The sequence below is a fragment of the Dasypus novemcinctus genome, chromosome 24 (assembly GCF_030445035.2).
Source record: "Dasypus novemcinctus isolate mDasNov1 chromosome 24, mDasNov1.1.hap2, whole genome shotgun sequence".
NCBI classification, from domain to species: domain Eukaryota; kingdom Metazoa; phylum Chordata; class Mammalia; order Cingulata; family Dasypodidae; genus Dasypus; species Dasypus novemcinctus.
The window spans coordinates 30301819-30445997 of NC_080696.1; the positions used below are offsets into that span (position 1 = coordinate 30301819).

Here is a 144179-nt window from a genome sequence, read left to right on the forward strand (position 1 = left end):
CAGTTTCTCAATCAGTAAAACAGCTAAGTGGAAGCTGCATGATGAGTGTGAAGAACCAGGTTTAGGGTTGAGCTGAGAGAGTTCTGGGTTCAAATTCAGCTCCACCTATCAGCTTCGTGACTTTCGTCAAATAAATCAAGTCTCTGAGCCAAATCTCACCTCTAAAGTGAAAGCAAGACTGTCTTTCCCTCACAGGCTTTTTGTGAGAATTAAATCAAAGTTTGTCCAACAGCATGGTGCCTGGTCCAAAGGCCATGCCTATTAGGAATAATAATAGCCATCAGTAATAATGGCGCTTACTCCGTAGCAAGCACTTGTCTGTGATTTGCAAGTAGTAATTTAGTTAATCCTCACAGGCTGGAATTGTTGCCATTTTACAGATGGGAATACCCAGGCACAAGCTGTTAAGTGACTCGCTGAAAGTCACACAGCTGCCAGAGGCAGGGCCGGTGCTCAAGTATGGCCACTGTAGGTGTAGAGTTTGTGCACTCTCAGCCACAACCTGGTGCTGCCCTCACCCCATCTGGGCTCCTCTCTGCCTCCCTGCAGAGCCAGGGACGATGATAGAAGAAGACGTGTGTGGACAACCACCTGCTCAGCTTGGGACCTCCATGTTGTGGGTCAAGTAGAAGGGTGGGTGAGTGGAACCTTGGTTCTTCAGAAGGGCCTGGGGAGAGGCTTCTGGAAGGAGCACAGAGATGATCTCCTTTAACAACCCCTCCTCCCATTGCCCAGATGAGAAACTGAGGCCCAGAGTGGGGCTGTGACTTGTACAAAATCTTGGAGCAAGCTGGTAGCAGAGACATGCAAACCCAGATCTCCTTTGCCTGAAGTCATTTATACTCCTAATGAATGTAGCTCCCAACCCCCAGGGCACTGGAAAATTGGAGAAGAAAGCAAAGCAGTTACAGTCATCAGAGTCGTCATTTCTATGTATGGAGTCCTTAGCATGTAACAGGTACCACGTTGCCCCCTCAGGTGCACCTTATTTAGTCCTTGCAGCAGTCCTATGAGGTGCATCTTAGCAACAGCATCCTCTTTTAGAGATGAGGGCATTGAGGAACAGAGAGGTGATTTGCCCCAGGTTACAGGGCTGGAGAACGGAGGAGCAGAGATGTGACCCCAGACCTGTTGACTGCAGCACTCTGCCTTTGATCCTTGGGACTGTGCTGGAAGCCAAGAGGGTCAGGAAGGCTGATCTGGACCTCCGGTGTCCATGGGGTCCTTGGGATGGCTCCAGTCAAAGCACCAAGGTGAAGTCTTTGACAGGAGGGGCAGGGGGGGGAACTAACATTTACCTTTTTTCTTTTCCTTTTTTAAGATTTATTTTGTTTGTGCTCACTGTCTGCTTTCTGTGTCTGCTTGTCTTCTTTTTAGGAGGCACCAGGAACTGACCTCAGGACCTTCCATGTGGGAGGGAGGCACCCAATCTCTTTAACCATATCTGCTCCCTGCTTGTTGTATCTCCCATTATGTTTCCTTGTTGTGTCTCCTCATTGTGTCATCTCTTTGAATCAGCTTGCCATGTCAACCCATTATGTTAGCTTACTGTCTTGCTTGTCTTCTTTAGGAGGCAACAGAAACCGAACCCAGGACCTCCCACGTGGTAGGTGGCAGATGCCCAACTGCTTGAGCCATATCTGTTTCCCTTTACCTGTCTTTTAAATTTATCTTTTATTCATTCATTCATTCACTCAGCAAGTGTTTACTGAGGGCCTGCTCAGTGCCAGGCACTGGGGATATGGCTGCGAACAAAATAGTTCCTGGCCTCTGGGACCTTGTATCCTAGTGGAGAGAGACAGACAATAAACAGAGAAACAATAAAGATGTCAGGTGGTGATGGTGCTATGGAGAAAAGCAAAGTGTGTGGGGGGAACCACGCATGATGGTGGGGGTCAGAGAAGGCTTATCTGAGGAGGTGACACTTGAACAGAGATCCAAAGCAAAGGAGGGAGTGAGCCAGGGGGGGCTATCCAGAGGAAAAGAGTTTCTGACAGAGGAAACAGCAAAGGCCCCGAGGTGGGAGCGTGTCTGGCATGTTTGAGGAAGGGGGACGTCAGTGTGGCTGGAGCAGCGGGAGCAGGGGAGGGTGGGCGGACAGCAGAGGGGGTGGCGGCAGGGCAGTGGGAGCTGGACTTGCTAGGGCTCTGTAGGATTTTATTCTTAGTAAGATGGGAACCATTGGAGGTTCTGGGAGGAGTGGAATAATCTGATTTCGTTTTGAAGAGGATCCTCTGGCTGCTGGGATGAGGATGTACTGCAGAGAGCAAGGGAAGAGGCAGGGAGATGTGGTGGAAAGTGGCAGAGCAAAGTAGGTGTCAGATGATGGAGGCTTGGGCCAGGTGGGAATGGAGGGGATGGTGAGGAAGGGAAGGTTTGGATTATTTTAGAGGCTGAGCCACAGGATTGGGAACGGGAACCCTACCTGTGATTGACTGCGGGCTTTCTGGCCCCAGCAAGAATGGAGTTGTCATTTAGGGAGTGTGGAAGACAGCGGGAAGGCTCTGCACATCTCAGTTCCCTTAAGCCTCCCTTTGCATCAGCGGTCCTCACACTCGAGCATGTCCCAGAATCACCCGAGGAGCTTGTTCAAACCCTCATGACTGGACTCCTGAGCCAGTGCCTGATTCAGTGGGCCTGGAGTGGGGCCCAAGAATTTGCCTTGCTATCAGGTCCCAGGCCAGCCGGATGCTGCCAGTGCCTGAACGACACTGAGAACCTCTGCTTTACACTGGGAGGCTCAGTGAGGCCAAGTGGTTTCTAGTCCACACAGCCGGAAAGGGTTGGTCTTGAAGCAATGGAGGCAGGGCCTCTGTGTCTCCTGGCAGGGAGAGCTGGGAGCCCCTGGGAGTTCTCATTCAAGGCTAAGACCAGAGGAAGGGAGAGGCAGGGAGGCAACGTGGCCCAAACTCCCAGGGGCCATCGGGCTCCATTGTTGAGACCTTTCTGCCTCTGTTTCCAGAAGCCAAGGTGGGCTGGGGGCCTTGTAAAGGGGGGTGGGCAAGGTTGAGGTGCCATGTCTGTTCTCCCAGGTTGCTCTGTCCACGCTGGGCTCCATGCTGCCTGGCTTCACTGAGCCCTGCACACAGGAGGGTGTCAGGAGAGGTTTTGCTGCCGGGCATGGCGTCCTCATCCCTTTGATGCCCATTGGCGTATTGGCACCCTGTACTGTCCACTGCCGATTTCTGCTTCTTCCTCCTGGGGGCCAAGAGAGAGATGCTCCATCCCTGCCTCCTTCAAGTTAGGCATGGCTGTGAGACTTGGCCAAAGATCTGTGAGCAGAAGCGATTGTGTGTCTTCTGGGGGGGAAACGCTTGTGAGCAGTTTTCAGCCCCATCCTCCTGCTGCGTGACTGGTGGGGTCCCTGAAGTCCCTAGGGGCCTCCATCAGGGGTGGAGCAGAGCCCCTGCCAACTTGAGGTGGACATATAGGTGCATAAGAAGTAAACTTTTGTTCCAATAGCCACCAAGCTTTTTTGAAAGGGCAAGGGAGTATTTTGGGCTTATGGGCCACCGGGTCTCTGTCGCAAGGACTCTGCTCTGCCATTGAAGCAAGAAAGCAGCCACAGGCGAGAGGCAAACGAAGGGTGCTTTCTCTGTGCCAATTAAACTTTATTTATAAAATCTGGTCCTTCAAGCAGTGAAGCTTGGTTGTCACTGAGGGTCCTGAGGGTAGGGGGGAGAGAGGAATAGAATAGATGGAAGCAGGGTAAATGGGGGGGAGGGGGGCAATGGAATTGTTCCACAAGATCATGCAATGATGGATATAGGACATGTTAAATTTCACCAAAAACATACGAAAGTCTATAGGCTAAAATGAAAGCCATAATGTAAACCATAATGTAACTATAAATTTAGAAAATTGTACAGTCTAAAATATAAACCATAATGTAAACCAAAGTAGAGCCATGTTTGGTAGCTAGGTTTTAATATCTGTATATCAGCTACAGCAAATATAACATGAACATGTAAAAAGATCATTGCTGGCAAAGGGGCAAAAGGGTTTGATGTTGGATACATGGAAGTCCCCTATATTATATATGTGACTTCACTGTGATCTAAATTTTTTTTGAAGACAAAATTAAAAATTAAAAAAAAAGTATGTAGACCCTGAGGAAGGAATGAAAGAAATTGCCTTGCCACTGTACATACAGGGCAATACCTACTACAGTGATAAAAGGCAAAACATCAAAAACAAAGTTTTAGGATATTTTTCATTTTTTAATATGCCAATTTATTTTTTACTTTATTTTAGTTTTTCTTAGTATGTATTCTATTTCTAATCTTTAAACCTATCATTACTATTTCATTTTCCTACTAATTGAATTTGGTAATATATTAGGCTTCAATTTTGAAGAAGTTTTGGACCACAGAGGGGTTCAACTATGGCAGGGGAGGAACACTGGTGTGGGGTGTTATTGATGGGGGGCACAAGGTTGGGAGGGAGTTCTCCAGGGCATGTATATAGGGTATATAAAAATGTTTGGATATTCATTGGGTATTTTCATAGTAGTTACAGTTACAAATGACAACTGAGGGAGTGCTGAGTTCCTAACCAGGGGAGCTCTGTAACATTCCCCAGTGGAAATGCAACAATCCCCCAAGTGGAAAGGCAAAGACCAATGAAGAAGGATGGTCCAATGATGAGCCTTTGATATTGATGATTATGCTTATGAGCCTCTGTGTTTGAAATTTCAAATAGACCTAGAGCTGCAGGGTGCCTAAGAGTTACCTCCTGAGAGCCTCCATGTTGCTCAAATGTGGCCACTCTCTAATCCAAATTCAGCATGTAAATGCATTTACCTTCCCCCCAGTATGGGACATGACTCCCAGGTATGAGCCTCCCTGGCACTGAGGGGGGTTATTACCAATCCCTAACTGGTGGTGCAACTAGAAAAAGACCTTGAATAAAAGGGGGAAATGATAAAGACAAATGAGTTTATATGGCTAAGAGTCTTCAAAAAAGAGTCGGGAGGTCATCAGAGGGATCGTACTTACACATGCCTCAGCAGGATCCCAGAGACAGCCAAAGTAGATACAACCCCAGCTACTGGTGCTCCTGAGGGCTATGGAGACACATAGATTCTATAGTCATGGCAGATGGCTCTGGAGTTCAGTGCCTTGTCAGTGGGCCCTACTTTGGAATTTGTGCTCCTGAGTGTGATGGCGTTGGAATCAGATGTGACCTTTCTACACATGCCTCTTCTGTCACTTTTACTGAACCTGTGGTTGGCACTGGGGTTGGTGTATACTCAGGATACTTGACTCTCTGGACTGGCCATGTGCCAGCTGGGCCCTTAGCCTCAGCAGAGTTGTAACTCCTACTCTCCGGTTCATTGGACCTACCCAGGTCAGTGATCAGGGAGGTGAAGATAGTCAACCACCACACCAGGGAACTGAGGGTCCCTACAACTGCAAGCAGGAGAATCACATCCATCAACCATGTTGGATCTAAGCCCCCTCTCAATATAGAGGTGGAATGGACACCATCATCCCAGGTTGCACAGGATGGAAGAATAAATATGGATTAGTGTGGACTTACTGGTATTCTGCTATAGAACTATTGTGACTAGTAATAGAAGAAATTGTAGCATTGATGTGGAGAAAATGGCCATGGTAGTTGCTGAGGGCAGGGAGAGGGAAGAAGAGATGAGATGTGGGGGCATTTTCAGGACTTGGAGTTGTCCTAAATGATATTGCAGGGACAGATGCTGGACATTATATATCCTGCCATAACCCACTGAATGGACTGGGGGAGAATGTAAAACTACAGTATAAACTGTTATCCATGTGGTGCAGTACTGCTCCAAAATGTATTCACCAAATGCAATGAATGTTTCATGATGACAAAAAAAAAAAAAAAAAAAAGCAGGTGGCCAGGCTTGGGGCCAGCATTTGCCAACTAGTTTGAAGCCATTGAGTGCTGGGGGCAGTTTGATCTGGCCATGCTATGACACAGCCATTAGTGGTTGCACGGGGTAGCAACAGAACCCAGCACACCTGGCAGAGGTGGGGCAGTGGAGGAGGAAAGGGCCTGCTGTTTCTGCTTAGGTCCTCTTTCCACCTGTCTCCCCCTGCTCCCTGCCCTGGAGGCTGACCTGCAGGAATCATGCCAACAGCCTCCCTTGTCTTCAGACTTCCAGCTGGGTGTCACCCATAGGGAGCATTTGCAGGACATGGAGGGAGGGGTGCTTAGTCTTCCAGCCTCCACAGGCCCCAGCTCCCGTCAGCAGCTCCTGTCTCTTGGTTTATAGTTATTTTTCCTTCCCCTCCCTGCTTTGGCCTCAGGTTGTAACAGCTCTCCTTGTACCACCCTGGGGTACTGCATTATCTTTTGTGATTTCCTATACCCTGCCCATTCATTTGTAAATAATCCCTTTATTAAACTCTAATCAAATTACCCAGTTGCACCTTGACCAGTTTTCTGGCTTTGAGGCACATATGTCTGGGCTTGATTCTGTTGGAGTCACTGCCTTGGGAGAATCATTTTGCCTTTGTGAGTCCCCTGGGTTTTCTCTTCTGCAAAAAGAACCTCCAGAGGAAGGTATCTGTACCCTGTCAGCAGGTGTCAAAGCTGGTATTAGGAAGGGAAGAAGGAGGGTGGAAGAGGAAAGACTTCTTAAAGCAGCTTGGGAGCAGGCTCATTAGTCCCATTTGCCAGTTAAGGAAATTGAGGCTAAGACTATGTCATATGGAGTATTTAAGGCTCTGAAAGGGTCTGAGCCCTGGACAGAGGCCACTGAAGCCACCTATGGCTCAGTTCCTTCTGGTGATGTTACTGGAAATGGGTTCTTAGGAACAGAGAAGAAGACATCAGCCTGGCCCAGATACAAATGTGGGCTTTGCCACTCCCTGCTGTGTGACCTTGGGCAAGTCACATTAATTCTCTGGGCCTAATCTAGTCATGACCCCTAGGAAGCCTGGCATCCTGACTCCCTTTCAAATGCTCCTTGCCTGGTGTCTAGAATAGTGCATGACATATCATAGGCGCCTGAGGTTTGTCGGGTGAATGAATGAATGCATCATTGTAAGTGCCAATGATTGGTAGCTTGGAGTAAACAATGATTGTTACCTGCATTTTGCCTCTGCCTGTTTAACAAGAGGTGGGATGGCTTGGTCAGTGGCTGGGGTTCAGGAGCCAGCCTGTGGGGTCCAAGCCCTGGTTTGCCAGTTTCCAGCTCTGTGACCTTGGGTACCACAGAAGATGGGATTCAAGTGGAAGGTGGGATTCAAAACACTACCTGCCTCTGAGAGCTGCTGAGTTGCCCATGAATCTTGGGCTCGATGTTCACAAGTCAGGCACAGAGGAGGCACTAATGAGTGTAAGTGTCTTCGTCACACTTCCGCTGGGGGTCAGGCTCCTTGAGCACCAGTGGGGTTTTCTGGGGTCACCCCTGCCCTGGGCATCTGGTCATGTGACCTTGGGCCATCACTGAATGGGACACCCTCAGGACCCCTTGTGTTCTGCCCCTCCATATGGCCAGAAGCTGGCACCTGTAGTGACTGGCCTTGGGCAGGGCAGGAGACCAGAACCTGTGTAACGTGTTGAGGGCAATGGCATCACAAACTACACAACCAATGGTGTTGCTGTCATTATTCCAAAGCTGCAAGGTGGAAGGAAGCCCTCAGAGTGGGGTCCCTGCCTTTTGGGCCCCTTCTTTGCTGTGCCTGATCCCCCACTTGCACCCTGTGGTACAGCCTAGCTACTGGGTGCAAGGGTAGGTGGTAGCCCCTAGCACTCGAGCCTGGGAGACGCGCTGCTCACAAGTGCCACCAAGGCTTCTTTTTTTAACCACCACGAGCTGACTAATGCCTGAGGGTGTCAGTCCCCCCACCCCCGCCCGGGTGGCAGCACAGGTGCTGGGAGAGCACGGCTGCAAGGTGGGGTCTGTCTGGGGGGAGGAGGTGCTGCCTCTAAGTGCTGCCAGGATGCCAGGGTCACCTGTGGGTCCTCAGAGCTGGAACCCAGTCCCAGGGATGTCCCCCTGGACACACATCTCTGAGCCCCATTCCTCTTGCAGGACTTCTGTGTCCTGAGACTGAGAGAGCCACCCCTGCTCTGACCCTCTACCCCCTTCCTCAGCCCTCACAGCCTACTCTGAACCCCAGCCTCCCTTCTGAGTCTCCATAGCCTGCTCTGGGCCTCTTTCCTCTCTTTGAGACCCACCCTATTCCCTAAGCCCCTTCTCCATTTCTAGACATCTGCTCCCTCCCTGCCCACACCCCTTCCCCATAGTAGGCCTGGGTAAATGCTGGCAGGGTTGACTGTTGAGGACTCAGCCCTGAGGGAATCCTGGCTCAAGCTTCAGTTCAGCTCAGGACCCTGATGGGATTTGGTGAAATTCTTGTTTCCATTCCAAGTCTCGATTTTCCCATTTGTATAAAGGGAGGATTGGACTGTGAATGAGAAGATCCCTTCCCATACCAAGCAGATAAATTTCCCTAGAAATCCAAGGTCCTTCCGAATGGGTGGGAGTCCAGCACCCTAGCAAGCTTGCCTCCCACGGTGGCGGTGCCCTGAGACAAAGTTCATCTCTTTTGAGTAGGAAGGGCCCTTGGCAGCTTTCTCCTTGGTATATTTTTTTCATTTGCCTAATCTTATAAATATAGTTCCAACTTCTCCTTCCTGAAGTCAGCAGTGCCTGATCCAAACAGGCCCTCATTTGCTCTGGGTTCCATCATACTTTCCACCTACTTACAATCTAAAACTTGCCAGGGTATGTGTGTCTTGATGTTGGCCAAATGCCCTCCCCATAATTCTCCTGTGCCAGTTAATTGATCATGCCGAGGGCATGAATTGCTGGATGGACTTATCCTGATGAATTGGTGCAGAGGTTGGAGACTCGCTGGCTCCAAGGCTAAGTCCGGTTATTGTGGTGGCCGTGAACATGCCTTGTTCAGATCATCTGTCATTGGGAGCTTGACTGACAGCCCAGTTGCTATACCTTGCTCTGCACTGTCAGGCTTGTACTGAGCCCATGCTTCTTATAGGCCCCTCTAGCCAATGACTGAGCATTGGGGCAGCAGGTGGTACCAAGGCAGGCACATGCTGGAGACAGGATTCCTCTGACAAGTGAAGTAGGCTAGAGGACTCCCCACTGGCATTTCTGGTCCTTTCTTGGAACCGTCCTGCAGGCCAGTACTCTTCCTGCCCAACCTGCCTTCCTCCCCCCTCTCTTTCTGCAGGTGTCAGACCCACCCATCATGGTCTGAAGGCTCTCCCTGCCTTTTGTTCCTGCTCCAATAAATCTTTTGCACATCTAATCTAATCTTAAGTGGGAGGCTATGTTATGCACAACAAACAGCAGTGACAAATAATATTTAATGAGCACATGTATGGGGCCAGGTACTGTGCTGGGCCCGATACAGGTGATATCTAATCTTTACCACAACCCCATGAGGCAGGAACTCTAACCATCTATTTTACAATAGTAAATTGAAACTCAGAGCAGCAAGGAACTTAAAGCCACAATTAGTGGATGACTATAGAGTTATATATAGTGTTAGTATCTGTCTCACTTATTTATACAATACAAGCCAATGAATGCAGATGATAAGTGATTTTGTTAATCACTGTACCCCCCTTTTCAGAGTCTCACTTGGTCCCTGGCAAGTAAAAGGCTCCCAAGAAGTATTTGTTGAAAGCGCCAATGAACAAATGAACAGCTGAAGAGCTGTGAACAATGGCCAAGTCGCTTACCTATGTTGCAAAAAGGTAAGAAAAGCTTGGGTCTGAAAGTCCTCAGCACTGGCAACACGCGAGGGTGTGAGTTTCTGTAGTTGTGAAAACGTATTTAGCTTCTCTTTCTTTTTTTTCCCTCCAGTTCTCTCACTACTTGGAGGCAGAAAGGAGCAATGCAAGGAACCGTCCAACCAAGAAGGGCTCCACACTCTGCCACCAGCACCTGGTGAGTGATTTCTTTCTGGGCTTCAGCTTCCTCATTAGTGAAATGGGGTTGTTAACACCCACCCCACTGTGACTGGCAGAGAGAAGACTAAGCAGTGGGTCCTGGCCTCTGGCCAGCCCACAGAGGTGGGCACGACCCCAGGGTTGAAGGGATGGTGGCTGTGGTGGCTGGAGCACCAGTCCCCAGAGGGGCTCAGGAAGCACAGTGCTGGCAGCCTGCTCCCTTCCCCAGCTGTGAGGCGGCTTCCTGCCAGCCCTTCCCAGCCTGCTGGTGAGTCGCAGGCCCCTGGCCCAGTTTCTTCTGACGGCAGAGGGACCACGTGTGAGTCTCTGAATCATCCCCGGTTTCTGCAGCTGCCCTTGGGCCAGCCAGGCCTGGCTGCATTGGTAAATGGATCACAGTCCCCTCCCCTGAAAACATCAGGCCTCAGGGGTGAGGCTGACTGTCGCTGCTGCCAGAGACCTTGGCATCAGCTGCTCCAGCCCCCTTGAGCCTCACTTTATCGAAGGGGAAACTGAGGCCCAGAAAGGGGAAGGGACTTGTCCAGGGTCATACTGAAACTCAGAAGTAGAATAGGGACTAGACCCTAAATTTTCTGTCTCCCTCCCTCCCTCCCTCCCTCCCTCCCTCCCTCCCTTCCTTCCTCCCTCCCTCCCTTCCTTCCTTCCTTTCTTTCTTTTCTGGGTCCTATCTCCAAAACAGTTATTTTAGTCCTGTTCATTCTCCACCCAGCCGCTGCCCCATGTAGGCCCAGCCACACACTGCATCACCTAGACGCTGCAACAGCCTCTGTCCCAGCCATTTTCCACCCGGCAGCCAGTGGGCTTTTAAAAAAATCAGACCTTGCCTCCACCTTGCTTGAATCCTCCCACAGTTTTCCATTTTGCTAAGAAAAAAATCCAAGGACATTCCGAGGAGCCACTAAGCCCTATGGGTCTGGGCCCTGTCACTCCGGATCCTTCCTCCTCCCACTTTTCCTACCATACACTCGGATCCCGCCTCATTGCTCTTAACGTATATGGAAAACTCCCTGTTGGTCCCACCGGAGCCTTCGTATGTGCTGCTCCTTCTGCCTGGAACACTCGTCTCCCAGCGCTTTCATAGCTGGTTCCTTCTTCCCTCCGCATCTCAGGCAAACGCCCCTCCTTAGGGGGCCTGGCCACAGAGGCCCTCCCATCCGCCCAGCAGCTCTGTCCCAACGCCGTGCCTTACTTCCTCACAGCACACACCTCCATCAGGATTATCATGTTAGGGCGTTTGCTTGTTAATCAACTGTATCCCCCAGAAGAGTGGAAGCTTCCTGAAGGCACCAATCTTATTCTGCACTGGGATGCCAGTGCCTTGCAGAGACCCTGACAGAGCAGGTGTTCACCAAGTATTTCTGGAAGGGGAGGGAAGGGGAGAGCAGGGGAGGGGATGGGAGGGGAGGGGAGGAGGGACAGAGGGAGGAAGAGAGCAAAGGGGAAAGGAAGGAAGGAAGGAAGGAAGGAAGGAAGGAAGGAAGGAAGGAAGGAAGGAAGGAAGGAAGGAAGGAAGGAAGGAAGGAAGGAAGGAAGGAAGGAAGGAAAGAAGGAAGGAAGGAAGAAAGGAAGGAAGGAAGGAAGGGGGGAGGGAGGAAGGAAATGACAGCAATAGGGTGGTGGATGTGGAGAGAGAAGGACTGATCTTTTTGTGAGGGAAATTACTGAAGAAAAAGTCTGCTTTTATTTTCTCCCTCACTTAATCCCACTTTATCTGTGAGTAGTATCTTCCCTCCTGGTACCCCTTCTGGGCTACCAGTGGCTTCCTTTCTGCTACTTGTTCTCTCTTGCTACTGACTCACCTCTATTCTCAGGAAAACTAATTCACACTCAGGTGCTATAACAGGAAACTCCCATTGGAAGGAAGTTTTTATTTTTAGCTGTTTACAAAGATTGAAGCCAAAGAAATGAATAGCTAATGGTGGAATCTCTGCCTCTAGTGAAGTTGGGAGACTGACCTGCTCCTTGAAATCACACTTAGAATGGAGCTGTCTCTCTTTCTCAGGTGAGAACTGGGTGCCCACCCCCAAGTCAGGCTGGGCTACAGACCCTTCTAGATTGTACCCATCTCTGTCACCTCACTCCCCTCCCTCGCCCACCACTTTCCCAAGATAAATCAACCAGGTCAGTCAACACGTTTTGATGAAAAAGAAACAAGTTAGTCTTTTGACTCAACAAAATGGGCCTTTCTGGAGGCAGAGAGGCTGGGGCAGTCGGGAGCATGTGGAATCAGCGCTGCTGGGCTGAGACAAGGCCCCCTTTGTGCCCAAGGACAAAGATAGAGTGTCCCGGCAAGATGGGGCCAGGGCCTTTCCAACGCCAGCTCCGGCAGCCTGGATTGGCTGGCAATCAGCCAAGCCCCCCTCCCCGGCCCCTGTAACTGAGACAGCCCAGGCTCCGCCAGCCGCCCCCACCCCTCCCTCTGGCAAACAATCGGGTTGGGATGTGTGTGAAATAAATCAATAAACCAGACTGTCTGCTCCATCCTGACCACCTGGACTCTGGGGCTCGGAGCCCTCAAATCCTACAGACCTGATACTTACGGGTCAAGAGCCCTCAAGCCCCCTGCTTCCACAGTCTTTAGAGATGGACAGACTTAGGTTTGGTTCTGGGTTCAGGGCCTTAGTTGAGTGACCTTGGGCAAGTCACCCCACCTCTCCAAGTCTCTGTTTCCCCATCTGCAAAATGGCACAATAATAGTTCACCCCCGCTGACTGTACAGATGGAATGAGGTGGCATCCCTAAAGAACAAGGCACATGCCTGGCACAGGGAGGGCACTCAGCACTTCAGAGTTCACACATCACTTTGCATCTATCTCAGATGCTCAGATCCCCAAGAGTCAGGATAATTCCCCCTTTCTCCCCCACACACACATACTGAAGAAGGAACTGAGGCTTGAAACAAATTTGGAGAATCTGAACTTCTGGGGAATTGAGACCTTCTGGAAGGGCCCCCTGATGCCTTAGCAAGGTCATGAGGTGGCACAGGCTGACAAGTTCTTACACGAGCCAGAAACTAGTACTGGGTCGTACCTCTGGACCTTTGCACATGCTGTACTCCCTGAAGGGAATGCCCTTCCCCTCTTTTTTCCAGATTAACTCTGTCTTTCCTTTTAAGCCTGGGGAAGGAGGAAGGCCACTTTCATTGTGAAATTTTTATACTGTTTAACATTTTTACTATGTGACTAATTTTTTAAAAATGGAAACTTTTAAAAAATTTATTTATTTATTCACAGATATTTATTGAGTACAGACTGTTTGCCAGAAACCTATTGAAAAAGAGGGCAGTCCCTACCCTCGGGGAGCTGACATTCTAGTTCAGGAACTCTCAGCCTTGATCTGCGCACAACTTGGGGTCACTTGGGAGCTTTACAAATTCCTGATGCCTGCCTGGCACCTCAGCATTCTGATTCACTTGGTCTGCAATGGGGCATCAGAGTCTTAAAAATCTCCCAGGTGATTCTGGTGCACAGCTGGGTCAAGAACCATGGTTTTGGGAGAGCAGAGAGATGGATGAATCACCAAAATACCTGTCAGATGGTGGTACCTATTGGGCAGGAAATCTGCAGAGGGCAGAAGGTGGTGGGAGAAGGGGGTTGTTGCTGAAAAGAGCTTGGGCAGAGCGGGCACTCTGGGGTGCTGGCATTGGAGCAGGGAGAGACCCAGAGAAAGTGAGAGAATGCCTCACGGGAACTGGGGGACAGTGGTCCAGGCAAAGGGAACCGCAGGGATGGGAAGGCCCAGGGGTGGGAAGGTGCCTGGGGGACGTGGTGATCAGCAAGGTGGCCCAGGCTGGAACGTAGCTGCAGGTGGCCAGGCAAAGGACAGAGGAGGCGCTAGGTCTCAGTAGGACCACCTTGTAGACTGGGGTTTGTGGGGAATCTTCTAGATGGACAAAAGTTTCCAAAACTACTGCTCTCACTGACACTTAAGCCCGGACAGCCTTGCATTCCCAGGTCCCCAGCACTGCTGCCTCGAGGCCCTGACTCTCCTCTTTCCTGGCTGTCCTGGCACATCCTCTTGTCTGGCCCTGCTAATGGAATAGAAGCCCGCGAGGAAACCTGTTCCAAATATTGGGGTTGTCCTCGCCTGCCCCTGCACACTCCAAGTGGGACCAGAACAGCCTCTTCCTCCTTCTCCCTCATCTCCCCCCACCTAGCGCCTGGGGCCTGGCCGGGAGATGGGTGGGTGCAGGTTACCACCAGAGGCTAAGTTGTCAAGCACCTGCCTTGGGAGGCTGTGTCCTCTATGGGGCTGGAAGCTGGGTCTGTCGGTCTGACAAGGGTCCCGGGGCCCCCAGCATCAGAAGCAGGTTGGGCCTGCCCAGATGTGGTCACAAAGCCAGAGCGAAGGAGGTGGCCGGGTCTGCAACCAGGCCATGAGCTCTGGGCAGCATAACTAGGGCGCAGGGTCACCTTGTCCAGTGGAAACTCCAGGGGCTGATAATCTCAGACTCCTCGGTATTAGAGTAATAACTTAGAAAGTTATTTTAGAGGATGGCATATAATTGTGTTCAAATGATACAGAAATGTCATGTTGTGGTAGCAGCTTAGATTAGAATGCTGTGTTATAACATCTTATAATAATGTATTAGAACGTTATGTAATGTTAGAATGGTATTTTTTTAGAATGTTAGATTAGAATGTTGGTAAGAATTGTGCTAAAATGTTGAATTAGACTATCAGGTTGTGTTAGAATATTTGAGTGCTATGTTACAATATTTTGTTAGTGTTACATTAGAATATTATATTGTGTTGGAATGCTTTGTTAACATGTTTTCTTAGGATGTCATGTTGAATCTTAAAATCATAATAAGCCAGTTCAGGGCACTGGGGGTGATTTGACAGGATGCAGCACAAAGGTGGGCCTGGAAGTGGGGAGGGCTGGGTTTGGGTTCAGCTCTGACACTGACTCCTTCCCCATCTCGTCCTATTTCTGGACCTCAGTTTCCTCTTTTAAAAACGGGGCCGTTGGACGCTGTGTCATCTAGGGCCTCTTCACACTGTGTGTCTGGGGCTCCGAGTGCTAGACATTGGCCACTTGCCTCTGCCCGCTGGGAACTGAGACTTCTCCATGACAATGAGGTTGATCTTATGGCGGATGGATGACTTTCTAGGAGTGAACAGCTTCCTCGCCAACAGGAAAAGGCAGGGTGAGAGAAATCCCAGGCGGCCAGACCATGGGGCCTCCAGCCGCTGCTCACTGCCACCTCCAAACTGGGATGAACCAGAGTCGGCTGTCTCCCTGCACCCCTGCCCTCAGGCCCTCTCCAGAACTCCGGCTGCACATAGCTGACTGATGGGAACGCTGCTGCGTCCTGAGAGCCCACCGGACCTCAGTCAGACCTCCACCATCGCGCAGCTCTGCCCCTTCCCTGTGTGGGCTGGGCCCCTTCAGAAGTAGGCTTTCTTTGAACAGGTGGTTAGAGCAAAAATATCCTGGGCCTCCCCAACCCTCACTGCTCCTCACTCTGGAAAAGAAAAACCGAGTGATGCCAAGGCAACCTGGAAAACCCATGCACTCGCGCATGCTCCTCAAGTTACATGCCTCTCAGGGTTTCACACTACCCCAAGCCGCGATCCCAGCTGACCTTGAGCTGAGATGATGAAGGGGTTAAGAAGAACATCATGTGGGCTCTTGTACAAGCCACTGCCCTTCTGAACCTGTGTCCGACCATGACTGGGATGATAGCTTGACCTTGAGCATGGTGGGCATGAACTTGAGCTAGAGCCTGTAAAGCCTCAGCTCAGCATTTATCAAGCAGCAGGTGCTCAGTAAGTGTCGAGTTGTCCAGCCCTCAGTGGGGGTCCAGATCAACCATGCATGGTCTGGGACCATTCGCCAGCCTGCTCCAGCTCGAGGGTAAAATCCATACCCCATGGTCATCCTAAGATGGAGGGGGTGATCTGTAGAAGGAAGGGAGCCGGAAGTCTTGAGATTGGAAGTGTTCCAGAGAAGCCTTCTCTAGGAGGCAAGTTGGGAGTGGGTACCCTGGTTTTTGGTGAAGCAAACTAGACCCTAGATCCCTTTGAGGGGGTCTGAAGAGGCCTCAAAACCTGCAGTCAAGGGGCTGGGTGGGGTTCTAGCCCCACATTGCATCGCTGGATAGCCTCTCCTGTCTCATCTGTAAAATGACCAAGGAGCAAGCCAGGAAAAGGATTGAGAGGAAAGAGCAAGAGCAAAGGCCCTGAGGAAGGAAAGAACCTGGTTTTTCTTGGGCCTTAATGGAGGCCATTGTGGCCACAGCCCAGAGAGGCCCAAGGGCCAGACACTTGGAGCTGGGGAGGCCTGCGCCAGCAGTCTGGATTTTATTTTTTATTTTTTTAGGTACCGGGGCCAGGGATTGAACCCGGGACCTCATATGTGGGAAGCTGGTGCTCAACCAATGAGCCACATGGGCTTCCCTGAGTTGGTTTTTTCCCTTTGTTTTACTTGTTTGTTTTTGTTTTTTCAGGGACACTGGGAACTGAACCCAGGACCTCCCGTGTGGAAGGCAGGTGTTCAACTGCTTGAGCCACATCTGCTCCCCAGTCTGGATTTTATTCCAAGCATGATGAAAATTCATGGAAGGTTTATGTTTATTTGTTAAATTGTGCTAATACATATAACATAAAATTTGCCATTCTAACCATTTTTAGGTGTACACGTTGTACAACAGCATTCATTATCAATACATTTCCAGCATCCCAAACAGAAGTTCTATTACCATTAAGCAATACCTTCCTGCTACCTACCCTCTGGTAACCTCTAATCTACTTTCTGTCTGTATGGATTTGCTTTTTCTAGATTTTTCATACAAGTGGAATCATATAATGTTTGTCCTTTTGTACCTGGCTTCTTTCACTCAGCCCAAGGTTTTCAAGTTTAATCCATGATTTAGCTTGTATCAGTACTTCATTCCTTTTTATGACTGAGTAGTATTCTATCATATGGCTATGCCACCCATGGAGGGTTTTAAGAAGTAAAGAGGGTTTGTGACCTTGTGATTTTTGTTAAAATGACCAGGCTGCTGTGTAGATTGAGGCCTCGAGTAGAAGCAGGAGACCAGAGAGGAGATTGGCATAGATGCCCTGGTGAGAGCTCAGGGGCCAGCCTCCGGCAGGGGTCAAAATGTGCCTGAGAGTTGCATGCGAACAGCCTGACAGTATCTTAGGGCTTTTGCTGTGAGCCAGGAGAATAGCCCCAAGCATCGCAACTGAGTCTGGGGAGCGGGAAGGCACGCTTTTGCACCACCCTTCCCAGGCTTCTTTAGAATTTCTGTGCCTCATCTCTCCCACGCATGACTTCTCCAGGAAAAGGAAGATGGGCTGTGACCTTGGGGTTTATAGAACTAGCCCAGGAAATGTCAGCTTTTAAATGGGAACTGGACAATTGAGAAAATGGGGAAGCTGGGACCCAGGGCCGGGGATGTGGCCATGGGCCCCGTTCAGTGGAGATGAGTCAGGGATGACATGCTTAGTTCCTTCTGGTTCTGCAGGCTCCACATTTTCTGTGTCTGTGGTTAAACCAGACATACCAGAGCAGGGCAGTCCTGGCCCAAGCCCTGGCTCCCTCTAACTCACAGTGAGATGCTATGCAGGCTGCTGGTCCTCTCTGAGCCTTGGTTTCCTCATCTGTACTGTTGTGGTAAGCAATGTGAGATAATAAATGCAGATCATTTAGCATGTGTAAGAGCACAATAACGAATCTTTGCAATGACATCGCTAATTATTGTTATAACTGTAATGAGTAGCAGAGAAGACTTGCCAACCATTTTGGACACCCAGCAGAATCACAGACTCCAGCTTGGCTGGACTTAGGAGAATGTCAGAGGCATCGACCTGGTTCCTGGGCCCTCTGCCTCAGCCACTGAGCTTACCTGTTCTCAGGCACTATCACTAGTCTCATGCTTAAAGTGAAATGTCATGGGTCAAAGAGAAGGAAAAATAGTCTGCCACACGGAGAACAATGAGAGAGTACATCCAAGCTTCCTAGAAAGGTGGCATTTGAGCTGGGGCTCAAGATGGCAGGGATGGTCTTCCCGGGGAAGGGACCAGCCAGGGTAAAGGCTGGAGGTAGAGAAACTTCTATTCTTCCTTTTGGGTAAGGCAGAAAAGAGGGTGGCTCGTTGTGGCCATAGTGAAGAGTTAGCAAAAGGAGTGAGACACGGAAATAAAGGTGTCAGGTTATGGCACACCATGGATGCCCAGGTAGGGGCTTGGTCGTCACCCTGGAGGGGACGGGAACCATGAATGCTTTGGGGGATGGGAGGACCACCCTCAGAGCTGGGCTTCGGTAGTTCCCTCTTGGCCTGTGTCCTCACAGGGAGCAGGAGAGGCAAGAGGCCGGGACAGCTGCCTGGAAGCCATCGCAGGGGTGTAGGCCAGGAATGGTAAGGCCCAGCCTGGGCAGTAGGGGTGGGCATTGGGGAGAGTCCAGAGGAATTAAGGTGGGACTTTGGCAAGGCCAGGCCACTGATCAGAAGCGAGCAAGGACTGTGGCTGAGATGGGGAACCCTGAGGAGGAGGAGGTGTGGGGAGGAAGATGGCAGGGGCGGCTCTGGGCCCACTGAGCTGGAGGAATCCAAGGGCCTTCTGCCCGGGCAGTTGGCTGTGCAGATCCAGGCTTAGAGAGATCTCAGCATTGGGAGGAGTATTTGATTTTGATTATTGCCCCCGGTCTGTCTGATTTGTTGAGGGAGACAAGTGGAGAAGGGGAGGGTGGGCCGGATGCTGGCCACTGCTGTCCCCGGCCTGGCCTCAGGCAGGTTCACCAGTCCTCCTCTTCTCGGCTGCCACCCCCATCTTCTCATCTTACACTTCCTTTCTGGCCCTGACTAGCTGTGTCATTTTAAGGAACTTGGAAACCAGGCCTCGTGTCTTTAACTTAGAAAATTATACACTCCAATGAGCTGGAAAGGGGCTTTTGGAATAATTCTATTGAAAATATGTGGGTTTTCGCCTTGAAATGATCTTCCTGAAATTATCCCCTTTCTCTCTTTATAAATATTAAAAAGAAGGAATCAGAGCTTAGTGCTTTAAATCCCTATTCAGAGACTTTCTCTTCTACCTCCCAGGAAAGCATCCAGTCATTTCTGAGGAAGAAAAGAAGGAGACTGGAGCTGTTCTGTCCCTTTTAACATGACCCACCTCGCCCCCCAAACAAAATCCAGCTTTTGGGAGCTCCTTTTACCAATCTCTCCTTGTCCACTCCCTACAGCTAAGCTGGGATTTGCTGGAATGTTATGTGTCAGTGTGGGGATGTGAGAGAGAAGGGGCAGGCTCCAGGAGGGTGAGAAGAGGGAAGGGGAGGAAAGCTGAAGAGATACAGAGAGACAGGCAGAGAGAGAGACAAACAGAGAGGGAGAGAGACAGAGAGACAAAGACAGAGGAGAGACAGTCAGAGAGAAAGCCATGAGACAGTGGAGAGGCAGAGAGAGAGAGAAATAAAACTAGGGAGAAAGAGAGAGACAAACAAAGAGAGAAAGATGAGCTGGGGAAAGAAGTCACAGAGCTAGGGACAGAGGATTAAAGGAGAGAGAAGCACGGAGGGAGGGAGCGAGCTTTGAGGAGACTGTGAGAAAGTAGCACACAGGTGCAGAGAAACATAAGAGGAGACACAGGAAGGAGAAACCAGCAGGGTTAGGGGAAGGGACAGAAGATGGAGGCAGCAAAAGATCCAGAGAGAGAGGCCCACAGAGTGGAGACAAGAGGAGACCTTCCTGCCCAGATGGCATAGAAAAGAGCCAGAGAAATTCAAATACAGAGAGGGACATGGGGAGAGAGAGAGAGACCAAGAAACACAGCAGGTGGACAAGGAGACCCAAGAGGCCTGTGTCACCCTAAGGCCGAAAGCCAGACTCACGCATGCGGACAAACATCTGATCTTTTTTGGAGGCCTCTTGGATCCTGTGATTTGGGGTCAGGCACCCATATCTTCCCCACACAGAGGGGAGGGCCAGAGGAGCAGTGCAGAGGGGCAAATAGCATGGCTGAAGAGATGGGAAGACATGGGTTCAGGCGTCAGCTCTGTTGGTTACTGCTCTGTCAACTGAGACACAGTGCTTGGCCTTCTGGAAAAATAGGGTGTGTGCGAGACCAGATCATGTCCCCCACAAAGACATATTCAAGTCCCCAGCCCAGTCCTGTGGCTGTGAACTCATTTGTAAATGGAATCTTTGAAGATCCTACTAAGATGAGACCAAACTGAATCAGGGTAGGCCTTAGTCCAATGTGACCGGAGCCCATATAAGCCAAAGAAATTTGGACATGGAGACTCAAGTCATGGGAGGAGACAGAAAGACACAAATTGCCCTGTGACAGAGGCAGAGACCAGCTGCCAGCAAGCCACCACCAGAACATGGCAGGCTTCAGAGAAGGTACGGCTTGCCGACATCTTGATTTTGGACTCCTAGCCTCCAAACTGTGAGTCCCAAAATTCCTGTTGTTCAAGCCAGCCAGTGCGGTGCTTGTCATAGCAGCCCTGGCAAACTGAGATTTGGTGCCAGTGTGAGCTGTGACCCCTGAAGGGCTTCTCACAGCCCAGAGTAGTTCACACACAACCTATTATGACTCAGTTGGAGTTGTTCATCCTTGGAGGCACAATTCTGAAATTACAATCCTGCAGTTTCAGAATTGACCAGCACTGACCCTGGAGACCTGGATGTACAAACTGTACTCAGAGGCAGCTTGAAAGGGGAAATCTGCAGGAGGAAAGGAGTAGGATAATTTGTGGCTGGGAGAATTCCAGAAAAGGCTTTGTCAGGCCTCCCATAGGTGAGGGGATGTTGGGGGTTTCAACTGGTCTCCAACTCCCTGAAAGGGGACCTGTTGAGGAAGGTAATGCTGTGGACTGGAGCAGGACTCTGGCTTCCCTCAAGGCTTCTGCAGCAGACCCCAGGGTGGTGGGAGGGGAGATGTCCCCTTTCTCCCCCCTCCCACCCCGAGAGTGCGGCAGGAACAGAGGCTTGCCGCCTTCTGAAAGTTCTGTCACAAAGCTCGGTGGTCGGTTACCGGTTACCACATAAGCCAAGCCCTTGATCTGCCGTGTTTGAGGAAACCCTTTGTTCCTTTCAAGTCTCTATTCTCTCAGCCAGGGCTGGTGCAGAGACTGAAGCAGTGAGTATTCTCTTTCTTCCTTTTCTTTTTAGATTTTTAAAAATAACTGGCTTGTGCATTCAGGCAGTGCTCCAGAATTGGGTTCCCAAGCTGGAGTTCTGGGCCAGGGACTCCAGCAGACCCCAGTCTTGGAAAGGTGGGGCGGAGGGGGGAAAATGAGAGCCTAATGGCTGAGGGAGGGAGCGCATTAAACAGGTGCCTGAGAGAGACTCTGGCACAGGAATCAACACAAAGCACTATGAGGCAAGACTGAAGAGTACAGATTAGAACAACTGGGTTTTAATACTGGTTCTGGCAACACCAAGCTGGCTGACACTGGTGCATTCTCATCCCCTTCTGGACCACAACTTTTAAGTGTAAAACTAGAAACCAGAGCAGAAAAGGCCACCTTTCTCCATTGCTGGGTCCATGCCAGACATTACTAATCAATCCCCCTTCCCCATGGAGTTTAGATGAATCCCTAGAATTCTTTTCAACACAGTGCTCTGGGTAGCTACTGCCAACTGGATGCAAAATAACACCTACTTACATCCCAAGACAAGATGAGCTCTAAGGGACAGGCATGAAGTAGGTACTTAATAAATATTTGTTGAATGGGCTTTTAAAAAACCCTTACTTCATGCCAAGCATTGTTCTAAGTATTGTTCCAAGCAGTGAAAAAAAACACAATTCCTGACTTCTATCTAAGATGTGCAGGTGACAAGCGATAAGCAACTAAGCAGGTGGTGATCAGTTCTATGAAGAAAAATGGACCAGGGTCAAGCAATAGAGAACAATAGAGCAGGGAGGGAAAGCAAATTTTACATAAGGTGGTCAAAGAAAGTCTGAGGAAGTGACCCTGGAGCAGAGAAAACAAAATGAGAGCCTATTAAGATTCCATGACTCCAAGACTTGGAGTCTAAATTTTTATGATTTTAAGATTCTAATTTCTTTTGAGTAAGATTCTAGAATTCCATGAAGTTAGGAGTCTATAACAAAAATTATAGATTTTCACTGCTCTTACATGCCATGACAATGATTCTAGGATTCTGTGACTCTGAAATTCTAGGATTTGCTGAAGCATCTTTCTGCTTGAATAGAGTAGGATTCATTGCTTACCCTCTCCCCACCACCCCTAGGAAACAGAGCTGAAAATAGAAACCTTCAAAACAACAAGCCATTCCAGCTCTAAGTGCCATAGTAAACAAATGGTCCAATGTTGCTCTGATGGTTTAATTGCCACAGTTCCAGACAAGCCCATTCATGAAGGCTCTTCAGTTGATGGAGAGGAAGAGTGAGCCCCCAGGGGAAGGGATGGTTGTGGCTAGCCCAGGGGAAAGGCTCTGTGATCTAGGCTGCTGCTCTGGGAGCTGGTTGGCTTTCTGCAGCCAGGGGCCTGGTTAGTTGGATCAAGCCACTTTGCTTTTGGATCAAGGTGGTGGCTATTTTAAAATGGAGGGAAAAGAAAGGCCTCTCTGAGGAGAGGGCGTTTGGGCTAGACTGGAAGAATAAGAGGACACCAGGTACACAGAGAGCCAGGGAAGTGGGTCCTAGGCAAGGAAGAACAAATTCAAAGACCCTGATGTAAGAGAGAGCTTGGCAGTTTCCCAAAGCAGTTGGAGCATAGGACAGAGGCGTAGGGCAAGGCAGTATCTTATAGGGGTTTGTAGGCCACCATTAAAAAAGTGGACAGTACTGGCAGGTTTTAAGTCAAGGGGTGATAAGATATAATTCCATATTTAAAATCCCTTTGAGTGCTCTGAGTGGAATGGACTCTTGGGGGCAAGACTGGAAGACAGAAGACTGTGGTATTTGTGAGAAAATATGGTGGCTTGGATTTAGATGGTGGTAGTAGATCCATCTGTTCATCTCTCCCTTCCCTGCCCTTCCCTTCCCTCCTGTTCTTTTCCCTCCCCTTCCCTCCCTTTCCCCTCCTTTTCCCCTCCCTTTCCCTTCCCTTCCCCTTTTCCTTCCCCTCCCGTCCCCTCCCCTCCCCTCCTCTCGATTCTTCCATCCACTCATTTATTATCCAAGTATTTGGTTTGGCACAGTGCTTGGATTACAAGGACTAATTAAGTAGGGTTCCCAACCATAAGCAGCTCACAAAACTGCAGGGGATACAAAATCACAACACAATGGGGTGAGTGCCACAGTTATGGAATGTACAAAGTGCTGCCAGAGCCCATAGGAGGTAATTCACTGTACCCAGAGATTGGAAAAGGCCTCAAGGAGGAGAGCATTTTTTGCGTGTGTGTGCCTAAAGCAGATTTATTGTTATCGTAGTTATTATCTTGTGTTAACTGAATAACATGTAACATTGATCTAAAAAATAAATTTTTAAAATAAAAAAAACTTAATAGATTCAACAGCAGATTTGGGGAAGCATAAGATTAGTAAACTTGAAGATAATTGAAACTATGTAGTAAGAGAAGCAATAAGAAAAAATTGAAAAAAAAATAAAGGGAGGAGAATTTGATGTTTGGGTTTGGGCCTTTCAAAGGACACGGAGAAGTTGGGTGGGAGGAGGAGGGTGTCCCTGGGGGCCAGCTTGAGTAGAGATGAAGGGGTCGCATGAGTGAGCAGGGTGCATCCTAGAAATGCGTAAATGTCCAGGTTGGCTGGCTCAGCAGGTGTGTGGAGGGACACCTCACTTTGGGAGAGGAGTTTGGGAAGAGGTGGACTCTGTGCTCCTGAACTGGGCCTGCCCCTTCCCGCGCAGCTCCTCCTGCCCCTACCAGAGCTGAGTAATTTAATTAAGTATCAGATCTTAAACAAGATGCAGCTGTTTAGCAGATGTTGCCTTCTACCCCAGATGGAGGTGCATCTTGGCGACGGGCACAGCATTTCCAGGACGTCTAATTTGTAAGGCTGAAGAGAGGAAAGAAATTCAAGATGCTGCCATTATTAATTTAATAACCATCATTAATTACGCACCCCCCTTCCCCCCAGCACAGCCACAGCATGTCAAACATTCAAGCTGGCTTCAGACCGGAGACAGGCTGGCTGGCAGGCAGGCTGGGGAGTTTGACTTGCTGGTTCTCACTCAGATAACAAGAGAAAAAAAATGAACAAAAAAAGTCACCAATCCACCGAGCCCCTAAGAACTTTCATGACAGTGGAAAGTCACTTATCCCCCATTTTCCTATAAAAGGAGCACAAGCAATAACCACTATCTATCGAGCACCTCTTGGAGCCAGGTGTTGGGCCAGGTACTTCACCCAGTCTCTGATTCTCAAATCCTCCAGACACCCAGCAGGATCCCACCGCAGGGCCTTTGCCCTTGCTGTTTCCTCCAGCTCTTCCCACATAGTCAACTGCCCCCATTCTTCAGGCCTCAGCTCACATGGCACCTCCACTGAGAGGCCTTCCCTGACACCCTTCTGAAAATAGCACTCATCCGCATCATCGTTTGCTTACCTTCTTTGCTTTATTTTTCTTCATCATGGTATATGTGCATTTGTTTAGTGTCTCTTTCTCTCCATAGATTTTAAGCTCTTCGAGAGCAAGGACTGTTTGTTTCTTCCTTGTGATCTGCCCAGGACTCAAAACTATACTTGTCACAAGACAGAGGCTCTGTATGCATTCGTGCAATGGATGATCAATGGATCACATTTAACATATGAGAAGAGTGTCAGGCAGACAGATCACTTTCCTAAGAGTTACACAGCTGGCAAAGGGGCAAGCTGGGATTTGAGTTTAGGTCTGTGTGATTTTAAATCTCTGCTCCTTTCATTAAGGGCTTCTCTTCTTTTTTCTCCCTAGCACTTATCACCACTCACATATTAAATATTTATCTGTTCATGGGTTTAGTGTCTATCTCCCCAGCTAGAATGGCAATTCCCCTGAGAGCAGAGTTTGTCTGTTTTGCTCACAGCTGAATCCCCAGCACCCAAGCAGTGCTGGCACTCAGGAAGTGCTTCATAAATACATGTTGAATGAAGGAAGCAGGGGTTGGGAGAAAGGTGGGAGGGCTGGCAGCGCCAGTGCTTCATTCTGCTCTTCCAGGTTAGCTAATCAGTTAATATGCCTTCTCTTTTTATGGGTTGGAAGATGCTTTCCACTTTCCTAAGCCCTCCTACATACATACTTCTTTAATCTATGAAGCAAATGCAATATAGGTATCTTCACTCCATTTTACAGATGGGGAAATTGAGACTCAGAGAAATGATGTGCCTTGCCCAAGGTCACCCTGCCAGTGAGTGGCGCAGCTAGGATTTGAACCCAGGCCTCCAGAGCTCTGAGTTTGTATTCATTTGTTGTGCAAAACTTCCTACTTGCTGGTTCAGTCCACCTAAAGACAAGAGCTAACCTCAGAAGCAGGGCTCACAACCGCCTTTCCCCCTCAAGGTCAGTAGTCAGGGCTAATGTGAAACTCACCCTTAATTCACAGTTTCCCAGTTTCATCTATTTAAGTTAAAACTTTCATGCTATTTTAACCCAAATCCCCTGTTGACTTCAATGGAAGCTTTGAATCCATGAGGAAGGTCAGGCGTTGGGTTTTTTTGGGAAGTAGCATCGCAATGGCACCGTGGAAATCACATTAGCATACTCATTATCATCAGGGCCCTTTGAATGCAGTTGTGTGGCTGCTCTCTTACAGTGACTCCGTGACAACAGCTCCTGTCTGTTCCTGGGCCCTTTGTGGGGCTGTGGTGGTTCCTGTGGGTTTCTCTGCACTCTCCAAATGGTAATGGGGAGAATGCCATTCACCGGGAGTCCTCAGGGTCAATGAAGCACATTGTCTGTGGTAAGAGGAAGTAGCTCTTAGGTCAGTTAGGCAGTGGCAAGGGGACCCCGGGAATGGGCCCCCATCTTTGTTAACCAAAGATGTTCTGGCTTGCCTTCTAAGGAGGCTGGGCCCTAAGAATCAGGGATGGGTCTAGGTTGACAAGATGGTTGCTTAGCTATAGCGAATGCCAGAATCACCTGGGGAGAGTTTACCAATAATCAAGAAGAGCCACCCCCACCAGACCATTGAGTCCTAATCTTGCGGGAATGGAGGAGTGGGGGACGTAACTAGGCATCAATTATTTTTAAGTGTCCCCTGATGATTTCAGTGTGCAAAGTGAAGCTACTAAGTGGAGCTGATTTGCTCTTTGCAACCACAGGGGAGGGGAATGAGAAGGTGGGGTGGGGCGGGATGGGGTAGAGTGCCATGGGGTAGGGTAGGGAATGATGTGGAAGGGGAGGGGCCGACAGGAAAGCCTCTGGGGATGGTGGGGGGACGAAGGAACTTCAGGAAAAAATGCTCACTTGAAAAAAAAATTTAATCTGAAACTACAGAAAAGTGGAAAGAGTAGTACAAAGACCCCACAGATGCTTTATCTTTTGGCTGTATCAGTTATCAACATGGGGTCTTTCCTGTTTGTGGGGTTTAAGGTGTGTGCTGCAGGCAGGTGACGCCCCAGCCTCCTTGAGAACCTTCCGGAAAGCCCAGCTGTTCACAGTGATTCTGTGATGGCAAACCCTTGACAAGAACGCAGAGTGCCAAGCTCAGAGGGTAGGGCTAGCTTGGACAGGAGAGCCAACAGCTGGGATATAAGGATTTTTGTATTAAGGGGAAAAATGTTATAATAAAAAGACATCCCTGCCTATCTGGACAAATTCCTCCTTCACTGGCTTTTCCACAGGTGCCTGGCGGGGGGCGGGGGGGGGGGAGCTTACCCCTAAATCAAGGAAGTGAGGATGACAAGCCTGGGAGCCCACCGAGGTAGGCCAGCATGTCTCTAGGAACCCTCTGATGTGTGCTTCTTTCTTTGTTTGACAAAAATTTACCCAGCACTTACTGTGTGCCAGACACTGGTCTCGGTAATGGGGAGACACTAGTAAATAGTAAATGCAGTGGATGAAGATGCACACGCGACTCACATTCAAGTGCAGGAGTTGGACAATACACAAATTAGTGAAACGAAACAGCATCTCAGATCATGCTATATGCCATGGAGAAAAATAAAGCAGGGAAGGGAGTGCCAGGGTGGGGCAGGGGTACATGGTTGTTAACAAGGTGCCCAGGGAAGGCCTCTAACAAAGACATTTGAACAGACCTAGACCAAGTGAAAGAGGGAGCCCTGTAGGGAGGAGCCTCCAGGCAGAGATAGCAGCCTGTGCAAAGGCCCTGGGGTGAGAGTGCTCTCTAGGAACAGGGAGCACCTTGTACAGTTGGAGCAGAGGGAAGGGGGCCTACAGGTGAGGTCTGGGAGGCTGGTCAGTAATGGAAGCAGTGGTGAGGTCAGACTGTGTTAGAGCTCTAGGCCTTGGTAAAGACTTGTTTTCCCTCTGAGTGAGGAGAACTATTGGCAAATATGATGCAGAGGAGTAGAGATCTGGCTTTGGCTTCAACAGGACCTCTCAGGCTGCTGAGTAGAAAGGAAGGACAGAAGCAGGAGGAGGCCCTTACAGTTCTTTCAGGTGAAGGATTTTGGCAGTTTAGACCAGGGAGGGTGTGGTCACGCGTGGTCCTTGGTCTAGCCAAGGGAATTGTTTGACTGAGAAATGCTGGAGTATGGGAGGAGAGGAGACAGGGCAGGGGCCATCTAAGGTGTCTGATCTCAGCAAATTATTTAGTGAGATGGAAATCCTGTTGGAGGGGTGGGTTTCGGAGGATCACTGGGAGATCTGTTTTGGGCAGGTTAGACTTGAGTTGCCTGTGCAACACTCAAGCAAAGACGTCAAGTCGGCAGCTGGACACAGGCATGTGGAGAGCGGGGTTTGGGTGTCCCGGGCCCTGGGTGAGGCCATATAACGTGGGCCTCCTAGAGAGGCTGGGGGGCGGGGGGTGCATGGCAGGATGCCCTGGTGCCACATCCCCTCATTTGTCACTTCCAGTTTTTAGATTTACCCAAAAGTTAAAGGTGAGGGCTGAACTAGTCTCATTTTGGTTGAAAAACAGCAGCAACTCTCTCAGGTTAACTTGAACCATGGAGTTTGTACAGCCACATGCAGGGATTGGAAGGCAGGAATTGTGGCCATGAACCAGAGAATACAATTTAGTGTAGTAACTGGAGAGTCATCCAGGACCCAGCTGCCGGGGCTGAGGTAGCTGCTGGCCCCTCCCGCTCTCCACCTCCTCTATATCCCATCTCTCTCCCTGGGGTTTTGGCTCACTCTTTACCCTGTGACCTCACATCTTCTTTGAATTATGGGATCTCCTTGGGTCTTTCAGCTTTTGGGCACTGGCCCAATTCCCTGAGATGGAATTCAAATTGGCACCCTGAGGGGCCTGATTAATTTGTGTTATTTGTGCTTGGCCCTGCTCAGTGGAGCTTTTGTACCAGGCTTTATCATTGGCTGCTGGCCAGCCTATGTTTTGACAGCCTTTGGGTCAGGTGACTTCTCCTGCTCCAATCAGCTGATAAGAAGGTTGTGGAATTGGTACTGGGTACAGAATTCAAGGTCAACAATAGTAATGGCAGCAGTAATAATACCAGCCTGCTATATTGAATTAGATGGATTGTGGATCAGATAGCCTGGGTTCAAACCCATCTTCAGCCACTTATTTTGTGACCTCGGGCAGCTTAGTCAAACTTACCATACCTTCATTTCTACATCTTAAACTGGGGAGGTCCTGGTAACTACATCTTAGGGTGGTGGTGAGAGTATATAACAAGCTAATTAAAAGCTTTCCAAAGCTTACGGAAAGCTCATACAATAACTAACAGTAGTTAGAACTCAAAAAATGTTAACCACCCTTATAATTTGAACAATTTATCTGCACAAAATTAGGTGCTTTAAATGCACTTTCGCATTCGGTTCATCACATAAGCCCAATGGGACAGGCTGTCTTTTCAATCCTGCCTTATAGATGTGTATGGAGGTCCAGAGAAGTTCTGTGATGTGTCCAAAGGTCACTTAGCTGGGATTCCAGTGCAAGCACTATGCCCCTGGCCGGGCACTCATGTTAAATGCCTAGCCTGAGCCACTTCCTGGGTGAAGCGTGGGCAGAGGCGCCACAGAAGGCACAGCAGCCTAGGCCTCTATCCCTCACCAGCTCTGGTTTGGGAAGGCCGTTCCTCTTCCTTGTCCCATGTGGTCCTCAACATCTTGCCAAGTGAGCAGAGCAGGGATCACTTCCTCCCACTTGACAGCCACAGCAAGAGACTCACAGACTAGCTAGGACCAGGATTTGAACCCAGATCTGGCTGCCCCTGCACCCTCCACACCCCACTCCCCATCTACCCTCCTTGCAAGATTATTTGGAGAACGGCAAAAATGAACCCTAGAGTGGGAGCGGGTATAGCTTCATGGTTGAGAGCCTGCTTCCCATGTATGAGGTCCCAGATTCATGCCCTAGTATCTCCTTTAAAAAAAAACCAAAAAAAAAAAACCCAAAAACCTGAACCCTAGGGGATCTAGGAGCCAAGGTGCATTCTTGAGTGGGGATGAAATAAGGACAAGAAGAACCTGGGCTCAGAACAGAGACCTTCAAGAGCTGGAGGACACCTCATTTAACCAGGCTCAGAGATCCCAGGAGGTGACTGAGCCTGCACCTGCCCACTGCTTAGCAATGGAGCCACTTCTGCAAGGTCTTCTATTCGCGGCCTGGAGTTCATGCAGGGTGTAAAGGAAGTGGAATGGCCGTGAATAGGTGGTGCCATTTAATTTCAAGAAATATGTCCTTCTGACCCTGACACTTGATGCAGGCTTCCTGACTAAAAGATCCCAGGGAGGATGGAGGCATTTGCAGTCTCCTGATGCAAGTTTGCTTCTCTTCCAACACTCACAGACCAGTGTGGGCCCTCCCCATGCACCAGGGCTTGTTACCAGTAAATGGTCCCTGGGCTTCACCGGCGTGGGTCTCTTAGCAATCCCTGGAGTCTGACAGATCAGGATTTAAATTTTGGCCTGGCGCTGTGTTGCCTGGGACAAGTCACTTAACCTCTCTAGGCTTCTGCTTTCTCATCTGTGATCCTCCCTCACTGGATTGCTGCAAGGATTGCATAAGATATGTTCATAAAGTGCTTGGCAAAGTGCCTGGCTCATGCTATAATTGTTGTTTCAGGTCTTAAAATCCCCTGGCCCCCACACAAAAAACTTCAGACGTTTGCTGTTGGCATGGAAATGATTATAAGACTTACCAATTAGAAATAAAATAAAATAAAATAAAATAGGAAAGATTATTTTGGTGACAGTATGGAGGATGTATTGGAAGGAATAGGATTAGGAGAGAAACATGTCCATTGGGAATGTGTTTGGAGGTCAGTAGCAAAATATCCAACTGTGGATAGATTTCTAGAAGCTTCTCAGTTTCCACTCTCCCCTTCTCCCTTAGTCAATAGAATGCCTAATTTTAAGCTGTGTCCATAGCATTCTGGAATAAAGGTTACAGTTTCCAGCTTCCCTTCCATAACCTAAGTATGGCCACAATGGGAAATGTTGTGTGTGATTTCTAGAAAATGTCTTAAAAGGGGGGCTATCCACCTTATTCATCTCTTCCTTCTTGCTAGCTGGAATTTGAGAAGTGACAATCGGCTCTCAAGCAGGCACTTTAGACTGTGTTGTAAATTAAAGATGCACCGAATCTTTGACCATCCTCCCTTTGAGAGGAGGAGTCTATTTCTCCTCTACTTGAACCTGGGCTGACCTGTGAATTCTTTGATCCATAAAGTATGATGGAAATGAGGTTATGCCAATTTTGGTCCTACCTTTAAGAGCACTGGCAGGTTCTTCTGCCTTGGCCTCTTAGAGACCTGAACTACCACGGAAAAGGTCAAACTACCCTGATGGACAGACCACTTGGAGAGGCCCTGACATTACATGACACTCTACAGCTCAGAGGTTCAGCTGCACTTAGTGTCGCACCCAAGTGCCAGGCATGTGAGTAAAACCATCTTGATTCTCCATCAGGTGAGTATCACCAAGCAACTTCAGTAAATGCCACACAGATCAGAAGAATTGTCCATTTGAGCCCTGCCCAAATTTCTGACCCATAAAAATGTGGAAAATAATTAAATGGTTGTTGTGTTGGAAGCAGTTTGTTATACAGCAATAAATAACCAGAATGGACCATGAGGTAGAGATTGATTGCTGAAGATAGTATAGCAACTATACTAGCCCTGATCTGGCTACCTACAGATTGCTTGTTACCTGAGAAAAATAAACCCTATTTGTTTTAGCTTTGTTGAGACTGTGTGCTATTGCTTCAGTTTCCCCACAACTGTTAAATGGGGCATTAGCTCCCATCCTAGAGGCCAAGAAGGTGGAGTAAGAATTAAGAAAAGAAGGTCTCTTTCAGTAATATAAACAGTGCCTATGGGCCACTGCTATGTGTTCATAATGGGTGCTGACTTGTCAGGAAGCAATTGCACTGGATTTTGGGATTAGACTTATTCGGGCTTGATGTACAGCTCTGCCACTTTTTAACCTGACAAACTGGGCCAGCAACTTAATCTCTTTGAGCCTCAGTTTCCTCATCAATAACACACAAGTGATGCTATTTCCCTTGTAGGGTTTTTCTGAGCATTAAATTAAATGAGATTAACCCGCCTATTGGTGCATATTAAATTTCTTCTATGTGCTGGGCCAGACCCACCCCTAATATTGGTGGGCCCTGGGGCAAGACTACAAATGGAGAATCACTCACCCTTACAAATTTAAAAGTTATACATCAAGCTAATAAATGGTTAAATCATGTTCTAGCCTTCTTGATGAAGACACCTTCATAACAACCTGGAAAGCCAGGTTCAGTTAAAAAATTTCAGACTTCTTGGACATCTGTACTGAAATGCAGTGATGTGGGGAGACCTGGCCCTCATCCCCTGGGCCCCCAATCCCCAGCTTGTCATGTCTCCCCTTCCCTTCTCCTCCCCAGTTCCAACACTGTGCAGAGCCTCACATGCATGCAGACCTCCTGGCTGCAGTCCAAGCTCCATCCCGCTCCCACCTTCCATAGCTCCTCCTTGGCAGTTACCTAGCCTCTAGAGAACAATCTGAGAAGCCTACATGGGCCTTGGAAGCAGGGCCTTTGGGCAGAGAACTCAGGGATCCTAGGAACCCGGAGGATGGTACAGAAAGGGGATGAAGGCTTGGGTGGGTATGTCCCCTGGGCCCTGTAGATCCTGCTCTGTGGGTGTGTGTGCTGCTGGAGGGGGCCAGAGAGAGGCCTTTAAAGTGTGGGGCCCAGGACAGGGTTCCCTGGCTGGATCTAAGGGTGGCCTGGTCAGCCATGTGCTGGGGTGAATAAGCTGTCCTGGCCCCCTGGATGGTAGAGACCCATTCCTTCAGTCCAGGCCTCAATCTCACCCCAGTCTCTGAGATGAGGGCTTGGCCGATCAGACATCTCCAAATGTGTCTGAAGACCAAAGGCTGGGGACTTGGCAAATGTCAAGAATCTCATGGAGGCGAGACTGGGGGTGGAAGTTTTTAAGGCCCGAAGGACCAAGTTCTTCCTTGGACCTGAGGCTGGCAAAGCAGGAAGGGCCTCCGCCATCCAGTCCAAACCCAGCATCCAAACAACAACTTCAGCAGCCATACCAGCATACCTTCCTGTTACACCTAGAATAAAATCCCAGGCCTTTGCCAACAGCTGCCAAGCAGCAGGCCTCCCACCATCTCCATTCTCATCACCCAGCCCTTGCCCCAGAGCTCACTCGGCTCCAGCCTGCCCACCTTCCTCATGTTGATGAAAAATACCAAGTTCACTCCTCCCACAGCAAGGCCTCCCCGATTGCCACTCCCCTGGCCTGAGCACCCAGCTCAGCGCCTGGCTGGATCCTCTCAGTATTCTGGCTTCTGCTTATGCCTGACTGCTCCATGTCATAGGGGTGTTTGCTGAGCTGTGAGAGTAGCTGCCCTCCAGCCCCAGCGCATACCATTTTATGCCCTTCCAAGCACAGCGGGAAGAGATGCAGTGGAGTGATTGAGTCCCCCACCCCCACCCCACCCGACCTTGGAGCTGGACTGTCTGGGTCCAAATCCTGGCCCCCTATCTCCCAGTCCCTTTACTCAACTGTTCAATCTGTTCTTGTGCATGTATTTTTCAAACTCCGATTATCCTTGTATAGATTATTCAATCTTCATCTTCCCTCTGTACAAGAGGGGCACTAATTCATCCACCTCATAGGCTTATAAGGATTAAACGGGCTGATGCATATATTTTCAACATTTAGAACAAAGCCTGGCACAACCACTACATTTGTTCGGTGTTTTATTAACACTTGTTGCTATGTGACATGCTCTTGACTGTGTATTTCCTTACTTGTTTCTTGTCGCCTTTCTCTCTCTGAAAGGCGAAATGCCCTCAGCAGCCTTCTCCTGTGCCCTGCGCACCGCTGCATCCCACGGTGCCTGGTACAGAGCCTGACACCTACAGGTCATCAGACATAAAATGGAGGGACCAATGAATACACGGACGAGCTGGCTCTGGGCTGAGCATCTCCCTGGATAGAAGGGAGACTGAGGCAGGGCTGGCGAAGCTCCTGGACCACGATCACCACGGGTGAAGGCTCGCAGGGTCCAGCCCCGGCCGGTGTGCAGGGCTCTCCCCCTCGCCGCCTCGCAGACTCTCACTGAGTCTTGCTCCCGCGGGTTTTCGCAGCGCCTGCGTTTTTGTTTCCGGCGCGTCGGTCTTTCACCACGGGATAGAACCGAAAGCGGAAAAGCGGCCCGCAGCCTACGTCGGCTGCGTTTCCATCCTCCTGGTCCCCGGTGCGTGAACAAAAGCATTTATTTGCATGAAAACAGGAACTCCTTTCGCAGGAAGAGTCGGTTTGGGGTGCCTCGTGCGCTCGAGCGCCTCGCAGCTGTGCGTGCCTCCCCGGCGGGGAAGGGAGCGCGCGGGGGGTGCCCGGCCCGACCCGGCCAGGATGGGGGCGCAAACCGCCACCGGCTCCGGCTCTGCCGCCCTTTCTCCCTGCCTGATCCCTGCCACCCCGGCCACCCCTCCGCGGGCGGAAACGGCCGTCTGCGGCCGCCGGCGCTTCTGCCGACTCAGGTAGACTATTTGCAGAGGCGCGAGAGCAGGGCGCAGCCACCCCTGCGCCCGCGCCCGCGGAAAACCGCGGGGGGCAAGAGCCCGGCGGTGGTCTGGGGTCCCAGCCCGCGCCTCCAGCTCTGGGGCTCGACTTCCTCACTGGACAGATGGGGGCGCCAGATTGTAGTGTCGGGGGTGGGAGGGCGAGCGGGATTCAATGAGGTAACGCGCGCGGCTGCCAGGCACGCGGAAAGAGCTTAGTGGATTTCGGTTCCTTTGCCACTTTCCGGTGCTTTCCGCAGCCAGATAGCTCGCCTTTGAAAATCCTCCCGGCAGCTCTTGGAGGCAAGATAAGTTAAGTGTAAGGTCAGGGGTTTAGGAACTAGGGAGACCTGGATGCAAATTCTGCTCTCCCACTTACCGGATGAACACGTTACTCTGCGTCTCGGGGCCTCAGTTTCTTTGTCTGTAAGATGGGGACAAAACAGTTTACAAGGTTCGTAGTTCATTCAGCCAGTGTCTATCACAGACCAAGTGCTTTCTACATTATGATCAGCACCCCCAGTTAGGAAGGAAGGGGCTTCCCTAAGGTCACACGCGGCCAATGGCAAACCTCCAGGTTTCCTGATTGCAACTGAAGGGCGAATTTCCCAAACGTCTTTATAGAGCCAGGTAGAGGTGAGGGTCGGGGAGCTCCGGGTCTCTTCCGCGTCTCCTCTCCAAGGAAGCGCAATGCGCAGATTTCCCCTGGGCAGCCGCAGCGCGGCCTGGGCCGGGTGGATAATGTTCCGCGAATCCCTGGCCTGGAATGGAATTCCATTCCGTATTATTATTATTTTTTAACGGAAAGTAGTCCTTTCCTGAGCAGCCGACCTGCTGTTCAGACAAGATCAAAAGCTCGCTGCGGTTCCTCCCTGGGAAGTAGGTGCCCTCCAGTGGCAAGCGGGGTTATGCTGCCGCGTTGAAGCTCACGAACGGGGAACCAGAGAAACCAGCCTCATTCCGCCTGTGGTGGGGGCTGTCTGGGAGGAAGGGAAGGGAAAAATTAGCCCAGCTCCTCCATTGCTGTTGTGGTCCCGGTGGATCTTGGGAATCTTGGAAACAGAATAATAGACTCTCTGAATTTGAAAGCACATGACTTTTTTTCCCTTTTCATTCTGCTTTTATTTATTTTTGAATAGATAGTACATTTACATGATTCAAAAGATAAAAAAGAGGATGCAGTGAAAAGGAAGCCTCCCTTCCACTCTTGTTGCCCAGGAACCCTATTCCCCTTCCTAGAGGCAGCCACTGTGGTTTCTTATGTACCCCCCCAAGATAGTCTGTGCAAAATCAGATATTTTACAGGATCAGTAGCTTCACTCTATATCCTCTGCATCTTGCTTCTGCACTTAAAAATGTTTCATGGAATTGGTTCCATATTGATCCACAAAATGGGCTCATTCTTTTGAACAGCTGCATAATATTCCATTGTGTGGAGTCCCTAAAATTATTTGCCAGTCTTCTATTGATGAGCCTTTAGATTGTTCCTAATCTTTTGTGATCACAGTGTATAACTTTGTATTTACACCATTATGCCCTAGTACAAGTGTATCACTTAGTTATTGCTGCATAACAAACCTTCCCAAAATTCAATGGCTTTGAAACAAAAAGCTTTGATTATTGCTAATGTGGGTCAGCTGGGTGGCCCTGCAGAGCTAGCCAGGCTCAATTAATTTTGCCTGGCTTCCTTGTGTTCGGGATCACGTGGTGGGCCCATGGAAAGCTGGCTTGTCCAGCATGAAATCAGTCATCTGCCTGGAAGTTGACCTTCTGGGGTAATGGGTCCCGTGGGCTTTGTGTCTTTCTCCAGCAACATGCAAGTCCTCTTGAGGCCCCGTGACTGGCACATGTTTACTTCCACTCCATTCTGTTGGCCCAAAGAAGTCACAAGGCCAGTCAAGAGGTGGGGAAATAGGAAAGTGAACTTGGCTCAACAGATAGAGTAACTGCCTACCACATGGGAGGTCCACGGTTCAAACCCAGGGCCTCCTTGACCCATGTGGAGCTGGCTCACACGCAGCATTGATGTCCACAAGGAGTGCCCTGCCACGCAGGGGTGTCCCCTGCGTAGGGGAGCCTCACACCAAGGAGTGTGCTTCGTAAGGAGAGTTGCCCAGCGCGAAAGAAAGCACAGCCTGTCCAGGAGGGGCGCTGCACACATGGTGAGCTGATGCAGCAAGATGACACAACAACAACAACAAAAGAGACATTCCCTGTGCTGCTGACAAGGATACAAGTGGACACAGAAGAACACACAGCAAATGGACACAGAGAACAGACAACTGGGGTAAGGCAGGGCGAGAAATAAATAAAAATAAATAAATCTTTAAAAAAAAAGGTGGGGAAATAGAAATCGCCTTGCCAAGGGAGAAGTGACAAAGTCGCATTGTATAGCCTGTGATGTGGGGGACATGAATTATTGTGGCTCTTTAAAGTATATATTTAAACAAGGCTTTTATTTTAGGATACTTTTAGATTTAGAGAAAAGTTGCAAAAATAGTAGAGTTCTTGTATACCCCATACCTAGTTTCCGCAATGGTTAACCTCTTACGCTACTGTGGTACATTTGTTGCAACTAAAGAACCAACACTGATATATTATTATTAACTAATCTCCATACTTTAGATTTCATTTGTTTTTCCTTAATGTCCCTTTTCTGTCCCAGGATACTACATTCAATTTAGTTGCACGCCTCGTTATTTTTGATGGCCTGGACAGTTTGAGGAGTGCTAGACAGATATTCTGTAGGATGTCCCTCAATTTGGGTTTGTTTGATATTTTTCTTATGGTTAGCCTGAGGTTACAGGTTTGAGGAGGAGGACCACAAAGGGGAAGTGCCATTCTCAGTACGTGATATCAAGGGTGCTAACTTATCACTGATAATGTTGACCTTGGTCACCTGGCTAAGGTAGTGTTTGCTGGATTTTGTCCCTGTAAAGTTACCCCCCCTTCCATATTAGGAAGAAAATATGCATAGTCCACACTTAATAGGTGGGGAATTGTGCTCCACTCCCTTGAGAAGGGCATCTATATATTATTTGGAATTCTTTTTAGTTGTTTATTCATTTATTATATTGGTATTGATTCATAGGTATTTATTTTATACTTCCGGTTATAACCCAATACTATGTTATTTATTTCATTATTCACATTGTTCCAGTTTTGGCCAATGAGAGCTCTTTCTCTGGATTTCTCTGTCTCTTTGGCATACCCTCAATCATTTTGTTGCTGAGCACTTCCTTCCTTTATGGTAGTATAACATGCTCCAGGCTCATCTTGCATATTCTCTACCCCAGCCCTAGAACCAGCCATGTCTCCAAGAAGCTCCAGCTCCTGCTGTTGGAGGGATGGAACTGGAAACCAATATCTGGGTGCTGGGTGTGCTCATTGCTACTGCAGGTCTGCTCTCAGTGGACAGATTTAGGAAATATATCTATGTACACTAACCCATGCATGTACACATATCTATAAGAATTTTATCCAGCAGTAGCTATATGAAGCTAAATGAGTTCATATTGATGTCTTCTGACTCTAATCCATTCATAGCATTCATTCTATCCTTCTCTTGCTTATCTGTCACCTCCCCCTTCAAAATCAGAAACCTGGTCTCCACCGTCTGTCATCCATTTACCTACTTGTTCAATCCCCAGTATGCATGTACAGCAATGTCAGAATTGTAAACCCATTATCTTGGGAAACAACTTTACCAACTAGAGTACAGTGATTAGGTAGGGTTCCTTTTGTCTTTAGCTTCACAGTGTCTAGTCGTTTCCAAAGTCACTTAGGTCAGTAACTCTTTTTCCCCCAACTCTTCTGTGAGATTAGATGATACATTTGTAATACAATTAGATTCTTTTGTCATAGTCTGTATTCCATTCTGGGATTCCCCCATCCTCCTTGTAGGCTTTTAAAAATTTGCATATATTAATGTTCAGTTTTTGTGTTGTAAAGTTGTATGGGTTTTGACAAATGAGTAGTGTTATATAGCCAACACAATACCACATTGAATAGTTTCACAGCTCTAAAAAAAATCTACTGTGCTTTCTGTAGGCAACTTCCCCCACCCCAAACTCCTGGCAACCAATGAACTATTTTCCTTCTCTATAGTTTTGCCTTTCCCAGAATGTTGTATAAATAATACAGAATGCAACCTTTTGAGACTGGCTTCTTTTGTTTAGCAATACACATTTAAGATTCATCATATTGTTGCTTGTTTCAATAGTTTGCTCCTTTTGATCACTAAATAGTATTCCATAGTATGGATGCACTGCAGTTGTTTGTCCATTCTACTACTTCCAATTTTTGGCAATTATGAATAAAGCTGCTGATAAACATTTGCGTGCAGGCTTTGGCATGGATATAAGTTTTCTAAGCAGTTGAGTAAATTCCTAAGAGTGTGATTTCTGGACTTTGGTAAGTCTATGTTTAGCTTTGTAAGAAACTGCCAAACTGCCTTCCAAAATGACTGTACTATTTTGCATCCCCACCAGCCATGAATGAGAGTTCCTGCTGCTTCACATCCTTGTTGTTATTTGGTCTTGCCAGGTGTTTGGAGTTTAGCCATTCTAGTCAGTGTATAGTGGTATCACATTGTTGTTTTAATTGGTATTTCCATAATTACAAATAATGTTGTGAATCTTTTTATATGCTTGTTTACCATCTGTAAGTCTTCTTTGGTGAGGTATTTTCACATTTTTTGCCCATTTTAAAGTTAGATTGTTTCTTTTCTTATTGTAAATTTTAAGAATCATTGCATAACCTAGATACAAATCTCTCATGAGATATGTGATTTGCAAATGTTTTCTCCTAGTCTGTGGCTTGTATTTTCATTCTCTTAACAGTGTCTTTCACAGAGCAAAAGTTTTTAAATTTTATAAAGTTAAAGATTGATTTTTTTTTCTTTCTTTCATGGATTGTGCTATTGGTGTTAAATGTCTAAAAGCTCAACACCAAACCAAAGGTGAGCAGATTTTCTCCTATGTTCTCTTCTAGAAGTTTTAAATTGAACAAACCTTGCATTCCTGAGAAAAGTCCCACCTGATCATGCTGTATAATCCTTTTCATATGTTGTTGAATTTGGTTTGCTATTATTTTGTGGAGGATTTATGTGACTATATTTATGAACTATCTCGGGGTACAGTTTCTTTTTCTTGTGATCTTTATGAGTCTTTTTGGAATAGGGTAAAATGGTTTCAGTATCAGGGTAATATTGGCCTCATTGATCCAGTGGTTAAGTGTTCCCTACTCTTTTATTTTTGAGAGTGTTTGTGAAGCATTAATGCAATTCTTCCTTTAATATTTGGTAGAATTCACTAGGGAAACTGTCTGGTCCACAGGTTTTCCTGGTGGGAAGTTTTGTGATTACTGTTATATTCTCTTTAACTGTTATAGATCTGTGCAAATTGTCTCTTTTTTTCTTGAGTCAGTTTTTGTTGTTTGTGCCTACCTAAGAATTTGTCTATTTCATCTTGTTTATCTAATTTGTTGGCAAGCAATTGTTCATTTTATTCTCTTATAAGCTTTTTTAATTTCTGTAAGGTCAGTAGTAATGGTTCTTTTTCATTTCTGGTTTTACTAATTGAATCTTTTCTCTTTTTTTCTCTTGGTCAGTCTAGGTAAAGATTTATTGGTTTTACTGATCTTTTCAAAGAACAAACATTTGGTTTCATTTATTTTCTCTATTGTTCTATGCTCTATTTCATTTATTTTCACTCTAATCTTTATTATTTCTTTCTATTTCCTTGCTCTGCATTTATTTTGTTCTTTTTTTTTTTAATGGTGGAAAGTTAGGTTTTTGATTGAAATGGCTTTTTAAAAATATAGACATTTATAGCTATACATTTACCTCTAAGCACCACTTTATCTTCTTCCTATAAGTTTTGGTATATTGTGGTTTTGTTGTCATTCATCTGAAAATATTTTTAGTATCCCTTGTGATATCTTTCCTTGGCTGTGTCTGATGTGGGCTACAGATGGGAGGCTCTTTGTCTCTTCAGAGATAACCTTAACCTAAGCTGTCTGTCCTAACTTGTGGGTGGAAAGGTAAGAGGCTGCAGTCCTGCCCTTGGTGACCATGGCAACGACTCCAGTCCCAGGAAACAGTTTAACAATGCAAAGTCTATAAACTTTAAGTATTCAGGGAAAATGCAAACCAAATGTGCTAAAAGCTTATCTAGAATGTATGATGTCCATGCTAAAAGCTTACCTAGGATGTGGAAGGTATATGCTAATTCAAGCCTATTGAGAACTGAAACAGAAGGACCATTTGGCCTTTCCTCTCTGTATAAAAGGGACTCAAAAATCTTGTTAGGGGTTCAGGATTGAAACAGAAAGCTCCCGAGTCCGTCTGGCCGTCAGTAAACCATTTTCCTTCTCAAAATCATTCCTGAGTCCTGGCCTCTCTATATGCAAATAATTGAACATCTCTCAAATTCTACATGTCCATTGAATGTATTCTTCATTTCTATTACTACATCTTTATTTTTTAGCATTTCCTTTCTTATAGTTTCTATATATCTGCTGACATGGCCCATCTTTTCTTGCATGTTGTCTACCTTTTCCATTACAGTCTTTAATGTATTAATTATAGTTGTTTTAAATTCCCTGTGTGATAATCCTATCATCTGCATCATATCTGAGTCTGCTTCTGATGATTGTTTTGTCTCCTCAGTCCATGTTTGCCCTTACCTTTGTCTTGTCATCTAATTTTTTTTTGTTGAAAGCTGGACATGTTGTATGGGGTAGTAGATACTTAGGTAAAAAGGACTTTTGTGTGAATACTTATGTTAATCTGGCTAGGAGTTGGACTGTGTTTAATGTTTTCTAGCTATAGAAAAGGCTTCAAATTCCTCTAGTGTCCTTGTCTTCCCCTCTCCCCTTGACATTAGTTCTTCCCTTTGTACTGCCCTTCATAGAGAGTCTGGTTCTTGCAGCAATTTCAGCTGTAGTCTATTATTATTGTGCTAGGACCTTGTTCGTGTGGTGGTAAATTGTGGGAGAAGGAGGGCATTCTCAATCTTCTAATTAAGTCTGTCTTTTAGTGGGCCTGTGTCTCCAGGGTGTGGCCTTTAGGACATTTCTTACCACCTCTGCCCCTAGTCCCTTCCTTGGCCACACCATTTTTGGAAGCCCTCTCATCTGTTGTCTGTGACTTTTATGTATGTTTTTCTCTTAGGTCAGACAGGAAACTGGAGAGTGCTGAAACAGAACAGAGTTCCTTTCCCCCAGCTAGATTAAGTTTTCAGAATTGTCCTCTGGCAAAGTCCTTCCCCCTGGAGATAAGGCCTTTGCCCTTCTCTGCCCCCCTCCCCTCCTCTACCCCCACACTGGCACATCAAGAACCTTGTGGGGTTCCTGGAAAAAACCTGTGAGAGTGCCCCTCTGACTATGCCTCACTTTAGCTTCTCACTCTCATGCTAGTCTATGCTCAGTCTCTAGCAATTTGCCAAAAATATTGTGTTCTTGCCAATTTATGGCTTCTGAAAATCTCTGCTCCAGATAAGCTCTTCTCTATGGATGTACCTGACTCTCTAGATTTGGGGTAGAAGTTTACCCTGCAATCTCAGTTCTATGATAGGTCAAAGAAAAGTCACTGATTTTCCGTTTGTTCAGCTTTTTCTTGTAAGTATAGGAGTAATGACTCCCAAGCTCTTTACATGTCAGAGTTGAACCAGAAGTCCCTATTGTGGTCATTTTTTATATCAATCTATCAAAGCAAGTAAGAATTATTAAAGGTCACAAAATCATAGGGCCATAATCTCTGAATCATAAAGACTTTGGCACTTAGACTCATAGACTTTTGCAACTAGGGACTCATAAATTCCAAGGATAAAGATTCCCCAGATTAAAAATCTCCATGGGCTCTCACCAGCTTACAGGGTGATGTGACAAAACGTTTTTCATGATCTGTCCTGTTCTACCTCTCCAGCCTCATTTTTCACCACTTAGTTCACCTCCCACACAAATCCTACCTTCAAAATCAGCATAATTTTTAAAAATGGAAATAATAGAAGAGAGAAGAGAAGGGAAAAGGAGGAAGGGGGAAGAGCAAATGGGAAAGGGGGAAGAAAAAGGAAAAGAAGAAGAAATATATCTTTTTGTTAAACTACTTGAGATTCCCTGATATACCCTCAACATTGCCCGGAACATGGTAAACCCTTAACTCTCATCTGTTAATCTAGTGAATGAATAAAACTACAAAGCCCCTAGCACTTTGTTGTAACACAAAGAAGTAATAACAATGCCCAACGTCTATCATGCTCCTGATTTGTGCCCAATACTCTTCTATGCATTTCACAGATATTAATTTATTTTATTTTCATAACCTATGTGGTGAATACTATTATAATCCTGTTTTAAAGATGAGGAAATTGAGGCACAGAGAGGCAATTTGCCCAAAGTTACCCAGCTGGTAAGTGGCAGAGCTGGGATTCAATTGTAGGTGCCTCTCATAAATGGATTATACTTGTATCATGCTCCTACTATAGGCAAGGCACAGTGCTAGATGTAATATCTATATAATCTCTAATTTCATAACAACTCCCATTTAATACATGAAGAAATAGAGACTCATAGAGGTTAGGCAACTCACTCAGGGTCACATAGTTAATAAAAGCTGGAACTAAAGTTCAAAGCCAGGATTGCCTGCTCTAAATACCACAATCTTTCCTGCTCTTGGCAAGGTTCTGGGTTATCTCTTTTGCCACTTTGTCAGGCCATCACACTCCTGTTCTTCTTTCAAGATACCTTTCAAAGGGCCCTTCTCTCACTTCTCCCTCACTCTACCCCCAACTGGCCCAGTCAGTGTCAACTCCTCTGAGCCTCCACTTCCCTTCTCTACATGCCCTTCACATAACTGTTGAGCCTCTGGGTTAGAAAGACAGGCTCTGTGCTCTGGGGTTCAAATCATGATTCCGCTGGGTGAGCTTTACTGACCCTTTGTGTGACCTTTTGAGCCTTGATTTTTCTCACCTATAAACGTGCTAAGAAAAACACTTCCCTCGAGGAGTTGGTAAAATATGTGCAAAGCTTAGCCAAATGTTTACCAAAGCACTTATAGCATGGTATTATAATTTTTCTGTTTAAATATCTATCTCCATCATTTGACTTAATGACAGAAACTGATTCTGATTTATTTCTTTGTTCCCAGCACCAGGCATTATCTTAGACTGGGCATTAAATAAATAAATGAAACAGAAATAAATTGATCTTAGAATCCTAGGCTCATAATTTTATACTTAGAATGTAGAAACCCTGCCTCATATAACTGCAAAGTTAGAAGGGATCTTGGGGGTAATTTTCCAGACACTTTCAATCTTTATTGTCTAACATCCACAGTTAGTAACACTCTATATTGTCACCCAGTGCAAACACACACACAATGAAAGTTTCAAGAAAGTTCTTGCCCTTACTACATAAAACACACTGAGATATATCTTCTTCTTTTCCTTTTTCTTCCCCCTTTCCCATTTGCTCTTCCCCCTTCCTCCTTCTCCCTTCTCTTCTCTTTTCTATTATTTCCATTTTTAAAAATTATGCTGATTTAGTTTCACTGATTTCGGCTATGGATGGGAGATCTTTGTCTCTTCAGAGATAACCTTAACCTAAATTGTCTGTCCTGAGTTGTGGGTGTGGAACCTTAGGAGGCTGCAGTCCTGCTCTTGGTGACCATGGCAACGACTCCAGTCCCAGGAGGCAATTTAGCAATGCAAACTCTATATACATACCAGTCAGTCCAGGGAAACTCTGATGGTGGTGATGCCAAAACTTAAGGGAACTTGAACTTGGCCTCGAATGGGAAATATAATATAGCCTGTACATAAATTCAAAATCATCTAATTCTATATCCAAGTGTGCCTAGTCTCTAGAAATCCAGTTAAGCGATATGGGCTTTGAATGTTCAGAAAGGATGTAAGACTGAATGTGTATTCAAGGTTGCATCCAGACAAATGTGGCAAGATGCTAATTCAAGCTCACCTGAGGTGTGGGCGATATGTTAATTCAAAACCTACCTGGTACTCAGGCAAACACTTAACTAACAAAGAAAGTAGTTTTCTTTGATAAAAGCACCATTTGACTCTCCACCCTATATAAAAGGAACTTGAAAATCTCACTTCAGGGCTCGGGTTTGCAACAGAAAGCTCCTGAGTCCAGCTGGCCATCAATAAACCATTTTTCCTTCTCAAAATCATTCCTGAGTCCTGACCTTTCTATACGCAAATAATTGAACTTCTCTCAAATTCTACATCACTAAATCAAGCCCAACAGTTCAGCCAGAATCTTTCTTCAGCATCTCTGATATGAGCCCTAGAAGCACACTCCTGGAAAAGAGAAGCAAAGGAAGAAATTTCATTGTTGGACAGCAAAAATTGCTAGAAAGCCCTTCCTTCTCTTAAACTGAAATGAGCCTCCTGTAACTTCCTCCCATTGGTTCCCATCTGACTTGCTGGCATTTGGCTGCATGTTAGCAAGCAAGTCTTCACTTCACCTCACTAGTTTCAGTTTTCTTCCTTCTGCTCCCACATATTTGTTCCACCTAAGAGCCTAAAAGTCTGTCATTAAAACCACTCTTTGGGGTTAAGGCATCGAAATTAACCCATTATCTCCCATTATTGTATTTGTTTGTTCTCATTATGGGGAGGGTGGAGTGATCAGTGAGGGAGTGTTACTGGAGCCAATCCATCTCTAGCAGCTAAAGTCTTCTGCTTTTGGAGCACAGATGTTTGTTGGAACTGTGTGGAATAGTAAAAGAGGGTTTTGGGAGGAGATATGGCTCCGGCAGTTGGGTGCCCGCCTCCCACATAGGTGGTCCTGGCTTCAGTTCCTGGGGGGCGGGGTGCCTCTTAAAGAAGACAGGCAAACAACGAGCAGACATCGAGTGAAGACAACAAGCACACATCGAGTAAGAACAGCAAGAAGACAATGAGCAAGAACTGTAAGTAGACAATGAGCAAAAACAGTGAACAAACAGACAAGGGAGCCATCTGGTGGCAGGGAGTAGGGGGTGGGATATAGCCTTAAAAATAAGAGGGTTTTGCTCCAAATCTTTATTTTTATTAGAGAAATTACATGTTTACAGGAAAAGCATACATAAAACACAGAGTTCCCATATACCACACTATTATTAACACTTTGCATTAGTGTTGCACATTTCTTACAATTGATGAAAGAATATTTTTATAATTGTACTATTAATGTTGTAGAATTTGAGAGAGGTTCAACTATTTGCATATAGAGAGGCCAGGACTCAGGAATGATTTTGAGAAGGAAAATGGTTTATTGACGGCCAGCCAGAATCAGGGGCTTTCTGTTTCAATCCTGAACCCCTAACAAGATTTTTGAGTCCCTTTTATACAGAGAGGAAAGGCCAAATGGTCCTTCTGTTTCAGTTCTCAATAGGCTTGAATTAGCATATATCTTCCACATCCTAGGTAAGCTTTTAGCATGGACTTCATACATTCCAGATAAGCTTTTAGCGCATTTGGTTTGCATTTTTCCTGAATATTTAAAGTTTATAGATTTTGCATTGTTAAACTGTTTCCTGGGACTGGAGTCGTTGCCATGGTCACTAAGGGCAGGACTGCAGCCTCTTACCTTTCCACACCCACAAGTCAGGACAGACAGCTTAGGTTAAGGTTATCTCTGAAGAGACAAAGAGCCTCCCACCCATAGCCCACATCATTAACCATAGTCCATGGTTTACATTTTGGTTCACTGTTTAGGTTGTGCAGTCCTGTTTTTGTTTTTTATTCTAGTAACCTGTATACAACTTAAATTTTCCTCTTTAAACAACATTAAAATATATATTTCAGTGCTGTTAATCATGTTCATGATGTTGTGCTACCATCAAAACTTTTCTATCAACCCAAATAGAAACTCTGTACAATTTAAGTACTAACTTCCCATTCCCTACACCCACCCCAGTCCATGGTAACCTATATTAGAATACAGAAACTAGAGTTTCTGATTCTATTAATTTTCTTATTCTAATTATTTCATATCAGTGAGATCATACGATATGTGTCCTTTGTGTCTGGCTTATTTCACTCAACATGATGCCTTCAAGGTTCGTCCATGTTGTCACATGTATCAGAGCTTCATTTCGTTTTATGGCTGAATAATATTCCATTGTATGTATATGCTACATTTCATTTATCCATTCATCTATTGATGCACACTTGGGTTGCTTTCATTTTTTGGCAATTGTGTAATGCTGCCATGAACACTGGTATGGAAATGTCTGTTCAAGTCCCTGCTTTCAGTTATTTTGGGTATATACTAATAAGTGGGATTGCCTGGTCATATGGTAATTCAATACTTTACTTTCTGTGGTACAACCAAGCTGTCGTCCACAGCAGCTGCACCATTTTACATTCCTGTGAACAATGAAGGAGTGTTGCTATTTCTCCACATCCTCTCCAACATATGAAATTTTCCATTTTTTAAATAGTAGCCATTGTAGTAGGTGTGAAGTGGTATCTCATTTTGGTTTTGATTTGCATTCCCCCTAGTAGTGAATGATGTTGAACATCTTTTCATTTGCCTTTTCACTATTTGTATATCTTTAAAAAAATTTCTATTTAAGTCTTTTGCCTACTTTTTAATTGGGTTGTTTGTCTTTTTGTTGTTGAGTTGTAGGGTGTCTTTATATATTCTGGAGATTAAACTCTTATTGGATATGTGGTTTCCAAATATTTTATCCCTTTGAGTAAATTGTCTTTTTACTTTCATGATAAAGTCTTTGGATGCATAAAAGTTTTTTTTAATTTTGATGAGGTTCCATTTATTTTTTCTTTTGTTACTTGTGCTTTTGGTGTAAAGTCTAAAAAACCATTGCCTAGCACATTACAGTGGTGACAGTGGGCACTCTTGTCCTGGTTCTGTATCTTAGAGAGAAATCTTTGAGTCTTTTACCTTTGAGTATGATATTAGCTGTGGATTTTTCATATATGCTCTTTATCATGTTGAGGAAGTTTCCTTTTATTTTGATCAAAAACTAGATTTTGTCAAATGCCTTTTCTGCATCAATTGAGATGATTATGTATTTTTTTCCTTCATTCTGTTAATGTGTTGTATTACACTAAATGGTTTTCTTATGTTGAACCACACTTGCATACCTGGGGTAAATCCCACTTGATGATAGTATATAATTCTTTTAATATGCTGTTGGATTTAGATTGCTAGTATTTTGTTGAGGACTTTTACATCTATATTCATAAGGGATATTGGATTGTAAGTTTCTTTTTTTGTGGTATCTTTATCTGACTTTGGAATGAGGGTAACTTTGGTCTCAAAAAATGAGTTAGGGAGTATTCCCTCCTCTTCAATATTTTGGAAGTGTTTGAGTAGGAATGGTGTTAATTCTTGGAATGTTTGGTAAAATTCACCTGTGAAGCCATCTGGTCTTGGGCTTTTCTTTTTTGGGAGGTTTTTGATTACTGATGCAGTGTCTTTACTGGTTATCAATCTCTTGCTATCTTCTTTTTTTTCCTGAGTCTGTGTTGGTAGCTTGTGTATTTCTAGAAATTTGTCCATTTCAACTAGGTTATCTAATCTGTTGACATACAGTTCTTCAGTATACCCTATAGTCCTTTTATTTTCTGTGGGGTGGGTAGTAATGTCCCTATTTTCATTTCTCTTTTTAAAGATTTATTTATTTATTTATTTATTTATTTATTTATTTCTCTCCCCTATCCCTCCCCCATCCCGGTTGTCTGTTCTCTGTGTTCTCTGCATCTTCTTTGTCTGTTGTTTTCAGCGGCACAGGAATCTGTGTTTCTTTTTGCTGCGTCATCTTGTGTCAGCTCTCTGTGTGTGAGGCGCCATTCCTGGGCAGGCTGCACTTTCTTTTGCACTGGGCGGCTTTCCTTACGGGGCGCACTCCTTGCGCGTGGGGCTCCCCGACACGGGGGACACCCCAGCATGGCGTGGCACTCCTTGCACACATCAGCACTGCGCATGGGCCAGCTCCACACAGCTCAGGAGGCCTGGAGTTTGAACCGCAGACCTCCCATGTGGTAGGCGGATGCCCTAACCACTGGGCCAAGTCCGCTTCCCCCCATTTTCATTTCTGATTTAGTTATCCATGTCTTCTCTCTTTTCTTCTTTGTCTGTCTAAAAGTTTGTCAATTTTATCGATCTGTTCAAAGAACCAAGTTTTGGTTTTGTTGATTCTGTTGGGTTTTTTTTTCTTAATTTTGTTTTGTTTGTTGTCTTTTTGTTTTTAGTTATTTTTCTCTATTGTTTTTTATATTCTCTATTTCATTTATCTCCATTCAAATCTTTGTTATTTCCTTCCTTCTGATTCCCTTTTGGTTTAGTTTCCTCTTCTTTTTCTAGATCCTCCAGTTTTGAGGTTAGGTGTCTGATTTGAGATCTTTCTTCCTTTTTAATGTAAGCATTTAGAGCTATAAGTTTTCCTCTCGGCCCTGCCTTTGCTGCATCCCATAATTTTGGCATATTGCATTTTCATTTTCATTTGCCTCAAGATATTTTCTAATTTCCCTTGTGACTTGTTCTTTGACCCATTGGTTGTTTAACAGTTTATTGTTTAATTTCCACTTATTTGTGAATTTTCTATTTCTCCCTCTGTTACTGATTTCTAGCATTCCATTGTGATAAGAGAAGATATATTGTATGATTTCAATATTCTGAATTTGTTGAGACTTGCTGGTTTATCCTGGTGAGTGATCCATGTGTACTAGAGAAGAATGTGCATTCTGCAGCTGTTGGGTGAAGTGTCCTATATATGCCTTTTAGGTCATGCTGGTTTAAAGTATCATCCAACTCTTCTGTTTCCTTATTGATCTTCTGTCTAGACGTCATACCCTATTTTTTTTTTTTTTTTAGGTGCCAGGGCCAGGGATTGAACTCAGGACCTTGTATCTGGGAAGCTGGTGAGCTACACCAGCTCCCCGAGTTGTGTTTTTGTTTGTTTGTTTGCTTGCTTGTTTGTTTTGGCTTGTAGGAGGTACTGGGGATTGAACCCAGGACTTTGTACATGGAGAGCAGGTTCTCAACCATTTGAGCTACATCTGTTCTCCTGTATTCATTTTAAAAAGTAGTATATTAACATGTCCTACTATTTTTCCCTTCAAATATGCCAATATTTGCTACATATATTTTGGGGTTCTGCTATTAGGTGTATATATTTATAATTTTTATGTCTTATTAAATTGACCTCTTTTTCAGTGTGATATGACTACTTCAGTTCTCTCTCTTTTTTTTTTAAAGATTTATTTATTTATTTAATTCCCCTCCTCTCCCCTGGTTGTCTGTTCTCTGTGTCTCTTTGCTGCTTCTTGTTTCTTTGTCTGCTTCTGTTGTCGTCAGTGGCACGGGAAGTGTGGGTGGCGCCATTCCTGGGCAGGCTGCACTTTCTTTCGCGCTGGGCGGCTCTCCTTACGGGGTGCACTCCTTGCACGTGGGGCTCCCCTATGCGGGGGATACCCCTGTGTGGCAGGGTACTCCTTGCGTGCATCAGCACTGCACATGGGCCAGCTCCACACAGGTCAAGGAGGCCCGGGGTTTGAACCGCGGACCTCCCACGTGGTAGACGGACGCCCTAACTACTGGGCCAAGTCCGTTTCCCTTCAGTTCTCTTTTGGTTACTACTTGCAGAGTATATATGTTTTTCCATCCCTTAGCTTCTAACCTACTTATGTCTTTGAATTTAAGGTGACTTTCTTACAAACAGCATATGGTTGGGTCAGTTATGTTTTTTTTAATCCATTCTACTATCTCTGCCTTTTGATTGGAGAGTTTAATCCATTTACATTTAGAGTAACTACTGATAATGCAGGACTTTCTTTCACCATTTTGCTATTTTGTCTTTTTAAGTCTCATACTTTTTTTGACCCTCAATTCTTTCATTAAGCCTATTTCCATATTTATTTGTTTGTTTGGTTTTTGCACTATACCATTTTGAGTTCCTTCTTATTTCTCTCTGAATATATTTTTCATGTTTTTTCTTTGTGGTTTACCATGAGGCTAAAATTTAACATCCTAAATCTATAATAATCCTATTTTGATTTGATTTGATATTTGATACCAAGTTACCTTCAATAGCATACACATACTCTATTTCTGTGTCCCTTAGTCCCCCCCCACCTTTTTTGTACTTGTTACAGATATCTTTGTACATTGTATATCCAAAACCATAGATTTATTACTTTTTATGCATTTGCATTTTAGCACATGTTAAAAAGTAAGAAGTGGAGTTATATACCAAAAACTACAATACAAAAATACTGACTCTTGGTGACATATCTGGATTAAAGAAAGTACACTTGCTGTATGAGGGTGGGTGGGGCAGCCTTGTGTGGAAAGACCTCCCTCTAGCTGGAGGTAAGCAAGGAGATGGTGGAGGCCCAATGAGGTGTTGAGGGAAGGTACCTGATTAGGAGGGTCAACCATCCCTGCTTGTGGTGATTCTTGATTTCACACTCACCATTATCATAAACTTAGAGTCTAAAATGGAAGTCATAATTCCTCACTACATGCCTCCCATTCTAACATAGTCCTTCAGCCTTCCCATATCAAAAAATAGCATCACCATACATCCAGAGTCTCAAGAGAAAAAGTTGGGAGTCACTTATAATTATTTCCATCCCTTACCCCCACATTCAATCCTTCACCAAGTCCTGTTGGCTGTTTCTTCCAAATATATCTCAGATCCCTCCATTTCTCACTGCCCTAGGCCAAGCCACTAGCTCCTCTTGCCTGGAGGACTGTACCAGCCTCCTCGTGAATCTCCCTGCTCCCATTTGCCTCCCTCCATTCTACTATCTACATAGCAACCTCAATTATCTAAAAAAAAAGGAAATGAGATTATCTTGTCACTCTGTTTAAATCTCCTATAGCTGCCCATCACCTTCAGAATACAATCCAAGATGGTTATCATGTCCCAACAGGCTCTTCTTCACCTGGACCTCTTTGTCCACAATGCTAAAGTCCTATGGATGTCTTGGTTTCCCAAGCCCACTGAGCTCTCCCTGCCAAGATCCTTCTTATCTGCTGTTCCCTCCATCTGGAATGCTCTTCCCCTTCCTCTCCACATGGAATGCTCTTTCTACTCATTCTTCAGTTTAAGCTCAAAATATCTCCTCTTCTAGGGATCCTTCCCCACCACATCTTCCTCCATATTCTCAGTCTCTGCACCCTTTGGGGTTTTTTGAATTCACTGAGCCCCAGTTGTAATCACATGTGTTTGTTTGTTTATTCACTGTCTGCCCGTGAGTTCCAGGAGGCTGGAAGCAGACCCAGCACATAGTAAGTCCACAGGCTTTGCACACCCCAGGAGCCTCTTTCAGACTGTTGCATGGTGAGTGTGTGTAGCGCCAACCACTCTCTTTCGTAGCTGGGCAGCCCTTCATCTCTCTGATGGTCCCGTCTCAGAAGACAACCCCTGCACCTCCAGTGCCTTTCAGCTGCACTGCTGGGACCTCAGTGTCACCTGGTTGAAGGGCAGAGATGAACATACAGCCTCAGCTCAGCACCTGATAATGGAGGACTAAGGCAATTACTCCATCATCATGAGGACACTGACCCGACAAGACATCTCATCCAAGATCATCTACAAAGTCACCCACAGGGTCTTGTAACAACCTCTGAGAGACCGTGAATCTTTCCCAAGTACTTCAAAGCGAATGGGCCTCAGGGTGGGCTGGGGACACCCATCACTGGCAGCATTAGTTTTCAGTGCTTTTTGCCCAAAGTCCCATTTCACAGATGGGGAGACTAATTCCTCATCGCCAGCTCTGATCACAGAGTCTGGTGCCTCAAGGCACAGACTTTGGAGCGAGACACTCTGGTTTTAATCCTGGCTGTACTATAACCAGATTTTGTCTAGTTTCTTAACTATGCGCAGAAATGAATTTCAAGAGCACTCAGGTTAGTTAGGCCAGTAATTTATTAAAGCAGGGAGGGAAGAATAATGGGAGAAAATAATAGATCATGGGTCCCAGGTAGAGAGGAAGGGGCTGAAAAGTGATCGAGGGCTGATATACAGACTACAATTTCCCATTAGAGATTATAAATGCCCAGATTTTACTTGCATGTTGATCCATGAGGGGGGACATGGCAAGAGCAGGACACAGAAGGCAGGAACAGGGCAGGACAAGCACAGGGACAGGGTGAAGGCAAGAGAGCAAGAGGTCTTCGTGCTTGCTTTTTAAACCACTAATTATTCTTCCCCATTGCTAATGACATGGGAGGAGTCCCAGCTATTTGCTGTTTTGATTGATTACCCCACCCATCAATCCACCCAGGAAGGCCCAATAATGAGACCCCTGAAAAATATCCAGGGCTTCTCCTGGCTTCTGGAGGAATCTTGTTCTGAATGGCGGAATCTTATGGGGGATCTTCCAGCAGCCATCCTGGGGTTATTGATGTTCACGTGGACTTCTTGCCAGGTACCAGATTCATCTATTGATTCCCTATTTTACTAGTCTGCTTCAGTACCACTTTACAATGTGTGTGGTCTTGGGCAAGGTGCTTAACCTCTGTGTGCCTCAGTTTCTTTGTAAAACAGTGATAAAAATAAGACTTACCCTGTAGGTTTCCTGTAAGGATTAAGTGAATTATTCCTTATAAAGTACCTAGAATAGTGTGAAGCAATGTTTTGATAATTGTATCTGGTCACAGTCTTCCATTCCAAGTATCTTTGTTCTATTAATATAATTCGCTTTTTAAAAATTTTGATTATGTATTATTCATTCGATAAAGAATGGGCATTCACTTTGAGCTGTATACTTTTCTAGGTGCTAGGGATACAGCAGTGAACAAAAGGAAGTCTCTGTCCTCATGGACATTGTATTTTAGTCATTCTTAAAATTATATTTCATAAATATTTAAAACATACAGAAATGAATATACCAGACACTCATGTACTGTCACCCAAAGTGAATGGATATTCACATTTAGCCATATTTGCCTTCCATTGCACCAGTAAGAGAAAATGATGTCTTTCAAAATACAGGCAAGTGATGCTAGAGAGAGGCCTTGTGGGTGGTGCCTAGGACAGGGTGAAGGGGGCAGGTGGGCAGGACCTGATTTCCACAGCTCTTTCTCTCTGTTCCTCTGTCTAGTCATCCCTGCCCTAAGGTTCCCACCTCCTTGACCCATGGCCAGGTGTGTCAGCAACTGAACCTCTCCCCCCTCGTGGACCACTTCTACCCCTCCTCCCTGTACCTCACCTGGATGGAGAATGGGCACATCACCCAGTCCATGAAGCGCCCCAGGTCATGGGAAACCCAGATGGGGCGTACTCTCTGGAGCACAGGTGGCAGGCCGAGTGTTCCAGGATGAGCACCCTGCGGGCTCAGGTGCCCAGGCAGGGGAAGGGTGGGTGCAGCCTCTTGCCCAGCCCCTCTGGACCTGGCTGGCAAATAGGGAGCATCTCCCTGGGGTGCAGACAGTCCTAGACTGGCACTCAGGCTCTACAGGTGAAGGTGAGGGGACAGAGCACTCTCAGCTGGTCACCCCTAAACCCCAGGCAAAGGTGTGGGACCTCCCTCCCCCTCTTCTATGCTCTCTTCAGGTTTCCTTCACACTTGACTGTAGGAATCTTCAGAGATGAGGACTGCTTTGCAACAAATCCCTTTTAGTCAGGAATGGTTCAGCTGGAAATGTCTGACACTCAGTTTTAAAGGGAGGCCGGAATACTTGGCTGGCTTAACTAGGAGAGAGGATAATGCAGGTCTTCGGACGATGACCTCAGGACGCTCACTCTCTCCTTTTTCTTATTCTCTCTCTTTCTTCTCCTTGTCTTCTTCTTTTTCCTTCTTTTATCCTCCTCCTCTTTTCCCTTCTCCCACTTCTCCCCTTTCTCCCTCTCCTTCCCTCTCTATCTATCCATCTATCATTTCTACCTCTGTTTATCTCTGTCTCTGTCTCTATATCTCTGACTCTCTCGTCTCTTTCTGTCTCTCGCTCTCCCTTTCTCTCTCTCATCTCTACCTCAGTATTGCTCTTTGTGTCTTCAGATACCTTTCTCCACAAGGGGGTGCTGCCCACTTGCAATTCAGACCAGGAGCCCTGAGCTGCTCTAGCTTAGTTTGGGAGAATGAATTGCTAGTGTGTGGGGGGGTGGGGATGGGGTGGAGGCAGGCATAGGAGGCGGGGGTGAGACAGAGTGTGGGAGGTACAGCTCCCCGGAACCACATCACATGGGGAAGGACAGTTCCCTAGAGGGAGTGTGTGCGCGTGCACTATAGCACAGCCACTACCAGAGAGGGGCGTTGGTGCTGGGCTGGCAAAAACTACACATCTTCACAACAGGCACTTCCATCCTGCATTTTACTTCTTCTTGGCAAAATCAGCCACGTCTGCCTGCTTTGAGACTTCTCAGGAGAACAGTCCCACTCACCTTTAAATTTCTCTGTGTCTCCTTGTGTTGTCCAACAGATAGAAAAACATCCACCCGGCAGGATGCGGAGGTCTGGGTGGAAACTTCCACACAGTCCTTTCCAATCAGAGGCAAGTTGCAGTTGTTCTTTATTGACTCACTCGGAGTGTTTTTCCTCTGTCTTACTTTTCTCCTTTGTCTGCGTACAGTATGGACTCCATTCTTCTTGTATTTGGTGTCGACACACTTTCCCGCTCTGCCTCCCTGATCTGGCCCATAAAACCCTTCCTATTACCCGGCGCCTTGTACACTCCCCACTCTGTGCCTTTGTCCAGCTTTGCCTCCCACCTACAGAGCACTTGCTGTGCACGGGCATCTTCTCATGCCTAGTCCCATTCTGTGACAGCGGGAGTGGAACAGAAGTACCCTGGTCGCAGGGGCTCTGTTAGCCACGAGGCTCTTGGGCGTTGAGTCCTTTCTTTTTTTGTTAACATTAAAAATATGATGATGAGCGATTCCTTAGATGGTTACTGTGAGTATAGGGTAATGATAACTACCATTTTGGGGGTGATTACTATGTGCTAGATATTCTACACCAGTTGTTTCATTTAATTTGCCTGAAAACACTGAGGATTAAGAATCATCCCTATTTCACAGGTGAGGAAACTGAGGCTTAGAGAGTCAAGTTGCCCAGGCCCATCCAGCTCATAAGGGTGGGGTTTAGTGACCCAAGGGTTAGTGACTCCTAACTTTTCTCGTTGCCCCCTGCTTAAATGCGACCTGGCCTGTGAGCTGTGCAGTGCTCTTTCCTGTTCAGAGACGGTTCCTAGAGGGCAGGACTGGGTGGTGGTCAGGGGTGCAGACCCTGGGGCTGGACTCCCTGGCCAGGAACCCCGGCTCTGCCACCACCTGGCTGTGGGCCTGGGGCTAGTGAGCTCATCTGGGAAATGATAGTCAGCACTCCCATCTCGGGCCGCCGTGAGAACTCAGTGAGTCGGGGGAGCCTGGAAGCAGAATAAGTGCCATATGGGTGTTAGTGGTGAGGTGTCGGTGGGAGCCTGCCTCACAAACTCTGAGGTCGGCTTCAGAATCAAGTCGCCAGGGACTTGCTCCCACTGAGATTGGAGCCCTCTCATGGCGGGGATCTCTTTGCAGGCAGGATCACCACTCTTACACCTTGCGAGGCCCCCTTCAGCGATCTGAACCAGGCTGAATCCTCTGGATTCACCACGTCAGGTTACCATGACCTGGCTTAAAAATAACCACGAGTTCCTAGAGCCCCTGACCAGTGTCCACCCTTTTGGAGACACCTACAATGTTGGCAGCAGCATGTTCATCCCTCTGCAGGACGACAACGTGCTCCCTTGTTCTTGGCCATGGCAAGCACAAGTCATCCCTGGTGCTGCAGAAAACCACTGACCTAGACCAGGTCCTCTGTGGTAAGGCTCTTCCCCTTGCTGGGTAGTATTAGTACAGGCTTGGGCTTGGGAAATGTGGCCACTCTGACCCTCAGTTTCCTCATCTAAACTTGGTTGTTATGAGGAATCCATGAAATAATGTCTATAAAATTCTTAACACACTGCCTAACTCATAATAACCTTCAAAAATAGCAATATTGTTATTACTATAATTATTATTATTTGCATTAACTTTCAGAATCCAGTTTCCTCATTTGTAAAATGGATACAAAATATTTACGTTCAGAGATTTAATTTTATTAAATCTCTTTAATAAATTAAAATACTTAATTTTTTATTTTGAATTTAAAGTGTTTGGGGAACTTAATTTTAGAGACCACGATGTCTATAGATCATTACATATACCTGAGTACAGGCCTCATTTTTCTTCTGATTTTTTTCCTGATTTTCCTGGGCTGGACTGATGCAGATCTGTGAATTCAGTGAGGTCATAAACTATCATACCTAGAAGGAATATTAGTGATCATCCCATTATTCATGACAACTCTAAACTCCAGAAAAGGCAAGCAAGCAAGTGGTCCAAGGATGCACTGCAGTAAAATTAATTTCTTAACTGTATATTGCACTTTAAAGTTTATAGAATATTGTCCTTTTCATTTTCTCATGCGCAAAATAAGGAAAGGGGTGTGCTGGTGTCATGGAAGAAAACACATTGTTTTAAATAAAGAAGAATAGTTATATTAATGTCTTGGATAAACACAGCACTTCACAGTCAGTAAAGCACATTTATGTGAATTTTCTCATTTCATGTTCAAACATCCCTGCACCGTTTGTCTCATTTATGGTTTATAGAAGGAAACTGAGGCTCAGAGAAGGTTGCCCAAAGTGATAAAGTTGGTGAGTGAGAGAAATTTGATGGGAATTCAGGCTTTCGACAATGCTGTTTTCAAGCTGTAGGACCTCCTGCAAGCTACTTAGTTTCTCTCAGCCTCAGTATCTTTTGCTGTAAAATAGGAAAATGCTAGTCTTCCTTATCTAAGTATTTATTTTGTAATTACCTAGAGTTAGGACATTTGTGCAGAGCAGCAAAAGGCATTGAAAACACAAATATTCACAAAAGAATTGATTACTGCTCCCTCTCTCTTTTTTTTTTAAAAAAGATTTATTTATTTATTTAATTCCCCATTCCCCCGGTTGTCAGTTCTCTGTGTCTATTTGCTGCGTCTTGTTTCTTTGTCCGCTTCTGTTGTTGTCAGCAGCATGGGAAATGTGGGCGGCGTCATTCCTGGGCAGGCTGCACTTTCTTTCACCCTGGGTGGCTCTCCTTATAGGTGCACTCCTTGCGTGTGGGGCTCCCCTACGCGGGGGACACCCCTGTGTGGCACGGCACTCCTTGCGCGCATCAGCACTGCGCATGGGCCAGCTCCACACGGGTCAAGGAGGCCCGGGGTTTGAACTGTGGACCTCCCATGTGGTAGACGGACGCCCTAACCACTGGGCCAAGTCCGTTTCCCTGCTCCCCCTCTTAAAACCCCTCCTGCTCAGCACCGCATCCCAGGCCCCACCACAGGAGGGTCTTGGTGGATGTCTACATTTGGGTTTCCCTGAAAGCAGAGCCAGAAAAAAGAACTTGGCTGCAGGTGGTGTGGGAGGTGATCTCAAAAGGTGGAAGGAGGAGTGGGGAGAGGGAGACAGGGAAGGAGAAATAGCCAAGAAAAGGACAGTTATTGAGCTGGATACTGTGGGCAACTGGGACTCAACGCCACTGGGGATGATTCCAGGGGAGGGGCTGGGATGATCCTGCGCAAGCTGTGAGGCACTTCACGGTTTTGGGACACCATCTAGTACTGCTGCCCTGAGATCAGGCACTTGGGGAGGGGGCGAGGAGCCCAGAAACCTCCTACGTGAGGCAGGGCATGTCTTGATTGAATTGTGGAAAACAACAGATGATACTGTGCAAATAGAATCCAAATCTGTTGCAAAATGGAATCACAATTCTTGTAACAGTTGCAGGATTTGAAGACATTGCTGCAAATGATGTTGGGGAAGTGTTGGAATTTACAGGCAAAGCCTTGGCGCAGTTGAAAAAAGGAGATAGAAGAAAACATCTGTGCTAACAATGATACTGTCAGGACTTCAAAAAAGAATGCTTTGATTAAAAGAGGACTGCGAAAATTGGTAAAATACTCAAATAATTTCAAATAGTTTTCAAAAATAACCTTTTAATGATTGTGCTGTGGATGTGAAACTTGAAGTGAAAGATTTATTGGTAGTGTAGTATGTGTTTTTGGGGAAAAATTATGCCAATTTTCTTACACTCTAAATATTTAACTCCATGTTCCTTCTAAGAATTGTGCATCGCTCAGCTATATCCTATATTTATAATTAAAAATAAAAATAAAATTTTTTTGTAATGTAAATTTTGTTCAAGATGAAGTTTCGGGAAACGGACTTTGGCCCAGTGGTTAGGGCGTCCGTCTACCATATGGGAGGTCTGCGGTTCAAACCCCGGGCCTCCTTGACCCGTGTGGAGCTGGCCATGCACAGCGCTGATGTGCGCAAGGAGTGCCGTGCCACGCAAGGGTGTCCCCTGCGTGAGGGAGCCCCACGCGCAAGGAGTGCGCCCATGAGGAAAGCCACCCAGCGTGAAAAGAAAGAGCAGCCTGCCCAGGAATGGCGCTGCCCACACTTCCCATGCCGCTGACGACAACAGAAGCGGACAAAGAAACAAGACGCAGCAAATAGACACCAAGAACAGACAACCAGGGGATGGGGGGGAATTAAATAAATAAATTTTTAAAAATCTTGAAAAAAAAAAAAAAGATGAAGTTTCAATCAATTCTTTTTTGACAATTTCTGTGAAATTGGGGCCTGATTTTGTATAGATTACAAAAATGGATTTTTTTTTCTGATGCCAGACAAGTAGCTTTCTGTGTTTACCTTATTTGGTTTTATGAGGATTGAGATAATACATGCACAGTGTCACAAACATTGCCACTTAATGCATGGAAACAGTTATCATCTGTGCCCAAGCCTCTGTTCTCCTGACACTGCCCCTGGACACTGTACAGCCCCAATTCAAGTTCCTTCCTGTGTAAAATCTTAGTCTCTTGGAATCATAAAAGACTTAGAGTCTCTGACTCTTCAAATCTTAGAATTATCAAATTGTAAAGTGTGTCAACTGATTCATAGATTTTTAAGTGCAATTCAAACTTCATCTCTTCATCTTTAGTGACCAAAATGGAAAAGAAAGAAAGGATTATTATGACTTTAATCAATACCATTCTTCCTCCCTCACTCCCTTCCTTTCTTCCAAGCATTCGGTCACTAATGCATCCACACTCTCAATCAATCAAGCATTGACTTATGAGTACATATTTTAACCAGTAACTAAGCCCTTCTCTTGACAGTCCCTGGGCTAAGCCCTGGACAGAAGATCCCATCCTCAAGGAGCATCCCACAGAGGACTTCCTACAATAATTGTCTGCTTTCTCTGTGTTATTTCAGTTTCCTCTGTAGTGACATTGTGCCAGTCTTCAACGTTCTCAGACTTGGTGGCTATTATCTGCCACGTGCAGAGATTCTATCTGCAGAGTGTGCATAACACCTGCTGGAGAATTGCCATATGCTCAAGGTTACTGAACCACCCATGTCAAAGAATAATGATGGAACTGACATCCTGGAAAGTTTGTGGTTGGTGAACACATGGGTGCAGAAGTCTAAGCAGGTGCACATCTGTAATGTGCAGCATGAGTCACAGCCTCCCATCCAGGCCAACGTCATACTATCCACAGCAGCCCATAGCACATACATCCCCATTGGGAGCTCAGATAAGCTCACCTCTATTCCCATGGGCAGCTGGGGTCACCTCTGTACCCTGAGTGGATACCAGTAGGCTTTGGGAGATGGAAGAGCTTGATAATCATTGAGGTCTTACCTGCCATAAAAGTCTATGATTCCTTGAATACCTAGAGTGGTTTCTGCCAGTGGCTTTCTTTAGATGTGGTAACATGAAAAGTTCTTTTGCTTCTAAGGAAAGGGCTATCTCCCAGCTTAGCCTCCTTGAAAACCCCTGAGAGTGTTCAGTTCAGTATGCGCCTTGGTGATTCTTAGTTGCTGATCTTTTCTTGGTTATCAGCAATGCTCTCTTGCTTAAGATAGTCTAGGTTCTGTGGGGTAAGCTTGTGTGTTCACTGCTCTATAAAACTTACATGGACAACTTTACCCTTGAGGCAGCATGTCTGCTCCAATGGTAGAGCAGTCTCTCCCTCTTAATACTTGTACAGATATTTTACCTCTCTGTGCTTCAGTTTGTTCATCTATAGATATGGTCTAATGAGGGTTCTTAACTCATGGAGTTCTTATGAGGATTAAATGAATCAATATATGTAAAAACTACATATAGGCTACACATGTCTACAGACGATGTTAGCTATTTGAATTCAGCAAAATTATTTTTTAATTTAAATTTCTAGTAATTGTATCTGTGTAAACTTAGGCAACTGAACCAATTATCCCTTCACAGGCTCAGTTTATCTGTAAAATGGTGCTAATAATACCAACTTTCTAAGATTATAGCAAACCTTCAAGTAAAGGACCACAGGCCTTGAGGACATGGAGCTGGTTGTATTCTGGTTTATTCCCCTAGGGCCTTGGCTGGTGTTGGGCAGTGTTTGTTGAACCAAATTCTTGGTGAGGTTTATTTCTAAGAGAGTAAGTGCAAAGAAAAGAACATTCTCTTAGAACCAGATAGAATTGGGTACAACTTGCTGGCTCTGGAATTTCCTAGCTGTAAGACCTCAGAACAGGTAAAAGGTATTTAAATGCACGGAGTGCCATTTGTTGGCTCCTTGTGCCTTTGGCCTTTATGTCCAGAGATGCCTGCCCTTATCTTTGTGACCTTGTTCCTGGGCCTCGAGGTGCTGCTGGTGATGTGTTTTGTTGTCATCTATATCCACAGATAGAGGAACCTGACAGGTGAGTTGGGGGCAGGCCTTAGTCCCTAGGGAAGGTGATCAGGACCACAGTCATGGGTTCTCAAGAGGAGTCCAGGATGAGCCCACAAAGTCACACAGTGCCAATGGGAGTGACCCAAAAGAGAAGGTTTTTTAAAAATATATTTTTTATTTATTTTTAAAGATACTTAGATTACATAAAATGTTACATAAAAAAAATATAAGGGATTCCCATATGCCCCACTCCCCACACCTCCCCCTTTCCCCACATTAACAACTTCTTTCATTAGAGTGGTACATTCATTGAAATTGATGAACACATTTTGGAGCATTGCCACTAAGCATGGATTATAGTTTAAATTGTAGTTTACATTCTCTCCCACTCAATTCTGTAGGTTATGGCCATATATATATAATGACTCTTATCTGTCATTGCAGTGTCACTCAAGACAATTCCAAGTCCTGAAATTGCCCTGTATTACACCTCCTGGTCCCTCTCCCTGACTTCAACACTTCCACTGGCCACTGTCTCCTCATCAATGATATAATTTCTTCCATTGCTGGAATTATAATAGTCTATAGTAGAATGCCAGTAAGTCCACTCTAGTCCGTATTTAATTCCCCAATCCTGAGGATTCTGGGGTGGTGATGCCCACTCTACCTCTAATTGAGAGGGGGATTCAGTTCCTTATGGCTGTTGGATGGGCCTAAAAGAAGGTTTTGAACACTCTTATTTCCTGCAAATATCTTTCTGAATTCTCATGGGCTTGCAACTATCACACATGGTGTAGAGGCCTGGAGTTTAAAGGTTTTCACATTAATTCCCTAGGGACCCTGGAAGACAGGATTCTAGGTATGATAATAAGATTGTAAGAAATGGAGATTAGTTTAGTTTTTACAAAAAGGAAGAAAATATTAATTAATATAACCTGGCAGCCTTCTGCCTCAGTCTCCCACTCCTGGGTTAAGCAGAAACAAAGGAAACCAGCTTAAGGCAGTCCTATAGCCGGTAAAAAGGATGCACAAGAAAAAGTTAATATTGGGCTTCAAATTTCGGGGAGTTCTGGATCACAGAGTGTTTCAACAATGGCAATGGAGGGATACTGGTATGGGATACCAATGACAGGTGATATATGACTGACAGGGAGCTGTACAGAACATATGTCCAGGGTGCATGGTAATGTTTGGATATACTCATAGTGGCAACAATTAAAAACCACAGTAGGGGGGGTACTGGGTTCCTGGCCAGTGGTGCTCTGTCGTGGTCCCTAGGGGAGCAGCGACAGTCTCCCAGGTACAGTGGTGGGGACCGGGAGGGAGTGAGGGTTCAACAGTGAGCCCCTGATACTAATGACTATGCTTGTGAGCTGATAAACCCAAAATAATAACAAGGCCTAGAGCAACTTTGTGCCTGGGAATTTCCTTCTGTCAGCCTTCATGTTACTCAAATGTGGCCAGTCTCGAAGCCAAACTCAGCATGTAAATGCAATGCCTTCCCCCCAGCGTGGGACATGACACCCGGGGATGAGCCTCCCTGGCAACGAGGGACCACTATCAACTACCAACTGATGATGCAACTGGAAAATGACCTTATACGGAAGGTTCAATGCGGATCAGCAGAATATCCATGTCTACATAAAATACCATGACTTTAAAATGCTGTTTGACCTAAAGTAAGGGGGAAATGGAAAGGAGAAATGAGTTTATATGGCTACGAGTTTCTAAAAAAGAGTCTGGAGGCTGGCAGAAGGTTTGCCCTCATGCACAACTGAGCAGAGTCAGAGAGACAGATAAAGCAGATACAACCCCCAGATATTGGTTCCTTTGAGGGCTAAAGAGACCCATGGGAGTTATGGTCATGGCCGATGGGGTTAACTACAAGGGCAGATGGCCCCTCTTTGGAAATGGTGTTTATGTGTGATGAATCTGGACTCAGATGGGATCTCCCTTCATAAGACTTTCATGCTAATGTGCTGGAGGTGCAGTTAATGTTGGGGTTTAAGATATATTTAGGGGATTTGAATCTCTGGACTGACAATGTGATAGCCAGATCCTGAGCCTCAACAGACTCCAGCACCTACAATCTGATTTATTGGACTTACCACACTCAGCTAAGATGGAGGTGAAGAAGGACAACCACCACACCATGGAGCCTAGAGTGATTACAACTGAAAATGGGAGGATTGCATCCAGCATCCAGGTGGAATCTGAGCCTCCTCTTGACATAAAGGTGCAATGGACACAACCAATCCAGTGTCCACATAGAAGAGGTGGCATTGGATTGGGAAAAGTGGACATAATGGACAAAGGGTATGGGGAAAGGCAGGAAGAGATGAGAGGTGGAGGCGTCTTCGGGACATGGAGCTGCCCTGGATGGTGCTTCAGAGGTAATCACCGGACATTGTAAATCCTCACAGGGCCTACATGATGGAATAGAGGAGAGTATGGGCCATGATGTGAACCAATGTATATGAGGTGCAGAGGTGCCCAAAGATGTACTTACCAAATCCAATGGATGTGTCATGATGATGGGAACGAGTGTTGTTGGGGGGGGGGGAGAGGGGGGGTGGGGGGGTGGGGTTGAATGGGACCTCACATATATATTTTTAATGTAATATTATTACAAAGTCAATAAAAAATAAAAAAATTAAAAAAAAAAAAAAAAGAAAAAGAAAAAGTTAAGTCAATACCAATTCAGCACTAAATTCCATACCTTATTTAGCAAAAGGAGCAGGTAAAAGCTAAAATGGTTGGAATGTGATGGGGGAAGTGGTTAATAAAAAACTAGGAAACTTGCGCGGGAAAGTTAGACTTTTGGAAAGGTTATAACCTCTGGAGTATCCAGCCTATGGAGAAACAGAGGCAATTGCATGCTAGGCTTAGGGGTATAAATAGTGTCATTTTTCTTTGTTCAGGGCGCCAGCCATGTTTTCTGGTTGTGCGCCCCTTCTTGCAAGATTGAGAATAAATTCTTTTCTTCTCCACAATCGGGTGAGCCTTATTTTCTTCCAGAAGGAGAAGTCTTTCTTAAAACAGGATGAAGTTCAAAGCTTTGAGACCTCCACTCCAAAGAGTGTCCCCATACACAGTTATATATTTCACTTTTCATATGATATTTTATTGGCCTGAATAAGGAAACTATTGCTTAAATCAACTAATATAACCTATCTGAGCGGCTTGGAGGCTGTGACATTTTGTGTATCCGAGTGGCAAAGGTGAATGTGAGTATGGAAAGAGAGTTCAGAACCCTGAAAGGTCTCAGGGTATAATGAGCAGAGGCTTCATCTCTGTTCTTTGCCATGAACCCAGGCCAAGCAGAGTGCCTGCACATAGTAGATGCTCAGGAATTAATATATGAATGAATAAATGAATGAATTCCCCCCCTACAGTATCTGCATACCCTGTGATCCATTGCCCTCAGTGTTTTGGGAACCACAGATGGTGATGGCTATGGACTTTGGTCATGGGGACTCAGGGATGTCTGGACACTGGTGCACTTCAAATTGCTTCACATTGGCCCTGCCTCCACTCAAAAGAGAATCAAGCAGACCAAGAAAACAGTTTTTTAGCCAGTTCCTGATCATGTCCAAGCCTTCATTTGCAGAGCAGCTTTTACTTTTACCCGGGGCTTTTGCAAGTGTGATTTCATTTTATTACATTATATAGTTTGAAATCACTGGTAAGTTGAATAAGCATTTTTCTATTCTGAAACATTTCAAGCATGATGAAGAGTATAAAGAATAATATATTAAATGTCCCTTGACCTACCATCCTATTTTTGCACAATAGTAATGTTATGCTATTACATTCTTCAGTTGCTTAAAGCATTTATTCCATATGAGAAATAGGTGTGAAGAATCTGGGTGGGGATTTGCTCCTTTCCCCACAGTGGCTGTTGCTTGGCTCTTTCAGACCTGCACAAAGAGAAAAGCTTTACCCAGTCTCTTGCCCTGATCTCATCTTTCTGGTCACCAGATGTGTTGTGATCTGTGCAGAATCTGCAAGCAAATGTGAATTACTGTGTCTGTGTATCTCAGAAATTCTACTTTCTCATGTTAAACCACACTTATTCTTTAGCAATTTGTTAAGAATTTTGGCTGAGTTTTCTTTCTTTTTTTGTAAGTGGGGGAATTTGTTTATTTATTAAATATTTTTTTTATTTTTAAAAGATATTCAGATTACATAAATGTTACATAAAAAATATAGGGATTCCCATATGCCCCACTCCCTACACCTCTCACACCCTCCCACGTAAACAATACCCTTCATTAATGTGGCACATTCACCACAATTGATAAACGCATTCTGGGGCATTGCCACTGAGCATGGACCATAGTTCACATTATTAGCTGAGTTTTCTTACCAGCTGTTTTGGTATCTAGAATCTGCCCCAGGGATGTACACACTCATGTCCTTTCTCTTTTGGAGGCATCTGGTTTCCCTTAGATTTCAAGTTTGTTGGTTGCCCTGCAACCTTATCTCTCTGATGAGCTCAAGAAAAGTTTTGGTTTTGTAGATTATATGGCTTTTAGGTTTTTTTTTTTAATATATTTTTTCATTGAAGTATATCATTTATACATGAACATGCACAAATAATAAGTGTAAAGATTGTGAACTTACAAAATAAACATGCATAACATCATACAGGGGTCTCATATATCACCCCTCCACCAACATTTGCACTTTTGCGAAACATTTGTTACAAACTATGTAAGAGCATCATCAAAATATTACTACTAACTATAGTCCCTATCATAAATTTGGTGTATTTTCCCCCCAGCCCACCCTAATTTAAAACAATATATTTTTAATACAGAGGTTGTGAACTTGCAAAACAATAATACACATGTAGAATCCCCATACAACACCCCTTTGCCAACACACCACACTGTAGTAGAACATTTGTTACAGATTATGAGATAATATAATCAGATTACTGCCACCAACCATGGTCCATAGCATACATTTGGCACACTTTTTCCATATACCTCCATTACCAACACAGTACATCTTTGGCATTGATGTGAGAATATTATAGTATTGCTGTTAACCACAATCTATAATTCACACCAATTATATTTTTCCCATGCTCCTCCACATTCCCACCACCCTGTAATAGTGATGTACATCTGCTCTAGCTCACAGAAGGACACTCTTGGATTTGTACCCTCAACCACAATTCTCATCCACCTCTGGGTTCACTGTGTCATTTAGTCCCTAGATTATTCTTTAGCTTTCTTTCAATTGAATTTACTTCCCCTTACTACCCTTTCAGTCACAATCCCATTTATAAACCAATTGCTACTCACTATAATGTGTTATTATCAGCTCTATCCATTCTACATTTTTACAGTCAGTTAAAACTTCTACATACATGAAGGCTCAATAGTTCTTGTCAGCCTTTCTCTTATCTCCTAATAACCTATACTCTAGGTTTTAACTCCATGTGTTTATTCTTCTTATTTAATTCCTATTAATGAGACCATGCAATATTTATTCTTTTGTGTCTGGCTTACTTCACTTAGCATAATTTCTTCAAGATTCATCCTTGTTATCATATGTGCCCAAATTTTACTTCTTCTGACTGTAGCATAGTATTCCATCATATGTATAAACCATATTTTGTTTATCCATTCATTGGTTGATAGACACTTGGGTTGTTTCCATCTTTTGGCAATTTTAAATAATGCTGCTATGATCATCAGTATGCAGATGTCTGTTCGTGTCATAGTTTTTGGTTCTTCTGGATATATTCCAAGTAGAGGAATTGCTGAATCATATGGCAGTTCTACATTTAGCTTCCTGAAGAACCACCAAACTGTCTCCCACAGAGGCTGCATCATTTTACAATCCCACCAACAGTAAAGAAGTGTTACTATTTCTCTACATCTCTCCAGCACTTATTGTTGTCTGGTTTTTAAATAATGGCCATTCTACATGGTGTTAGATGATATCTCATTATTGTTTTGATTTTCATTTCCCTAATAGCTAGTGATATGGAACATTTTTTCATGTGCTTTTTGGCCATTTGTATTTCCTCTTTGGAGAAATGTCTATTTAAATCTTTTGTCCATTTTTAAATTGACTTGTTTGCTCTTTTATTGTTGAGTTGTATGATCTCTTTATATAGAATGGAAATCAAACCCTTATTGGATATGTGGTTTCCAAATATTTTCTCTCATTGAATGGGCTGCCTTTTCACCATCTTGATGAAGTCCTTTGAATCACAGAGTGTTTAAGTTTGAGAAGGTCCTATTTATCCATGTTTTCTTTCATTGCTCATGCTTTTGGTATAAGGTTTAAGAATCCACCACCTACTACCAGGTCTTGAAGATGTTTCCATACATTTTCTTCTAGGAACTTTATGCTACTTAACTTTCGTATTTAGGTCTTTGACTCATTTTGAGTTAATTTTTGTATACGGTGTGAGTTAGAGGTCTTCTTTCTTGCTTTTGGCTATGGATATCCAGTTGTCCCAGCACCATTTTAAAATAGACTGTTCTGTCCCAGCTGGGTTTTACAGGCTTGTCAAAAATCAGTTGGCCATAGATGTGAGGATCTGTTTCTGAACAGTCAATATGGTTCCATTGGTCTATATGTCTATCTTTATGCCAATACCATGCTGTTTTTACCACTAGCTAGGTAATATGATTTAAAGTCTGGAAGTGAGAGTCCTCCAACTTCACTTTTCCTTTTTAAGATGTTTCTGGCTATTTGGGGCCTCTTACCCTTCCAGATAAATTTGATAATTATGTTTTCCATTGTTTAAAAAATGCTGGTGGAATTTTTATTGGGATTGCATTGAATATGTATATCAATTTGGGTAGAATTGACATCATAATGATATTTAGTCTTCCAATCCATGAGCATGGAATATTCTTCCAATTATTTAGGTCTTTTTTATTTCTTTTAGCACTGCATTATAGTTTTCTGAATACAAGTGCTTTATATCCTTGGTTAAGTTTATTTCTAAATATTTGATTCTTTTAGTTGCTATTGTAAATGGAATTTTTTTCCCTGCCTTCCTCCTCAGATTGCACATTACTAGTGCATAGAAATACCATGGATTTTTGCATATTGATCTTGTATCCTGACACTCTACTGAAATTGTTTATTGCTCTAGCAGCTTTGTGGTAGGTTTTTTTGGACTTCCTAGATATAGGATGATATCATTTGTAAATAGTGAAAGTTTTACTTCTTCCTTTCTGATTTGGATGCCTTTTATTTCCTTTTCTTGCCTGATGGCTCTAGCGAGAACCTCTAGCATTATATTGAACAATAGTGGTGACAGTGGGCATCCCTGTCTTGTCCCTGATCTCACTGGGAAAGCTTTCAGTCTTTCACCATTGAATACAATGTTAGCTGTTGGTTTTTCATATACGGCCTTTATCATGTTGAGAAAGTTTCCTTCAATTCCTATCTTTTATAGTATTTTTATCAAGAAAGGATGCTGCATTTTGCCAAATACCTTTTCTGCATCAATTGATGTGACCATGTGATTTTTCTTCTTTTATTTATTAATGTGGTGTATTATGCTGACTGATTTTCTTGTGTTAAATTACCCTTGCATGCCTTGTATAAAACTCACTTAATCATGATGAATAATTCTTTTAATGTGTTGTTGGATTCAGTTAGCAAGTATTTTATTTAAGATTTTTGCATCTGTATTCATTAGAGAATTGGGTCTGTAATTTTCTTTTTTCATAATATCTTTATCTGACTTTGGTATTAGGGTGATATTGGCTTCATAGAATGAGCTTAGCATTCCTTCTTGTTAAATTTTTTGGAAGAGCTTGAGTAAGATTGGTATTAAATCTTGTTTGAATGCTTGGTAGAACTCATCTGTGAAACTGTCTGGTCCTGTGCTTTTCATTTTGGGTAACTGTTTGATGACTGTTTCAATCTCATTACTTGTGATTGGTTTGTTGAGGCCTTCTATTTCTTCTATGGTCAGTGTAGGTTGTTTGTGTGTTCCTAGGAATTTTTCATTTTGTCTACATTGTCAGTTTTTTGGCATGAAGTTATTCATAGTATCCTCTTATGATCTCTCATTTCTGTGGGGTAGTAGTAATGTTCCTGTTTTCTTTTCTTTTTTTTCAACTTACTGAATTCAATTTATTGAATAAATAGAACAACAGTAAGGATATACAAAGAGTAAGTCATACTTCTTTAGTTTGCCTGGTTGGCCTAAATAATAGGAAATTATTGTCTCACAGTTTTGGAGTTTAGAAGTCAAAAAGAAAGGTGTAGTAGTATCACACATTCTTTTTGTCTTTATTTTTTTAATGTTACATTAAAAAAAATGAGGTCCCCATATACCCCCCAAACCCCTCACCCCACTCCTCCCCCTAACCCCACTCCTCCCCCCATAACAACAACCTCTTCCATCATCATGAGACATTCATTGCACTTGGTGATATATCTCTGAGCACCGCTGCGCCTCATGGTCAATGGTCCACACCATAACCCACACTCTCCCACAGTCTACCCAAGGGGCTATGGGATGACATGCAATGTCTGGTAACTGTCCCTGATGCACCACCCAGGACACCCCAACCTCCAAAAATGCCCCCACATCACATCCCTTCCTTCCACTCCCTACTCCCAGCAGCCACCATGGCCACTTTCTCCACACCAATGCCACATTTTCTTTGATTACTAATCACAATAGTTCATGAATAGAATATCAGTAAGTCCACTCTAATCCAAACTCTATTCCTCCATCCTGTGGACCTTAGAATTGTTGTGTCCACTCCACATCTATATCAAGAGGGGGTTTAGATTCCACATGGATGATAGATGCAATTCTCCTGCTTTCAGTGTAGGCACTCTTGACTCCCTAGTGTGGTGATTGACCTTCACCTTCATGTTAGCTGAGTGGAATAAGTCCAATAAATCAGAGTGTAGGAGTTGTAAGTCTGTTGAGGCTCAGGTCCTGGCTATCACATGGTCAGTCCAGAGATTCAGGTCCCCTGGGTATACACTAAACCCCAGGACCAACTACAGATCCATTAAAAGTAACAGGAGAGGCTTGTGGACAAAGATCACATCTGAGTCCAGCTCCATCGCACAGAAACACAAACTCCAAAGTAGGGCCAACTGACATGGCACTGAACTCCATCTGCCATGACCATAGAACCTGTGGGTCTCTGTAGCCCTCAGAAGAACCAATACCTGGGGTGGTATCTACTTTATCTGTCTCTGGGAATCTGCTCAGTTGTGCATAAGGGCAACCCCTCTGATAACCTCCTGGCTCTTTTTGGAGACTCATAGCCATATAAACTCATTAGTTCTTTCCATTTCCCCCTTTGATTCAGGTCAAAAAGCATTTTTAACTCCTGCTATTATATGTAGACTGAGATATTCTGCTGGTCCAAGTTGACCCTTTTATTCAAGGTCATTTTCTAGTTACATCATCAGCTGGTACTTGGTAGTAATCCCTCAGTGCCAGGGAGGCTCATCCCCGGTAGTCATGTCCCATGCTGGGGGGAAGGCAACACATTTACATGCTGAGTTTGGCTTTGAGACTCCACATTTGAGCAACATGGAGGCTCTCAGGAGGTAACTCTTAGGCACCCTGCAGGTCTAGGCTTTGTTCTTATTTCAGGTGCACAGGCTTACAAGCATAATTGTTAGTATCAAGGGCTTGTTGTTGGACCTTCCTTCTTTTTTTGGTTTTTGCTGTTGCACTTGGGGGATTGTTGCTGTTCCTTTAGGGACTGTGATAGAATTCCCCTGGCTAGGAACTCAGCACTCCCTCAGTTGTTGTTTTTAATTGTAACCACTATGAAAATATTCAAACATTTTTATGTACCCTGGAGAACTCCCTGCCAACTATGTGTCCCCTGTCAGTAAGATCCCTCACCAGTATTCCTCCCCTGCCTTTATTGAACCTCTCTGTGATCCACAACTTCCTGAAAAATGATGCCCAATATATTGCCAGATTCCATTAATAGTAAAATGGAATATAGTGATGAGTTTAGAGGTTAGATATAGAATACATATTAATTTAGAAAAATTAAGGTAAAAATAAATTGGAGTATCAAAAATTAAAAAATGCAAAACCTTTGTTTTTGATATTTTGCCTTCCATAATTGCAATAAGTGTTGCACTGTATGCAAATTGACAAGGCAACTTCTTCCGTCTTTTCCTCAGTGTCTATGTCCTTTCTTTTTCTTTTTTTTCCCTAATTTTTAAGCTTATCTTCACAAAAGTTTTAGATCACAGCAATTCATGTATACAATATACAGTGCTCCCATACATCCAACATAAAACCCTTTTCCCTTCCACAGCAATAATCTTTTTACATATTCATACTATATTTACTGAAACTGATGTACAGATATTGAGAAAATAGCTTTCAAACAAGGTAACATTTGGGTTTACATTGTGGTTTATATTTTAGACTATACAATTTTCTAAAGTTTTAGTTATCTTATGTTTTACATTGTGATTTACCCTATCAGCCCCTATATATTTTTGGTATAATTTGATATGTCTTATATCCATCCTTTCGTAATCTTATGGAACACTTCTATTGCCCACACAGTTGCATTGATTCCATCTATTCAATACCTCTTTTCCTCTCCCCTCAGGGCCCACAGTGACAGTCAATTTTCATTGCTTGAAGGGCCATGTTCAGAGATATTTGCAACAGTGTTGAGGGCTTCACATACTCAACTGCCCTAATGCATTGGGAGCCACCATTTCTTTTGAGAGATACAGTTCCCTCTATTTGAGATCATCAGTCCTCCCCAATATGTGGGTATACCTTCACTCTCATTCTATGGGTCTCTATCCAATGATATAATTCACTATGGCAAAATGAGCACTCACACACTCCCTAGGAGCCTGTCCTATGCTGGATTATCCCCTTTAAGTGTCTTAAACAGGTAACCTTCCTTATTATATTTTTGAAAAAGTTTTCTCACCATTATACTCTCAACCAAATACCTGACAATTTCCTATGTTCATATGTTCCCCCACCCTCCCCCCAACTTCTTGGGCAATATTACCCATCCTCCCTTCCCTAGCCCCCCTCAAGCCCGCAAAGCCCCACCAAAGGTAACCCTATGCCCCATTTTATCCCTTCCTTGTACAAATACTTACCTCCAGCTTATCATAGATTTCACCCATGTAGGTGTCAGCTTACCTACATGGGTGAAATCTATGATAAGCTATATTCATTTTTTATCTCATTTATTTGCATCTTCTCTCTCTTTTTCTTTTTTTCCAACTCTAATGTATATTTTATTCCTCCATCCTGAGGACCCTGGGATGACAATGTCCACTATACCTCTAGATCAAGAGGGGGCTAATGGATGGAATTCTTCTGCTTGCAGGTGTCAACAATCTTGGTTCCCTGGTGTGGTGGTTGACCAGCATCACCTCCCTGTTAGCTGACCTGGGTTAGTCCAATGAACTGGAAAGTGGGTGTTGCAACTCTCCTAAGGCTCAGGGTCCAGCTGTCACATAGATATCCAGAGACTTGAGTCTCCTGAGCATATACCAACCCCAGCACCAACCTCAGGTTCAGTAAAAGTGACAGAAGAGGCATGCATAGGGAGGTCACATCTGAGTCCAACTCCATCACCCTCAGAAGCACAAATTCCAAAGTAAGGCCTTCTCTTTTTTTCTTATGCAGTCTAGCTAAGGGTTTTTCAATTTTGTTAATCTTCTCGAAGAACCAACTTTTCGTTTTGTTAATTCTCTCTATTGTTGTTTTTTTTGTTGTTGTTGTTCTCATTTTCATTTATTTCTGCTCCTATCTTTGTTATTTCATTACTTCTACTTGCTTTGGGATTAGTTTGCTGTTCCTTTTCTAGTTCCTCCAGCTGTGTAGTTAAGTAATTGATTTTAGCTCTTTCTTCTTTTTTATTGTAAGCATTGAGGGCTATAAATTTTCCTCTCAACACTGCCTTCACTGCATTTCATAGGTTCTGATATGTTGTATTCTCATTGTTATTCCTCTTGAGATATTTATTGATTTCTCTTGAAATATCTTCTTTGACCCACTTGATTATTTAAGAGTATGTTGTTTAATCTCCATATATATGTGAAATTTCCCTTTTCCTGCTCCTTGTTGATTTCCAACTTTATTCCATTATGGTCAGAGAAAGTGCTTTGTATAGTTTCAATTTTGTTGAACTTATTGAGATCTGCTTTATGACCCAACATATGGCCTATCCTGGAGAAAGATCCATGAGCACTTGAAAAAATGTATATCCTGTTTTTTTGGTGCAATAGACTGTATATGTCTATTAGGTTTAGTCCATTTATCATATTATCCAAACTCTCTGTTTCTTTGTTGATCCTCTGCCAAGATGTTCTATCCAATGCTGAAAGTGGTGTATTAAAGTCTCTGACTATTATTGTAGAGATGTCTATTTCTCCCTTCAATTTTGCCTGTGTTTGCCTCATGTGTCTTGGGGCATCCTGGTTAGTTGCATATACATTTATGATTGTTATTTCTTCCTGGTGAATCATCCCTTTTATTAATATGCACTGTCCTTCCTTGTCTCTAATAACAGTTTTGCTTTTAAAGTCTGTATAATCTGATATAAATATAGCTTCCCCAGCTTTTTTTTCCCCTAACCCTTCACTTTCAGTCTATTGGTATCTTTGGGTCTAAGGTGAGTCTCTTGCAGATAGCATATAGATGACTCATATTTTTTATCCATTCTGCCAGTGTGTGTCTTTTGATTGGGGAGTTTAATCTATTAACATTCGATGTTATTACTGAAATAAGGCTATTCTTATTTCATCTATTTTGATCTTTGTGTTTCATCTGTCATTTTATTTTTCACACTTTTAGTTACCGTTACTGATATAGTCATCATTTCTAGACTCTCTTCCAAGCCTCTCTCTCCTGTCTTTTCTTTTCAGGCTGTAACACTTCCCTAGCATTTCCTGCAAAGCTGGTCTTTTTGTGATAAACTCTCTCAGTTTCTGTTTATCTGTGAATATTCTAATCTCACCCTCATTTTTGAAAGATAATCTCACTGGGCATAAATTTCTTAGCTGTCAGTTTTTCTCTTGCAGTATCTTAAATATATCATACCACTGCCTTCTTGCCTCCATGGTTTCTGATGAGAAATTGTCACTTAATCTTATGGAGTATCCCTTATGTGTTGTGCATTGCTTTTCTCTTGCTGCTCTCAGATGTTTTTATTCTGGGTGCAGTTTCTCTCTTTAGTTTAGGGCTTTCTTGTCTCTTCTCCCTTGCTTGTTGTGTAGTGGGAGTCAAGGATGTAGTTGGTGCTGTAAGCTATAGAGGCTGAGGCTGCCCATGTTGCCTCAGGAACTGATGAAGCTTATTCCACCTTTCTCCTCTGTCAGCGGTAGGGACAGAGCACCAGCCATGTATAATAATTCAATTTGTGCAGGACACAACTCTCTGTAGTTGCCTGAAGAGGCTGATGAAGCTTCACACCCCTTTCACCCCTACACTGGGTGTGGATGGAGCTGCAAATATGGACAACAATCTATTCTATGCAGGTCCAAAATGGCCACAGTTGCACAGGTAGATAGACCTAGCACCAGACCCCTTCCCTGCCAGGGTGGGAATGGACCCTCTGGAGTGCCCAGCAATCTAATCCATGTGGGCTGAATATGCCTGAAGTTGCCCTGAGAGGCTGAGGAACTGCTGTCCCTTCTGCCCTTTAGGGGGTGGGAACAGATCCACCAATGCCTACTAGTTCAGTCCCTGTAGGCTGAAAGTACCCACCATTGTCTGGACAGGATGTGGAAAGGCTAGACCCTTCCTATCCTATTGGGGGTAGGGGTAGATCCATAGGCACCCAACAGTGCAGTCCATGCAGGCCAAAGTGTCTGCCATTGCCTGGAAAGGGTGTGGAAACACTAGCTCCCTTTTTGCCTATTGGGGTGTGAGGTGGATCCATAAGTACACACCAGTACAGGCTATGTGGGCCAAAAGCACCTGCAGTTATCCAGAGATGCTGGGCAAACACAGTCCATCTCTTGTCTTATTAGGGATGGGTGTGGAGCCACAGGTGCCCAATGGTCAGGTTTGTGCAGGCCCAAAGTGCCTGCAGTTGCCCTGAGAGGTGGAGGGAACACCAGCCCCCTCCTATCTATCCTATGAGGGGACAGAGGTGCGGATGGATTTGAAGACACTCAACAATTCAGTTTGTGTGGCTGAAAATGCTTTCAGTTGCCCAGAGAGACTGAGGATAACCAGCTCCTTTCCTATCCTATTGGGGTGCAGGGATACAGCCCTAGGTGACTGACTATTCAGTCTGTGCCAGTGGAGAGCACCTGCAGCTGCCTGGAGAGCCTGGTCACATCCTGCCAGCTTCCTCTGCTGGAGGTGGGATTGAATCCTAGGTTGGGGTTGTAGTTCAATTTTAGTGGAAAGAAATCAGTCCCTAACTTCACTGGATTTTGTCAGCCAGCCTTCCCCTCATGTGAGGGGCAGAGTCAAAATGGTGGCTACTGGCCTCTTTCCAACTTGGACAGGCTAAACCCTGCTGTTTCTAGGATTATAATTTAGCCAGTCAAGTCCACCAATCAGTAGCTGAGGTTGGTGGACAACTGTCTCTTCCTCCCCCATTTATGGGAAATGGAGCATCCAACCCCAGCCATGGAATAGCTCCTGAGGCAGCTTGCACCACTAGAGTAGGATGGGCACCGGCTTTTGCAGCGCAGTTTGCAGCTTCCCAGAGAAGTGCTGCAGGTCCCTTCAGCTTCCTCCCTGCTGGAGGTGGGGCCAGAGTTTAGGCTAGGCCTGCAATCTGATCTGGGTGGAAGGAAGCTGGTCCCTACCAGCACTGTGATTTTCAGTCAGCCCAGCTTCCTCTCATGCTGGGGGCAGAGCCAAAATGGGGGTTACCAGCCTCCTTCTGACCTGGACAGGCTCAAAGTTTAGTAGTTCTTAGGATTATACTTTAGGCCGCCAAATTGACTAATCAGTAGCTGAAGTCTGTGCCACACCATGTCTTCCTCCCCCATTTTTTGGAGATGGAGCTTCCAGCTCCAGAGAAGGAATAGCTCCTGAGGCAGCTTGCGCCATGGGCACCGACCTCCGTGGCGTGGAAGGCTCTAGTCATGAATCTTCTCTGCAGATGAGCCTACCTCCTCCATTCCATACTTTCAAGGATGTTGCAGGATGCTGTTCTGGTCTCCTGGGGCACCCAAACAGGTGCTCTGGGTAATTGCTAACTGCCCTGAAGCATGAGCTGACACTAGTTGCTCTTTACTCTGCCGCCATCTTGGCTTCCCTCCCCTGGCTTTTACTTTTTGTTGGAGGAGTGGAGTTGCTGCTCTTTCTGGCTTTCTGTATCCTAAGCAGAAGTTGTATTTTCTTGGCCCTATTTTAAATCTGGGGCCTATAGGATTTGTTGACGTGTAGAGTAAGAGAGAGAGAGAAGTCATGAATATCCTGGATATTTTTGGCCTGAGAGTTACTGGAATACATTGCCATCAAGTGATTTATGAAGGGCTGCACATGGAGATCATTTGCATGAGGAAATAATGAGTTTATTTTTGAACATGTTGAGTTTATGGTGACTTTTCAATATTTAAATGGAGATGTTGAGTAGGAAGTTGGATGCAAATCTGGAGAATGGGGGAAAGGCATGGGCTAGAGATACAAAGTTGGGAGGCATTAACATACAGAGTGATTGTTAATTGAGTGAGTGAAGGCTGAGGGTAGAAAACAAAGGTCTGAGACTAGCACCCTTCTATAGTAATAGGTTACTGTGTTAATTAGCTATTGCTTTCTTTTTTTAAAATTTTATTTCTCTTTCCCCCCGCCCAGTTGTTTGCTCTCTGTGTCCATTCGCCTTGTGCTCTGTGTCTGCTTGTATTCTTGTCAGTGGCACTGGGAATCTGCGTCTCTTTTGTTATGTCATCTTGCTGCGTTAGCTCTCCTTGTTTGTGGCACCACTCCTGGATAAGCTGCACTTTTTTTTGCATGGGGCAGCTTTCCTTACGGGGTGCACTCCTTGTGCGTGGGGTTTCCCTATGTGGGGGACACCCCTGCATGGCATGGCATTCCTCGTGTGCATCAGCACTGTGCATGGGCCAGCTCACCACATGGGTCAGGAGGCACGGGGTTTGAACCCCGAACCTCCCATGTGGTAGGCGGATGCTCTATCTGTGGAGCCAAATCCTCTTCCTAATTAGCTATTGCTTTATAATAAGCAACCACAAAATCTCAGTGGCATGTGACAATGAACATTTTTTGCTCCATCACACATTGATAAATTGGTTAGAATTCTACTGATCTAGGCTGGGATTGGTTTGATTTTCCTCCAAGTTGCTGGTAAGTTCAGGTTTAGTTCATGTCCCTCTATGTCACCTTGTGCCATTGACTCGTGACATATCCCCTAACCTCTACTTGTGTCACATTCATCAAAATTCCTTTGGCTAAAGCAGGTCACATGGCTGAATCCAATAAAAATGAGATAGAGAAGTATAGTTTTCTATGGAGTTGTGGAGAGGGAGTGACTATTTGCTGAAAAATAAGCTAAATTAATATAATTTATCCTCTTGTTCGGAAACACTCACATGTTGATGTGGGCTATGGGTGGGAGGCTGTTCATCTCTTCGTAGATAACCTGAGCTGTATGTGTCCTGAACTATATGTGTGGGACAGTGAGAAGCTGCAGCCCTGCCCTTTGTAACCATGGCAAGACTCCAGTCCTGGAAAATAATTTAGTAATGCAAACTCTATAAACCTTAAATATTCAGGAAAAATGCAAAACAAATGTGCTAAAAGCTTACATGGAATGTATGAAATCCATGCTAAAAGCTTACCTGGAATGTGGGGGGATACATTAATTCAAAACCTATCTGGCACTCAGACCAACACTTAACTAACAAAGAAAAGTTGTTTTCTTTCACAAAAGCACCATTTGACTCCCCACCCTTATATCGTCTTATAAAAAGGACCCAAAATTCTATTTGGGGCTCGGATTTTGAATGAGAAGCTCTGAGCCGGCCGGTCATAAATAAATCTTTTTTTCCCTTCTCAAAATTATTTCTGAGTCCTGGCCTTTCTGTACACAAATAATTGAACCTCTCTCAACTTCTACAACAATGTCCCTCACATGAAAAATATAAACATTGAATTTCAGAAATTCATTAGGTATAATTTCTGCCTTCCAGATTATCACAGGGAACAATTTTGTCAAATGCCTTGCCACTACATTCACAGCTTGCTGATTTTCCAGCTTCAAATAACAGTTTATTTACTGCCTACAACGTGGTCCCAAAGCCACTGCCATATATTTTAGGTTTTCATTTGACAGTAGCCCACTTCTAGGTACCAATTACTGTATTAGTAAGTTACTGATGCATAATCATGACAAAAAATTCAATGGTATACCATAATATGCATATATTTCTTGCTCACACATATGCAGGTTGGTTAGAGTTTGACTGATTAGTCTGAGATCAGCTAGCTATGGTTTTAAGCTGAGTCTAGTTCTGCTCCATATGTCCTTAATATGTTCTTCTTAAGGTGAGAGGCAGGAGCACAGAAGACCAAGATCAAATGTGCAAACACACTTCAAATCTCTGCTTGTGTAATGTCTGTTAATATTTCATTGACCAAAGAAAGACTCATGGTTAAGCCCATGAAAGGAACGCTCAGGGAATGCTTTCAAAATTGAGGTAGTTTGCCCATCTGTTCTAGATTTCACGTTCTTCTTGCTTAGGACCTTGCATCTTAAGGGATGAATAACTTGCCAGAGCTACCCCAGTCTTTCCTGATCACATGTGCAGCACTGTGCTTGTACACAGACTTCCAGATTGCCAAGGAAACATGGAATCTTATGAAGTCCCACATTAATTGCCTCAGTTCCCAAATCTCTCTGTTAAATTTCTGGCCTGGCTGATGTTCTTTTTCTTCTTCTAACCAGTGTCAAGACCTCAGGCTAGCTGCAAGGTTGGACTTCCATTGTTATTTGCCACTGAGGCCACTATTGTTTCATTTGTCTCTATCCTGTACCCTTCTGAGTGGACTGGTGTCACATATGGACTATGGTAGTATTGTGAGTCTGAATGTTTAATTGAATTCAAGAAAATCTTTGGGGTATTGTGGGTTGCAATTCACTTAAAAGATTCAAAAGCTGAATGCTTTGATTAAATGCTTTCAAATGATATTGAAGCAAAATGTGGAGGGCTCATTTACATAAAAAATTTAAATACAATTGTTAGACATTTAGATAAATTTACACAGTAGTTTTTCTAAGTACAAAGACAAACTTTTTTCTTTTTTTTTTTCAGTTAAGCAATGACTTTATTTTCTAAGTACAAAGACAAACTTAGGCCAAAAAAATATGGAACACTTCACGAATTTGCGTGTCATCCTTGCTCAGGAGCCATGCTAATCTTCTCTGTATCATTCCAATTTTAGTATATGTGCTGCCGAAGCGAGCACCATAGTAGTTTTTCAAAATATTTCTAAAATTTGATTGGAAATAGAAAACAAAGAGGGGTGGCGGACTTGGCCCAGTGGTTAGGGCATCCGTCTACCACATGGGAGGTCCGTGGTTCAAACCCCGGGCCTCCTTGACATATGTGCTGCTGACCCATGCACAGTGCTGATGCGCACAAGGAGTGCCGTGCCATGCAGGGGTGTCCCCCATGTAGGGGAGCCCCACGCGCAACTAGTGCGCCCTGTAAGGAGAGCCGCCCAGCGCAAAAGAAAGTGCAGCCTGCCCAGGAATGGTGCTGCACACATGGAAAGCTGACACAAGATGACGCAACAAAAAAGAAACACAGATTCCTGTGCCACTGACAGCAACAGAAGCGGACAAAGAAGACGTGGCAAATAGACACAGAGAACAGACAACCAGGGTGGGGGGGAAGGGGAGAGAAATAAATAAATAAATCTTTGAAAAAAAAAAGAAAACAAAGAGAAAGCTCGGGAAACCCATACTTTTGTAACAATGGAGTAAAGAAACTTTTCACTATTCTTTCCCACTAGGTACCACTAAAATCCCTGGTCATTACACGTTAAAAAACACTGAGGCTCTGAAAAGTTAGAGAGAAATAGACGTCCCGAGGAAGTCTGCTCATCATGCTTTCCTCCTATCACCCTTTTTCAAATGACCCCCTCCAAGCCACATCCTTATTTAACTAAATCCATTTCTTCTACTAGAAAGAGAGGAGAGATTTCTTCCAAGAAATTCAGAGTCCTACATTGGAGTTTGTATCTGAGTACAGTTTTGCCACTTTATATTATGGATTTGGTTTCAACCCCATAAAGACCCGGTCCTCTAGAATCCTCTTGCTCTTTTGGGAGTGATAGGGCAAGGCCTCAAACTTGTCATTCTCCGAGCTTTTGGTTTCTGAAGCCCCAGGCTCAGTCTTCAGCCACAACCACCTCTTGGTTGTAGACTCTCAAATGAGGAAGGGCCATGGGGCACCTCAGATGGGATGAGAGGCCCTGGGACAGAGTGCAGGCACAGGGAAGAGGACCTCTGTACTGTCCAGGGTCCTTCCTCAAACACTGATGTCAGCAACATTTCAGCTGTGCAATCGTAGCTGAGTCCTCTTTCACAATTGAGGACTCTCACAGTCACATGGCAATTCCCTCCCACAACTCTGCCCCTCCTCTGACACCGGGAAGGCAGAGCTTCTCTCCCACCAGAGTATGAAGGGGCCTCTCCGTGGCAGATATTAGGGCAGAGCAGGGGATGTTCATCCCTGTCTCCCAACCCATGTTGGCTGTGCCCATCCCTGTCTTTGCCACTGGGACTCACAGGTCAGTGCAGCCTGTTCTACAAATGCACGTTTCCTGTATACCTCTGGAAGGTGTTCTTCCCCTTCACCCACCCATCCAATCTCACTGTTCATACAGAATTCCATTTGGGAGCATTTTCTTCCTTCCCATCTCAGCATGAGACAAGATATGGAACACGTTTTTTATGAGCCTCTCTAGACATATATTGAAATGCTCATTACCCTGGCCATAACGATGCCCCCAATAGCTACACACTACCACTTTGTTCTGACAATGATCTTGTGGTCACAGGGCTGGGCCCATGGCCATCATCATGGGCCCCGTTCTTCCCCCAGCCCTTAGCCAATGCTGTCACATTGCATCATAAATACTTGAGGGCGGAGGATCTGTCTTTTAAGGCTTTTACCAAAACACTACCTAATAATAACAATAATATCAAACTCATTGGGATAGCCAGCTACAGTGCAAAGCAATTTGTATATATTAATCCATTTTGTGCCCATGACCACCCTATGAGGTTGGTAGGATTTTTAGCTCCATTTCAGAGTTGACGGAACTCAGGAAACAGAGAAGTTACATAACTTCTCCAAAGTCTCACAGCTAAGAACTCGTAGAGGTGGAATTCAAACCTACAAATCTGATTCCTAAGCCCGCTAGCTTAATTTTTACTCTTCTCAAACATACACTTCCCCCACTTCCATCCTCTTCCCTATCCTTTCCCCAGAATCACCACCTTCTGTCACCAGTAGGGGGAGAAATGGGATAGGGGAAGGAGAATTTTTAGCTCATCTCCTAGATCCCGGGATTCCCGCTTTCCTCAAACATGCAGGGTATCTCTGTATGGCCCTAGTCAACCTAAATATGAAACTCAACTCCTCTCATGATTTCCACAAAAATTTTCCACTCAAATAAGCATCACTGAGTTTAGTAGATCTTTACTGAAGGATTGGAGTTGGTAGGGAGGCAGCCCGCTGCTCAAAGCACAGATTCTACCATCATCTTCACTCCTCTCTAACTTGCGCCTGTACTTCGCCATCTGCCACCCCCTCACCCCACTATTAAATCAGTAGCTCAACCTACCAATCTCTTATTCTAAAATTTCAGGCCTAAATCCACCAAATTAATCTGTTAAAAAAAGGAAAAGTGCCCTACCTTTTAACAAAGTCTGATTCCTCGGGAGGTGCTCGGTTGTAAGCACCAAGAATAAATATTTTATTTTCACATTACTTTTGCCCTGCCTCGGGCCCCACCAGTCACTTTCCTGGGCAGTTGGTGAGGAGTAGCAAAAAACATGGGATAATTTGTAATACTTCATACTTCTGCTTCTAGATTTATTGATACACCCTCTCAGTTTTAGAGAACTTAAAATGATTACCTCTTTCCATGTCTTTGTTTTCTTTTTAGCAAATCAATTTTCTTGATATATATTAATAAAGCATACAATTCATCCAAAGTATACACTCAGTGGTATTTGGTGAAATCATGTTGTTGTGCATTCATCACTTCAAATCATTTCAGAGCATTTTCACTACTTCAATAATAAATAATAATAATAAACAAAAACCAGACAAGAAAATTCCCTATCTCCCAATCTCTCTATGTCTCACCTACTGCACACAGCTGCCATTTCTAGCTGTTCTTCCACAATTATTTATTTGTTTATTAAGCAGTTTTATTGAGATATATTCACATACCATACAGTCCCTCTAAAGTGTATAATCAATGGCTCCCAGTATAATCACAATATTGTGCTTTTATCATCACACAAATTTTAGAATTACCTAATTACTCCAAAAAGAAAAACTCCTCACCCCTTATTATGCCTTCTCTAAGCCCTACATAACCACTCAGATTTCATCTTTATAACTTGATTTATACTTACATTTTATATACATGGAATTATACAATATGTTCCACAATATATTTATTTCATAGTAGCGCTATCATGCAGTATTTGTCCTTTTGTGTCTGGCTTGCTTCACTCAACAGAATGTCCTCCAACTTCACCCATGTTGTCATATGCTTTACAACTTCATTTCTTCTTACAGCTGCGTAATATTCCATCATGTGAATACACCACAGATTGATTATCTGTTCATTGATGGGATGAACCCCTGGGTTGTTTCCAACTTTTGGCAATCATGAATAATGCTGCTATGAACATTACTGTGCAGATGTCTACTTTTGTCGCTGCTTTCAGTTCTTCTGGGTATATACCCTGTAGTGGTATATACCAGGGTCACATGGTAAATCTACATTCAACTTCTTTATGAACTGCCAACAGTCCTCCACAGTGGTTGTATCATTCTGCATTCCCATCTACAGGGAATAAGCATTCCTATTCTCTACATCCTTGTAGTTGTATTCTCAACACTTGTAGTTCCTGTCTTTTTAATAGTGTTCATTCTGATAGGTGTGAAATGACATCTCATTGTAGTTTTGATGTTCATTTCCCTAATCATTAGTGATGATGAACATTTTTTCTCTTTTTTTGCCATTTATATTTCTTCTTTGGACAAATGTCTATCCTATTCTTTTGCCCATTTTTAAATCAGGTTGTTTGTCTTTTTATTGTTGAGTTGTAACATCTCTTTATATATCATGGATATTAAACTTTTTTTGGACAAGTGATTTCCAAACATTTTTTCCCATTGTATGGGCTTCCTTTTCACCCTTTTCACAAAGTCCTTTGATGTGCAAAAGGGTTTAATTTTGAGGAGGTCCCATTTATCTATTTTTTCTTTTGTTGCTCATGGTTTGGGTATAAGGTCCAAGACACTACCACCTACCACAAGATCTTTAAGATGTTTCCCTACATTTTCTTTTAGTAGTTTTATGGTCCTAACTTTTATATTTAGGTCTTTGATCCATTTTGGGTAGATTCTTGTGTAGGGAGTGAGATAGGGGTTCTCTTTCATTCTTTTGGTTATAGATATTTAGTTCTCCCAGCACCATCTGTTGAAGAGACTGTTTGGTTTGTTTAACATGGACTTGGTAGGTTTGTCAAACCAATTGACTGTAGAGGTGAGGGTTTATTTCTGGACTTTCAATTCTGTTTCACTGATTGATATGTCTGTCTTTATGCCAGAACCATGCTGTTTTGACCAGTGTACCTTTGTAATATGTTTCAAGGTCAGGCTGTGAAATCCCTCCCGTGTTGCTCTTTTTTTTTTTAGAATGCATTTGCCTATTTGGGGCACTTTCCTTCTGAATGAATTTGATAATTGTCTTTTCTATTTCTATAAAGTAGACTGTTGGAATTTTGATTGGTATTGCTTTGAATGTATAAATCAGTTTGGGTAAGATTGACATCTTCACCAATCCATGGATTGGTCTTCCAATCCATGAACACAGAATGTCTTTCTGTTTGTTTAGGTCTTCATTGATTTCTTTTAGCACTGTATTGTAATTCTCTGCATATAGGTTCTGTACTTCTTTGGTTATATTGATTCCTATTTATTTGAGTCTTTTTTCTTGCTATTGTAAATGAAATTTCCCCCCTGATTTCCTCCTCAGATTGTTCAATACTAGTGTAGGGAAACATTACTGATTTTGCGTGTTGATCTTGTATCCTGCCATTTTGCTGAGCACGTTTTTTAGCTTAAGTAGGTTTGTTCAGAATTTTCTAAATATAGGATCATGTTATCCATGAATAGTGAGAGCTTTACTTCCTCTTCCCTTATTTGGATGGCATTTATTTATTATTTATTTATTTATGTGTAATTACTCTAGCTAGAACTTCTAGTACAATGTTGAATAACAGTGATGCCAGTGCCCATCCTTGTCTTGTTCCCAGTCTTAGAGGGAAAGCTTTCAAACTTTGCTCATTGAGTAGGATTGTTGGCTGTGGGTTTTTCATATATGCCTTTTATCATATTGAGGAATTGCCCTTCTATTGTTATCATTTGAAGTGTTTTTATCAAGAAAGGATGCTGGATTTTGTCAAATGCCTTTTTTATCCATCGAGATCATCATGTGGCTTTTTCCTTCAATTGGTTATTGTGGTGTATTACATTGATTGATTTTCTTATGTTGAGACAGCCTTGCATACAAGTAATAAATCCCACTTGGTTGTGCTGTCTAAGTCTTTTGATATCCTGTTGGATTTGATTTGCAAGTATTTTGTTGAGAATTTTTTCATCTATGTTCATTAGAGAGGTTGGTCCGTAATTTTCTTTTCTTGTGGTGTCTATATCTGGCTTTGGTATTAGGGTGATGTTGGCTTCATAAAATGTGTTGGGTAATTTTCCCTCTTCAATTTTTTGGAAGAGTTTAAACAGGATTGGTGTTAATTCTTTTCAAAATACTTGGTAGAATTTACCTTTGAAGCCATCTAGTCCTGGACTTTTCATTATTGGGACAGTTTTTTCCCCCATTACTGTTTTTTTATTTATTTTTAGAAGATACATAGATTATACAAAATGTTACATTAAAAAATAGAAGGCTCCCATATGCCCCATTCCCCACAATCCCCATTTTCCCCACATCAACAACTTCTTTCATTAGTGTAGTACAGTCATTGCATTTGATGAATACATTTGGGAGCACTGCTATACAGCAGGGATTATAGTTTACATTGTAGTTTATACTCTCTCCCAGTCCATTCATGGAGTTATGGTAGGATATATAATGTCCCAGATCTGTCCCGTAATATCATTCAGGACAACTCCAAGTCCCAAAAATGCCTCTATATCACACCTCCTTTTCCCTCTCCCTGCCTTCAGCAACTCCCATGGCCACTGTCTCTACATCAATGATATAATTTCTTCCATTTCTAGAGTCACAATAATTCTATAGTAGAATACCAGTAAGTCCACTCTAATACATAATTTATTCCTCCCTTCTGAGGACCCTGGGATGGTGATGCCCACGCCCACCTCTCAATCAAGGGGGGCTTTGATCCCACATGGCTGGTGAATGGGACTCTCATGCCTGCAGTATAGACTCTCCCTTGGTTCCCCAGTGTGGTGGTTGTCCATCCTCACCTCCCTGTCAGCTGACCTGGGTAAGTCCAATGAACTAGAGGCCCTAGCTGGCACTTGGACAGTCCAGAGATTTAAGTCTCCTGGGCATACACCAACCCCAGTGCAACCACAGGTTCAATTAAAGGGACAGAAGAGGCATGTGTAGAGAAGTCACATATGAGTCCAACTCCATCACACTCAGGAGCACAAATTCCAAAGTAGGTCCACTGGCAAGGGACTGAACTCTCGAGCCATCTACCATGACCATAGGACCTGTAGTCCTCAGGAGTACCACTGCCTGGGGTTGTATATACTTTGGCTATCTCTGAGATCCTGCTGAGACATGCATAAGCATGACCCCTCTGATGACTTTCTGACACATTTTGAAGTCTCTTAGCCATATAAACTCATTTTATTTTACCATTTACCTCTTTTATTCAAGGTCTTTTCCTAGTTGCATCGCCAGCTGGTGCTTGGTAGTACTCCCTCAGCACCAGGGAGACTTATCCCTGAGAGTCATATCCCACACTGGGGGGAAGGTAATGCATCTGTATGTTGAGTTTGGCTTAGAGAGTGGCCACATTTGAGCAACATGGAGGACCTTAGGAGGTAACTTTAGGCACCCTGCAACACTAGGCCAAGTTGAAAGCTCAAGCACACAGGCTCATAAGCATAGTCATCAGTATCAAGGGCCCATCGTTGGACCATCCTTCTTCACCAGTCACCACTCTTGCACTTGAGAGACTTCAACTCATTAACTTGATTTTGGAAATTTGTATGCATCTTATTAATAAGTTTTCTCAAATCCTGCATCTCTTCTGGGGCTTTGGTATATTCCTCTTCTGGGTCCATGTTTTCCATTTTCTTAGTATGGCTCATAATTTTTTGCTGATTTTGAGACATCTGATTAGGATGGTAGTTTACTCAGATGCTCAATTTCTCTCTCTTTTGTAGGGATTTAGTGATAGGAGATCATGTATTACTTCTCCTCTTTGATTTTTGGTTCAACCTGGATCATTAGGATTGTCCTTGTTAGTTGCTCAAAACTGGACTCTGTACCCAGTAATGGGTTGCAGACCTGCTTCCTAGACCCTTCGGGATGGAGGCTATAAAGGCCAGAAAAAACTTCTCTTCCTTCCTTCCTTCCATTTTCTCACATGTACTTCCTTGGTCTGCCAGCAGATGGTTCTCTTTGACAGCTCTCTCAGTTCAATGCCACATCGAACTGTGTATGCTGAAACACTGATGGGATCAATGTGATAGACATTCCTGCCTTGAGGTGAAGAGCCTAGTAATTCCAACTTTCTCAGAGACAGTTCTTCAGCCTTCCTGGCAGCCCCCTCCCTTTTCCCAGGAAGGAAATAATTCCACTCCTCTCTGCATCCTTAACAATCAGGCCCAGTTAGTCCCAGTCTCTTTACTTCCAGATCTCCTTAGTCCCGAGGGCTCCCCAGGCTAACAGTGGCGTGGCCTCACCCAGCCTGGAAGGGCTTGTGGGACCAGCAGACCAAATTTGTGGGTGAAACGCTGAGTCAGTCTTAGGCTGTGTCCCTCTCTCTACCCTTTCTTGGGCCATTGGATCCCTGGAACCCCCTCTGCTGTAGCTGGCCCAGAGGGAAGATGCTGGCAGTAGCAGCTGTAGCTTTTAACTCACAGTTTTGCCATTGTGATTCTTTTACTTTTTCCCTCTCTCTTCTGGGTGGTGTTGAGCCTTGATCTGTTGTCCTAAACCCTAGAAGATTTTTTTCCAGGCCATTTCAGAATGTTCTCTAGCTATTTTTCTGGGAGAGAAGAGAGTCTTGTATCTTTCTAGCCCAGCATCTTCCTGGAAGTCCTCCACATCTTTCATCTCTCCCTGGGTGTAAGTGTGACCAGGAAGGTTGGGTCGTTCTTGAAGCTGGGTCTTCCAACTGATCCTGCCCAGCCTTAAGGTCAGGGTCTCCTGCTTGTCTCTGCCCCCACCTGCAGTGAAGGTGAATGAGGTCTTGGGGACACTGTTCTGGCTACCTCTGTCCTCTGCCCTTACACTCATACCCAACATATGCACAACTGGGGCTTGGCCTCTAGTATGGAGGTATGAGTCTTCATAGCTCCTACCATGATCCAGGCTTTACCTACTGCCTGCCATTTTCTGACCCTTGTATCCAAGTCTTAGCTTGGTGAAGTTGGCCCTGAAATGCCCATCATCTCTTCAACAAAGGAAGTGCAATAGGCTTTGCCATTCTACTCTCCAAGGTCCCCAGGACCCTAGTCTGACTAGGACAGTGCATCTGTAGGAACTTGCCTCATATGATTGGTACCAAGATTGGTGTCAGGAAGTGGGTACCTGGGGGCCCCCAAATCCTGTGTGGGGCCAGATTCCACAGTGGGAAACCCAGACCCTGGGCTACTTTGGAGTTAATCTTAGACTAATGGGAGAGTCCTTTTTTTTTTTGGAGAGGCCTTATTTAAAGACAGTCCTTCCCCCAGGTTCTAGCTTTTGGGGCACACTCCCTGGGGAGCTAAGTCACTCCTGTTGTAAATTCCAATTCCCTCCCTTCTGAAGTGAGACCACCTGTCCCTGAGGGCAGCCCTTTTTCTTGACTGACTTCTGAAGGAATTATATTCAACAGAGTGAGACTCAGAGGAGCCTCCCAGATCTATCTGGAAGGCTCGCCCTCCCACTAGTGTTTCCCTTCTGAACATCCTTACCCTGTCCAATAGCCAGAGCCTGGTGCTTCCCTGCCTTCTCTCCAGCCTTTCATCTCCTGGGGTCCCTTCTTCCCACACCCCAGCAGTATTAGGCAGTTCCATGGCTGACCCACTTTCCAAGGAAAAAATGTTCAGTAGCCCCCAACTCAGCAGAAGTGGGGGACGGCAGTTTGTGCAAGCTCCTGGAACTGAAGAATGATCTCCTTGATGCTCTCCTTACCAGACCTGGGCAGAGAAAGCTCCATAATTTCCACATGGGATATGAATGTGGAGGGTATATCTTTTCCACAGACACTACACTACTCAAGTGCCAAACTTCTCTTTCCCATTATATTAATTGAGCAGTGAACGTGGTGGTAGAGGTAGGTCTGGACCTGGGCCCTCGTGGTCAACCCAATGAGGAAGGGGCTGCCTCAAACAGCTTGTAGCTCTTTGAGCTCAATATACAAGGCACATTTTGGCATTAGCTTTGGACCTCTGCTTCAATGACATGACAATGGGAAAAATCCCACTCAACATATTTTACCAATCATATATTAAATTTTTAATGAAATAATGAGTACTATTTTGTAATCAGCTTTTATTTTTGGTGAACAATGCATTGTAAATGTCATGTGCAGTCAAAAAATTTGAACCTATACTGATCATTTGTAATGGTTACACATTCCATTGTATGTTTGGCCCTCAACTAATTAAACAAAAATACTGTTGTTGGACATTTATCTTGTTTCAAGATTCTTTTTCTTTTCTATCAATACCAGCTCTTCCCTGCTGTGAACATTCTTAGACCTAAGTCCCTGCTCAGTGTCTTTTATGTGTTCCTTAATACAAACCCATACAATTGAATTGCTGGGTTAATGTATATAAACTTTAAGGCTTTTGATATATGTCACCAAAGTGATTTTTAGACAGCTGGTACCAACCTCCACATCCATCAATATAGTGTGAGAGTACCCTTTTTTGTTGTTGTTGTTCATTTAAATTTCATATTTTTTCCCTTTTTTTTTTTTTGTTTCTTTTTTTGTTGTTGTTGCTGAGCGTACCCTTTCCCTCACACATTAATTTATTATACTTAAGGCTCTTGGCTGCAGGCAATAGAAGCTGACCATGCTACATTTAACCAGAAAGGAATTTTGTGAATAGGAAATCGAGAAGCTCACATTCTCACTGCAAAGGTGGAAAAGAGGCTTGAATCTGAGCAGCCTGGAACAGGCCCACAACTGTGCCATGGAAATGGTTCTGCTGAAGAAGTTGCTCCTGCTCCTGCTGCCAAAGTGAGACAGAGCTCTTCCTGCCATTTGCTTCTTGAGTCTATTGTCCATGGCAAGGTCTGACCAGGCTGCATATGATTGGCAGATACTGAGTCACATGATTAGGCCCTAACTTTAAGGGAGGCTGGGAAACTAAGTATGGCATTTTCGGCTCATACTGTAATAACTAGTATTTCCTTTATAAAGATCATAAAATTAGGAAATTTGCCAAACACAGAACAGGATTTATATGATAAGGGCACTGCTGCAATCAGCTCACCAATAGGTTGGCTTGAAGGGAAGGCAATGCAGAACTTTATGAAATAAAGGTCAGAGAGGGACACAAGAGAGGAGAAAAGATGGGACCAGGGGATTCACAGCTTCTGGAACTAAGAGCCTCGACCCTAGTTTCTGCGTCATATTTATTAGGAACTCCAAAGCAGCTGTTTGCTATCGGAACTGCAACATCATCTACAATAACAGGGAACAACTGCATCATCTGCAATAAGGCATCATCTACAATAAGGCAACATCTACAATAGAATGGGTGAAACTTTTCCCCACATTTCCCCCTTTTTGATTTGTAAAGCAACAAAGGCAGATTCGGTGGTTTCTTGCTGCTTCATACCCCGAAGGGCTCGTTGTGTGCATCTGATGACTAAGTTCAAAAGAAACAAGGACAAACAAACAACATTTCTCCCAGAATACCGCCTCCCCTCCTTTTCCCAAGTCATAGGTTTTAGTGACTGTAGTCCGTCAGCAATTCCAGCCATTATTACATTTTGTAATTTTTCTTCCAAGTTTAGAAAAGCATTTTATACATAACCCGTAACTACAGCAGATTATACAAACTTCCAACTGGCAGACATTTAATGAATAGACTTTCATTTCTCATGGGCTTAAAATTCCAAACTGACAAGGCTATATAGGCCATTCTAGTCCATATTTTATCCCCATTCCTGAGGATTCTGTGATGGTGATGCCCGCTCCACCTCTAATTGAGCAGCTTCGATTCCACAACTATTTCCTAAAAATTCATTCACACTCCATAAAATTTACCTTCTCCAAGTATGTAACTCATGGTTTCTAGCATACTTACAAAATTGTGTAACCATCACCACCGTCTAACCCCAGATTATTTTCCTCACTGCCCGCCAGAAAACCCATACCAAATTAGTACTAACCCATTCTTCCCTACCCCCAAGACCCTAGTAAGCAATAATCAACATTCACCTATTCTAGACATTTCATAGAAATGGAATCATACAATACAGTCCTTTGTGTTTGACTCCTTTCACTTAGCATAATGTTTTCAAGGTTAATACATGTTGTGCTGAATCAGTACTTCATTCCTTTTTATAGCTGAATAATATTCCAATGTATGGATATGTTTTGCTTACCCATTCATCATTTGATGGTCATTCGGTTTGTGCCATTTTTTTCATTATTATTAAGAACATTTGTGTACAAGTTTTGTGTGTGTGTATTTGTGGACATATGTTTTCAGTTATCTTGAGTGTACCTTAGGATGGAATTGCTGGGTTATATGACAACTTTATGTCTAAATTTTTGAGGAAATGTCAAACTGTTTTCCAAAGCGGTTGCACTATTTTACAGTCCCTTTAGAAATGTATGAGTGTTTCAGTTTCTCCACATCCTTGCTGTATTAGTTGGACAAAGGGGTGCTGATGCAAAATACCAGAAATCAATTGGTTTTTATAAAGGGTATTTATTTGGGGCAGAAGTTTACAGTTACAAAGCCATAAAGCCTAAGTTATTTCACTCCCACCAAAGTCTATTGCCACATGTTGGAGCAAGATGGCTGCTGACATTTGTGAGGGTTCAGGCTTCCTGGGTTCTTCTCTTCCCAGGGATTGCTTCTTTACCAGCTCAGGTCCTCTGCTAGCTCCACAAGCCGGCTGTAGACTATTAGGCAAGTGGCTTGTTTCTCTTCCTGGGGCCTTTTCTCTTTACTCAAGACCAAGCTCCTCTGTATGCTTACTTCCTGGGGCTCCAGCTGAAAACTCCCAACTCTGTCCTTTGCCATGTCTTTTCTCTGTGAGTCTCTGCCCACCAAGGGGGTGGGATGCAATGTCCTATTGTTGTGGTCCAATCAAAGCCTGAATCATTATTTAATCAAGTAAACTTCTGAATCCAATATAATCTCATATGTCCAGAGGAAAAGAATAATTCACAAACATAATCCAATATCTATTTTTAGAATTTATAAATAATGCCAAACAGCTACACTTGCCAATACTTATTGTCTCTTTTGATTATAGCCATCCTAGTGAGTATGAGGTGGGTTGGCTTTGGTTTGCATTTCCCAAATTACTAATAATGTTGAACATCTTAACATGTACTTGCCATTTGTACATCTTTTTTTTTTTTAGAAATTTTTAAAAAAGATTTATTTATTTATTTCTCTCCCCTTCCCCTGTTGTCTCTTCTCTGTGTCTATTTGCTGCGTCTTCTTCGTCCGCTTCTGTTGTTGTCAGCAGCACAGGAATCCGTGTTTCTTTTTGTTGCGTCATCTTGTTGTGTCAGCTCTCCATGTGCGCGGCACCATTCCTGGGCCAGCTGCACTTTCTTTCACACTAGGCGGCTCTCCTTACGGGGCGCACTTCTTGCGTGTGGGTCTCCCCTATGCGGGCGACACCCCTGCATGGCACAGCATTCCTTGCACCATTAGCGCTGCGCATGGGCCAGTTACACACGGGTCAAGGAGGCCCGGGGTTTGAACTGCGGACCTCCCATGTGGTAGACAGACGCCCTAACCACTGGGCCAAGTCCGCCGCCTGTACATCTTCTTTTAAAATTTTCGAGTTGGAAGAATCCTTTATACATTCTGGGTCAATTATGACTTGTAAATATTTTCTTCCATTGTATAAGTTGTCTTTTTGATTACTTCATAGTGCCCTTTGAATTTTTAATTTTGATGAAGTCCTGTTTATTTTTTCTTTGGTTGCTTGGACTTTGATGCCATATCTAAGAAACCACTGCCTAGTCAAAAGTCAAAATTAAGAAAACAGTTCCATTTATAAAAGCATTAAAAAGAATACACTATAATATTAGGAACATATTAAACACAATAACGGCAAGATTTGTATATTGGTAACTACAAAACAATGTTGAAAGAAATTGAAGAACTCCTAAATAAATCAAAAGCCTTTCCATGTTCATGAATTGGTAGAGCTAGTGTTGTTAAGATGAAAATACTCTCCAAATTCATCTGCAGATAAAACATAATTCCAATCAAAACCTCAGCAGCCTTCATTATAGATACTGACAAGCTGATGCTAAAATGCATATGGAAGTACAAGGGGACAGGAATAGACAAGACAACCTTTAAAAGGAACAAAATTGGGGGACTCACACTTCCTGATTTCAAAACTTACTGCAAACTTCACTACTACAAAGCTTCACTGATTGAGAGTCTGTGGTACTGCCAAAAAGATAGACATTTAGAAAAACAGAATGGAATTGAGAGTCCAGAAATAAATTCATGTGTCTATGGTCAAATAGCCAAGACCATTCAATGGTGAAAGAATTCTCTCTTTACCAAATAGTGCTGGAATAACTGAATAGCCACCTGACAAGGTGGTGCTTCTGAGGTACAACTTTATCAAGATACATTAGTGACTTCATCCTGTACACAAAGAATAAGCATAACCACAATTTACTGGTTATAATTAATAATGAGTCAAGCATCTTGCATTGATTATATTATGTTATTCTTGCCATTACTCTATAAGGTGCGTTTTATAACCTCCATTTGCAAATAATCCAAGTGAAGCTCAGAGAAGACAAAAGTCTACCTGAAAATCACACAGCAATGAATTGTAGGAGAAAATAAAAACCATGAGTATTTCTGATATTGCTAGTGACAAGAACAGAGGAACCAGGGATTCTCTAAGAACAAACCCAGATAGAAAGCCTACAGCCAGGCAGGGAAGGGTGAGGGGAACTTTCAGGAAAAGCAAGGTCAGGATTCTGGTCTCAGTGTGGCTCACACCTGGCCAGGGATGATGCATCTCTCTGCCCCACCACACCCTGGACACCCACAGGCAAAGTGCCAAGCACAGCATGTCACAACAATACATCCCTCCAGAAACCCCTCAATGTATCCAAATTGATACTATGAAGTGTGAATCATGAGATAAACAAGTACTTCAAGTGGAGCTACTGCCACCTCCATAGATTAACAAGGGGCAGGATCCAGAAAAATTTAGAGGTTAATAATTGATCTTGGAGTGGCAGAGGCAGTCCAGGGATGCCACGTAAGTGAGGTCCAAGAGGTCCAGCCTGAAAGTGCCACTGGTGAGCAAGTGATATCTGCAGGAGGGATTCTTTCAAAGGCAATTTTTGAGTTGTCCTATTCATTTGGTACCAAGAGACTCAATAATTACCTCTTGGGTTTCCAGCATGCTACATTCATTGTGTCTTTAAATGCCACTAAAACAGTGCAAGGTATGACCTGTTATTCCCCAATGTGGAGATGAAAAAACTGTGCCTAGGCAGGTCCAGTGAGTTGCACAACTTGTTAGCACGTCATCTAGGCCTGGGCAGTCATCCTTCCCCTTTACCCAGGGACATCTGCACGAGTGGAAGATGGAATAGGTGTTCTCCACACAGACGAAAAGGCATTGAAATAATGTGACTCCCCCTCACTAGGCATTTGACTCCATTTCCTCCCCCTCCCTATCCCATCCCCCTCTTCACATCCTATAATTCCCACTTCCCCCCTGTGGGAAAGGGTTAAGTTCAATTTTCACAAAGGGGCAGCTGGAGCGGGCTCTGCTGTTCCAGCAGGAAAGGTAGGGGTTCTAGCGGCTTTGGCGCGCCAAGAATTTGAAAAATGGCACCGATGCAAGGGAGGGCCAATGGTGAGTGCTGGGGGTGGGGCCAAAGCGAGACGGCCAATGGTGAGGAGCGGGGGCGGGGCCAACAGAGAAAAAGGTGCCAAATTAGAAAAGCGCGCCAGGAATGAAAGCGGCGCCAACCATCCCAGCCCGCCAGAGTGTAGGGAAAGCGAGACCCGCGACTGAGAGCGGAACCGGGGATTTACTTAGATGATTCTGATAGGCTATAACCCTTGAAGTACCCAATCAATGGGGAACAGGGGAGGGACCTGTGTGTTAGGTTTAGGGTATAAATGTCCATTTTATTTGATGTTTGGCGCGCCAGGCATTTTATCCAGGTTGTGCGCCCGTTCTTGCAAGATCCTTAATAAAATTATTTTCTCCTCCACAATCAGGTGAGCTTTTGTTTTGTTACAGGTGCAGCTTTCTTTCTAACACCCCACAGAGCAGATACTTGTTCATCTAAATCTACTTCCTCTTCTGGAAGGAGTTAGGAAATTTTTCTTTTTGTTGGGTACAGGGACATGCAAATTCTGAGGTCCACACGACACTGCATTTGGTCAAGTTTTACCAACTATGTAAAGTGTCATAGTCGGGAGTCGTTTCAGAAACAGATTTTGTTTCACTCCAAAGTGACCTGGTCCTGGAAAACCCTCCGCCTTGCCCCAGCTCAGGAGCTCTGATTTGGGGCTGGCACAGAACAAGGCCACAAGCCACCTGCAAGGATTCTTCTTAGCCTGGGGCTCCCAAATGGGGAATTAAAGGAAGACCTCAAGATGGGTGTGGGGCCAAGTGGGGAGAGCACAGACCCCAAGGCAGGAGGGAGCTTCCTTTCCCCTGGGCATGTCCAAGCCTCTCTGAAATCTTAGCAGCAGTAACTCCTCACCTTTAGCATTCATCTGCCTGGTTTTGATTTCACAATCCAGAAGCAGGAACTATTCACATCTAGAAGCAAGCTGCTTCCTTCTGGTCATAGTCACTTCCTCTTCTGTCCTAGGGGGTGGGGCTCTCTTATCTGGGTGCAGAGTCCCAGGCCTCCGCAGCACAGGCGCTGGGACAGAGCAAGCTCCACAGGCATCCACGATGCCCATTTGTGCCTCCCGGGCTCACCCTCCTCGGCCTTCCCTGCTGCTGGCTCTGCTGCTGGTCCTCACAGGTGAGCCTTGTCTGGGGTACAGCCCCCTCCTTCCTGCCCCTCGACCTCCCCCTATTCCCAGATTTCCAGTTTTCCAGGGAAGCCCTGATGCCCCATCTAGGGCTGAAAGGGAAGACTGAGGATTGGGCATACCTGAGAGCACAGAGTCAGGAATCGGAGCATTTTCACTCCAGATCAATCACCTGCAGTTGCTTACCAGAGCCGCGTCTCAGAAGATGCTTCAAACTACAACCACCACCTTAATACTAATTATACCTTTATAGAAATTTTGACTGACAGATCCCTTTTCAGAGATCTTTATTGAAAGCCTTGCACGTTTTGAGGCTAAGAGAGGTGAAGGAACTTGCCCAAGGCCAAACAGAGCGAGCACGGAGACAACCCCATGGCAGTCTGGCTCCAAGCCTAGAGCTCTCTGTTCACCACTTAGAGGATGGGATGCCTGAAGTGGCGCCTGCTCGAGCTGGGCCAAGATGCAATGCTTCTCTGGCGAAGTCCAGCCACCATCCCTCCCATGCTGTGGCTGGGGCTGCTTTGCCTCTGTTTTCTTTCTCTTTCTCCCTTTGTCAGTGATCTTGGAGTCTCACCACCCATCCTCTGCAGCCTCTTCAACTTTAAGGAGCTCTGTGTTTTTCTACTTCATAGGTTCCCATAGCTTCTCTGGTCTCCACTTTCATGTGGACATTAACCAAATCATGCAGGCATTAAGGCCATTCTTATGGCAGCCTGAGAGTGCCCCTGCATACAGCACCCCCTGCAAATCATGTCTTTTCTCCCAGCCATGGAGCATACTTTACTGTCCCAGGGCTGGGCTCACCCCTGCCAGCTCCCCACCCTGGCCCTGCCATGTTGCTGCAATGTCTGACTTTTAAATTATTCCCATTATACATACACTGCACAGGATACCAACAGTGACAGTTCACCATGACCCTGATAAGGCAGGCATACTTCATAGCCTTTGGTGGCTATTAACTCGTCTAATCACCACAACACTTCTGTGTGAGAACTATTACCTTATCTCCAATTTATAAATGGGGACATGAAGGCAGGCAGCCTCACTTGCCTGATGTCACCTTCCTAAGCGAATGAGTAGCCAGGATTTAAATCCTGGCCTCAGAGCTCATCCTTATAACCTTGCTACACTACTCGGTTCTCCGTGGAAGCTCATTGCAGAAAAATTAGAAAATAGAACTAAAATGATGAAAAATCATCACCCATCCCTCCAATCAGATATAATCAGAGTTAAATTCAGGTGTGTGTCCTCTCAGACTTCTATTCATGGTGTTTTAGATGCTTTCTATGTGCTAAGTTTTTTACAGAGCTGTATCATGTTGTTTTGTTTTTTTTTTTAAGATTTATTTATTTCTCCTCCCCTGCCCCATTCGCCCCATTGTGAGCTTTCTGTGTCTTTTCGCTGTGTGTTCTTTGTCTGCCTGTATTCTCATTAGGTGACTCCGGGAACCAATCCTGGGACCTTCCCAAGTGGGAGAGAGACAATTACTCTCTTGCACCACCTCTTCTACCTGTTCTGTTACGTCTTCTTATTTTCTCTCCTCTGTGCCTCCTGTTGCATCATCTTGCTTCGCCAGCTCTCCACATCAGCCGGCACTCCTGCATGGGCCAGCTTGCCCTCACCAGGAGGCCCTGGGCATTGAACCCTGGACCTCCTATATGGTGGATGGGAAGAGCCCAATTGGTTGAGCCACATCCATTTCTCTCTATCATGTATTTTACTTTAATTTAATCCTCCAACCTCTGAGCCTAGCATATAAACTGCACTTGCATTTAATCCTAAAACAAATTAAATATTTATGTATTTAAAGTAAGTATAAAAATAAATATTATATATATTTATGCATCTGTATGTATATGTGTACATGAGTGTAAGTGTATTAGCACATTCACACATGGGATTTTTAGAAAGCATCTCCTTGCTGTTGTCTTTAAATCATTTTCAGTCAATGAAAAAGTGACACACTGAACAGATGTTTAATTTTCCTTCTCTCCCACTCACCTTCCATTTCCACTTTTCGACCCTTATTCCTTACCTTCTATCCAACTCTTAGGATATACAAACTCCCTTTTTGGTAAAGTGAGTATTTTTCTCAAAGAAGTATTTCTGTGCATCACTATCTTGGACTTCTTTCTTCTGTGCGGTGTAGGGATGGGAGGGAATGAAGGTGATGAAGAGTTTACTTGAGCTTCCCCTCCCCCATCTCCTCTCCAGACTTAAAAACCCAAATTCATCACTGTTGTTCCTACACCAAAGGACCACCCCTATTAATAGGATGTGCACACCTTAGTAGGTGAGTTCAGTTACAAATAGTGCTAAGAGGTTGGGTTTTACCAGCACACATGGGAACCACAAATTCTCTCCTTGTGGAGTAGCTGGGAAATAGAAAAAGACAACAAAATCACAGGATTTACTTGTGGAACCACAATAGCATGCTCCTCTGATTATATCCTTACCACCAGAACCCATGCCTGTTTCTTGGGAAATTTTTGGTAAGAATTTTTACATTTCTCTCTGTCTCCAGAAAGTCTCTCATCTCTGAGGTTATGAAATAGAGAACTGGAGACTCTTCCACCTGCAGTTAAATGATTGGCCCTTCAACTCATAGGCCAAACACTCTCACATGGCCGTAAACGACACCTACAATTCTTTTCTTTTTTTTTTTAAAGATTTATTTATTTATTTAATTCCCCCCCCCTCCCCTGGTTGTCTGTTCTTGGTGTCTATTTGCTGCGTCTTGTTTCTTTGTCCGCTTCTGTTGTCGTCAGCGGCACGGGAAGTGTGGGCGGCGCCATTCCTGGGCAGGCTGCACTTTCTTTTCACACTGGGCGGCTTTCCTCACGGGCGCACTCCTTGTGCGTGGGGCTCCCCCACGCGGGGGACACCCTTGCGTGGCACGGCACTCCTTGCGCGCATCAGCACTGCGCATGGCAGTTCCACACGGGTCAAGGAGGCCCGGGGTTTGAACCGCGGACCTCCCATATGGTAGACGGACGCCCTAACCACTGGGCCAAAGTCCGTTTCCCTACAATTCTTTTCAAAGCACATTTCTGAAGGCTGCTATTTCTTTGCTTGCTTGTCCCGTAATTCCCTCTGTTGAGGAGGAAATTTCTCAAGTCTTCCAGCTTTGGAGCCTGGTTTGTTTCTTTTTCCTAGAGTCATTTTGTTCCATCAAAAAGCTCTGCTGAGGGCTACAATCTTACCTGGGTCTTCCGTGACATAGTTTCTCCACTCCAGGGCTAACAAGGGGTACAAGGGCCTTGGCATTGATTGGATCTTTGCTGGGCACTGAGTTCTAATTGATAATTGGTTCCTGCTTGACCCGGGACTGACCTCAACCCTGTCCTCCTCCTCAGGCATCCATTTGTGTTACATGGTAGAAGCACCTGGGGATTTACTGCTCTAAGGTTGAGTGAAGCCTAACCTGACCACATCCTGTTTTGGGAAAAGAGATACAATGTTTTCCCAAAACTTGCAAGCAAGCCCCTAGCACATAGCCACCTTAGTTTCTCAATCATATGCAATCTATAGATTGGTTGCCATGGGTGTGGACATTTTCCAATGAACTTCTTGCCATTTCGCTGTCATGATGTAGCTGCCACTCTCTGTTAAATTCCCCTAATACAAGCCTTTGGACTGATCAGCCTGGTGATTAGTGTTTCTTCTGAACTGCAACCAGCCCCGTGGTGAGCTCCTTCAAGCAGTCCCAGATGGGTCTACCCTGTTTCTTATTTTATGGCAAGTCTTGCTGCTGGTTCAGCAGGAAAACAGAGGTTTTGTTGTTCACTGGCCATCTCTGTTTAATGTTATAATGACTAGAGGATGAGTAGCTATTGCATTTTTAACCTCAAAATCTAGATTTCTCAGTTCCATTTTATTTCTGCTTGCAAAGCAACCAAATCTTTTCTGATCCTTTGCCTTTTTTGTAGTAACTTGTCGAATGTAGACTGCAGTAACCAAAAACACTACAATTGTGTTTTCCAAAAATTTCCCGTAGAGCTACAAGTAGAGTGGATACATTTTCTGCCTAACATGTTATTAATGGTGACATTTTTACCTGCTGTTCATGAGTACACAATGTCACTGCTTGAACAGGGTCAAAGGCCAAAGAGTGTGAAGCTTCTATAAGGTGGAATAGGCAAGGGATCAATTCTACCTGAGAGCTTCCAGAAGGAATGCGCTTCTATCAATCCCTTAATTTTAGCCTCTTAAAACCTATTTCAGCCTACTGACCTCCAGAAATGCAAGCCATTAAATTTTTGACTATTTGTTACATCAGCAATGGAAACTAATTCTATGCACTTATACTATGGGGGGAATATCTCAGGGACTTAAAGCAATAGCATCATATTTATTTAAGTTACATAGTCACTGTGTGTTGGGAATTCTGTCTGTCACTGTCACTCGAGAATTGAGGTGGATGGAGAGGACCACAGATCTCTGTGGAAGAGGGAAGTTGATCTGCAGAGCTTCCTGCACCTGCAGTTAAATGCATAGCCCAGAAGATACACCTGTCACTTCTGTCCCCAATTTATTGAACTAAACTAGTCTTATGGCCCAGCCCAAGGCAAGTGTCCAAAAAGTGCCAACTCTATGTGGTCAGAGAGTGTAGAGCCAGAAATAGTTTATGAAAATTTCTAATATATAGTACCAGATTACATTTTTTTCCTCTACAACCAACACTGTTGGATTATTCTTTTCTTTTCTTTTTTTAGCTTCCTCCAAACCTGAACATTTTTATTCTATTGGCCCATTCTATTTTGTGTAATGTTACAAAGCACTGAAAACACTGTCAGTGTTCAATGGATAGTTTTAAGGCTATATGCAGTGTGTTTCTTTCCATGGATAACCATAGGCATCTGTGCAAACACATTTGAACACAGAACTAAGAAAACGCTTAAAGAATGACTTTCAGTCTAGATCCATGCAACAACTTGTTCTTCTTTTCCTTAGCTTTTCTTTTAGTCAAGTTTTTTTCACACCTCTTTTTAAAAAATTCCAGCCCCTAAAATGATTAAAGGGTCTGACCTGGTCTTGCTTTTGTTGTTGTTTTTCTTTATTTTTAAAGAAGTTTTAGGTTACTGAAAAGTTACACTGAAAGTGTAGGGGATTCCTATATACCCCCCCACCTCCCCCTCCCACACTTTACCCAATTAACAATGTCCTTCATTAGTGTGGTCCATTTGTTACAATTGATGAACACATATTGAAGCATTGCTACTAATCATGGTCCTCATTTTAAATTTGGTTTACACTTTGCACTGCACAATTTTATAGGATTTGACAAAATGTATACTGGCCTTTATCTGTCATTGCAATATCATGCAGAACAATTCCAATGTCCCCAGAATGCCCCATGTTATACTTATTCTTCTCTCCTCTTCCCCTCAGAACCTCTGGTAACCACTATCTTTATATCAAGGTTATGAGTTCCTCCATTACTAGAATAATAAAAAGTCTACTAGGGTCCATAGTTGCATTCCCCCTTATGTTTGTTCATTCCTAATTTTGAGGATTTTTGGATGGTGATGCCCACTTTACTTTCGACTGAGAAGGAGCTTAGATCCTGTGTGATGGATGGAACCATCTTGCCTACAGTTATCGATACTCTGTTTTTTGGAATGGGGGTTGTTCATCATCATTATTTTCTTAGTTGTCCTGGGCGAGTCAGATGAACAGGAGAACTGGTATTGGCTGCAACTCTGCTGAGATTCAGGGCTGAACTGGCATATGAACAGACTGATTATTTAAGTTACTGAGACATATATTTATTGGGTATAGTGTTGATTATATGTTCAAATAAAATGGGCAGAAGAACGATGTGTATTACATTGGGGAGAGAGATTAACATATATTTTAAGGTAAGGCCCAGTGAAGGGCTGTCGACTTCCTGGGATTGTCGGCCTTGCTGATAGTGTCCAAATGTCTCTAGAGGCCTCAGGAGCCCCCCTGCTTGAGGCATTGCTTACTGTGACACTGTGAGATCCTCTTAAGACGAGTATAAGTGTAACCTCTGCAATGACCTCCTAACTCACTTTGAAATCTCTTAGCCATAAAAACTAATTTGTATTTAATATTTACCCTTTTGGTCAATGTCTTTTTTCAAATTCATCACAAGTTGCTTGGTAACAATCCCTTTATGTCAGGGAGGCCCTACCAGGGAGTCATGCCTCACATCAGGGGGAAGGTAGTACGTTCATATCCTGAGTTTGGCTTAGAAAAAGTCCACATTTTTTAAAAAAGAATTATTTTATTTCTCTCCCCTTCCCCCCCCCACCCCACCCCACCCCAGTTGTCTGTTCTTTGTGTCTATTTTGCTGCGTCTTCTTTGTCCACGTCTGTTGTTGTCAGTGGCACGGGAATCTGTGTTTCTTTTTGTTGTGTCATCTTGTTGTGTCAGCTCTCCGTGTGTGCGGCACCATTCCTGGGCAGGCTGCACTTTCTTTCGCGCTGGGCGGCTCTCCTTACGGGGTGCACTTCTTGCATGTGGTGCTCCCCTACACGGGGGACACCCCTGCGAGGCAGGGCACTCCTTGCGCACATCAGCACTGCACATGGGCAAGCTCCACACGGGTCAAGTAGGCCCGGGGTTTGAACCACGGACCTTCCATGTGGTAGACGGACGCCCTAACCACTGGGCCAAGTCCGCCGCCGAAAAAGTCCACATTTGAGCAACAAGGAGGTTTTCAGGAGGTAACTCTTAGGCTATATATTACTAGGCTAAGTTTCAATTTTATAAGTATAAGGTTCATGAGTACAAGCATCGATATCAAGGACCTGGCATATTGGTCTGTCCTCCTTCACCCGGCACTGCCTGTGTACTCTAGAGATTCTTGCCACTCTATTAGAGAATGTCGCAGGACTGCCCAGGATGGAATTCAGTATTTTGTTGGTTATTGTGTAGGTCTCCACCCACGGAGTTAACTCCCTATGGCCACATGAACATATTCATATTCTTTGAGGCATGCTCCAGGTGCATCCTTCCCCATGCATCCCTCCACAACTGACACCCTGCACCAGCGATCCTCCCCTGCCATAGTCGCAACTTTTCTGTAATCCAAAACCCCCCACAAAAAAACAGAAAACTTTTTTTCTTCCATTGTGTGTTTCATCACCATAAGATCTGTTGTTTTCATGTTTACAATTTCTTCTATATGTTATCCCAGTGTTTCCTTATTTTTTTTTACTTTATTTTCAAAGAAGCTATAGGTTTCAGAAAAGTTACATCAAAAATATAGGGAATCCCATATATCCCACCCCTCCCTCTTACATTTTCCCCTATTAATAACTTCTCACATGAGTATGCTACATTTGTTACAACTGATGAACAAATATTGAAGCACTGCTACTAAGCATGGGCAATAGTTTACCTTATGGTTTACACGTTGCACAGTACAATTTAAAAAAAAAAGATTTATTATTTATTTGTTTACTTCCCCTCTTGTGGCTTGCTTGCTGTTTGCTCTCTGTGTCCATTCGCTGCATGTTTTTCTGCGTCTGTTTTTCTCCCTTTGTTGCGTAATCTTGCTGCTCCAGCTCTCCACAGGCATGGGCTGTCAGCTCTCTGTAGGCACAGGCCAGCTTGCCTTCACAAGGAGGCCCTGGGACAGGAACCCCGGGCTTCCCATATGGTAGATGGGAGCCCAATCAATTGAGCCACAGCCACTTCCCTGCACAGTACAAGTATATAGGTTTTGACAAAATGTACAATGGTTTCTATCCATCATTGCAAAATCATGCAGAACAATTCCAATGCCCTAAAAAGGCCCTGTGTTCTACCTGTTGTTCCCTCTCCCTCCGCTCAGAATGTATGGTAACCACTAAGTTTCAATTTTTCAAGAATGAGCTTCATAATTACATGTGCTAATATTGAGGGCTTGACGTACTGGTTTGTTTTCTTTTACTAGGCACTGCCTATGTATTTGAGAGATACTTGCCCCTCTATCTGAGAACGTAGCAGGACTCCCCAGCAGGCACGTTTAATATTCTATTATTTATTGTGTGGGTCTCCACCCACTGAGACATTGTTCTGATTATTTTTGCACTGAGAGTCTTGCACATTTGGTCCATTATCTCCTGAGCATAAACTCCTAAAACTGAATTGCCAATGTAAAGAGTATGTAAAAAACTGAATTTGACCTGGGAAGTGCTGCTTTAATACATCAATGACAAGAGGGATGAGAAACTGTTGGCTGTGGGAAACAGGCTGACTGGCTGAGCTAATCAGAAAAGCAGTTTGTGAACAGGCCATTCATTGACTAGCTCACAGATGCAGGGGAGCTTGGAAAATTAGGCTTTCAGAAAAATACAGGGAGTGAGCCCCAAACCAGGGCTCCGTAGGCTTCAGGCGAGGAACGCCCTCTCTGGGCAGAGTCTGGAGAGAGGCAGAACTTGATTGCTCCTGGCCCCTGCTTTGAGCTTCACCAGCTCTCAAGTCCAGGACAAGGATGAAGGAGGCTGCGCCAAGAGAGGCCTCCAGGCTCCTGAGCCCTGCCTAGTGCAGAGGAGGGGCTGTGGGCACCCACTGTGGGCTTCCCTATGGAGGGCAGGGGTGGGAACTGCAGGTGGCTCAGTCTTAAGATCAGTGTTGGTCGTAGCTGCTCAGGTGATCACACTGTTCTGCCTTGTGTCCCCTCAGGACCCCTGTGACTTGTCCCATGTAAAGGGGGAACGGGCCAGGTCAGCAAATGTTCTTCAGCAGGGCCCCTGCTTCTTGGAAATTCAGAAGTAAATTCCAGGACCTAGTTCAGACATGGCTCTTCCAGAGAGGACTCAGGCCTCCACTCGGGCTGGGTTCTGACCTACACTTTACCATGACTCAACCTCTCTGTGCCTCAGTTTCCTTGTTGTGAGGATGAATGAGATAATACGTGTGACTTGTTGAGCACAAAGCCTGACTCATGGTCTGTACTCAGCAAATGAGGGTTCTTGGTAAACACTGGAGAAAATATAACAGACCAGGCAGGAGGAGTAACTCCTCTGTGTTTCCCTCCAGGAGTGGCAGGGCAGGAGGAGGAGCTGCAGGTGATGCAGCCTGATAAGTCAGTGTCGGTGAAAGCTGGAGAAACAGTCACTCTGCGCTGCATCCTGTCCTCTCTGCGCCCTGCAGGACCCATCAAGTGGTTCAGGGGGACTGGGCCAGGCCGAGAATTAATCTACGATTACAAAGGAGGCCACTTCCCCCGAGTAACAAAGGTTACAGACCCCACAAAGGCAGACAACACGGAGTTTTCCATCCGCATCAGCAACATCACCCCTTCTGACACCGGCACCTACTACTGTGTGAAGTTCAGGAAAGGGACCCCAGACACTGAGTATAAGTCTGGTCCCGGCACCCGGGTGTCCGTGAGTGGTGAGTATGTCATGGGCTCCTTCATCCCCTGGTGTGTGACAGCAAATCAATAATACGCTCCTTTTAGCAACTACTCACCACCAGGTGGGGAGGTAGGTGCTTATATTCATGGTTGCACTTTATCTTCTTTTACAGACAAGAAAGGGAAGTTGAGGCTCATAGAAGTTGTGCTGTTAGCTTAAGACTCTGGCTCATAAAAGGTGGAGAAAGGCCTGGAACCCTCGGCTGCCTAACTCTAAAAACCTTTTTCCAATCTAGTCCTACCCTTTGATGGTTGAGGGATCTGTCAGTACTGAGGTCCATCTCATTCCAGAGAGGGACCCCCTGCACTGTGAGGTCTTCTCTTTATTTTGCAAACATTTCCAGGGAGCCTCCCAGGTCCCAGGCTCTGCCCTTGATGCTGGGCCTCAGGAATGAATGCAGCAGAACAAAGCTCTTCTCCCTTGATGCTTCTGTTCTCTTCCCTTGCAGTGAGGACAAAGTCCAGGCCAGGGTAGGGGGAGGACATGTGTTTCTTGATTTAATCTTCAGAAACATCACACTGAGGAGAAAATCCTCAGAGACAAAGGTTCCCTGTTTAAGCTTGGTTGAAGGAGGTGCCAAAAGGCTTGGCTTTTGCTGAGGGTCTATCAGGAAGTCCCTTGTGGGATCTAGGACAGACTCGCCCACTTAGTCACTGGAGGCTCCAAGCAGAACTGGGCCTTCTCAGTGTCCCCCACCCAGGGAAGGGTCTCACATGTGGGAGACTCAGGGGTCCCCAGTTGAGGCAGCAAAGAAGATGCTCCTTTTGAGTTTTCTGCCACAGGTTCATGATCTCCTTCCACCTCCTAAGTCCTGGAACATCAGCATGTGAAGGAGCCTCACACCACCAGCCCACCCCCCACTTAGAGATGGGGGCCTGAGGCCAGGCAGTGAAACAGGTCTTGACCACATTCTCATGGCAAGTAATGGAAATGGGACTGGAACACAGATCCAGTTCCAGGCCAGGCTCTTTGCTGGTGCAGCAATGATACTCTCCCATCCAAGACCGAGGTACATACTAGGTGCTAAATAAAAAGCTCATTGAACGGAAACCTTGAGTGGGGAGCCAGCAGTTCTCCTTTTTATCAATTTCCCAAAGGTTCAGAAGGCCTCATACTGGGACCCAGAGGTCCATTGGTGACTGGAGAACCCCTCTCAAACTTTAGGTGCCTCATTTCATATCGGGCACCATGAATCAGTACAAGTAGAGCTGCTGCATCGCTTTTTAGGGCTTTGCATAACACTACAATGTATGGAAATATCATCGTTTTACAGTCTCCTATTGATGGATATTTAAGCTGTTTCCCATCTTGGACTGTGAAGGGGATGCTGCAGAGGATGATCTTGCATGTGTGTCCTTCTACTCAAGTGGGAAATGCCCCTCCTGAAAGGAGGTTGCTGAGTCACAGAACATGTACATGTTAATTTCTGTGGAAATTGCCCAATTTCCCTCCAAGATTTTGTAGCAATCAAGTCTGACCCAACACCTGGACAAGGCTGGGTAGGGGACTTGTTCCAGATGTTACAGATACAACAGATGAAGAGACTGGAGGTCAAGGTGGTACAGCCCTTTCCCTTGCTTAAGCAGTCACAGCATTTCAATGACTCATCTTGGACTCTGATGATTTAGTTCCTAGTCCAGAGCACTCTTCCTGAATGATACCCTGGACTAGAATGAGGGAGGTGGACAGGGAGTTGCCATGTGCCAACCCTTTCCCATCACATCCATTATGGATGGCATTGACTCCTTATAGCCAATGGTATGAGGAACAGGCCATGCTGTGCCCCTTTAATGGATGAGGACACTGAGGCTCAGAGAGGGGCAGGGAGGAGAGCCGACTCCAGGCAGCCTGACTCCACTGCCCCTGCTCCCTGCAACACCCCACTGTGCTAGTCAAAGTGTGGAGAAATGCACCAGCTCTCATCTTTGAAATCTTGTTTTGTTCTGTTTTAGTGTAATAAGTATCATTTAAAAATTCTTGTTGAGGGAGATGGGGCTCACTTTATACCCCCAGATCATAGAGACACAGTCAATGTCTCATGTTATGTTAACCTGTTCTTTTTTTAAAATTTTTATTTATGTTTTTATTAAATTTGTTTTAAAAAAAGATGCAGAGATCACAAAAACATGTTACATTAAAAAATATGAGGTTCCTGTATACCCCATCCCCCACCTCCCACTTCTCCCACATCAACAACCTCTTTCATCACTGTGGCACATTCATTGCATTTAGAGAATACATTTTGGAGCACTGCTGCACCGCATGGATTATAGTTTACATTGTAGTTTATATGCTCCCCCAGTACATTCAGTGGGTTATGGCAGGATATATAATGTCCAGCATTTGTCCCTGCAATATCATTTAGGACAACTCTACGTCCTGAAAATGCCTCCACATCTCATCTCTTCCTTCTCCCTGTCCTCAGCAACTACTGTGGCCACTTTCTTCACATCAGTGCTGCAGTTTCTTCCATTACTAGTCACAGTAGTTCTATAGTAGAAAACCAGTAATTTCACTCTAATCCATACTTTATTCCTCCATCCTGTGGACCCTGGATTGGTGATGTCCACTCCACCTCTATATTGAGAGGGGTCTTAAATTCCACATGGTTGATGGATGCGATTCTCCTGCTTGCAGTTGTAGGCACTTTCGGTTCCCTGGAGTGTTGGTTGACCATCTTTATCTCCTGGTTAACTGACCTGTGTAAGTCCAACAAACCAGAGAGTAGAAGTTGCAACTCTGCTGAGGCTCAGGACCCAGCTGGCACATGGACAGTCCAGAGATTGAAGTTTCCGTGTATACAGCAACCAGAGCACGAACCACAGGTTCAGTAAAAGTGACACAAGAGGCATATGTAGAAAGGTCATGTCTAAGTCCAGCTCCTTCACACTCAGGAGCACAAATTCCAAAGTAGAGCCCACTGACAAGGCACTGAACTCCAGAGCCATCAGCCATGACCGTAGAAACTGTGTGTCTCCATAGCCCTCAGGACCACCAGTACTGGTGGTTGTATCTACTTTGGCTGTCTCTGGGGTCCTGCTGAGGCATGCATAAGCATGACCCCTCTGATGACCTCCTGACTCTTTTTTGAAGAGTCTTAGCCATATAAACTCATTTGTCTTTACCATTTCCCCCTTTTATTCAAGGTCTTTTCTAGTTGTATCACCAGTTTGTGATTGATAGTAATGCCTTGGCACCAGGGAGACTCATCCCTGGGTCATGTCCCATGCTGGGGGGAAGGTGATGCATTTACATGCTGAGTTTGGCTTAGAGAGTGGCCACATTTGAGCAACGTGGATGCTCTCAGTATGTAACTCTTAGGCACCCTGCAACTCTAGGCCTAATTGAAATTTCAGACACACAGGCTCATCAGTATCAAGGGCTCATCATTGGAGCATCCTTCTTCACTGGTCTTTGCTCTTGCACTTGGGGGACTGTTACTGTTCTGTTGGGGAATGTGACAGAACTCCCCTGGCTAGAACTCAGCACTCCCTCAGTTGTCATTTGTAACTGTAACTACTATGAAAATACCCAACCTATATCCAAATATTTTTATGTACCCTATATACATGTCCTGAAGAACTCCTTCCCAACCATGTTCCCCCCATCAATAACCCCCCACACCAATGTTCTTCCCCTGCCATATTTGAACCCCTCTGTGATCCAAAGCGTCTTCAAAAATGAAGCCTAATATATTGCCAAATTCAGTTAATAGGAAAATGAAATAGTACTGATAGGTTTAAAGATTAGAAATAGAATACACACTAATTTTGAAACACTAAAATAAAGTAAAAATAAGTTGGGGTATTAAAAAATTAAAAATACCATAATACTTTGTTTTGACATTTTGCTTTTCATCACTGTAATAGGTGTTGCCCTGTATGTACAGTGGCAAGGCAATTTCTTTCATTTCTTTCTCAGTGTCTACATCCTTTCTTATATTATTTTTCCTAATTTTTAATTTTGTGTTCAAAAAAGTTTTAGATCACAGTAAAGTCACATATACAATATAGGGGTCTCCCATATATCCAACATCAAACCCTTTTCCCCCTTCCCCAGCAATGATCTTTTTACATGTTCATGTTATATTTGCCGTAGCTGATGTACAGATTTTGAAACATAGCTATCAAACATAGTTCCATTTTGGTTTACATTATGGTTTATATTTTAGATGATACAATTTTCTAAATGTTTAGTTACCTTATGTTTTACATTATGGGTTATATTTTAGCCCATACACTTTTATACATTTTTGGTGTAATTTAACATGTCCTATATCCATCATTGCATGATCCTGTGGAACACTTCCTTTGCCCCCCAGTTACCCTGCTTCCATCTATTCTATTCCCCTCTCCCGCACCCCTCAAGTCCCACAGTAACAACCAATCTTCCCTGATTGAACGACCAGATTCCCAGATACTTACGACAATGCTGAGGGCTTGACATACTAGACTGTCCTCCCCCATTGGGAGTCACCTCAGCATGAGAGCACTTAGGAAGCTACTCTCCCATTGTGGTGATGTTGCGCCTTCACTGAGCAGCCCCAGGAGCAAGCTCTGGAGAAGAGCTTTGGTTGAACAGGGATAAGCTTGTTGCTATCCTAGGAAACAACGTGCATCCCCATTTCATGATCATGAAGACAAAGGAATACTGAGATGAAGGCATTTCTAGATGGTGCCAGGTTCCCTTGTGAGCAAGTGTTTATATCCTAGACTCAGGTGGTCAGAGGCTCAGCATCTTCCCTGTATTGCCACTACAGGCACCCAGGCCTGGGGCTTAGCAGGACGACTCCTATGATTGCTTGAAGTCAGGAACCTCACAGGGAACACATGAGGGTAGAAGTTAGTGCTGAGCCTTGGGAAGATGGAGCAAGAGAAAGCTTAGGGGGCCTCAGGAAACCCCCCTGGATGCCGTTCATGCTTCTGAGCCCCGGTCCTCTCATCTGTAATTGGGGTGAGCATGGGCTCTTAAGAGAGTTGAATGGACTTGCATGTAAAGTGCCTCTCACAGCGAAGGTTCCAGGAAAGTCAAGGTTTTATATCAAGGTCATATGACCTTAAGTGACTGGGTTCCCTGTGCTGGGCCTGTTTCCTCATCTGTAGAATGTGGATAATCACTTGGACCTGTAAATGATGGTTGTTGTCATCCCAAAGCTGTGGGGTCTTATGCAAGTCTGGATTTCCCTCAAATGCTTGGTTTCCCCATTTGTGAAATGGTAGTAGTCATGGCTACAATTCCTGGGTTTCTCAAGACTTGAGAGGATGCATATAAGGTCTTGGCCTTTCGTGGCATTAGGGTATTACTGGTCATCAGTAGCACAGTGATTATGAGAGCATGGATGCTGGGTTCAAATCCTGTGGGTCTTGGCTTGCTCATCTGTTGATGAAAACTACAACCGCTGAGTGAGTTACAAGGACTGAGGGTATTAACATGTGAGGACTGAGAACAGTGCCTGGCCTGTGGTAAGCGTTCAATTGACATAAGCCATTTTACATGAAAGCATTGGGAACTTGGACAGGCCAGTTTTCCTCTCCAGAGTCAAACGTAAATGGAGTGTAAATGTAAATGTGCAGAAGGGTTGTTTTCAATCTTGTCTAATCACTAGAATCACTTTTGGAAAAAAACATCCCCAGACCCAGTGTCTCCCCCCAGCTCCTGCATGATGTTCTGACTTCATTGGTCTGACATGAGCCTGGGCATCTACACCTTTGAATTACACACCAGATGATGCTAATACACTGCCAAAGCTGACACCACTGACATAGATGTTCTTCAAAGTCACACAGGAAAAATATGTTTTTCCTTCACAAAGGTGGTTCCTTATGGAACTGGGCAGTGAGAAAAGATTTTCGGGGTGTGAGTGCTTCAGAAGAGCATGTGCTGGTGACAGCTGTCTGGTGAGGTGTAGACACCATCCCATGGACATGCTTGGGCTGAGGCGTGGCTTCCAAGGAAGGGAACCCAGACAAAGCACTGCTGTGATTCCAGCTTTACTGCTGGGAGGACCTCCCTATCCTTCCCCATTTTTGCATCTAAACAGGTGCCAGAATCACAACAAATCCTCACTGTTAATCCCAGAACCCTCCCAGCCTCAACACCAAAATGTCACTGATGAAATCTATTCCCTCCCTCATTTCAAAATGCTGCCAGCTTTCCAAAAAGAGCTAATAGGGAGGAGAATGCCTGTGACTGGTTTTTGTTTTGAAAGCCAATTAAAAAACTTGTTTGCTAAGGGGATTATTTTTTAAAAAGTTAGAGAATCATCATTTGATGGTTTTGGCTGCTTTTTCATTTGGCTTTTTCATGGCAGCTGCAAGAGCAGGATTTGAGACTTCTTGGTGGGCTTTCTATGCTTTTGTTTGTTCTCCTTACTGTGTAAAGGTTAAATATGTAACTTAAGGACTAGTAGCAGCCAGATGTTATAACAGATGCTATTAACATCTTAATAATAGTTATTTGTTATGCACCTGCTGTATGTAGGCTCTATGTTTTACATAAATCATCTCTAATCCTACCAGGTTGCTGTTTTATCTACTTTTTTTTTCAGAAAAGTGGACACTGAGAATCAGAAAGAGAAAGAACAGAGACACAGGAATTAACCAGTCTTTGGTTGGGTGGCTCCCCCGTTTGCTGGCCTTGTACCTGGGCCAGCCACATTCCTCTCTGAGCCTCACCTGATCAATAGGGACCAACCTTTGACCCCTCACAGGACGGGTAGGAGGATCAATATGCTAGGCTCCCGGGTCCTGGCAGGGCTGGGCTAGGCAGCTGGCTCCAGCCCGCCCACAGCCCCCCATGTCCCTTCCTCCCCTGCGTCCACTTCTATGAACACTCGCTCTGAAATGTTCAGGTCCAGGTGAGGCCGGCTGGGAGGAGTCAACACAGAGGGAGCCTCAGTCATCCTGTTCCTGCACAGGCCAGAAATTCCATCCTGGCCTTACCTCTTAGCTCCTCTGCACCTCTGCTTCCTCCTCTATATGGTGGGGAGAACAACAGCCCTCCCAGCATGATAGAGAGAAGTAAAAGCAGCGGTGAAGATTCTTACCTTTGTCTTGTACTTCATTAGTGGTTGTTGCAATCCTGCTTACTATTTTAAATGCTCCTTCTTGTAGCTAAACCCTCTACCCCTGTGGTCTCAAGCTCCTCGGCGAAGGCCACGCCTGGGCAGGCTGTGACCTTTACCTGCGAGTCCCATGGATTCTCCCCCAGGAATGTTGCCCTGACATGGTTCAAAAATGGGAATGTGCTCCCGGCCCTCCAGACCACTGTGGTCCCACCAGAAAACAGCGTCTCCTACAGCATCTCCAGCCAATCCCAGGTGCAGCTGAGCCTAGGGGATGTCCGCTCCCAGGTCATCTGCGAGGTGGCCCATGACACTTTGCAGACCCCTCTCCGTGGGACAGTCAACTTGTCTGAGTTCATCCGAGGTAGAGACCCACACACCTGCCCCAACCGCACCCCAACAAGGCTGCTCACCTGGGTTCTGCTCCAGGGCCTGACTTGCCTGGAGTCTAATTCCTAGTTGTCCTTCCCTGGCCCCTGCACCCATGAGAGGCCAGGCGCTTGGCTCTGCACTTTTCCTTATTGTTTATTTATTGGCAGCTGTTGGTTGACCACCTGCCATGTGCCAAGAGCCATGCTAAGTAGTTTCATTTCTTTTATTGTCAGTACCATTTATTTTACCAACAGCAACCGTAATTATTGAGAACCTACCCTGTGCTGTACTCTGTTATTTGGGATTTCATTAATTTTGCTATAGTTTTTATACTCCAACTGCATGCTGTTGATTTCACTCATTGTTACCCTAATAGAAGCTACCAGTCCTTGAATGACTACTCTGTGCTAGGCACCATGCTCAGTGTTTTGAGTGCCCACTGCATGTTTGGCTCCATCCTGGGTAATTAATTCCCTTGCTGTGGTGGTGGGAACTTACCATCATCAAGCCCTTCTCCTGTGATGTGTATCCCTGTGGTCAGAGCCTCTGCCCTGTGCTGTTTCAGTTCAGCCCACCTTGATGATGATGCAACACCCCATGCCAGGGAACCAGGTGAACGTCACCTGCCAGGTGGAGAGGTTCTACCCCCAGAAAGTACAGCTGACCTGGTTGGAGAATGGAAGCATGTCCCGAACAGAAACAGCCTCGAGCTCTGTAGAGAACAAGGATGGGACCTATAACCTATCAAGCTGGCTCCTGGTGAACTCATTGGCCCACAGGGAAGATGTGGTGCTCACCTGCCAGGTGGAGCATGATGGACAGCCAGCAGTCAGCAGAGAGCAGACCTTGAAGGGCTCTTCCCCCTCGAAGAACCAAGACCTAGGAACATCACCTGGTGAGGCCTCCACTCCACCCCACCTGGCTCTTTCTAAGTTGCATCTTAATTTAATCTTTGCTTGTTAATGTTAAAATAGTAATCCATGGTTATTATAGAATGATCTAGACATCTATATATATAAAGTAGAATGTAAAAGTGAGTTCCCTTCCCCCAAATCCCACACCTCAAGGGTCACCCACTGCTGGTAAGAATTTGGAATTTATCTATAGAGTTCTTTTTACATAAATGTGTGTTAAAGTAGAGAGGGAGGGAGGGTAATGGGAGGGAGGAAGCGGGATCATCCTGTTCATGCCTCGTATTCTTCAGCCTACAATTGTTACATTCACACCCCTCTTCCTCTTCCTTTTCCTCTCTCACCTCACCTGCTCTCCCTGGCTGACCAAGCCTGCCTGTCCCATAGTCTGTCCAACCATCCCGCAGGGATGGGGGAAAGGGCAGAATTTAGGATTTCATGGTTTGAGTGAAGTGTGATTGATGCTGCAAAGAAAGTCCTTGGACATATGTCCTTTAAACATGCAACATTTTCTATGGGATTTATTCCCAAAGGGGCATTTCTTTATCAAAAGTAGCCTATTTAAGCCTATGACACTACCAGGTTACCTCTAAAGGGTTTGTACCGATTTACTCTCCTGAGAGAGTGGACAATTTTCAGAACATCATTTGTTCAATCCCTTCCAGGCTGTCATCAATGTATTCCTCTTCTTTCTTCTAAATGGCAGAACATATATGGGCAGTAAAGCCATTTGGAACGTTCCATTACCTTGTCAGCAGGACTGATGGCTGGCTCACAACACAGGCTTTGAAAGGATTCAATTTGAGGACATTTCTTGTTTTGTTTTTTTTTATTTATTTTTCCCCCCTTCTCCCCCTCCCCCAGTTGTCTGCTCTCTGTGTCCATTCGCTGTGTGTGCTTCTGTGAACGCTTCTATCCTTATCAGCAGCACCAGGAATCTGTGTTTCTTTCTGTTGCATCATCTTGCTGTGTCAGCTCTCCGCGTGTGCAGTGCCATTCTTGAGCAGGCTGCACTTTCTTTCACACTGGGTGGCTCTCCTTACAGGGCACACTCCTTGCACGTGGGGCTCCCCTACACAGGGGCCACCCTTGCATGGCACGGCACTCCTTGCGCACATCAGCACTGCGCATGGGCCAGCTCCACACGGGTCAAGGAGGCCCGGGGTTTAAACCGTGGACCTCCCATGTGGTAGGCAGACACTCTATCCCAACATTTCTTTTCTTAACACATCCTTCAAGAGAAAACAGGGAAGCTCTAAAGAAGACTTAGTGTCTTCTTTATTTTTATCAAAGACTGGTTTTCATGTCATGAACAGTTCACTGGGAGATGGGGTGTCTGGATTTCCATTTGGCTCTGTCACAACTTTCTGTGTGATCCTGGACAAGACTCTTTGAGCCTCTGTTTGCACACAAGAGTGTTGAAGGTGATGAGCTTGGTGACCTCTCCAGTCTGAGTCTCTGCTGGTAGAACCAGGACTGCTCAGCACTGGAGCTTCAGGACCTGGCACAAAGCTGAATATGCCATAGGCCCTCAGTAAATACTTAAAAAAGGATGACAGAATTAATTAGTTGGTTCATCATTTAGTTAGATTAGTTAGTTAAGTAGGTACGTAGTTAATCCTCAAAACCATCTAATGAGGTAGAGATTGTTATTGACTCCCAAAGAGAAGAGGAAGTCAAAGGGTGGAAGTCTTGCCCAAGGTCACATAACTAATCAGGAGCATTGATTTGAGCCAATCTTTCTGATATTGGAGCTCTGTTCCTGATTAAGAATGATATTCTAGTCCAGGATCCCCTGCCAGCCAAGGAACCAAGTCCTCTGCTCTCCATTTCAAGTCTCCTGGGTTCAGAGCTCCTCTTCAAACCCCCAAACCCAGTGCACATGGGCAGGGTCTCAGGCACAGATTGGTGGACAGCCGGAGTTTTGCAAAATCTGGAGGCCAGTAGCACCTCCCCTACTTCCCACCTGTCTCTTTTCCTCATCTCTACCCCCATCACACCTAATTGCCTATTGAGAGTTTGAATGAATTTGTGCTGAAACAGATGAGAAGGAACATGTTTCTGTTCCTCATGCTTGAGATATTTATCCACATCCTGGTTCCTCCATTGCTGTTGGCAACAAATATTTTCCCTCTGAGAACCTCAGCATCATGTTTGCACTGTCCATGGATGACCCACATTATTTGTGTCTTTTCTCTTAGGTTATTGATTAGAGATCCTTATTTTTCTTTAATGTAGGTCTTCATAGCTATAAATTTCCCTCTGAGCACCACTCCCACTGCTTCCCGTAAGTTTTGACGTGCTGTATTTTTGTTTACATTCTCCATTCATTTCTTTAATAGTTTATTTTCTCCTGTTCAGATTGGATAAATTCTATTAATTTGTACTCAATTTCCCTGATTCTATTCTGTCATCTCAGTCCTACTATTGAGCCTTCCTGTTAGTTTTTCATTTGAATTATTTTATTTTCAGTTATAAAATTTCCATTTGGTTCTTCTTTCTAACTTCTTATTTGTTGATTCAATATAGTTTGTAATTCCTGAAGCATTTTTATAATGTTTGCTTTAAATTCCCTATCAGCTAATTCCAACATCTACTTCACCTTGCTATTGGCATTTGTTGATTATGTTCTCATTCAAGTTGTGATTCTCCAGTTTCTCACTGTGACAGGATACTTTTATTGAATTCATTATATTTTAGCTATTATGTTTGGGAACTCTAGGTCTAATTTAAATATTCTATTTTAGCAGGTAGCTAGCATGTTTAGGTATACCATGCAGGTCCTGGTTTATGTCTGTGGTCTGAGACTCCAACTGAAGTTTAATTCTCAGAGGCGTTGATGTGATATTTTGGTCTGCTTGCTTTAGGGGTGCTGCTGTGGCTCTCACTGCTCCCACTGCCACTTGCAGGGGAAAAGTCCTTCCCAGGTGAGGTTGCCTGCTACCTCTATGTGAGAGAGGGATTCTGCTGCCTATTCCACTGTCCTTCTTCCCAACCAGGGCTCTATCCTTAACACAGCAGGCTCACTGAGGTTGAGACTTCAGTCAACTCCATAGTACTGCTACGCTTATAATTATGTACTGGGCCCAAATCCTCAGTTTTTTCTTCTGCCTTCTGTCTAAAGATAATAAGAATCTACAAGGGTGCCAAGAAGTCCTCTGGCTTTCACCTTTTCATTCAACTGGCAATTAGTCACTCAGATTTTCATTGTCTTTCTCCAAAGGTCTGATGCGCCGGCGACAGCCATCTAATTCCAAAGGCTTTATAATACCATTTTCCAACAATTTTTCAAATGTCTGATGCCAGGTTATACCCTTCCTATGGCATACTATTTCAGTGCAGTATGAGTGAAAGTGTTTACAATTGTGTCACGATGGCAAGCTAGGGAATATCCACATTCCACTTACCATCAGAGATGGGGTCCTCACTGACACTCAGCTGATAAGTGATCCCCTCCCAAATTTGCATTTACAGTCTGCTGTTCAGGTCACTCTGAGTACCAACTCTCATAAATTCTTTTCCCTGGGAAGCAGACTCTGAAGTGGATATAAGCATGCAGGAAGCTTATTGTGGAACACTGTCAGGATCAACATGAGGAGGGAGAAGGAAGCAGGACTAGCAGAGAAATATGGTGGACAGCAATCAGGCACCACAAACCCTCAGAGAGCTATATAGCTAAGTAGGTCTCTAGAGGTGTTTCAAATGGAGGGGAGGTGTGAAAATGTAAACCCCCAATTCAGCCCACTGTTGGATGTGGGATGCCCCTCCCCCACCAGACGGAGGTGTGACTTGGGCAATGCAGCACTCTTCACCTGAGAGACAAGCCCAAAGTTTACTCTGCTGACAATGGTTAGTCCCCAAAATCTCTCCCAGCAACAGACAATAAGGTCTCCATTCCTTCCTGGGGAGACACTAGCATTATTTCATTTATAAAAGGAAATTTAAATATCTTTTTTTTATTCTAAAAAGCAAAACTCCTCATTGTGAAAATGCAAAGAATCCAAAAGTGTCCCTCCCCATTTCCAACTTTCTGTGTTTAATAGGAAATTTTAAAATGACATCTGCACTGGGGCCAAGGTAGACTAGGTCATGTTTGAGGCCCCTCCTAAGCCTGATGACCATTTCCTACACTGATCAGATATTTTCCAGCCAGTAGATGCCATTAGGTCAGGCCACCCTGAGGAACCCCTTGACTCATGGGTCATGGAAGTGATCCTGCCCCACCCAAGGTGCTAAGCAGTGTAGTCTTGAAATTCCCATGATGAAACCCATTCTCAATATAAGTCATGCTATATTGATGTCAATTCCTATGGCCCTGAGTGTCTCAGTGATCATGGTAAGGGACCACAGGAATGGGTTTCCCTAGATTTGGTGTCCCTCCCTAAACTCTCTGATCCTTAAAGTCCTTATCAGAATGAGAATAATAATACCTGCCCCAAAGAGTTGTAAGGATCAAGTAAATAATCCAGGCACCATATGTAAGCATCTCTGAGTCCAGTGAGAATAGGACTCTCCTTACAGTCTGAGAATGGGGTGAGTGAGAATGGGGAATCTCATTCTTTCCATAGGGCACAAGTTCAAAGGCTTTAGAGCACTGATGGGCTCAGGTGGCCTCAATGTAGTTGGTAGAGCCCCTGGAAATGGACTCCTATAGGACTCCTCTAATAGCTCCTCCTGTACCTTAATTTCCAGGCCCAGAGCCGTGTTCTCCACTTGTGGTAATTCTCTTAGTAGGATACAAGGTGCTGCTGGCAGTATGTGTTTCTTCCATCTATGTCTACAGGAAGCAGAGGGCTTGATGGTAAGTTGAAGGCGTGGCTCATGGTGTCGGGAGCGGGGCAGGCCAAGGTCTATCCCCAGAATGGAGAGTGTCCAGTTCAGGGGGTCCTGTTTGTCACACAATTTCAGGATCCATCTGGACTGAAGAGAATGAAAAGTGTGGGGTCCTGCAGGAAGTGGGGTCCTGCAGTGAAGAGTTTTCAAAAGGTATCCTCCAAGTCCTAGAGGTTCTATGGAGGAAGTGACCAGAGTAGGGCTGAAAGAGGGACAACTGGGAAGTTGTTCCTTTGGAAGCCATCTCTAGATTATTTGAAAAGTTGGACTACATGGGGACAAAAGGAATCAATTTTTTAGAGTAATGTTGAGAACCCTCGAATTGGCTGCTCTGAGGGATGTTCCTGACTGAATGGAAGGGACTGGGAAGGGAGATCAAGACTCAGGGAGAAAGGCTGAGATGGCAGCAGTCCTATATCAGGGGCTTCCTTCCACTCATGACAGCAGCCAGGAGGAGAGAAGCACTGGGGTAGAGTAGACAAGGAGGGAGCATCATGAATGATAAGCAGATAATTAAATAAATATGAACCTGTTTCCTCCTCAGCTCCTTCCTTCCTTCCCTGCTACGTGGGACCCTCCATCTCTGCTGCCTCCTTCCTCCCTGAGGGGCCCAGCCTGAGAGAAGGAGCTGACTGGGAGCTTCCACAGACTCCACTCCTCACGCCTCCCCTCCCTGGTCACATCCTCCTGTTGCTCCTTCTCATCATCCTTGATGCCCCAGTGCTGGGTCCTACTTCCTGGGTCTGGGAACTGACTCACTGCACTTCCCCAGAATGTGAGAAACAAGTCAAGTCTCCTAAACGTATCAGAATGTCACTTATATATCAACTTGGACTTGTCCACAAACCACATACTCATGTCCACGTTCTCAAGAATCATTCTCTTCTGGATCTGCCCACCCCTGACTCCCCAGTATTGCTGAGATTCTCTACAGCCTCCTGTATATAAATGAACACCTATCCCTATTTGTGTAAGAAAAGTAATCTAAAACTCAGAAGAAATTTTCCCATCCTTTCCCTATTGTGGGAACACTAGTGTTTTATAACCCTGCATCTCTCCCAACCCTGTTGCTCATGGTGCAAATTCCATGACAGTCCAAAAGCCTTGGCATCTTCTTTACTTCTCTTTTGTTTCTACTACATATTCAAATTGCCTTCAAAATGCTTAGATACATTTGTAAATATGCTTATATTCAGTGATAAATATTTAATTGGCTTTCTGAAAGAAAAAACACCTAATTTGTAGCATTTGCCAATTTCTGTGGTATAAATACTACCAGTATGCTAGGATTTCAAGCTACCAATAGTTAAACAGCAAGACTACAAGATTCCTGAAAATTCAACGATTGGCTCTCCTGAGCTGGTACAAGTTGGCTTTAACTGAGTTATGTCCATAAGCTATGCACTTCTCGTCTCCTCCACCGCTCCTGGTCCTGGCCACCATTATGCTTTCTTGAGTCATTGTTAATGCCTCTAACTGGCATCTCTCTTTCAGCCTTGGTTGGCTCCTGAAGAAGCCAGGTGAATTCTCTGGAAATGGAAGACAAATCATATCATTCCTCTGCTTCTTTCCTGATGTATCTGTATGACTCGCTTCCTCCCTTCTTTCTCTCTGCTTAAATGTCACTTTATTAAAGGCACTTTCCCCACTTTATTAAAAGCATTTTCCCCTAGGCCACCCTATTGAAATTATTTATTTCCCCTCTTACCCTTGCATTCCAACTCCTTTTACTCTGATTGTTTTTTTCCTTAGCAGTTATTTCCATTTCACACACTAAAAACAGGCAGTCCTCAGTTTGCACAGTAGTGTGGTACCATAAAAATGACTGTGCAAACTGAAACCATGAAAAATGATCTTAATAATCAATGGGAGAAAGCAGGGACATGAACAGCTTTGCTCACTGATGTTCATAGCAGCATTATTCACAATTGCCAAAAGATGAAATCAATCCAATAATCTATGAGTTGATGAATGAATAAACAAATGTGGTACATACATATGATGGAATATTATTCAGCTAGAAGGAATGAACTTCTGATTCATATGACAGCATGACCAAACCTTGAGGACATTATGTTGAGTGTAGTGAGCCAGACACAAAAAGGCAAATATTGTATGGTCTCATTAACATGAACATATTATATTGAGCAAACTCATGGAATTACAGCGTAGTATGTAGGTTACCAGAAATAGGAGGGTAGAGACTGTGGAACTGATATTTAATTTTTTCAGAATGTTTAAAAAAGTTTGATTGTAAATGTCTGGAAATGAATAGATGTGATGGTAGCACATTAAGGTGAGTGTAAATAACAGTGCTGAATTATGGGTGTGATTGTGGCTGAAAGGGGAAGTTTAGAGCATGTATGTCTCTAGAAGGAAAGCTAGATGATAAAACATGGAACTGTATAATATAGTGAACCCTGTTATGGATGATGACTCTGGCTAATAGTACAAATATAAGAATGTTTTTCCACGAAAAAAAAAGTCTATGGGAAAAAATAATGATCAACCATGACTTTAAAAGTTTTTGTCTCAATATTAAACAACCCCTTATGTCCAGTTATAAATATATAGGAAAATGAAATATTATTAAAGCTATTATTTAATACACTGCAATTTACAATAGTAGAAACACTGAGAATTATAGTATTGTTACTGTGGAAAAAACTTATCAGGAGTAGTTTAAAAGAAATGCATGTCTTCTTTTCATTGTATACTTTTAAAAAATTTGTTTGTCTTTGCTTTTTAATGTTACATTAAAAAAATTTGAGGTCCCCATATACCGCCCACCCCCCTCACCCCACTCCTCTCCCCATAACAACAACCTCCTCCATCATCATGAGACATCCATTGCATTTGGTGAATACATCTCTGAGCACTGCTGCACCTCATGGCCAATGGTCCACACCATAGCCCACACTCTCCCACAGTCCACTCAGTGGGCCATGAGAAGACATACAATGTCCAGTAAATGTCCCTGCAGCACCACCCAGGACAACTCCAAGTCCCAAAAATGCCCCCACAACACATCTCTTCCTCCCAGTCCCTACCCCCAGCAGCCACCATGGCCACTTTTTCCACACCAATGCCACTTTTTCTTTGATTATTAATCACAATAGTTCATGAATAGAATATTAGTAAGTCCACCCTAATCCATACTCTATTCCTCCATCCTGTGGACCTTAGAATGATTGTGTCCACTCCACATCTATATCAAGAGGGGGCTTAGATTCCACATGAATCCTGGATGCAATTCTCCTGCTTTCAGCTGTAGGCACTCTTGGCTCCCTGGTGTGGTGGTTGACCTTCTTCACCTCCATGTTAGCTGAGTGGGGTAAGCCAATAAACCAGAGTTTGGAGTTGCAAGTCTTTTGAGGCTCAGGGCCTGGCTATCACATGGTCAGTCCAGAGATTCAGGTCTCCTGGGTATACATTAAACCCCAGCGCCAACTACAGTTTCGATAAAGTAACAGGAGAGGCTTTTGGACGTCTAAGTCCAGCTCCATCACACAAAAACACAAACTCCAAAGTAGGGCCAACTGACATGGCACTGAACTCCATCTGCCATTACCATAGAACCTGTGGGTCTCTGTAGCCCTCAGAAGAACCAATACCCAGGGTTGTATCTACTTTATCTGTCTCCAGGATGGGGGCATAAACTTTCCCACTCACTGTCATTGTATGGGTCTCCACCTACTGATATAACACATTATGACATGATGAGCACTCACACACTCCCTAGAAACCTGCCCCAGGTGCACTGTCTGCCAGATGCCCCCCATCAAACACCATAAACCAGTAACTCTTCCTTAATATATTTCCTAAAGAGGTTTCTCAACATTATAGTTTCAACCACATACCTGACACTTTCCCATGTTCACTTGCTCCCCCCATCCCTCCCTCCATTTCCTTGGACCATGTGACCCATCCTCCCAACCCTATTCCCCCTCAAGCCTGCAAAGCCCAACCCAATAGTATCCCAATACCTCTGTCTTATCCCTTCAATGCACAACTACTTACCTTCACTTTATCATAGATTTCACCCATGTGGACATTATAAAGCCATTTCTTAAAAATTAATTCATACTCCATAATATTCACCTTCTCAGAGTGTATGACCCAGTGATTTCTAGCATACTTGCAATATTGTGTAACAATCACCACTGTCTAATTCCAGAACATTTTCATCACTCACCCAAAAACAATCCTCCATGCCCATTGTATTTGTCAGGGTTTTCTAGGGAAACAGAATCAACAGGTGATATCTGTAAATAGTGTGATATTTTATAAGAATCTCTCACATGACTGTGGGGATACACAAGTCCAGGTTCTGCAGGCAGGCTGCACACCAGGGTCTCTGATCAATGAAGGTCCTTGATGAATTTCCAGGAGACGTTGGCTGTCTAAAGGTGAACTGGGAAATTCTCTCTGAAGGCTGAAATCACTTCCCTTTTTAAGGCATTCAACTAATTGGGTAAAACATTACTCATTGCTGATGGCAATCTCCCCAGCTGATCGTAGATGAAATCAACCATCTATGCAGTAAACTAACTGACCACTACAGCCTATAAATATCCTTGTATTACAATGAGCCCTGTAGCTGTTTGACCTAACAACTGGGCACAGTTACCTGGCTGAGTTGACACATTAGTCTAACCATCACAGTCCACCCCTTGTCAACTCGCCAACCATACACATTACCTTAAACCACACTTAGTCTCTAAGTAAAAACAATAACAAACAAGCATATATACATATATTTTTTTTCTACCTAATAATGTTCAACTCTCCTGCATACAACCGGAAATGCATTAATTCCCTACAGAATCAGATGCAAGTCCTTGAGTAATATTTACTCTTAAACTTGGCATCCTTAATTATTATGACATGAAACTAATTCAACTTGTCATATGATAAGGCAAAAGTTGGGGAAGAGAACAAAGAAATTAGTTTTGTGTACATATACAATCATACTCATAATGAAACAGGAAAGAAAGATTCATGATCATTATAGTCCTCATTTCTGTAACTGGTCACATGGTCAAAGTTCATGTTTATCAGTACTTTCTTTCACTACCCTTTCCATGTTTCCATTACCCTAAGCAAGCACTTCATCTGGCTGTGGTTCTTTGCCTGGTAGACTGACCTTAACTTTCATTTCTGAAGATTTGGACCATTGTTAGTCTTACTTGGATTGGGTTGTTGAAATTTTCCATTGACTTTAATCACAGGGTATGGCAGTACTAAGAAACACCCTAGAGTATCTCCTGAATTCTAGGCAAATTCTTCTTTACCCTCATTATGTAGATGCAGTCCTATTTCCCCTTGAAAATCAGGATCAGTTCCCCCAGCCAATACAGTAATCCCCTTCTTTGCCTGTTGATTCAGAGGTAAGAGGAGCCCAAAGTGGCCAGGTGGCAGTCTTAACTTCCAGTTCAATGGAATCATTGTTGTGTTCCCTAGTGTCAGCACTCCTCTTTTGGAATTAAGAATTAAAGACCAACAGAGCTTAAGGTTGAGGGGACAGGAAGGAAAAATTTTCCTAGTTGGTTACTAGGGGTAATAGTGAATATTGCCACTCCCATGCCACTCCCTGATTCCTAGACCCATGATTCCTGGTAACAGGAGAAACACCACCATATAGTGGATGTTGATTTACAGCATACATAGCCTCCTGAAGAACATTGCCCCAGCCCTGCAAGGTATTGCTACCTAGTTGGTGCCATAATTGAGTCTTCAAAAGGCCATTCCACCATTCTCCCAATCCAGCTGCTTCAGGTTGATGGGGAACATGGTAAGACCAGTGAATTCAATAGACATGTGCCCATTCCCACACATCATTTGCGTGAAATGGGTTCCTTGATCAGAAGCAATGCTGTGTTGAATGCTATGGTGGTAAGTCTATGGATGGTATGTTTGGAAGAAGCATTGTGTATAGGAAATGCAAACCCATATCTGGAGTATGTGTCTGTTCCAGGTAAAACAAATTGCTGTCCTTCCAAGGTTGAAGTGGTCCAATGTAATCAACCTGCCACCAGGCAACAGGCTGATCATCTTGGGTAATGGTGCCGTATTGGGGGACTAGTGTAGGTCTCTGTAGCTGGCAGATTTGGCACTCAACAGTGGCTATAGCCAAGTCAACCTTGGTGAGGGTAAGTCCATATTGCTGAGCCCATGTCCTACCTCCATGGCCACTTTGTTCATGAGCCCATTGGGAAGTGACAGGAGTGGCTGGGGAAAGAGGGTGAGCATTACCCACAAAGCGGGTCCTCTTATCCAGTTGATTACTAAAATCTTCCTCTGTTGAAGTCATCCTCTGGTGAACTTTCATGTGGGACACAAACATTTTCATGTTCTTTGCCCACTCAAAAAGGTCTATTCACATGTCTTCCCCAGACCTCTTGACAACAATTTTCCAATCATGTTCCTTCTAAGTCTCTGACCATCGAGCCAAACCACTTGCAAAGCCCATGAATCGGTGTACAAATGCACCACTGGCCATTTCTTCTTCCAAATGAAATGAACAACCAGGTGTGCTGCTCAAAGTTCTGCCCACTGGGAAGGTTTGCCCTCATCACTTTCCTTCAAGGATGTCCATAAAAAGACTGCAGTGTTGCAAATGTCCACTTTTGAGTGGTACCTCCATATCTTGCAGAACTATCTGTAAACCAGGCCCAAGTTTCCTTTTCCTCAGTCAAATGATTGTAAGAGGTCTAAACTGCAGGCTGGAAAGGAGAAGTAACATCACAGGGGTGGTGACTGTGGGCATTTGAGCTACTTCCTCAGGTAACTTACTTGTGCCTTCAAGACCACTTGAGCCATATCTTGTATATACCACCTCCGCTTCTTTATGGAATTGCTGTGCACACTGAACATTATGGTTTGGTGGGCCAGACAATATCCAGCTCATGACAGGCAACTAAGATCTCATAATTTCATTAAGCGCATCAGTCTCTACTAAGGCCCAGGAGCAGGTCAAAAGCTATTTCTCAAAAGAAGTGTAGTTATCTGCAGAGAATGGCAAGACTTAGCTCCAAAATCCAAAATCCTAAGGGTCTAAGTTGTGATTCTCCTATAGAGACCTGACAATGGCCCCAGACAGTCTCTCTATTTTCCACTGAAACTTCCAGCACCATTGGATCTGCTGGATCATATCGCCCAAGTGATAATGCAGCTTGCACACAGAGCCTTTTCTTGTTCTGGTCCCTAATCAAAACTAGCAGCTTTTCTGGTCACTCAGTAAATGGACCAAAGTAGCACATCCCAATGAGGAATGTGCTGTCTCCAAAATCTGCAGAGACCAATTAAGGTTTTGTACCTCTTTTTTGGTTGTAGGAAGGGCCAGATGCAACAGCTTATCCTTCACTTTAGGAGGGATATCTCGACATGCCCCATACCACTGCACACCTAGAAATTTCACTGAGGTGATAGGACCCTGTATTTTTTTTTTTGTCTTTATTTATTTATTTTTATGTTACATTCAAGAATATGAGGTCCCCATATACCCCTCACCCTCCTCACCCCACTGCTCCCATAACAAAAACCTCCTCCATCATCATGGGACATTCATTGCACTTGGTGAATACATCTCTGAGCACTGCTGCACCACACAGGCAATGGTCTATATTATAGTTTACACTCTCCCCCAGTCTACCCAGTGGGCCATGGGAGGACATACAACGTCCAGCAACTGTCCCTGCAGTACCACCCAGGAGTCCTCCCTATCTCATTCACAGAGGAACCGACTGGGACATGCTCCAGCCACAGGTCTTCCAGATCCGGGTTGGGCTGGGCTGGACAGCTGGCTGCAGCCCTCCCACAGCCCACCTGTGCCCCTTCCTCCCCTGTGTCTACTCCTCTGAACACGCGCTCTGAAATGTTCAGGTTCCAGGTGAGGCCAACTTGGAGAAGTCAATGCAGAGGAAGCTTCAGTCGTCCTGTTCCTGCACAGACACTGGTGGGGAAATCTGGGGCCAAGAAAACCAAGGGGTTTTGAACTCAGGCCTGGAATTCCACCTCAGCCCTGCCTCTTAGCACTCTGTGCACCTTTGCTTTGTCCTCTGTACAGTGCAGAGAATGATACCACCCTCCCAAATTATAGAAGGGTGTAAAAAATCATAAAGATAAACATTTTTATCAGTGTCTTGTGCTTCATTACAAGTTGTCACAATCCTGCTTGGTATTTCAAATGTTCCTTCTTGCATCACAACCTTCTCCCCCCTTGGTCTCAAGCTCCTCGGCAAGGGCTACGTCTGGGAAGACCATGACCTTCAGCTGTGTAGCAGTTTGATATTGTTTATGAATTCCAAAAATAGATATTGTATTATATTTGTAAACTGGTCTTTTCCTCTGGGCATATTAGATTATATTGGATTCAGAGGTTTCACTTTTACTTGATTAAATAACGATTAAGGCTTTGACTGGGCCACATCAGTAGGATATTGAGTCCCCATGCCCTTGAAGGGCAGGAACTCATAGAGAAACCACACTGCAGAGAAGGAGGTTGGAGTTTTGAGCTGGAACCTGGGAAGTAAAAGCATGGGAGAGAGCACAGCAGCTGAGCACAGAGAGAATCGAGTCCTGGGGAGAGAGACAAAGCCTAGAAAGCCTGATAGTCTACAGCTGACCTTGTGGAGAGAAAAGAGCAGCTGAGCCTGGAGAGAAATGAGCCCCAGGAGAGAGACAAGGCTTAGCCCAACCTACAGCTAATATTGGAAGAAGCTGGGACCACAGAGCCTTAAGAGGAAGAAGGCTGAACTTTGGCAGCCATCTTGCTCCAACATGTGGCAATAGACATTGGTGAGGGAAGTAACTAATATTTTATGTCCTGGTAACTGTAAGCTATACCCCAGATAAATACCCTTTATGAAGGCCAACAGATTTCCGGTATTTTGTATCAGCACCTCTTTGATTGACTAATACAACCTGTGGGCCCCATGGCTTCTCCCCCAGGAACATCATCCTGATATGGTAAAAAAATGGGGATGTGCTCCCAGTTCTCCAGACCACCATGGTCCCACTGGACAACAGCATTTCCTACAGCATCTCCAGCCAAAGCCAGGTGCAGCTGACCCCAGGGAATGTCTACTCCCAGGTCATCTGGGAGGTGGCCCAGAACACCTTGCAGAGCCCTCTCCATGGACAGTCAACTTGTCTGAGTCCCTCTGAGGTGCACAGCCATGACTGAACCCCAACAAGGCTGTTCATTTGGTTTAAGCCCCTGGGCTTGACTTGCCTGGAGTGGATTCCTAGTTGTTCCTTCTCTGTCTTCTGTACCCATGATGGTACAGGCACTCAGCCTTGTACTTTCCCTTTGTGTTATTTTAGTGGTTGCTGCTGACTGACTGCCTGCCATGTGCCAAGAACCATGCTAGATTGTTTCATTTATTTCATTGTTAGTGCCATTTATTTTACCAACAGCACTGCAATTAGTAAGCTCCTACCCTGTACAGTCTCCTGTGTAGTTGGTAATTTCATTTATTTTGCTTTGAATTACATGCTCATTATTACTCTAATAGGAGACTGCAGAACTTGAGTGCCTATTGTTTTTCAGGCACTGTACTCAGTGACTTCACTCATTGTGTTTGAGCACCGACTGCATGCCTAGCTCTGTCCTTGGTTATTCCCTTGCTGTGGTTGTGGGAGCTCACCATCATCAAGCCCACACAACCTCTCCCCTGTGCTGTTTCAGTTCTACCCACTTCGAAGACCACTCAATACCCCACCCCAGGGAGCCAAGTGGATTGTCACAGGCCAGGTGGAGAAAGTCTACCCCCCAAAAGAAAGTTGACCTGGTTGGAGAACAGAAACATGACCTGAACTGAAAGAGCCTCTAGCCCCTTAGAGAACAAGGATGGAAACTATAACCTGTTGAACTGGGTCCTGGTGAACTGAACTCATCACCCCACAAGGAGGAAGTGGTGCTCACCTGCCAGGTGGTGCCAGCTGCCAGCACATACCTGACCCTAGAGGGTGCTGTCCCCCAGAAGGACCGGGACCTGGGAATAACAGCTGGTGAGGCCGCCAATCCACCCCACCTGCTATTTCTAAATTTCATTTTAAGTTCATTTTGTTTATTAATGTTGAAGTAGTAATCCATGCTTATTTTAGAATAATCTAGATTTCCATAAATATAAAGTAGAACATTTGGTATCTATCTTTATAATAATTTTGTATAATTACATGCTAAAGAATGAAGGGAGGGTAGGATATAAGGAGGAAAGGAGGAAGGGTAGTAAGGGTGTTCATGACGTTCATAGCACCTTGTTTTACAGCTCCTATGTGAACTCCTAACCCAGCACACATGACTCGATGTCCCACCCAGGAACAGATCTGGGGACAGCCCCTGAGCTCTGACAGAGCCATAGTCCAGAAGCAGGTTTCTGAGTCCTTGCCTGTCTCTTCTCATCTCCACCCCCTCACATCTAATTGCTGATTCAGAGTTTGGATGGATTTGTGCCACTGCTGCGCCTGCTCTGTGCTATTGACTCCAGATGAGAAGGAATAGGTTTGTGTTCCTACAGAGTTTCCTCCAGAGTGAGATATCTGTCCACATCCTAATTCCTCTGTGGCTGTAGGCAACAAATACTTTTCCTCTAAGAACTTCAGTATTGTTTTTCTATGGCCCATGAATAACCCACATTATTTGCATCCTTTCTGTTTTTTTCATTGTCGGTCTAGCTAAAAGTTTGTTAATTTTCTTGCTCTTTTCCAAGAACCAATTTTTGGTTTCATTGATTCTCTCAATTGTTTTTACATTCTCTATTTCTTTTCTCTCTGCTCTAATCATTATTACTTCCTCATTTCTGCTACCTTTGAGTTTAATTTGCTCTTCTTTTTCTAATTCTTAAGGTGCAAATTTAGGTTATTGATTTGAGATCTTTCATTTCCTTGGGGGTTCTGTGCTGTCTTTTTGACAGGATCCATCCTTCTAGGGCCACCTGGCCACTAGGTCTGGCAGAAGATTCCCCAACCAACAAGGACAGACTGCTTGCCCCTTCACCACTCCGTTGCCAAACAGCACTTCTTCCTTCTCCCCACTCCAAAGCCAAGCACTTGAAGAGGAATCCTTTAAAATATGCGAGTCCCTTTCATCACATCTGTCCTTTTAAAATGTTCCTGCCCCTTTGTAGTAGTTTCCTACTGTAGCTGTAACTAATCACCACAAACTCAGTAGGTTTAAAGCGATACAAACTTATTATCTTACAGTTCTGGGGAGTTGAAGTCTAAAATAGGTCAGCTGGGCTGCATTTCTTTGGGATGATCTAGGCATGAATCCGTTTCCTTGCCTTTTCCAGTTTCAGAGGCTGCCCACATTCTTTAGCCCATCACTCCAATTTCTGCTTCTTTTGTCATTTCCTTCTCTGGTTCTCCTTTGCCTCTTTCACTTATAAGGACCCATGTGATTGCATTGGGCCTGCACAGATAATCCAGGATTATCTCCTCATCTTAAAATCCTAAATTTAATCATTTCCACATATCCCTTCTGCCATGTAAGGTAACATATTCATATGTTTCAGAAATGAGGATAACAGGCATCTCTAGGGGGGCTATTTTTCAACCTACCACACCCCTTAAATGGTACCAACACTTTTACATCAGGCATATTGTGAATCTATACTCTATGGTCTGATCTGCCAGACACTTTTAGTATTTTCAGATTTAGAGTGGATTTAATCTGTGTTAATTCCAAATAACCCTTAGGTTCCTTTACTAGCTGACTCTACAGTTTCTTTTACTAGATAAAAATGGGATCTCAGCCTACTGAGAGATTGTGCAATTAGTGATTTTTCTCTTTTTGCACAATGAACTTGCAGTTTTGGAATCATCTCTTCAAGCAATTCTGAGAGCCTGATTTTGTGTAGAATTTGCTTTTCCATTTTTGTTTCTCTTTTGATATGGGTAGGATTTTTTGGAGATAAGTAACAATGCTTCCACCATGGTCCTCATCACCATAGAAGTCAAACACAGATGTTTGAGTGCATTGTTCCAAAAGTTCCTATGCCACATCTTTTCTAAAGAATTGATGCCCCAGCAACAGTCATCTAATTCCAGTCTTTATAATTACCATTTCTCAACAATTTTTAAAATGCCCGAAGCCTTCTGTGGCGTACAATGCCAGTGCACTACAGGTCAAAGTGTTAACAATTGCACCACAATGGCAACCTAGGTACTACCCATGCTCCACTTACCATTAGTGAGGGGTTCCTTATGGCCCCTCAGCAGATGAGTGATTCTGTTCTGAATTTGCATTTTAACATCTGCTTTTCCTACCACTCTCAGTACCAACTCTTATAACTCTGTTTCCCTGAGAAGCAGACTCTGAAATCGATATAAGAATATGGGAAAAGCTTATTGTGGAGTCCTGTCAGGATTGACATGAGGGCAAGGAAGCAGGACTAGCAGAGGGAGGCAGTGGACAGCAATGAAGGCACAAAAATTAATCATCAGTGCTGCTATGATTGTCCCTAGAGTTTTTTCATAAGGAGGGAAGGAGGTGAACCTTTATACCCTCAATTCAGCCTACAGCTCCATATGGGCTGCCTGCATAGAACAAGGTGTGACCTGGGAGTAGAGCAGTGCCCTTCAACTGAGACAGACTCACAGAGGGTGACTCAGCTGAGAATGGTTGACCCCCAACACTCCTGACAGCAACAGATGATAAGGTCTCCACGTCTTCCTTAAGGAGGCACAGGCATTATTTTATATTTAAAAGAAATTTAATGTCTTTGTTTAATTTTTAAAGCAACATTGCTCATGGTAAAAATGCAAAGAATCCAAAGGTGTGCTTCCCAACACTCAACTTGCTGTTTGAACAGAATGATTTCAGATGACATCTGCAGGCAAGGTAGACTAGGTCATGGCTGAAGACCCTCACAAGCACGAGTGCCCATTTCCTTGACTGACCAGGGTGTTTTCCATCAGATCTCAGGAGTATAAAGTGAGATAAAATGTGGGTGTTTATTTAAGGGGAGTTTTCCCCTCTACTCGAATTTCTAATGTTTTTCCTCATGAATGCCTGGGTTTATTGGTTTTGGGGAGGAAGATTATTGAAGTAAAATGCTACTTTTATCACATCAGAACAGGGTCCATACTATCAACATATTTATGACTGTTGACGTTGACCTTGATTACCTGGCTAAAATAGAATGTCACATTTCTTTAATGTAAAGTTGCTTCCTCACCCCCACTATTTCCATAGTGTACTCTTTGGAAGGCACTTACTATGCACAGCCCACACTAAATAAGTGGGCAGTTATGTTTCCCTTTAACAATAGCATACCAATTTAAATTATTTGGAATTTGGCTTGGAAGTCTGTCTCTTCTCCCTCAACAATTAATTACTTAATTCAATCATTTTATATGAATATGGGGACTCATAGGGACTTTTCTTATATTTTGGGTTATAATCCAATACTATATTTATTTACTGTTTTGGCCATTGGGAACTCTTTCAACAGGTTCCTGTGCCCTTTTAACATAACCCCCATCAAAATGTGTGTGAGCATGTTTTTAACACTTCCTTACTTTCTGGAGGATGTTGAAATTTTGATGGAGTTTTTTTAAACATAAAGAAGAAAGAGTAAGAACACACAGCAAATGGACACATAGAGCAGACAATGGGGGGGCGGGGAAGGGGAGAGAAATAAATAAAATAAATCTTTAAAAAAAAGAGAGAACTTTAGAATGGAAGAAATTGTATTATTGATGTAGAGACAGTGGCCATAGGAGTTGCTTATAGCAGGGAGAGGGAAGGAGAGGTGTGATGTGGGGCATTTTTGGGACTTGAGTTGTCCTGAATGATATTGCAGGGACAGATGCAGGACATTGTATAGCCTGCCATAACCCACTGAGTGAATTGGGGGAGAGCATAAACTACAATGTAAACTATAATCCATGCAGTGCAGCAGTGCTCCAAAATGTATTAACAAATGCAATGAAAATGCCACAATGATGAAAGAGGTTGCTGATGTGGGAGGAGTAGGGTGGGGTGGGGGTAGGTTATATGGGAACCATTTTTTGTGATCTATGTATCTTCAAAAAAATGCAATAAAAATTAAATAAAGAATAAATGCTGGAAGTTAAAAAATAAATTTTAAAAAAGTGCTTATAGTTTTAATTTGCATTTCCTGAATGACTAATGGTGTGGGGCATTATTTCACAGGCTTATTGGACATTTGTAAATCTTCTTCAGTGATGTATCTATTCACAACCATTAATTAAAAATTAATCCACATTCCATAAAATTCATCTTGTCAAACTATATAACTCAGTGGTTTCAGGCATACTCACAAAATTGTGTAAGTATCACCAATGTTTAATTACAGAAAATTTTAGTCAAACCCCAAAAAACCCACCCATTTGCCTTAGCACTCACCCATTCTCCCCAACTCCCAAGATCCTGGAAACCAATAATCAGCATCCATCTGTTCCAGACATTTCATATAAAATGGAATCTTACAATAGATGTCCTTTGTGTCTGACTGCTTCACTTAGCACAATGTTTTCAAGGTTCATCCCTGTTGTATCTGAATTAGTACTTCATTCCTTTTTATAGCTTAAGAATACGCCAATGTATAGGTAAAACACATTTTGTCTACCCATTCATCAGTTGAAGGTCATTTGGTTTTTGTCCCTCTTTTGGTTATTATTAAGATGACTGTTATGATGATTAGACTAATACATTAATTCAGCCAAGTAATTGTTCCCAATTCTTTGGTCAAGCAAGCACTGGGTTAATTGTAACACAAGGGCATTGCATGGACTTTATTCATCCTTGAATTGATTGCATAGATGACTGGTTACCTGTAGAATTAACAGAGGACATCACTGTCACCAATGAGTGATATCTAATCCAATCAGATGAAGGCATTAAAAGAACAATATCAGCATTCAGAGAGAGAATCCTCATCTCTACATCAGATAGCCAGCATCTTCTGGGAAATTCAATGAAAACTTTCATTGGAGTCCTTGGCTTCCAACCTGGTATTTGAAATTTGGACTTGTGTATCTTAATGGTCACAGGAGACATTTTATAAAATCTCATACTATTTACAGGTACTTGTGTTGATTCTGTTTACCTAGAGAATTCTGATTAATACAACTTGGTACCAAGAGTGGTTTTGAGAAACAGAATCTTAAAAATGGAATTTATGAATTGGTTCTGGGATTTTTGCAATTGACTCTCTACTCTGATTAGATTCAATGTCACTAAAAACTGTTTCCAATAACCAAGAGGTCACTGACAGTCCATGGTATGAGTTGGCAAAAGAGATATGCAAAATGTCACCACTGGATACATTACCCCATTCTCATATGAGGCAGGGATCTGGGTGAGAGTGTTTTTAACACCTTAACAGAGTTTTGTGGAGTTAAAAGGTACAGTGATTTTGGATGGCTGTTATTGAATATGTTGGACACAATTACAAAAGAAAGGGATGAGTTGAAGGCTTTAAATTTGCAATTTAAGTACCACATGAATGATGTGAAAGTTTCTATATGTATTCTGAGAGAAAACCTTGTTTCATGCAACTGAAGACTTGAGATCTCTGAAAACCAGACTCAGAGTCTCATTGTACAAGTAGCAGAGTTACAACTGCAATTAAAATCTTAACCTTGCAGGGTGTCTACTGTTAAAGTGAGGGCATTGATCAGAAAAGAGTGGAAACCTGAGGATTGGAATAGAGACATATGGGTTAATGATGATAGCAGTGAGGACCTTAAAACCCTGAATTCTGCTGAGATTTGCCAGATAAACTTGTAATGGTCTGCCCTGAGGAGACCACCAATGTCAAGTTTGTACCATTCAACCTCCACTCTGCCATCAGAAGTTCCAACCTCCTCCATGCCCTCAGGTGGGTACCACCCAACTGTAAGCCTGCACTACCCAACACCCAGCCTGCCCCAAGGAGTCCCAACCTCCACCTTGCCCTGAGCAATCTGCCATCCAACCCTTGCCTTAAGAGAGTAATCCTGTCTCACCAACTGAAAATGCAAAGGAATTCCCAGGGGTAATTGTCTTGAAAGACACTTTTAATGTTTCTCCTTACTCATTCCTACAAACCCTCCTCTCTTTAAGACCTATAACTAGACTAAACTCACAACAAGCCCCAAAGGTGAAGTGCAAAGAATGCTATGCTTTTTAAAAACTGCATGAGTTTTCCAATTTATATAGACAGAAATCAGGTGAATGTGTGCGTGAATGGATATTAAGGTTATGTGATAAGGGAGAAGGAACATAAAGTTATATCAGACTGAATTTAATGGCATGGGCCCACTAAGCAGAGATTCTGGATTCAGTGTTGTAGCTTGAGGGATTGGCAATGGCTCTAAAAATATGTTCATGTGGCTGTATGAAATAGAGGCCAAAGATGTATACAATGCCTGTCGTCGAGTACTCTGGTATACCAGTCGATGAGGGATGCAAAGGCTTAAAGAGATTGGAATGCTAGAATGGATTTACCATCTAACACCTACCCGCCTACTGCAGGAATGTCCACAGGACATAACTTTCACCATGACTGTGAGGAATAAATTTGTGAAACTAAATCCATCTTCCCTGAGGAGTTCTGTGGCTGCTTTACTCTGTAGGTAAGATATTACTGTGGGAACTGCTGTCACAGAACTAGAATCCTTAAACACTATAGTGATGATCAGATCCTGGGCAGGCAGAAACCAAGTAGCAACAATTGATTGCCAAAGACAAGGTGGGTGTGGCTACCATAAAGAAAGGAAGACTCAAAGCAGCAATCAAATAATCTGAGTAGCATAGACCTATGGTGTTAACTAATTGATCAGGGGGAAACTAGAAGTAAAATACTTGAGAAGTCTAATAAATTCTTACCTGACCCTAATAAGCAGAAGAGTTCTATGTTGAATGAACAAAACCTTACCTTGAATTACAGGAATAGAAAGCTGCAGCCCCTTAATCAATTCCCAGACTTAAGACTCTCCTATTTGACCTATGCAGAAAACAGATGGTTCTTGGAGAATGCTTGCAGATGCCGTTCCAGATGTGATATTATTGTTTGAGCAAATTAACATATCCTCTGGTACCTGGTATACAGCTATTTATCTGGAAAATACTTTTTCTCAATTGCTGTTGGTAAAAACCACCAGAAACTGTTCGCTTTCAGCTAGCAAATCCAGCAATATACCTTCATATACTCAGGGGTATGTATACTGATATACTCAGGGGTATATCAACTCTCCAGTCTTATGTCACAATATTGTCTGCAGGGACGTTGATCATCTCTCTCTCCCACAAGACATTACCCTGGTTTTGTGGGAGGGAGAGATGATATCATCTTGATTGGACCTAGTAAGCAAGAAGTAGTAATTACTGTAGGCTTATTGGTAAGGCATTTGCATGTGAAAGGATGGGAGATGAATCCAACACAAATACAGGGGCCACCCACCTCAGTGAAATTTCTATGTGTCCAGTAGTGTGAGGCATATTGAGATATCCCTTATAAAGTGAAGGATAAGCTGTTGCATCCCCAAAAAGAGGCACAACACTTAGTTGGTCTCTTCAAAGTTTGACGACAACATATTCCTCATTTAGGTGTGCTACTCTGGCACATTTACCGAGTGACCAGAAAAGCTGCTAGTTTTGAGTGGGTTCCAGAATAAGATGAAAATCTGCAAAAGGTCCAGTCTGCTGTGCCAGCTGCACTGCCACTTGGGCCATATGATGCAGCAGATCCAATGGTTCTGAAAAGTATCAGTGGCAAATTAGAGATGCCATCTGCGGCCTTTGGCAGGTCCCTATAGAAAAATCACAATGCAGACCTTTAGGATGTTGGAGCAAAGTTCTGCCATCCTCTGCAGATAACTACTTTCCTTTTGAGAAACAGCTTTTGTTCCACTACTGAAATGAATGTTTAACCATGGAATACCAAGTGACCATGAGACCTGAGTTGCCTGTCATTAGCTGGGTAATGTTTGATACACAAAACCAAAAGGTGGTTGTATACAGCAGCACTCCATTAAAAGTAGAAGTGGTATATATGAGATAGGATTTGAATAGGTCCTGAAGGCACAAGTAAATTACATGAGGAAGTGGGCCAAATGTCTATGGTCACCACTCCTGCCACATTAGCTTCTCTTTCCCAGCCCACAGTTATGGCCTCTTGAGAGTTCCTTTCTCAGTTGACTGAGAAAGGGCAAACTCAGGCCTGGTTTACAGATGGTTCTGCATAATATACAGTTACTACCTGAAAGCAGATATCTGCATCCCCTTTTTGGGGTGGCACTGAATGACAGTGATGAGGGGAAGTCTTCCTAGTGTGCAGAAATTTGAGCAGTGCTCCTGGTTGTTCATTTTGCTTGGAAGAAGAAATAATTGGAGGTGCATTTGTACACTGATTCATAGGCTGTTGCCAATGGTTTGGCTGGATGGTCATGGACTTGGAAGGAACATGATTGGAAAATTGGTGATGAAGAGGTCTGGGGAAGAGGTATGTAGGTAGACCTTTCTGAGTGGGCAAAGAGCATGAAAATGTTTGTGTTCCATATGAATGCTCACCAGAGGGTGACTTCAACAGAGGAAGATTTTAATAATCAAGTGGATAAGATGACATGTTCTGTGGATAGCACTTAGGCCTTTTCCCCAACCACTCCTGCCATTGCCTAATGGGCTCATGAACAAAGTGGACATGGTGGTAGGAATGGAGGTTATGCATGGGCTCAGCAACATGGACTTCCCCTTGACAAGGCAAGCCTGGCTACAGCCCAATCTGCCAGCAGCAGAGACCCACGCTCAGCTTCTGATATGGTACCATTCCCCAAGATAAGCAGCGTGATTCTTGGAGGCAAGTTGATTACACTGAACCACATCCATCATAAAAGGGGCTATGCTTTATTCTAACAGGTATAGACACAAACTCCCAGATATGGGTTTGCCTTTCCTGAATGCAATGATTCTTTCAAAACTACCATCCATGGATTTCTGAATGGCTTATCCACTGCCATGGTATACCACACAGCACTGCTTCTGATCAAGGAACCCACTTCAGGGATGGGCGCATGTTCATGGAATTCACTGGTCCTACCGTGTTCCCTATCATCCTGAAGCAGCCGGATTGATCGAATGGTGGAATGGCCTTTTGAAGACTCAAATATGGTGCCAACTAGCTGGCAATACCTTGCAGGGTGAGGGCAATGTTCTCCAGGAGGCTGTGTATACCCTAAATTAGCATTTACTCTATGGTGCTGTTTCCTCCATAGCCAGGATTCAAGGTCCAGGAATTAAGGGGTGGAAATGGGAGTGGCATGACTCAATATTACCACTGGTGATCCATTAGGAATATTTTTGCTTCCTGTTCTTGCAATGTTAAGCTCTGCTTGTCTACAGGTCTGTGGAAGTTTGAGATTATTTATGAATCTCCAAAAGAGAACGATTATGTTTATAAACTACTTATTCCTGTGGTTATGATAATCTTTGATTGCATTAAATTCAGCTGTGGTGTTTTTTTAGATTACCTGTTAAAATTGCTTTGAGGTCTCTTTGATTCTACCACATCAGTAAGGCAAGATTCAGATTGAGCCCTGCCCCATATAAATGGACCTCACATACACAGACATAGAAAGAGAGAGCACTGTCACCATTTTGATGGTGCCATTTGACAGAAAGGAGGAAGATCAAACAGCTGAAGCCCCAAGGAGAGATGAGACATTTTGCCTGATATCTTACAGTTGATTTGGAAGACAGCAGAACAGCCAAGACTGATGTAGGAGACCCAGAAAGAAAAAAGTCCTGTACCAGGAGAGAGAGAACTTCATTTAAGCATGAAACCTCAAGAGGCTGGGCCCACAGAGCCTCAAGAGGAGGAGGAAGTCCAGAGGGGAAGAAAGAGAGCAACCAGAGATTAGCAACCATCTTGCTTCAACACGTGGCAACCCACTTTTGTGTGAAAGTAATCTTGAGTTGGGATTTTCATGGCCTTGTAACTGTAAGCATTTACCCCAAATAAATATGCTTTATAAAAGTCAACAGATTTCTGGTACTTTGCATCAGCAGCCCTTTGGTAGACTAATACAATACCTTAGTTCCAAAAGAAGGAGTGCCTCCACCAAGCAACACAACAACGATTCCATTGAACTGGGAGTTAAGACTGCCACCTGGCCACTCTGGGTTCCTCATGCCCCTGAATCAACAGGCAAAGAAGGTAATTACTGTACTGGCTGGGGTGATCAATCCTGACTATCAAGGAGAAATAGAACTACACCTACACAATGGAAATAAAGAAGAGTTTGCCTGGAATACAGGAGATACCCTAGGGCGTTAGTACTATTGTGCCCTATGATTAAAGTCAACGGAAAATTGCAATAAGCAAGACTAACAATGACCCAGAATCTTTAGGAATGAAAGTTTGGGTCAACCCAGCAGGCAAAGAACCATGGCCAGCTGAGGTGTTCGCTGAGTGTAAAGGGAATATGGAATAGGTAGTGAAAGAAGGTAGTGATAAATACAAACTTTGGCTACACAACTACTTACAGAAATGAGGACTGTAAAAGTCAAGAATATTTCTTCTGTATTTTGTTATGAATATGTTTGTATATGTACATAAAAGAAATACCTTTGTTTTCTTCCCTATTCTTCCTCCTTATCATATTACATACATTTTCTTAGTTTCATGTCATAGTATTTAAGAATGTCAAGTTTCTATGTATAGGATCATGTTGTCTGCAAATAGTGAAATTTTTAATTCTTCCTTTCCAATTTGGATGCCTTTTATATCTTTTCCTTCTCTAAATGCTCAAGCAAGTACTTCTAACACAATGTTAAATAAGAGTGATGGAAGTGGGCATCTTTGTCTTGTTTCCATTCTTAAAGGGTAAGCTTTCAGGATTTCTCCATTGAATATGATGTTAGCTGTGAGTTTTTCATATATACCCTTTATGATGTTGAGGAAGTTCCTTCTATTCCTATGTTTTGTAGAGTTTTTATCAGGAAAATGTGTTGTATTTTGTCAGATTTTTCTGTATCTATAGAGATGATCATTTGATTTTTTTTTCTTTTTATCTTTTTATGTGGTGTACTACATTGATTGATTTTCTTATGTTGATTCATCCTTGCATACCAGGGATGAAATCCACTTGGTCATGGTGTATAATTTGCTTGATGTGTTGTTGAATATGATTAGCGAGTATTTTTTTGAGGATTTTAACATCTAAGTTTAGAGAGATTGATCTAGTTTTCTTGTCTTGCGGCACCTTTGTTTGGCTTTGGCATTAGGCTGGTGTTTGCATCATAGAATGAATTAAGCAATGTTTCCTCATCTTTATTTTTGGAAGAGTTTAAGCAGGATTGTGGTAGTTCTTTCTGAAATTTTTGGTAGAATCCATCTGTGAGGCCATCTTGTCCTGGGATTTCTTAGTTGGGAGGTTTTTGACCACTAATTCTATCTCATTACTTGTGATTTGTCTGTTGATTTCATCAATTTCTTCAATGTAGGCTGCTTGTGTGTTTCTAGGAATTTGTCCATTTCCTCTAAATTATCCATCTTGTTGGCATATGCTTTTTCAAAGTATCTGCTTATGATACTCTTTATTTCTGTGGGGTCAGTGGTGATATCTCCCTCCTCATTTCTTATTTCATGTACTCGCATCTCTCTCTTTTTTTCTTTGTTAGCCTAGCTAAGGGTTTGTCAATTTTATTGATCTTCTTGAAGAATGAGCTTTTGGTTTTGTACTTTCTAGTGCTTTCTTATTTTCAATTTCATTTAGTTCTGCTCTAGTCTTTGTTATTTCCTTCTTTCACTTCCTTTAGGGTTAGTTTGTTGTTCTTTTTCTAATTCCTCCAGATGTGTAGCTAGGTCTTTGGTTTTAGCTCTTTCTTTCTTTTTATTTTAGGCATTTATGGCTGTGAATTTTCTTCTTAGTACTGCTTTTGCTACATCCCATAGGCTTTAATATGTTGTGTTGTCATTTTCATTCATTTCAAGGTAGTTACTGATTTCTTCTGCAATTTCCTCCTTGACCCACTATTTGTGCAAGGATGTGTTGTTCAACTTCCACATCTTAGTGTCTAGTAAGGTTCTCTGTCTCTTACTGATTTCCAGTTTCATTCCATGTGGACAGAGAAAATACTTTGTATAAGTTCAATCTTTCTGAATTCATTGAGAGTTGTTCTGTGGCCTAGGATGTGGTCTATCTTCAAGAATGATGCATGTACATTCAAGAAGAATGTATATCCAGCTGTATTTGGGTGTAATGTTCCGTATATGTCTATAGGTCCAGATCCTCTAATATTCTTTATTTATTTCCTGTCAAGATGTTCTGTCTAGTGGTAATAATGGTGTATTAAAGTCCCCCACTATAATTGTAGAGGAATCTATTTTGCCACTTAGTTTTTCCAGTGTTTACCTCATGTATTTTCAGGCTCCCTGGTTAGGTGCATAAACATTTATGAATGCTCTTTCTTCTTGATAGATTACCTCTTTTATTACTATATAGTGTCTGTCTTTGTTTCTACAATAGTTTTTCATTTAAAGTCTATTTTGTCCAATATTAGCACAGCTACTCCTGCCCTTTTTTGGTAATTGTCTGTATTTAAATTTTTTTCCAACCATTTACCTTCAGCTTCCTTGCATCCCTGGGTCTAAGGTGGGTTTCTTGTAGATAGCATATAGATGGCTCATATTTCCTTATCCATTCTGCCAATATGTGTCTCCTGACTGGTGAGTTTATTTCATTAACACTCAGTGTATTTACTTTCAGTGAATTACTTACATCAGCCATATTTTCTTCTGGTTTATGCATGCCATATGTTGTTCTTATTTCTCTTCTTATCCTTTTAGTTGTTCTTACACTCTCCTCCAACTCTCTCCATCCTATTTTTTCCTTTCAACCTGCAGAACTTCCTTCAGTATTTCTTGAAGTACAGGTTTCTTATCGACATACTCTCTTAATTTCTGTTTATCTGTGAATATATTGAATTCTCCCTCATTTTTGAATGCCAGTTTTGCTGGATAGAGAATTCTTTGCTAGCAGTTTGTTTTTCTTTTAGCACCTTAATTATGAAATACCACTGCCTTCTTGTCTCCATGGTTTCAGATGAGAAATCAGTCCTTAATCTTATTGAGCTGCCCTTGTATGAGATGGTTCTCTTTTCTATTGCTGCTTTCAGTATTCTCTCTTTGTCTTGATTGCAGCCCCCTCTCACTTTGAGGCAGAGTGGACATCACCATCCCAGATCCTCAGGATTGGGGAATGAACTATTGGACTAAAGTAGACTTACTGGTATTCTACTATAGACTTATTTTGGTTCTTACAATGGAAGAAATTATATCATTGATGTGGAGGTAGTGGCCCTGGAGGGTCTGAGGAGAGGAAGAGAGAAAAAAATGAGTGTAATATGGGGACATTTCTAGAATTTGGGAATTGTCCTGAATGACATTGGAACAACGGATACAGGTCATTATATATCTTGCCATAACTTACAGAATGGGATGTGAGAAAGTATAAACTACAATGTAAACTCTAATTCATGCTTAGTGGCAATGCTCTGAAATGTGTTCATCAACTGCAATGAATGTACCATACTAATGAAGGATGTTGTTAATGTGGGATAATCTGGGAGGAGTGAGGAATGGGGCATATGGGAATCCTCTATATTTTTTATGTAACATTTATGTAACCTAAGCATCATCAAGAAAAATAGGTGTAACATGGTGGCATTTTCAGGACATTGGAATTGTCCTGAATGATGTTGCAGTGACAGATACAGGCCATTATATATCTTGTCATAACTTACAAAAATGTGTGGAGAGAGTTAAAACTATAATGTAAACTATAATCCACACTTAGTGGCAATGCTCCACTATGTGTTCATCAATTGTAACAAATGTACCACACTAATGAAGGATGCTGTTAATGTGGCAAAGTGTGTGTGGGGGTAGGGAGTTGGACATTGGGAACACCCTACATTTTTTATGTAACATTTATGTTATCTATCTTTATAATAATAATAAAAAGAAGAATGCCAAGTTTTAGAATGAATATTACCCAAGGACTTGTACTCTATTTTGGAGGGATTTAGTGCATTTCTAGTTGTGTGCAGGACAGTTTCACATTTTAAGGCATATATATATATATCTTACTGTTTTTAGAGAATAAGTATTGTTTAATGTGATTTGTATGGCTGCCAAGTTGACAAGGGGTGGACTGTGATAGTTGGGCTAATGTGTCAACTCAACCAGGTAATGGTGTCCAGTTCTTTGGTCAAGCAAGCACTGGGCTACTTGTAATACAAGGGCATTGCATGGACTTTAATCATCAGTGGGCTGATTACATAGATGGCTGGTTACATCTACAATCAACTGAGGAGTTTACCATGAGCAATATGTGACATCTCACCCAATTAGCTGAAGGCATTAAAAGGAGAAGTGATTTCAGCATTGAGAGAGAAAATCCCCAACTCTACTTCAGATAGCCAGTGTCTCCTGGAGAATGCAACAAGGACCTTCATTGGAGACCCTGGCTTGAAATCTGTCCTATAGAATTTGGACTTGTGCATCCCCATGGTCACATGAGACAATTTTATAAAATCTCATACTATTTACAGATATCTCCTGTGAGTTATGTTTCCTTATAGAACCCTAGTACAGCTGCTATGAACATTTGTGTACAAATATTTTTGTCTGGAAATATGTTTATAATTCTCTCAATATTTCTAACAGTGGAATTGCTGGGGTATAAGACAACTCTAGGATTAACACTTTGAGGAGTTGTCAAACTGTTTTCCAAAGTGTCTGCACTGTTTTACATTGCCTTTAGAAATAAAGAAATTTCTCAGTTTTTCCACATCCTTGCCAACACTTGTTATTGTCTTTTTTTATTATAGCTCTCCTAAAGGGTGTGAGATTGGTAGTCATCCTTCCTCTTTTTCAAGGTACCACCCACATATAGTAGATGAAACAGGTGCTCTCCACACTGAAGGAAAGGTATGGAAATTAATGTGATTTTCCCTCTGAGGAATCTGATCTAATTTTCTCCTCACTGCATATCCTTGTCCCCACTTCACATCCTATAATTCCCACTTAACCCTATCTAAGCAGATACTTGTTCGTCTAGATCAACTTACTCTTATGGAAGGTGTCAGGAAATTAATCTTTTTTGTTGGGTATAGGGACATGCAAATTCTGAGGTCCACATTAGACTGTGCATTTGGGCTTTTACCAGCTTTATATATAAAGTGTCAGAATTGGGAGTCATTTCAAGAGCAGATCTGATTCTATTCCAGAATTGACCAGGTCCTGGAAAATCTCCTTCTTCCCCCAACTGAGTATCTGTGAGTTGAGACTGGCACAAACCAAGGGCATAAATCAACTGTCTCCTAGGATTCTTCTTAGACTGGGGCTTCTTAGACTGGGGAATTACAAGGAAGACCTTAAGATGGGATGAAGAGCCAAGTGAGAAGAGAACAGTCCTCAAGGCAGGGAAAGAATATCCTTTCTTCTGGGCAGTTCCAAGCCTCTCTGAAAACTTAATCAGAGTAACTCTTCACCTGTACACAGAAAACTATAAAATATTGCTAAAAGAAATAGAAGACATAAATAAATGGAAGGATATTCCATGTTCATGGATTGAAAGACTAATACACATCATTAAGATGTCAATTCTACCTAAATTGATTCACTACAAACCCAATAAAAATTCCAGCAGCAGCAAATTTTACACATTTGGAAAAGCCAATTATCAAGTTATTTGGAAGGGGAAGAGCCCCCAAATAACCAAAATCTTGAAAAAAATGGAAGGACTCATGATATCTGACTTTAAAGCAGACTAGAAAGCTGAAGTGGTCAAAAGCACATGGTATTGGCAATTGTCCAAAGGGACTGAACTGAGAGTTCAGAAATAGACCTGCATATATACATTAAACTGATATTCAAAAATGCTGTCAACTCCACTCAACTGGGAGAGAATAGTCTCTTTAGCAAATGGAAGAACTGGATATACATATCCAAAAGAATGAAAGAGGATCCCTATCTCTTGTCCTGTACAAAAATTAACCAAGATGGAGAAAAGACTTAACTGTAAGAACCACCACCAAGCCCACTTAACTGGGACTGAATGGCCTCTTCAACAAATGGTGCTGGGAGAACAAGATCCATATCCAAAAGAATAAGAGAGAAACATCAACTCATGCCCTATACAAAAATTAACTCAAGATGGATCAAAGATCTAAATATAAGAGCCAAGGCCACAAAGCTACTAGAAGATAATGTAAGGAAGCATCTAGGTCTTGTAAAAATATTTCCATAAACTTTACACCCAAAGTAATAGCAATGATAGAAAAAAATAGAA

The 144179-nt window shown here is 43.9% G+C and overlaps 1 protein-coding gene, 1 long non-coding RNA gene and 1 other non-coding gene across 8 annotated transcripts; 2 read left to right on the plus strand and 1 right to left on the minus strand.

The window, feature by feature from the left end:
* Window positions 1-9590: 9590 nt before the first annotated feature.
* LOC131275758 (uncharacterized) lies at window positions 9591-19384 on the plus strand. Its single transcript, XR_009183176.2, has 3 exons — window positions 9591-9714; window positions 9824-9907; window positions 16382-19384. It is a non-coding gene; the product is annotated as an uncharacterized lncRNA (long non-coding RNA).
* Window positions 19385-30684: 11300 nt separating this feature from the next.
* On the plus strand, window positions 30685-120145 carry LOC101419820 (signal-regulatory protein beta-1-like). 6 transcript variants are annotated; one of them, XM_071211613.1, is made up of 7 exons: window positions 33320-33644; window positions 89115-89311; window positions 104311-104667; window positions 111803-112117; window positions 112691-113020; window positions 117729-117837; window positions 118414-120145. In XM_071211613.1, exons 3-6 carry the CDS (start codon window positions 104343-104345, stop codon window positions 117833-117835), a joined length of 1077 nt encoding a protein of 358 aa, XP_071067714.1. In that variant the 5' UTR covers window positions 33320-33644; window positions 89115-89311; window positions 104311-104342; the 3' UTR covers window positions 117836-117837; window positions 118414-120145. The 6 variants fall into 6 exon arrangements, with proteins under 6 accessions (XP_071067716.1, XP_071067714.1, XP_071067713.1 ...); XM_071211611.1 differs by lacking the exon at window positions 33320-33644 and adding an exon at window positions 33704-33930; XM_071211615.1 differs by lacking the exons at window positions 33320-33644; window positions 89115-89311 and adding an exon at window positions 30685-30845.
* LOC111762251 (U6 spliceosomal RNA) lies at window positions 78968-79074 on the minus strand. Its single transcript, XR_002795414.2, has one exon. It is a non-coding gene; the product is annotated as a U6 spliceosomal RNA (small nuclear RNA).
* Window positions 120146-144179: the final 24034 nt, after the last annotated feature.

Coding starts and splice junctions, on each gene's coding strand:
- LOC101419820 (XM_058286819.1), top strand. CDS start 95,233: ATGCCCATTTGTGCCTCCCGGGCTCACCCTCCTCGGCCTTCCCTGCTG. Junction 104,668..111,802: donor CACCCGGGTGTCCGTGAGTG/GTGAGTATGTCA, acceptor TCCTTCTTGTAG/CTAAACCCTCTACCCCTGTG. Junction 112,118..112,690: donor CTTGTCTGAGTTCATCCGAG/GTAGAGACCCAC, acceptor GTGCTGTTTCAG/TTCAGCCCACCTTGATGATG.